The sequence below is a fragment of the Punica granatum genome, chromosome 1 (genome assembly GCF_007655135.1).
Source record: "Punica granatum isolate Tunisia-2019 chromosome 1, ASM765513v2, whole genome shotgun sequence".
In the NCBI taxonomy this organism is placed as follows: domain Eukaryota; kingdom Viridiplantae; phylum Streptophyta; class Magnoliopsida; order Myrtales; family Lythraceae; genus Punica; species Punica granatum.
In genome coordinates this window covers 24,054,218-24,198,396 of record NC_045127.1, presented here as the reverse complement: position 1 = coordinate 24,198,396, position 144,179 = coordinate 24,054,218, and the positions used below count along the sequence as shown (strand labels likewise).

Below are 144,179 nucleotides of genomic sequence, written 5' to 3'. Positions count from 1 at the left end.
ATACGACGGCAGAAATGAGAAGGATTTCAAAATCCATCCTCGGTATCAGGAAACTAAAAGACAACGTCAAATACCTGGGAAACCCTCTCTTCATCAAACGCAAAAGAAAAGAATCCTTCTAGTTTCTCATTGACAAGATCAAAAGCAAATTGGGTTCATGGAAGGCAAAAGCACTATCTTGGGTGGGTAGAGCTACCCTGATAAATTCAGTGGTCAATAGCACCTCAATTTACATAATGTCACTTTTCCGACTTCCAAAATCCACTCTGAACACAATAGACAAAGTGACAAGAAGATTCTGGTGGGGTGTAAGCAAGGAGGATGGCAACTACTTCGCTCCGAAAAGCTGGGATAGCATCTACTAACCGAGATTAAAAGGAGGCCTAGGCTTCCGAAGAGCTGAAGACTCAAATAAAGCAACGCTCTCCAAAATAGCTTGGGCGCTAACCAGAGCAAACAACAGCCTTGCTGGAAGGGCGGTAAAAGTAAAATATGGCAACTTCCTCAATTCAACCAACCGCTCATCTTCCTATCCAGTCTGGAAAGGTCTACAGTGGTACAAATACACCATCCAGGTAAGTACATACTTCTCTGTAGGTAATAGCTCATCTATTTCGGCATGGCTTGACCCATGGATCTCAGATACGTAAAACCACAGACCTTCTCTTAGAACTAATGTAGAACCAAGCCTTGAGCTGAAGGTACGTGATCTAATACTCTTTCATCCCAAGAGATGGAACATTCCATTTCTCACAAATCTCTTTGAGCAAAACTTAGTCCAGAACATTCTCAAAATCCATCTGGCCCAAGAAGAACTTGAAGACTCAGCGGAATGGACTAAAAGCACTTCAAGGAAGAACTCAGTCAAATCCTTTTATCTTATGGTGCGTTTGATTTTAGAGTTAAAGTAAGTTTGATTTTGATCGTGGAAAAGGACAAATGAGATGAGATTATAAATTTGACTTGGGAAACGTGTATTTTTGTTGTGTAGTGTGTTGAGTTAAAATCAAAATCATGATTCTAAAATCAAACTTACAAATCAAACGGGGCCTTATATAGATCAACAACAGAGGTTCCAAGATCAAAATGGAATTATATGGAAGGCCATCTGGAAGTTGAAAATGCATGAACGGTTCAAACTCCACCTCTGGAGAATAGCCAGTGAATGTCTCCCCTGGTTTAGCGAAGAAGGCGCTCCGTACCTCCTTTGCCAAACTAGCTTCGATAAACTAGACCACATCTACGGAGATTGTCTCTTTTATTGTGTTGCTTGGAGGGAATCACCTTGGAATTTCCATTCTAATATCTTCCCATCCGCTTCTGCGAAAGACTTAATAAACTTTGATGCTTGCTCCCCGCACTCTTTGATTACTAACACCACTAATAGGGTTAACTTCTCCTTATATGCATCAATCATCTTTTATCAGCTATGGAACTCACAAAATAATGTCTTACGTGCAGGTATACAAGCAGATCTCCACGAAGTCATCATCAACATCAAGAACTGCTACATGGAGCATAGCAAGAAAGGCCGAGACATACAACAACGAGATGGAAGCCAATCTGAAGCATCCCTACAACTTGAAGCATCAAAAACGCCCACAAGACGAGATTGGTACATTATTAGCTCAGATGCGACTTGAAACAGTAGCAGATCATGCATCTCTGGAGTTCTATATCAGCTAAACAGCTCGTTATGATTATCTTGGTTTCAAATCTCAAACGAAGACACACCATTCCAAGCGGAAGCCAGAGCAGTGCTTCTCGCCTTGACCATAGCTGTCGGCAGAGATTTCACGAAGATATGGATACGTCGCGATGCCTTGCTTCTTGTCGAAGCCATTTTGCATCCCCATTTCTCTCCCTGGGAGATTAGAAATATAGTGTCGGATATGAATTCGTCATTTAAGTTTTTCTCTGAATGGCTATGTTCTTGGATTCCCAGGTCAGATAATACTCTTGCTCATGGTCTGAGCCAATTCGGCACAAGGTCAAATTTTCAGTCGCTCCGTACTTTCGAAAGGTATTCGAACCTTGCTACTTCTGTAAACGCTTCTACGTTTTAATGATATATGCTTTATTCAGCGAAAAAAAGATAGGTGAGTTACAATTGCATGCCTTTTGTAGCTGTGCATGTCAATTCTTTTAATAATATATACTAGATTAGATGTGGACTTAGATGGGGATTACAAGAATCATTACTAGTTTTAATGGAGATCTGTATGGTATCAAAGCCAAGACTAGGTGGGGATAGGATGTATATTCCGTTTGAGTTACTTAGATCCATGCAGATCTCGTAGGTCATATCATCTAGGACCGCCTTCATGGCTGGTAGAAACTCATGTAATGTTCTCCCAATAGTGTATTCTTGCATATCCTATACAATGAACTGAAGCTGGTAAACATAATAAGAAGAAGGCATAGATCACGGTCTCTTTAGGTTTCTAGATCCATCCACAATGAACTGATGCTCACAAAAGAAGTAGTGCAATAGGCTCTAATGTCCATCCAGTCGCTCTAATGGACCCTACACATTCACCGTTTGTAGTAACCCGGGGGGAAGTCCTAAGGTGTCCTCGTTTTGTAAGTCCCGACGGTTAGGGCAGTCTTCAGAGGAAAAATTGGAAAGAATCCCGGTAGTGTTATGAACACCGTCTAAGTAGATGGAGGTTATCGACTGGAGTAGAGTTATCCTAGGGCATTACCGTTCGTAGAGGTACAGCAGTTGGGTATGGGTCTATATAGATCTCTCAAAGAGTGAGTGAGTTTTTTGAATTTGTTTTCCTACTATTATTGTTAAAACCAGGTACAGCAGTTGGTTAGGGATGTGTTAAGAGTCTGCAGGGAGAAACTGTGTGAGGAATCTGCCGTTCATCCAGGTAAGTCTTAGATCTTGATCTTGAGAGAAGCTGGGTAGGAGTATCTGATACGGTATAGCATCTTTGAACTACCTTCTAGGCTAATGGTTCTATTAGATCTGTAGAGCTTTCGTCTAGGATAGGTATGGAATACCTCAAGGATAGGGAACTGATATGCAAAAGTATAGAAAGTCTTGATAAATGTTTGATAGGCTGGAAGGTTTATTGTTTTCAAAATATGGGTCTCTTTAAAAATATTCCTCCACATGCATGCGTAGGTTCTCACCACATAATCGATAATCATTCTATCTACAGAAGAAATTCTTTTCAGGATAGAATAAACCAAAAATTAGCTGAATGTAGAGCTCAGATAGCACTGTCTGTGTCGAGTGTCCCTAGGGAAGACGCAGCAGTCGAGAAATTTGAGATAGATTACGATAAGCTTAGGAGTGATTTCCTAGCACCCCATAATGATCATAAAAGGAGATGGCTCCATGAGACATTCTCCGAAGAATATACCAAATCTCATATCAGGGTAGAATGGACAACATTCGTGCTAAAAAACTCCAACAATATCCTATTTTGGGATTGGTTTGAAAATCATTTCGCACCTAAAAGAATGGTATGTGTAACTCAGAAAACCATAATGTGGGATCTTGCGAATGCAGACCCGGTTGAGTCCACACACCTACCTTTAGGAACCATCCAAATAATTCATCAAAAAGCAGAGGTCAAGGCCTCTCCCTTCAAAGTAAAAGTGGACAATTCACTGGAACCCAAAGACATAAAAAACATCTTTGAACAAAATAATTTCACAAACCAGTGTCTCCACACCATAGGTTCCCAATTGGATAGGATAGAACAAGAAGTCACCAGACCTGTTGTCAACCAGGTAAAGACCTCTAGTCAGTCGAACCAATTGAAGCCTGTAGCCATAGAGTCTCTCAAAAAACCTCCCTTTAAACCACATGAAATTCCTATCTCTAGGAAACAAGAGTTTAGGCAGGAAATAGAGAGAAGACTAAAATCCATAAATCTCCAAGAAAATTCCCCATCCATAAGCTTGCAAAAAATGGTCATCCCGGAAACTCCTCTTTCCGAAAAAGAGCCAGGAACCCCATTAAGAGCAACAAAAATCAAGACACAAGAGTCTCAGGGCTCGAATGTCGTCAACGCCATCCATAATTCTGGAGATTTAGAAGCATTAGTGTGGAAGGAACCCCAAAAACCCTACTACACTACGATAAGTGCACCAGACCTAGTTTTGGAAGAAAAACCAAACATTGTCCAGAATAGGTATAGTGCCAATGCCATCTATGAGTGGAACATAGACGGGCAGTCTGAATATAACATTCTGAGCGTCTTACAGCAAATGACGATGGTGTCAAATGCTTACAAGACCCAGACCCGATTGTCGGACCCAGCCATAGCACACATGCTCATAGCAGGGTTCACAGGCCAATTGAAGGGATGGTGGGACAACTACCTTTCTCCCTTCCAACAAAATGAAATCCTGACCAGCGTCAAGACAGATGAATCTGGTGAGATCATCTGGGATGCTAACAACGAAGACATCCCTGACGCCGTAGCAACTCTAGTCTTTGCCATCTCCCAACACTTCGTAGGAGACCCCTCTCACCTCAAAGACAAAAACCTAGAGCTGCTGTCAAACCTAAAATGCAAAAGGCTGTCTGACTTCAGACAGTACAAAGATACCTTTCTCACTAGGGTCATGTCTAGGGAGGATTGCAACCAGCCGTTTTGGAAAGAAAAATTCTTAGCAGGTCTGCCAACCTTGTTAGGAGAACAAGTCCGAAACGAAATCAAAACCATAAATCATGGCCAGATACCTTACAGAGAACTGAGTTATGGAGAGCTCATCAGCTTCATCCATAAGGAAGGTATCCGAATGTGTACTCAGCACAGACTCCAAAAACAATTGAAAAAAGAAAAGGCCCAGACCAAGAAAGAGCTTGGCAGCTTCTGCCAACAATTCGATCCCTCTTTCCAGGTTGACAAAAAGGTCGACAAACCCATAACCTGCAGTGGGGACTGCAGCAGAAAACATAAGCCCAAACATTTCCATAAAAAATCTAGGATTCTCTCAAAACCACATGTCACTGATAAGGAAAAGGGAAAGTCCATCTCCCCCTTTAAGTGTTTCAGGTGCGGGAAAACTGGCCATACCCAAAGGTATTGTTACCTCAACAAAAAGATTCATCAACTGGCGATTGATGATGACATAAAAGACCAAATCTGCAATCTGTTGACAGAGTTATCCGACTCTGAAACGGACTTCTCGACTGCCAGCGAGGAGAGTCTGCAAATGGATGAACTTGACTGGTCGTCTGATGAACAGTCGTCAGAGTCAAAATCGATAAACGTCTTAACTAAGGACCAAGAATTCCTGCTTGAAATAGCAGGAGAAATCCAAAACCCTTTGTTAAGAACACAATATCTTGAAAAGTTAAATCAGGGCACTCTCGAAGCCGAGATCAAAACCCCTAATTATAACTTATCAGAAATCCTGAAGAGACATGGCAAAAAACGAGCTCACATAACCTCGTTTGATGCCCAAAAAGAAATCGATAATCTCAGGAGTGAGCTTGCTTGCCTCAGATTTGAACAGCAGCAGCACTCCACCATAATTGGATGTCTCGAAGAGTTCGTTGCAGAGGCAGGGAGCTCTAGACAAGTCCTCATGACCCAGGATAAAAACCCAGAGGACACTCTGGCCCTGGACCAACCAAAAAATGACCAGCAGAAAGCCTTAACCATGATAGGGGAACCCTCTCCTAACAGGTGGTTGATCAAAATCAAGCTAGTCATAAACCATAATTTGTTTATTGATGCAACTGCTCTGTTTGACACAGGTGCAGACGAAAACTGCATTCGTGAACAACTCATCCCTGTCAGATTCTATGAAAAAACAACTGAATCACTTTTTTCGGTCAGTGGTACTAAGCTCGACATCCAGCATAAGTTGAGCGAAGTAGAAGTTGAACAAAATAGAGTCCGGTACAAAACGTCATTCCTCCTAGTCAGAAACCTTAATCATGAGGTCATCCTAGGAACCCCATTCATCCAGCTTTTAAAACCGTTTCTTGTCACAGCATCTAGCATCGAAACGCACAGGCTTGGAAACAAAATAAAATTCTTTTTTGTCTCTGACAAATGCATTTACAAGATAGACTGATGTATTTTGCGCAGGAAATGGCCGTGGAATCTGCTCAAGAGTGGTTACACCATTGGCTGTTAGAACTGTGGCAAGACGAAAGTCTTGAGAAAATCCAAAAGGACATACAGGACGGGGAAACAGACTCTATGGATCGTATATTCACTTCGTACATCCACAAAATCTGTGCCCTCATCGATCATCCTGTATCCCATGTGTTGTGTGCTTATTTTAACAAGCATTGCAAAGAAATCCCTCGTTGCAATACAAAACCTTGTTTTCAGCACATCAACTCCACTTTAAAAACCCGGGAGGACTATGAGCTATTCATAGGCCACCTGGCCTTACAGGCTCCTGTAAGAGTCCATTTAAACATTAATCTGCCATAACCATTGTTTCATGTCTGTATACAGGAACATGGATCTCCCCTGGTTTGACCAGGTCGATAAAGGTTCCTCCTCCAGGAACAAAACCCATAAACATCAGGATCTGCCTCCAAAAAAGCGATTCTGCATAAAGTCCGGCCTCACGGCTTGGCGGCCTGATCACAGGCAACAACTCATCTTGGATGATTTATGGTCTTCCGTAAAGAATCCTCAAAAGGGTGAGGAATCCATAAATGCATTGGTTCTCCACATGGAGGAACAAAGCAACAGCAAAGCGTCCTTGCAGCAGGAACTTTGCCTGAAAATCGATTCGCTGCAACAAGAGCTATCCCTCCAAAAAGCTCAGACTCAAGCTTTCCTCCAAGACAGGTTAGTAGAGTCCGATAATTTCACAGAGCACTTTGCAGAAATGCAAAGAGAAAATCATGCTCTAATGAAAAAATTGAAAAAGAGCGAAAAAAGGAGAGGTATTCTCGAAAAAGAAAATGAAGGCTTCAAAAAAGAAATAGAAAGCCTATGTGCGGAAAGAATAAAAGTCTTAGATTTTTCTGAGTCCTGCCTCAGAGAAAAAGACGCTCTTGATGATGAAAATAAAAAATTAAAGCAGGATTTGGAGTCCTTATCAACTCCATCGATAAATCAGTCTGTGGTTCCCCCCATCGGAAACCAGACTGAAAAACTGTTTTGGGAAAAACCCATTGAAGTAACTCTCAGTGGCGTCTTCCCGCGAGCAGGAGAAATCCTGTTCCTTTCAAAACTTCCTGAAGATATCGTCTTAAAAATTTCTGAGACAAGTCTCCAGGATTTTACTACAACCACCATTTCCTTTTTCAAAAAACTCCTTCATTTCTGTGCATGTTCACAAAAAGGAATTGACGGATGGTTTTGGAATTGGGAAAGAAAAAACCATTTTCAAAATGATTTTCCAAAACCCTGTGACCAACACGAGGAAGATGATGATTTTGAAAGAACTGACATCCTACTCATGAATGGTTGCAGGCATATCCTGGAATTCTCGATCCCCAGGATAAGTTTTTATGTTTTTCCATTAAAAGATAAATTTTATAATCACCATTTTGATTTTTGTGATCTCCTGAAATATGGAGTTCTCAAATCCATAATTCTGAGACCAGAGGATGAGCATCGACCGGAGTACCAGTCTCTTTTCGGAGATAATGCTTGGGGATTAATCAAAAGGTCCCTACGTCGATCGTCCAGCCTCTTCATCAGCATAGAATCCACTCCACCGGAATGGATCTCCCCCATAAAAGTTCAACCTGCTATCCATTACATTTTTATCTCTCCGGTAAGTTCGAGGAGCATTCTCACCCCGGAGGTAAAGTTCTGGCCAGCAGATGGACTGATAACAAACTAGATCAGCGACTGGCGAGCCTGGGTTCAGGTAAACGAATGGCACTGGCGTAAATACCCAGAGCATGTTCTCCAGTTCTCAGGTAACTGCCAAAGAGTTTTCCTGCATATCTCTCTCGTCGACTTACCAGCTCAACCAGGATTCAGCACAAGGCATGCCTTCCTGATTGATAAGTTCGAAGAGGAGTTCTTGCTAGAAGCTCAGCGCGATCACCGCCAATACGGCATCTAGCCCCCAGCAACCGAGAGCGTCCGCCCACTGTTTCAGACACGTGGATCATTACTGGACAAAAAACCTTTCGGCTCAAAAGGCTATGCCCCGACATAATCAGCGCAATCTCCGGAAGCGTCCCACCACTACTCACAGTGGTCTCATAACGGACAAAAAACCTTTCGGCGAGCGTGCCCGACATAAAGCAGCCTCCTGTCACCTTTTGCTACAAAAAAGGCACTGTAGCTACAGTTCTTCCACTGAGCTCGACAGTACCCCGCATGTGAGTGCACAGTGTAAAGCTGCACAGCGACAAGGCATCCACCACTGCCTATAAGAGTGCTCTTCCTCCAGCATCGGAGAGGACACACCCGCAACACATAATTCACTCTTCTTCTCTTCCTCTCTTATCTCTTCCCATATGTAAACATCCGGCTCCCATAACCCGGATCCTCCAACCCCCTTTCTGTGTGTAAGTGCCAGTGTAAGCATGGATTGAGTCCTTACAGACTCTTTCCTTTTATTTTAATGTCTTCTTCTTTTGTTTGTTTCAAACTCATGTACTCCCTTCAGCCCATCATGGGCTAAGTGTTTGAATAAATCTTCCATGTCGATCTCATATTTATCTTGACAGTCTATGCATATCAGATCCATGTTCTTCTTGTATTCCATGATTATCCCCTACGTATAGATCTCTGGTTGGAAATGGTATCAAAGAATCATTACTAGTTTTAATATATACTAGTAATGATTCTTTCAATCGACAGGCATTGTAACCAGCCGTTTTGGAAAGAAAAATTCTTAGCGGGTCTGCCAACCTTGTTAGGAGAACAAGTTCGGAACGAAATCAAATCCATAAATCATGGCCAGATACCTTACAAAGAACTGAGTTATGGAGAGCTCATCAGCTTCATCCATAAGGAAGGTATCCGAATGTGTACTCAGCACAAACTCCAAAAACAATTGAAAATGGAAAAGGCCCAGACCAGGAAAGAGCTTGGCAGTTTTTGTCAGCAATTCGATCCCTCTTTTCAGGTCGACAAAAAGGTCGAAAAAACCAAAACCTGCAGTGGGGACTGCAGCAGAAAACATAAGCCCAAACATTTCCATAAAAAGTCTAGAATTCCCTCAAAACCACAGACCACTGATAAGGGTGAGAAAAAATCCTTTAAGTGTTTCAAGTGCGGGAAAACTGGCCATACCCAGAGGTATTGCTACCTCAACAAAAAGATTCATCAACTTGAAATTGATGATGACATAAAAGACCAAATCTGCAATCTATTGATAGAGTCTTCTGACTCTGAGACGGAATTCTCGACTGCCAGCGAAGAGAGCTTGCAGTTTGATGAACTGGATTGGTCGTCCGATGAAAAGTCCATAAATGTCTTAACTAGGGATCAAGAATTCTTGCTCGGAATAGCAGATGAAATCCAGAACCCTCTGTTGAGAAAACAATATCTTGAGAAGTTGCAACAGGGCAATCTCGACAGCGAGACCAAAACCCCTAATTACAACCTCTCTGAAATCCTTAAAAGGCATGACCAGAAGCGAGCCCATAAAACCTCGTTTGATGCCCAAAAGGAAATCGATAATCTCAGGAGTGAGATTGTTTGTCTCAAGATTGAACAACAACATCACTCCACGATAATTAGGCGTTTGGAAGAGCTCTTCACTGAGGCAGCAAAACCCTCAGCAAGCTCTGAACAAGCCCTCATGAAACAGGATAAAAACCCAGAGGAGACTCTGGCCCTGGACCAGACAAAAGATGACCAGCATAAAAACCTAACCATGATGGGAGACCTTTCTCCTAACAGATGGTTAATCAAAATAACGCTTGTCATAAGCCATAATCTGTTTATTGATGCAACTGCTCTATTTGACACAGGTGCAGATGAAAACTGCATTAATGAATAACTCATTCCTGCCAGATTCTATGAAAGAACAACTGAATCACTTTCTTCGGTTAGTGGTACTAAGCTTGACATTCAGCATAAGTTGAGCAAAGTAGAAGTTGAACAGAATAGAGTCCAGTACAAAACATCATTCCTCCTGGTAAAAAACCTTAGTCATAAGGTCATACTAGGAACCCCATTCATCCAGCTTTTAAAACCGTTTCTTGTCACTGCATCTGGCATTGAAACGCACAGGCTTGGAAACAAAATAAAATTCCATTTTGTCTCTGATAAATGTGTTTACAAAATAGACTGATACATCTCATGCAGGAAATGGCTGTGGAATCTGCTCAAGAGTGGTTACACAATTGGCTATTTGAACTGCTGCAAGACGATAGTCTGGTATAAAAGCTGTAGCTACGATAGGTGGAAGGAGAGTCCTCTACGTACAGGAAGAACAAGGATCTGATATGCATAGACTGTCAAGATAAATATAAGATCAACATGGAAGATTTATTCAAACACTTAGCCCATGATGGGCCGAAGGGAGTACATGATGTTTAAGAAAACAAAAGAAAACATGAAAAGAAAGAAGAATGAGCCTGAAAGAACTCAATCCATGCTTACACTGGAACTTACACTCAGAAAGGGGGTGGGAGGATCCGGGTTATGGGAGCCGGATGATTACATATCAGAAGAAAGAAAAGAGAAGAAGAGAGAATTATGTGTTGTGGAAGTGAGTCCCCCCTCGATGCTGGAAGGAGAGTCCTCTTATAGGCAGTGGTGGATGCCTTGTAGCTGTGCAGCCTTGAACTGTGCACTCACATGCGGGGTACTGTCGAGCTCAGCTGAAGAACTGTAGCTACAGTGACCTTTTTGTCGCAAATAGTGACAGGAGGCTGCTTTATGTCGGGCACGCTCGCCGAAAGGTTTTTTGTCCGTTATGGTACCACTGTGAGTAGTGGTGGGACGCTTCCAGAGATTGCGCTGATTATGTCGGGGCTTAGCCTTTTGAGCCGAAAGGTTTTTTGTCCGGTAATGATTCACGTGTCTGAGACAGTGGGCGGACGCTCTCGGTTGCTGGGGCTTTGCATTCAGTATTGGCGATGAGAATTTTGGGCATCCAGTAAGAACTCCTCCTCGTACTTGTCAATCAGGAAATCATGCCTTGTGCTGAACCCTGGTTGAGCTGGTAAGTCGATGAGAGAGATATGCAGGAAAACCCTTTGGTAGTTACCTGAGAACTGGAGAATATGCTCTGGGTATTTACGCCAGTGCCATTCGTTTACCTGAACCCAGGCTCGCCAATCGCTGATCTGGTTGGTTATCGGTCCGTCTGCTGGCCAAAACTTTGCCTCCGGAGTGAGAATGCTTCTTGAACTTACCGGAGAGATGAAAATGTAATGGATAGCAGGCTGGACTTTTATGGGGGAAATCCACTCTGGGGGAGAGGATTCAATGCAGATGAAGAGGCTGGCAGATCGACGTAGGAACTTTTTGATCAATCCCCAAGCATTATCTCCAAAGAGAGATTGGTACTCTGGTCGATGTTCATCCTCTGGTTTTAAGATTATGGATTTAAGGACTCCGTATTTCAGAAGATCACAAAAATCGAAATGGTGTTTATAAAATTTATCTTTAAAAGGGAAAACATAAAAACTTATCCTGGGGATCGAGAATTCCAGGACATGTCTGCAACCGTTCATGAGTAAGATATCAGCCCTTTCAAAAGCATCGTCTTCCTCGTGTTGATCACAGGGTTGTGGAAAATCATTTTGAAAATGGTTTTTTCTTTCCCAATTCCAAAACCATCCGTCAATTCCTTTTTGTGAGCAAGCACAGAACTGAAGGAGTCTTTTGAAAAAGGAAATCATGGTTGTAGTAAAATCCTGAAGACTCGTCTCAGATATTTTTAAGACAATATCGTCAGGAAGTTTTGAAAGGAACAGGATCTCTCCTGCTCTGGGGAAAATGCCACTGAGAGTTACCTCAATGGGTTTTTTCGAAAACATTTCTTCAGTCCTACTTCCGATGATGGGAACTATAGACTGATTTATCGATGGAGTTGATAGGGACTCCAAATCCTGCTTTAATTTTTTATTTTCATTATCAAGAGCGTCTTTTTCTCTGAGGCAGGACTCAGAAAACTCTAAGACTTCTATTCTTTCCGCACAGAGGCTTTCAATTTCTTTTTTGAAGCCTTCATTTTCTTTTTCAAGAATACCTCTCCTTTTTTCACTCTTTTTCAATTTTTTCAATAGAGCATGATTTTCTCTCTGCATTTCTGCAAAGTGCTTTGTGAAATTATCGAACTCAACTAACCTGTTCTGGAGGAAAGCTTGAGTCTGAGCTTTTTGGAGGGATAGCTCTTGTTGCAGCGAATCGATTTTCAGGCAAAGCTCCTGCTGCAAGGATGCTTTGCTGTTGCCTTGTTCCTCCATATGAAGGACCAATGCGTTTATGGATTCCTCACCCTTTTGAGGATTCTTTATGGAAGCCCATAAATCATCCAAGATGAGTTGTTGCCTGTGATCAGGCCGCCAAGCCGTGAGGCTGGACTTTATGCAGAATCGCTTTTTTGGAGGCAGATCCTGATGATTATGTTTTTTACTCCTGGAAGAGGAGCCATTGTCCCCTTGGTCAAACCAGGGGAATTCCATGTTCCTGTATGTAGACATGAAGCAATGGTTATGGCAAATTTATGTTTAAATCAACCACCACTGGTTCTTGGTAGAGATAATGGCCAATGACTAGCCCATAATCTCCCCGGGTTTTTAAAGTGGAATTGATATGCATAAAAAAGGGTTTTTTATCGCAAGGAGGAACTCTCTTGCAATGCCTGTCGAAATATGCACACAACACAGAGGATACAGGATGATCGATGAGGGCACAGATATTATGGATATATGACGTATAAATACGATCCATAGAGTCTGTTTCCCCGTCCTGTATATCATTTTGTATTTTCTCAAGACTGTCGTCTTGCAGCAGTTCAAATAGCCAATTGTGTAACCACTCTTGAGCAGATTCCACAGCCATTTCCTGCATGAGATGTATCAGTCTATTTTGTAAGCACATTTATCAGAGACAAAATGGAATTTTATTTTGTTTCCAAGCCTGTGCGTTTCAATGCCAGATGCAGTGACAAGAAACGGTTTTAAAAGCTGGATGAATGGGGTTCCTAGTATGACCTTATGACTAAGGTTTTTTACCAGGAGGAATGATGTTTTGTACCGGACTCTATTCTGTTCAACTTCTACTTCGCTCAACTTATACTGAATGTCAAGCTTAGTACCACTAACCGAAGAAAGTGATTCAGTTGTTCTTTCATAGAATCTGGCAGGAATGAGTTGTTCATTAATGCAGTTTTCATCTGCACCTGTGTCAAACAGAGCAGTTGCATCAATAAACAGATTATGGCTTATGACAAGCGTTATTTTGATTAACCATCTATTAGGAGAAAGGTCTCCCATCATGGTTAGGTTTTTATGCTGGTCATCTTTTGTCTGGTCCAGGGCCAGAGTCTCCTCTGGGTTTTTATCCTGTTTCATGAGGGCTTGTTCAGAGCTTGCTGAGGGTTTTGCTGCCTCAGTGAAGAGCTCTTCCAAACGCCTAATTATCGTGGAGTGATGTTGTTGTTCAATCTTGAGACAAACAATCTCACTCCTGAGATTATCGATTTCCTTTTGGGCATCAAACGAGGTTTTATGGGCTCGCTTCTGGTCATGCTTTTTAAGGATTTCAGAGAGGTTGTAATTAGGGGTTTTGGTCTCGCTGTCGAGATTGCCCTGTTGCAACTTCTCAAGATATTGTTTTCTCAACAGAGGGTTCTGGATTTCATCTGCTATTCCGAGCAAGAATTCTTGATCCCTAGTTAAGACATTTATGGACATTTCATCGGACGACCAATCCAGTTCATCAAACTGCAAGCTCTCTTCGCTGGCAGTCGAGAATTCCGTCTCAGAGTCAGAAGACTCTATCAACAGATTGCAGATTTGGTCTTTTATGTCATCATCAATTTCAAGTTGATGAATCTTTTTGTTGAGGTAGCAATACCTCTGGGTATGGCCAGTTTTCCCGCACTTGAAACACTTAAAGGATTTTTTCTCACCCTTATCAGTGGTCTGTGGTTTTGAGGGAATTCTAGACTTTTTATGGAAATGTTTGGGCTTATGTTTTCTGCTGCAGTCCCCACTGCAGGTTTTGGTTTTTTCGACCTTTTTGTCGACCTGAAAAGAGGGATCGAATTGCTGACAAAAACTGCCAAGCTCTTTCCTGGTCTGGGCCTTTTCCATTTTCAATTGTTTTTGGAATTTGTGCTGAGTACACATTCGGATACCTTCCTTATGGATGAAGCTGATGAGCTCTCCATAACTCAGTTCTTTGTAAGGTATCTGGCCATGATTTATGGATTTGATTTCGTTCCGGACTTGTTCTCCTAACAAGGTTGGCAGACCCGCTAAGAATTTTTCTTTCCAAAACGGCTGGTTACAATCCTCCATAGACATGACCCTAGTGAGGAAGGTATCTTTGTACTGTCTGAAGTCAGACAGTCTTTTGCATTTTAGGTTTGACAGTAACTCTAGGTTTTTGTCTTTAAGGTGAGAGGGGTCTCCTACGAAATGTTGGGAGATGGCAAAGACTAGAGTTGCTACGGCGTCAGGGATGTCTTCGTTGTTAGCATCCCAGATGATCTCACCAGATTCATCTGTCTTGACGCTGGTCAGGATTTCATTTTGTTGAAAGGGCGATAGATAATTATCCCACCATCCTTTCAATTGGCCTGTGAACCCTGCTATTAGCATGTGTGCTATGGCTGGGTCCAACAATCGGGTCTGGGTCTTGTAGGCATTTGACACCATTGTCATTTGCTGCAAGACGCTCAGTATGTTGTATTCAGACTGCCCGTCTATGTTCCACTCATAGATGGCATTAGCACTATACCTATTCTGGACAATATTGGGTTTTTCTTCCAAAACTAGGTCTGGTGCACTTATGGTAGTGTAGTAGGGTTTTTGGGGTTCCTTCCACACTAATGCGTTTAAATCTCCATTTTTATCGATGGCGTTGACATTCGAGCCCTGAGACTCTTGTGCCTTAATTTTTGTTGCTCTTAATGGGGTTCCTGGCTCTATTCCTGAAAGGGGAGTGTCCTGGATAACCATTCTGGGCAAACTTGTGAATGTGGAATTTTCTTGGAGATTTATGGCTTTTATTTTTCTCTCGAGCTCCTGATTAAACTCTTGTCTCCTAGAGATAGGGATCTCATGGGGTTTAAAAGGAGGTTTTCTAAGAGGCTCTATGGTTGAGGGCCTTGATTGGCTTGGACGACTAGAGGTCCCTACCTGGTTGACTACAGGCTTGGTGACTTTCTTGTTCTATCCTATCCAACTGGGAACCTATGGTGTGGAGACACTGGTTTGTGAAATTATTTTGTTCAAAGATGTTTTTAATATCTTTGGGGGCCAGTGAATCGTCAACTTTTACTTTGAAGGGAGAGGCCTTGACCTCTGCCTTTTGATGGATTATTTGGATGGTACCTAAAGGTGGATGTGTCGACTCAACCGGGTCAGCGTTCGCAAGATCCCACTTTATGGTTTTCTGAGTTACACATACCTTCTTTTTGGTGCGAAATGATTTTCAAACCAATCCCAAAATAGGATATTGTTGGAGTTTTTTAGAACGAATTCTGTCCAACTAGCCCTAATATGAGACTTGGTATATTTTTCAGAGAAAGACTCATTGAGCCATCTCCTCTTATCGTCATTATGGGGTGCTAGGAAGTCACTCCTAAGCTTATCGTAATCTATCTTAAATTCCTTGACCACTGTGTCTACCCTAGGGACAACCGACACAGATGATGCTAGCTGGGAATTTAATTCAGCAATTTTTTGGTGAATTCTATCATGAAAAGAACCTCTTTTATAGACAGAATTATTATCGATTTTATGGTTGGAACCTACACATGCATATGGAGGAATCATTTTGAACAAACCCATATTTCAAAAACAATAAACCTTCCAGTCTCTCAAACATTTATCAAGACTTTCTATACTTTTGCATATCAGTTCCCTATCCTTAGGGTATTCCATACCTATCCTAGACGAAAGCTCTACAGATCTATAGAACCAATAGCCTAGAAGTTTGAAGACGAGATGCTAAACCGTATCAGATACTCCTACCCAGCTTTTCTCAAGATCAAGATCGGACTAAGACATACCTTATTGGCATAAATCCCACCTCACACAGTGTTTCCCTGCAGCATATCTTAAACATACCTTGCCCAACTGTTGTACCTGGATTTAACAATAATAGTAGGAAGACAAATTCAAAAAAAAACTCACCTCTCTATAGAGATCCAAACCCTATCCCAACTGCTGTCCCTAGACGAACGATAATGCACTAGGATAACTCTACTCCAGTCGATAACCTCCATCTACTTAGACGGTGTTCATAACACTACCGGCCCATCGCATCCAATTTTTCCCCTGAACACTGCCCTACCCGTCGGGACTTACAAAACGGGGACACCTTAGGACTTCCCCCCGGGTTCCCATGAACGGTGAATGTGTAGGGTCCATTAGAGCGACTGGATGGACATTAGAGCCTATTGCATTACTTCTTATGCTAGCATCAGTTCATTTTGATATTGGATCTAGACGCCTAAAGAGATAATGATCTATGTCCTCTTCCTATCGTGTTTACCAGCTTCAGTTCATTGTATAGGATATGCAAGAATACACTATTGGAAGAACACTACATGAGTTTCTACCAGCCATGAAGGCGGTCCTAGATGATATGACCTACGAGTTCTACTGGATCTGAGAATCTTAACGGAATATGCATCCTATCCCCATCCGTTCTTGGCTCTGATACCATTTCTACCCAAGACCTGTCGTAGGGGATAAACCATGGAATACAGGAAGAACAAGGATCTGATATGCATAGACTGTCAAGATAAATATAAGATCAACATGGAAGATTTATTCAAACACTTAGCCCATGATGGGCCGAAGGGAGTACATGGTTTTTAAGAAAACAAAAGAAAACATGCAAATAAAAAGGAATGAGTCTGAAAGAACTCAATCCATGCTTACACTGGAACTTACACTCAGAAAGGGGGTTGGAGGATCCGGGTTATGGGAGCCGGATGATTACATATCAGAAGAAAGAAAAGAGAAGAAGAGAGAATTATGTGTTGTGGAAGTGAGTCCCCCCTCGATGCTGGAAGGAGAGTCCTCTTATAGGCAGTGGTGGATGCCTTGTAGCTGTGCAGCCTTGAACTGTGCACTCACATGCGGGGTACTGTCGAGCTCAGCTGAAGAACTGTAGTTACAGTGACCTTTTTTGTCGCAAATAGTGACAGGAGGCTGCTTTATGTCGGGCACACTCGCCGAAAGGTTTTTTGTCCGTTATGGTACCACTGTGAGTAGTGGTGGGACGCTTCCGGAGATTACGCTGATTATGTCGGGGCTTAGCCTTTTGAGCCGAAAGGTTTTTTGTCCGGTAATGATCCACGTGTCTGAGACAGTGGGCGGACGCTCTCGGTTGCTGGGGCTAGCAATTATTCTGATGAGAAATCACTGTCGTCTTGTTCCCTGTGGGACTCTGAAGCAGACGAAGCAGTGTTCAAATCTTTGAGCTCCAGTAGAACCTGACTGAGTCGCCCTATGTAATCCTCATCAGTTTTTGCTGCTGAAAGGAAGGACGAAGCGCGGGCTTTGACCTGGAGAAAGCTTTGGTGGTCCACTTGTGCCTTGTCTGAGACAAGAGCATTTTTACGGAACCAATTGAGAACAAATTGTGAGTCAAGATGATCTACCTTCAACTTAACCCACCATTTGCATTTGAAGATTCTGGCCAGTGTCTGCAGGCCTGTCTGTTGATCAGGCTTGTATCCGAAAGACCAATTATGGACCCATGATAATCCAAAAATCTGGTAGAACTGGAGAAGCACGGGGAAAATGGTTTGATTCCCTTGAGGTTTGAATCGGGAAGCGAACATAGTGTAGGCTTCATGAATTACGGGAGGCAATATGTCTGGAATGGGACCCCAGATAGACCACCAGTGGGCAAACCAAAAGGGAAATACGACCACGTTTTTGGAATAGAAAAAGATCAGCCAAGTGTGTCTGAACTCATGGTTTTGGTACAAAAATGCATTGTACCAGGCTTGCTGGTAATCCCAGTAGGAATACATAGCATTATGGGGGAGATCTGACGAGAACCGGGCTTGGAATTTATGGATTTGGTATGGTTTTCCCTCATTCCATTCTCTCGGGTGGATCACTCTCAGGATTTTGGCTGTAGAGTGGAATATGGTGTTTGAGGAGCCAGGGACAAGGTGGTGTTTGAACTCAACTGAACCTGTATCACTCAAAATTTTCTCATAGTATTCCCAGGTTTTTGAAATGTCAAATGGCCGGAAATACCAATTTTCGGGAAACAATTTTGATGCAGCGAAGAAGGGGTTTTCATGGTAAAAACCTTCTTCCATAATCAAAACAGTTTGGAATAATGATTTTGGAAACCATGGTGCTGTTTTTGAAGAGCTGGTTTCCTTATCGGAAAATGTTGTGAGACTTTTTTCTGCTCCTTTGGCAATTTGCCTAGAGCTCTCTCCTTTGCTAGTCTCCAGCAGAGGAGGAGATATTCCAGAAAGCACTTGTGCTAATTCTGGTTTATCTTTTAACACTGTAATCCATTGCTGGACTACGGTATCATTATCAAGATTATGAGGAGATGAACTCTGTTTTGCAAGAGTTTGTTTCTCCTTTTTAGGTTTAGGAATTTTACCTGGCAGAGTTTGCATGCAGCTCTGCTTATCGATCTCCTGTTGGAGAGTCTGTCGATAGGTTTTTATCTGGCTATCAACAGTGATCTGTCCGATGGAAGGTTGGCCAGAGGCCTTATGGTGTGAGGATTGCTCCTCATTTTTTATCGACTGGCTGGGAGCCAGCTGTTTTGAGGCCGCAGCCTCTTTTTTCGAGGAACGAGTCCTCATGCTCATGGTGGTACCTGCAGGAATTCTCTTGTCAGGAAATCAGGGAGACTGTTTGTCTCACCTCTTATGAATTCGATGTCAAAATCAAATACACTCAAGATAGCTTGCCATCGGGCAAAAATCTGTTTTGATGCAATGTTTTGAACATCTTTTTGAAGAACCTCTTTTGCAGATTTGCAATCAATCCGAAGTAAAAACCTTTGGTTTAAAAGATCAGATTGAAATTTAGAAATGCAAAGAACCACAGCAAGAATTTCCTTTTTTATGGTTGAGTAATTCTTCTGGGTCGGGTTCCAATGTTTTGATGTGAACTGAACAACCTGTTCATGTCCATTTTTGGATTGTTTCAAGATTCCTCCGTATCCTTCATCAGAGGCGTCTGTTTCAACAATCTTTTTTGCAGATGGGTCTGCCAAGTGTAAACAAGGCAGAGTTTTGATTTGAAGCTTGATTTGCTTCACAATGTTGGTTTGTTCATCCCTCCATGGTGGAGGAGAATTCTTTAACCTGTTATGGAGGGGTTTGCAGAGCTTACTTAGGCCAGGGAAGAAATCTACAACGTAGTTCAAACTTCCTAAGAACCTTTGCAGCTGTTTTTTTATCATGGATTTGATCAGGGAACCTATCAGCAAACTGGATGGACCTGTTAATGGGGATTATGGTGCCCCTGCTGATGTTGTGCCCTAGAAATCGAATTTTGGTTTGGAAAAGGCAGACTTTAGTCGGAGACACAGTCAAGCCATTTTTTGAAGTGATTCTCATAAAGTGCTTCACATGTCTAAGATGAGAATCAAGATTTTTTGAGAATATGAGGACATCATCGATGTATATTCCGTTAAGATTCTCAGATCCAGTAGAACTCGTAGGTCATATCATCTAGGACCGCCTTCATGGCTGGTAGAAACTCATGTAGTGTTCTTCCAATAGTGTATTCTTGCATATCCTATACAATGAACTGAAGCTGGTAAACACGATAGGAAGAGGACATAGATCATTATCTCTTTAGGCGTCTAGATCCAATATCACAATGAACTGATGCTAGCATAAGAAGTAATGCAATAGGCTCTAATGTCCATCCAGTCGCTCTAATGGACCCTACACATTCACCATTCATAGGAACCCGGGGGGAAGTCCTAAGGTGTCCCCGTTTTGTAAGTCCCGACGGGTAGGGCAGTGTTCAGGGGAAAAATTGGATGCGATGGCCCGGTAGTGTTATGAACACCGTCTAAGTAGATGGAGGTTACCGACTGGAGTAGAGTTATCCTAGTGCATTATCGTTCGTCTAGGGACAGCAGTTGGGATAGGGTTTGGATATCTATAGAGAGGTGAGTTTTTTTTGAATTTGTCTTCCTACTATTATTGTTAAATCCAGGTACAGCAGTTGGGCAAGGTATGTTTAAGATATGCTGCAGGGAAACACTGTGTGAGGTGGGATTTCTGCCAATAAGGTATGTCTTAGTCCGATCTTGATCTTGAGATAAGCTGGGTAGGAGTATCTGATACGGTTTAGCATCTCGTCTTCAAACTTCTAGGCTATTGGTTCTATAGATCTGTAGAGCTTTCGTCTAGGATAGGTATGGAATACCCTAAGGATAGGGAACTGATATGCAAAAGTATAGAAAGTCTTGATAAATGTTTGAGAGACTGGAAGGTTTATTGTTTTTGAAATATGGATTGGTTTAAAGCAAGCTCTTCGAGTACATGTTCTTTTGAAAATAATTTCGATAATGATTCTGTTCTCAATAGAGAAGAGGTCATTTTGGAATGTTTTGATAAATCTATCGATGATTGGGAGATCCTAAGAATCGCTTCAAAACAGATTTATAAAAACTCAAAATTCCAACAAATTTTCTCAAAAACAGATTATACCATAACAACTGAAGAGCGGGACATTCCCCTAAAAAACTCTTCACAAACCATAAAACTCTTGAACCAAGAGTCCCTGAAAAAACATAACGATAAATACAACTTCATTCATATAGGGCTTGTCCAAGTAGGCATAAAATCCCTGACCAGAGAAGGCTTAGATACCTCAGTACTCCTAGTGCTTAGGGATGCTAGGCTTTTGAACTACCATGAATCCATCCTTGGGACAGTCGAGACTAGTCTGTGCGACGGACCAGTCCATTTCAACTGTTTCCCAAATTTCACCATGTCCCTCAAAGACCAAAACATAACCCATGGCTTGACCCTGCAAATTAAAACGCACAACTACAAGATTGCTTTAGGCTCCATCCCTTTAGCCCTTGTGTACAGAGTCCATTACAAAACGATGGTCTCAGCGTTTGCAACCAAAGCCTTCAATCATAGCCCCAAAGGAGAAACCCTCCTTTTCCAAACTGATATTGCCAGGTCAAACACTGTAGTCCCCAGACCAATTAGGTGGAATGAGGTAACTCTTCCTGAAGAATGGGTCCTAGAAGATGCAGTTGCCCCTGAAAAAATTCAAAATGAGGAACTTAGTCGAGTGAGCCAGTTCCAAGATGGGAGAGTTTCCATAAGCTTTCGCCATAGGAGATCAGTCGACATACAGTCAACCTCGACCCCTTCGATAAATTCCTCCTTTAGAAGCCCTGAGCTTAGAAGGAGAACATTCAGTGTTGCCCCATCGGGAAACACTTTCTAAACAGCTACTGAAAACCCTCCTAGGACTGCCAACCTTAGAGAAATAAGTAGTGTCGTCACCGATATTCCTAGACCAGTGTACTCTGCCCCCATCACAGATGAAACTAAGTCTTCGCCTCCTTCACCCACATTCTCATCCATAACTGATACGACCAGAATCAATCCTAACCCTGAGATCTATGTGATTGAGAAATCATTCTCAATAGCCTCAGCCATCCTTAGGAATGACTTCTGCTCCAAAGAAAATGAAAAAAAGGAGAAATTGGTTACATGAGGTTTTTACTCAAAAATACGTAGAGACCATAATGCAAACCCAATGGATCCACTGGATGAATGAAAATGAGAAAAACATCCTTTTCTGGGATTGGTTCTACCAATTCTTCATGGAAGAAAAGGCTCTCAAATTCACCGAAAATACCATAACATGGAAACTACCTTTCAACAAAACCGTAGTCTCCTCAAAACCACCTCCAAAATATGTTGAGCCAAAAGAACCTGAGCAAACCAAAAACCTTAGGTTACTCAACATGATGATCAAAAACACCCGAGCCATAGAGCATGAAAACCGGGAGAAAGAAAGGATGCAAACAGAGTTAAAACTTCGCCAAAAACTCAATGAGCTCCATAAAGAAGTGATAACTCTAAAAAACGATGAAAAGCTGGTTCAGACCTTGGACAATGCTGAACCCAAACCTGAGTGTAAAACCCAGGAATTCACCCATCAGAAATACCTCCTAAAACCTACAATCAAGGTGAACGACTTCCAAATGGAAGTAACTGCCCTGTTGGACACAGGTGACGCCAATTGTGTGAGGGAGGGATTAATCCCTAAAAAATATTGTGAATTGACCCATGAATCTTTAAGCTCTGCTAGCAATAATAAATTGAAAGTCACACATAAAATTGCAGAAGCAGAAGTCAAAAATGAAGATTCAACATACAAAACCGGTTTCCTAGTTGTCCAAGACTTAAAAAGAGAAGTCATACTAGGAACCCCATTCATACAGCTCATCAAACCCTTCCTTCTCACCAACTCTGGCATAAAAACGGTGTATTTAGGAAGCAAAACCATTTTCCCTTTCATCACAAAACCTGTAACCAGGAATCTGGACATGATACAGGCAACCGAGAGGCAAATAGGTTTGGTAAAAGATGAGATCATTCACCATAATGTTGAAAATTTGCTCCAAAAACCAGATTGGAAACAAAAAATCGATAATCTCAACAGACTGATTCAGGAGTCAGTTTGCGGAGAAACCCCAAATGCTTTCTGGGATAGGAAGCAACATGTCATCGACCTACCTTATGAAAAGGATTTCGATGAGAAAAATATCCCAACAAAAGCCAAACCCATTCAGATGAATCAAGAGTTGGAAAGACACTGTAAAGTAGAAATCCAAGACCTCTTGAACAAAAAATTGATTAGGCCTAGTAAGTCTCCCTGGAGTTGTTCAGCCTTCTACGTGAACAAAAACGCTGAGCAGGAAAGAGGAGTCCCCAGGTTAGTAATCAATTACAAGCCTTTGAATCAAGCCTTACGGTGGATTAGGTACCCAATACCTAACAAAAAAGATTTGCTCCAAAGACTTCATGATTCAAAAATATTTTAAAAATTCGACATGAGGTCAGGTTTTTGGCAAATTCAAATCGCCGAAAAGGACAAATACAAAACTGCATTCACAGTTCCGTTTGGCCAGTACGAATGGAATGTGATGCCCTTTGAGCTCAAAAATGCTCCATCTGAATTTCAGAAAATCATGAATGACATCTTTGGTGAATACTCCGATTTCATAATTGTATACATCGATGATGTCCTCATATTCTCAAAAAATCCTGATTCTCATCTTAGACATGGGAAGCACTTTATGAGAATCACTTCAAAAAATGGCTTGACTGTGTCTCCGACTAAAGTCTGCCTTTTCCAAACCAAAATTTGATTTCTAGGGCACAACATCAGCAGGGGCACCATAATCCCCATTAACAGGTCCATCCAGTTTGCTGATAGGTTCCCTGATCAAATCCATGATAAGAAACAGCTGCAAAGGTTCTTAGGAAGTTTGAACTACGTTGTAGATTTCTTCCCTAGCCTAAGTAAGCTCTGCAAACCCCTCCATAACAGGTTAAAGAATTCTCCTCCACCATGGACGGATGAACAAACCAACATTGTGAAGCAAATCGAGCTTCAAATCAAAACTCTGCCTTGTTTACACTTGGCAGACCCATCTGCAAAAAAGATTGTTGAAACAGACGCCTCTGATGAAAGATACGGAGGAATCTTGAAACAATCCAAAAATGGACATGAACAGGTTGTTCAGTTCACATCAAAACATTGGAACCCGACCCAGAAGAATTACTCAACCATAAAAAAGGAAATTCTTGCTGTGGTTCTTTGCATTTCTAAATTTCAATCTGATCTTTTAAACCAAAGGTTTTTACTTCGGATTGATTGCAAATCTGCAAAAGAGGTTCTTCAAAAAGATGTTCAAAACATTGCATCAAAACAGATTTTTGCCCGATGGCAAGCTATCTTGAGTGTATTTGATTTTGACATCGAATTCATAAGAGGTGAGACAAACAGTCTCCCTGATTTCCTGACAAGAGAATTCCTGCAGGTACCACCATGAGCATGAGGACTCGTTCTTCGAAAAAAGAGGCTGCGGCCTCAAAACAGCTGGCTCCCAGCTAGTCGATAAAAAATGAGGAGCAATCCTCACACCATAAGGCCTCTGGCCAACCTTCCATCGGACAGATCACTGTTGATAGCCAGATAAAAACCTATCGACAGACTCTCCAACATGAGATCGATAAGCAGAGCTGCATGCAAACTCTGCCAGGTAAAATTCCTAAACCCAAAAAGGAGAAACAAACTCTTGCAAAACAGAGTTCATCTCCTCATAATCTTGATAATGATACCGTAGTCCAGCAATGGATTACAGTGTTAAAAGATAAACCAGAATTAGCACAAGTGCTTTCTGGAATATCTCCTCCTCTGCTGGAGACTAGCAAGGGAGAGAGCTCTAGGCAAATTGCCAAAGGAGCAGAAAAAAGTCTCACAACATTTTCCGATAAGGAAACCAGCTCTTCAAAAACAGCACCATGGTTTCCAAAATCATTATTCCAAACTGTTTTGATTATGGAAGAAGGTTCTTACCATGAAAATCCCTTCTTCGCTGTATCAAAATTGTTTCCCGAAAATTGGTATTTCCGGCCATTTGACATTTCAAAAACCCGGGAATACTATGAGAAAATTTTGAGTGATACAGGTTCAGTTGAGTTCAAACACCACCTTGTCCCTGGCTCCTCAAACACCATATCCCACTCTACAGCCAAAATCCTGAGAGTGATCCACCCGAGAGAATGGAATGAGGGAAAACCATACCAAATCCACAAATTCCAAGCCCGGTTCTCGTCAGACCTCCCCCATAATGCTATGTATTCCTACTGGGATTACCAGCAAGCCTGGTACAATGCATTTTTGTACCAAAACCATGAGTTCAGACACACTTGGCTGATCTTTTTCCATTCCAAAAAGGTGGCCGTATTTCCCTTTTGGTTTGCCCACTGGTGGTCTATCTGGGGTCCCATTCCAGACATATTGCCTCCCGTAATTCATGAAGCCTACACTATGTTCGCTTCCCGATTCAAACCTCAAGGGAATCAAACCATTTTCCCCGTGCTTCTCCAGTTCTACCAGATTTTTGGATTATCATGGGTCCATAATTGGTCTTTCGGATACAAGCCTGATCAACAGACAGGCCTGCAGACACTGGCTAGAATCTTCAAATGCAAATTGTGGGTTACGTTGAAGGTAGATCATCTTGACTCACAATTTGTTCTCAATTGGTTCCGTAAAAATGCTCTTGTCTCAGACAAGGCACAAGTGGACCCCCAAAGCTTTCTCTAGGTCAAAGCCCGCGCTTCGTCCTTCCTTTCAGCAGCAAAAACTGATGAGGATTACATAGGGCGACTCAGTCAGGTTCTACTAGAGCTCAAAGATTTGAACACTGCTTCGTCTGCTTCAGAGTCCCACAGGGAACAAGACGACAGTGATTTCTCATCAGAATAATTGCTAGCCCCAGCAACCGAGAGCGTCCGCCCACCGTCTCAGACACGTGGATCATTACCGGACAAAAAACCTTTCGGCTCAAAAGGCTAAGCCCCGACATAATCAGCGCAATCTCCGGAAGCGTCCCACCACTACTCACAGTGGTACCATAACGGACAAAAAACCTTTCGGCGAGCGTGCCCGACATAAAGCAGCCTCCTGTCACTATTTGCGACAAAAAAGGTCACTGTAGCTACAGTTCTTCAGCTGAGCTCGACAGTACCCCGCATGTGAGTGCACAGTTCAAGGCTGCACAGCTACAAGGCATCCACCACTGCCTATAAGAGGACTCTCCTTCCAGCATCGAGGGGGGACTCACTTCCACAACACATAATTCTCTCTTCTTCTCTTTTCTTTCTTCTGATATGTAATCATCCGACTCCCATAACCCGGATCCTCCAACCCCCTTTCTGAGTGTAAGTTCCAGTGTAAGCATGGATTGAGTTCTTTCAGACTCATTCCTTTTTATTTTCATGTTTTCTTTTGTTTTCTTAAAAACCATGTACTCCCTTCGGCCCATCATGGGCTAAGTGTTTGAATAAATCTTCCATGTTGATCTTATATTTATCTTGACAGTCTATGCATATCAGATCCTTGTTCTTCCTGTATTCCATGGTTTATCCCCTACGACATTAGAGTGGGGAAACTTGTGAATGATTCTTTTAATCCCCATTTAGCGGCTGCAAATGAAGTTGTAGCTAGAGTGAAGTTATTGAAGCCCCCCCATGAAGCCTGCCACTTCTTTTCCCCAAGATCCTTCTTCTTTTGTTTCCTTTCCTTCTTCTTCCTCTGTCTTTTCCTTATTTTTATTTCTTCCTTCCTGCAAAAGATTGATCAGGCAACTTGTCTGAGCCCACGAGAAGATTTCGGCGCCTACCCTAATAACCAATTTCCGGCCATTTTTCCATCTCATCCAGCCGCACCTTTCCTCCTGCAACTCCCTGCTCTTTCTGATCACATGCAAGCTCTAGGACCCTTCTGGTTCTTCTTCTTCCTCACGGCAAGAAAAGACAAACATATAGACTTCACTGAGACTTCTCTTCCTTCTACTATATCCTTTCCAACATGATTGGATCCGGGCCTCATCACTTCTGCAATCCATCACTTCTTCTATGAGCTCTCTCTCTCCCTAGCTTCGGCTCTTGCAGTCAGTAACAACATTACTCTCCTTTTTCTTGTGATCCCCAACAACAAAATTGATATCCATCACACTCCATCTTCTCCAGGTCTCGGTTCCAGCTTTCTCCCATCTCCCTCTTCCATTCTAGATTTTTTTTTCTTTCTTTTCATGATTCCATCGCCCTCCTAGCTCCCTGGCTCGGTTCGTCATCTCCTCACCATTACCATTAAATTCTAGCTCATTCTCCCTGGCCATGACACAGCTCAACCAGCTCATTCCCTCTCTTCTTCCCTCTCGGTGGTTTACCCCTACCACAACAGAACATCACCTTCTTTTCTCTCCATCTTACATGCTCCCAACTGAGTTCACCTCACCGTTCTTCACCTCTATTCCCTCACATCATCACGACTGACATTCTCCCTCGGATCACCTCACTTAGTCCCTCAACTCACGCTCTACAAAGACATCACAAGCTCTCCATCACCACCACTGCCCCGAGCCTCCCACCTTGTCTTTCTCTCAGCCTCTCTTAGCAACACATGCAAACCTCCCTTTCTCTTCTTGATCATTCACCTCTGCCTCTCACTTCTCTTCACCATTTATTCATCTCCAACCCACGGCCTCTTCCTGCTCTTGGCCTCCACAAATACAACCCTTTTTTATTTGTCACCTTGATACCATCACTTTCTTTCTTCTACTTAGCTGCCAAATCCACCATTCTTTTCATTCCCTCCCTCAGCTCACGCACACTCACCATCGATTCCTTCACAGCTCACCTGCCTCCATCACCCTCAATCTCCTTCACGGTTCAACAGACCAGAACAACCACCCTCGAGCTTCCAAGCTGCTGTTCAACCCACTTTGAGCTTCCTCGAGTTGCTATCCAGGTTCCATCGAGCTCCCCGAGCTTCCCAAGTTGTTCTTCAGCCCGCTTTGAGCTTTCCTGAGCTGCCTGCCTCGTGTCTCAGGTCTCCTCGAGCTGTTGCTGAGCTTTCCAGCCTCGGTGGTGAGCCAAGACAGCCCATTTCAACTTGGGTCCAAAAGAGTTTCGTAGTCCCACAAGTTTCTCTCGACACCAGTTCGAGAGAGGTACAAATTCTCGATCTTAGTGGCACGTGTAGGCCTCCCTTATTGGATTGCTTCGATGTTTGCATGGTTGATGATGTCTCGAAGTACGAGTCTTTAGGTGAGAACGGCATGAACCGGTTTGATAATATGAACTCGACTTCTTAAAACCGAGATATGCAATAATAAGAACTGACATAAGCACGAATTTGAATATTTTAAAGTATCGGCCCTAAAACCGGTTGTATGAAATGAAATGAATCCGTACGAATTAATTTCTTGCTCACTTGGCTTTGAGGGGTAAATTCGACCAGTTGATCACTTGGACGTAAAACCGACAAAATAAATTTAGTCGTTATCATTGTGACCATGTTTTGTGTGTTTTTGGATGTTTGAATGCATTTTAACAAAGACCTCACACGAACCAGATTAATCATGTAGGGTTAGTTTAAAATCGGAATTTAATTTCAAGTCGGTCGGGAATTAAAGCTCTCATCAAATAGTCCACCCATGGCCGGCTCTACAGCTCGAAACTCGCAAATCAAAGCATTAGGAAAATTCATTTAATTTAATCAATCTCACAAGCGTAGTGAATTGGGACAACTAACTCGGATAATTAATTCACTTGGCTCCTAAATAAATTGTATGAACCGGTTAATAATTTGTAATCGAGTCGATAAATCGTGACTGATAATCATGCCCTTTTCTAAATCCACAATTTTTACAAATATCGAGACGTGTGGTCCGTGTAGCATGGATATCTTGGAAGGACTTACGGGTCCTAAATCGAGTTTGGGCCCAATTTGAGGCGGCTCAGGTCGGAATACGAGAGTTCTTCTTAGACTACTTCTGGGCAGACTAACCAATCTTCCGGCTCTTGTGGGGTGAATCCAGTGGATTGATCGACACCAGCTATTGGCCGAAGTGGCCCGCATCACTCAGTCTCATTTTAGCAAAACAATTTTTCTGTCTTAAGGGCAAGATTATCAGTTTATGATTTACCGACAAACCTAGGGTTAGAGTGATCAAAACACTCTGAGCCACCGGTAAAGATGGGCAACCCATGTGGGTGCAAGTGTCATTTGCATTGCCCCTCTTTATCCGATTGAAGTGTTTTTGTCATTCTGATATAGATTCGGGCGCTTAAGAATGTGGACTAGAGATGCAAATGGGGACGACCTGTGAAAGATTGTCCGGTTCTTTATAGGGCAAGAGCAGAGACTTTGGCACTTCCGTGGTGTTTCGCGTTCTCACTTCCTTAAGTTTGTGTTTAGATTGGGTTTATCTATCATAAAACACGAAACTGGACTAATCACACACTCGACATAATCAAACACATAGAAATGGGAGGGTCAAAACCCTAGGTTTTAGGTTTTTGGCAAAATACACTTCTGTCATAATTTGTTAATCTGTCAGTGTCACAAAACAACAAAATTTAAAAGAAATCCACGCACTCATGGCTTGACAACAGACATCATGTTTGTCAAGTCCTTTTAAGTAAAGTCGAATGCTACATGCCCTTTTAGGGCGATCTATGGTCAATTATCACCACACATAATTTCTTTGTTTTTGTCTGTTTAGGGTAGAAACACAATTGTTAAGCAACCCTAGTTCATAATTTGATAATCACGTAAATACGACAATCAACGCACAACTTGTCTGTGTTCATATGTTTTTATTTGTTTTCGTCTATTTTTATTTGTTTTTATTTGTTTTTATTTGTTTTTGTCCGTTTTATGACGGTTCAAGTCCGAACCCATAAGATACGGTTCACACGAGGTCTAACGCCCCAACTATCGATCACGAGGTCCAATGCCCCCCACACTGAGTTCACACGACTCGAGCACAGTATGGGGTCTAGTCCCGATTCATCATTTCGACACAAGTAGTGTCCAATCGAAGGATGACTCGAGTCGAGATGTGTGAAATGAGGTTAGACAATCACCCAAGAACTCGATTGGTCCCAAGGCTATCTTGAGGACTATTTGGCCCTCCTAGGATCCGTTGGTTCAATCAGACCCAACCTCCAGCTCTCATGAGCCCGTGCCGCATTAATTTTTGTTTCGGTCTTTCCAAAACTCATGGTGAGTGCGAACGAAATATTGGCCGAACGTGAGTCAGTGGGGATCAATTTGTTATAATTTATATTTATTATTTGAGAGTAAATTGCGAGGTATTTGTTTGTGCACTTATTTATGTAACAATCTCGGTCGGTAAGCGTGGAGACTGAGAGTCGGAACCAATCGAGTCGGTTTATGGGTCCTCGAGACGAGCAAGACCATACGAGTCACGGGTTCGGTCCACATGAATCGGCGTCATGGTCTGGTTAGCCGAGATACGAGGATGGTGGACCGATCTCTTGACCCAAAGATCCGCCCCTTTTTCAGTCTCTTAGACCGAATCGATTGTTTCCACGAATTTACAGTGTCAAACCGGGGGAGTCGAGCGAAACCTAATAAACTCGGTAAATAAATTAAAAACGAAAAATCTTAGACAAATTAGAGTACCAATAGTGCGTGTAGGATATATGCCTGCACGTAACAGAACCCCCGAATTTGGAACTTCTGGTTCCACAAGACCATATGCCATGACTAACTAAGTGTATTACTCACCCCTAAACCCGGGCAACTCACTGGCCCTCGACTTTCGGGTCGTAAACAAGTAGTGGCGACTCATTCTCACGCGTGTCTATCACGCGTCCCCCGGGAAGGTGGATACTCCCAAGCCGTGCGATCAGCGTGCTCGCATGCGGCCCCAACGAGATGAAATTCGGGTCTGCACAGCTTGGTGACTCCATTGGGGGCACTTCAGAGGGTTTGGGCATGATTCCATTTGTCTGTTTGCTGTGTTTATTTATTTACCGCTTTCATATATTTTCTGTCCATTTATTTTATGCTCATCTATTTTATGCACATGTATTGCATATCATTCTAATTCTAGGTACCTATGGATCACGTCCCACAACCGATATTAGGAAGCACAGGTTAGATAGAGGTTTCGAGTACGGGCACGCCGCGTAGTTGGGTTGCCGATACAGCCTCAAAAGACCCCGCTTGATTTTAAGGAATTCACACCCTTGAATAGGGAGCCCCCATCCTTGGAAAGCACGGTCCCAATAGAACAAAGCCCCACATCGTGCTTTGCGTCTATGCCAGCCTTTTGTCGACTTCATCAACGGGTCATTGAGTGGGCTTACAAGCTCTTGAGTCTTTTTCTATTTTGAGAAAGATGTACATGTAGCTTGTAATTTGTATATTAAGCCATGGGCATTTATTTTCTTGCAAGCATGCATCACACGGTTCTTTAAAAAATGCTAGGGGTCATTCACATCGAGGAGTCTAAGTTGGTTTCTTGTCTTCTTGGTAAGGGATGTCACGCTCAGCCTCTTTTTCGCTCCTCCACCTCGTCTTGCTGCCCCTGAATGACATCACCCGCATTTGGACTAGTCTGCACACGACTACGTCACCGCCTTCAGCAGAGACATCCCTCTACTGGCCACTCGCTAGACAGACTGGAGCTTCCTTGAAGTCGTTGCATTCAGGGGTCCAGTCCATGCTCTCTACAGCATTCAGGGCATCGAACCCACATTGACCATCGAGGAATATCGGACCCACAACTGCTGGCGCATAAGGATCTCATCGAACCTTCACAGATCAAGACTGGCACCCCTGTTGGGATATCTTCCTCTTCGAGCTCGCCAATACTAGAATTAAGAGGGATCGTCTTCGTAGGGAGATAGCTGAGAAGGACAAGGAACTCACCGACCGGTGTCAACTCTAATGGAACTTGCTCATGTCCACACCGAGCTGCAGAGATGTGATCAAGAACTGTCTCGGGCGAACGTTGTTTTGGAGAGGTCCATGAAGAAGAACCGCAGAGGTCCGTATACATCCATGGGGTCTCGGTCTAGAGCAGGTACTTTCCAAAGCGACGTTTGCTCGCGCGATGTAAAACCGACTTAGGATTTTACTTTCAAACTTGCATTGTACTTTGAATCTTTCTAGTCAATGTGAATGAGCGCATTAGTATTTTTCAAAACTCACACATCACATGCATTCTATATTTATTGTTTTGCACGGTGGCCACCACGCACAGCCGCAAGACAGGCAAGTCGTGTCAACCTTCACAGGTAGACCACTTGTGGTCTTGACCCTTCTTCCACGGTAAGGCGCGCTATGGCCGAAGGGCCGACCTATCTTCCAGGGGGAAGCTAACCCTCACTGACTCAACATAACAGGGCGTAGCCACTTACGCAACCGAGCGCGTCCCTCTGCGCTGTACCTACTCACAACGCATGTCCCTTGGCGTGCTCGCACGACGTCTACTAGGCCAGTTCGCTTCCCTACGCCATTGCATTAAAATTGAAGACAATTCTTGTTCTTTATTTATTTTTCCTTTTGCCATTGCAGGAAATACCCAACAAGAAGGCAGTCTGAATCCCGAACGACCATAACCGGGACAACAAACAACTCTCATCCAGCTCTTGGAAACTTCAACACTGAGGTCTAACCCTCCCTCAGTTAAAGATCGCAAGCGACAGTTCCAACATACAGAGTGTATGGACCCGAATGTGCTCTCGTCGGGGCTCGCATGCGCGCGACCGAATCGCACGGCTTGGAAGTGTCCACCTTCTCGGGGATGCGTTACGGACACGCATGAGAAGGAGTCGCCACGTATCATTTTAAGACTCGAAGGTCGAGGGGTATGAAACACTTAGTTTTGCTAAGGCATTGGTCTATGCGGAACCGGAAAGTCCAAGTTCAGGGGTTCACGTTACGTGCTGGCCTATATCCCGCACGCCCTTTTAGTACTCTTGTTTGCTAGGCTTGCATGTTTTAATTATTTATCACTTGAATTAAGATGCGCTCAGCGTACACGTTTTGACACCAGAAATTCGATGAATTAAACGATGTCGGTTGAGGAGCCGAGAGAGAAGTAAACTCGCATGTCGGGGAATCAGTTCACAATCTTGCTTTACGGTTCATCAAACTATGATGTTTGAATTCTTGCGTGAACCGAAACCACGAGATCTTGGGATTACTTTTGTCTAGGCAAGCAGTGGACCGATTCGATTAATTCGACTCTCGGACCGTTCTCTCACTGACTAGAATTCTTACGAAATAAATGTACAAAATAAAATCCTTACAATACTCTCAAAATACAGCAAATTACAAATAGCAAATGGTCAAATCCCAGTGAGTTTGCTTTCGGTTATTATTCCGCTCAGACTCGCCGTGAGTTCAGGGAAATACCGAAAAACTAAAATTCAACTGAGCTCTCAGTGAATAGGGCGTTGGACCCTGTGATCGATGATTAGGGCGTTGAACCTTAAGTGTGATGTGTCCTATGGGTCGGGCTAAACTCGCATGGGCAAACAAGAGCATAAAAGTAACAAACAACAATGTGACTTGCCGACAATGTGTTTGTTATTGTCGAGTGTACGTGGATTAACAGATTATTAACCCAAGTGTATTTTTTGCAAGCAAATGCCATATCTTAAACAAGCAAACCAGTGTAAAACATTTTGCATTCGGCTTTGTTTCAAGGACCTGACAAACATGGTGTCTGTAGTCAAGTCCTTTGTGTGTGGATTGCTTTTAGATTTGTTCTGTATTGTGACACTGAAATTCCATTGAATTCACCAAACTCGTGTTTTGACTCTAGATTTGGAACCTAGAGTTCCACTTAACCATTATCTAGTGTTTGGTTAGTTCGAGTGAAATGTTAATCAGCATTTTGCATGTTTTGTGACAGAGATAACTGTTCTAATTACCCGAGTCTACAATAGGATGACAAAAATTCATCAATGGATAAGAAAAGGCTTTGCAGATGAATCTGCACCTAAACAGATAGCCTATTCTTATCCTGATACTCTAGTGTTTCTGTCAAGCTAACCCTAGGGGTGTCGCTGAATTGTGAAAAGACAATTTTTACCCTTTATTTGAAAATTGTTTTCAGAAAAAGGAAACATCGCATTGCGGGCCACCTCGGCCTGTAATCGGTGTCGACCAATTCCCTGGATCGTCCAGGGTTATGTAAGAACCCCGAAAAAACAAAGAATCGGTTAATCTTTCCGGAAGTGATCTAAAAAGATCTTTTGTATCATAACCTTAGTTACTTGAAATCAGGTAAAAACTCAAGTTGAGACACACAAGTCCTTTCTAGACGTCCATACTATATCGGCCCGCGTTTTTCGGGATTTTGGAAATGCGAGTTTTGAAAAGGGCATTAACATCATTTGACAACTCATCAACGTGAGTTATCAGTTAATTGTCAATTAATGTAAAACTTATTAGTGCCAAGTGGGTTTAATCATGTGAGCGTCCCGATTAACCCGATCGCGGAATTAATGCTTAGGGATTATTACCGAATGCATTAATTATGAAAACGATTCGTGACTCGGTGACCAAGATGTGTCTATAATACCCTCGGAACCAAATAGGCCCGAAAAGGTCACCGTTACACAAATCCATGGATGTTATTTGAAAAATAACAATTTTAAATGTGTTTTAACTCTTGATTTGCGAAGATTTTAAAATTACAATGGCACACAATGGTATCGTCATGATTTGGATAGCACATGTTGAACATGCAAACATGCACAAACATGTTATTTATGGAATCGATAAAACAATACCAACTTCATGGGATGCTAAAAACGTAACAAAGCTTGGGAATCGAACTTGAATCGGGATAAGAAGACCATTCTTTGTCCAAAAAGAGTAAGAGAGCATTCAGTCACCTCTCTTGGAGGTAAACCCGAGAGCTCATTTGCTCTTTTAGGGTCGGAATGGTCTTCTTGACAATGATTCAAATGTTTCCCGACATGCTAGCACGTAAATCGAGAATAAACATGCATAATATAATATGAAAATACATAAAAATACAAACTTGCTAGTGTAACATGCTTAATATACCATATTACTCCATAAACATGCAAGAAACGTAAAAAAACTTAACTCCTCTAAGTCGAGAATGTTATACCTAACCTTGGAATACGAGGAAAGAGTCGAGGAAGGGTTTGAGAGTCGGGTGACTCGGTTGTGCACAAAAGAGAGTGCTTAGGTGCACTTGCAAGGATGATCGGGCGGCAGGAGCAAGCAGTTGGGGCGCTAGAAGGCGTCAGGCACGCGGAAGTGCAGGCGAGCCCGCGGGGCGCGAGCAGATGCACAAGCTGATGGGCGTGAGCGGCGCGCTCGGCGTGCGCGGGCTTTAAGGAGCGTGTTGCATGCGTCTAGGCGTTGTTATGGGACGTCGAGCTTGCATGGATGCATGCTTGGGACGTCGAGCGTGCCTGGGAAAGTACGGGAACGTGTGAGCGCGTACGGGAGCAGCGAGCGAGCGGAAGCAGCGAGCGCCTGTGGGCGTGCATGTGCGAGTGAACGAGCGGACGAGCGGGCATGCGGGAACGTTAGCGGGCGCCCGACTGAGCGCCTGGGCATACATACGTGCGACTGGGACGTGCGGCTGAGCGTCCTAGCGAGCGACTGAGCACAAAAATCACCTGAAATGATAACTTAAAGGGTTCAAATAAAAAAATTGAGTTCATAAATGAATTCCAAGGATCCAAAATATGTGGGATATGAAGTTTGAAAATTTTTGGACTTAAGTCGGAATGTCGAACATTGGTTTACGGCTTAAGAACTAAGGATTTTGTTTTGGTTTTCTTTTGGTTTCTAGGAGCTGAAGCTTGTTGCTGGTTGCTAGAGAGTTGAGAGCATTTTCCTAGAGGGAGAAAACTAGAGAGTGTGCAAGAGCAAAAAGTGATTAGCTTAATCACTCTTGAGCAATATATAGACAAAGCTAATGAGCAATTAAAGAAAACAAAGTGTAATTAGGGCAAGGATTAGAAAAATTCGATTGCCCTAATGAGGATGAGGATGAATGTGAGCCAAGTATTCTTCAAGAGGAAGAGCCAAAAACATTAAATTGAAGGATTTGAAGTTGGAGTATTGTCTTCAACTTCCCTTGGATTTTTTTGGCTAAGTGAGCAAGAAAGCAAGACAAGAAGATTGGGGTAAAGGGGTGGCTACCCTTAGGCAGCCCATGGGTCCCACGGTCCAAGAGGAAAAATCAAGAGAAAGCTCGGGTCTCGATTGGTCGCACATTCGAAACTCGTGGTTCAAATTGAACGTCGAATTGTCGATAAACGCGAGAAAACATATTTAATGAGTCCAAGAGTGCCATTTTTGTGAGCAAATGCCTCCGGTTAGTACGAGGCTCGGAAGCCGGTTTTGCTCATTTTAGGTGACCAGAGCAAAGTTAACCGCTTCTGACAGCATATCTTGCAGCTGCATCCCACATTAGTTATTTTGACATAAATTGTCAGACAACGTGAATAGTTGACCCTTAAGCCGGTATTGCAAATGTGGAGCTAGAGACGTCGTAGGAGGCCGAACTTAGATTTCTCGGATTGTTTTCTGAGTTGCTCGAGCGATTCGGAGATTACTGTGATCTCCGTTTGTCGAAAACGGACTTCTAAGGACTAGAAAAGTGTATCTGAGACCTTTAAACTATTGCTCGGGAGGCCTAGATGGGTTGTGCAATTCAATCTGACGATTTCACATTGAGCCTTGGGATGTTTAGTACTGTGTAAGCTAATTGTTCCGCGCCAAGTTTCTGCAAAAAGGACCTCCGGGCATAGATTTCCACTAAAAATGGCATTTTCTGCTCATCAGAGGTCACTCGGGAAACTAAAAGGGGTTATGCAATCTGTTTTGCCCAATTGCGTCTGTCTGCTGGAGTTTTCAAGGTAATGCAGGGTCAACTTCGTTTCCCGTTATTCCATCAGACCAGTCTTCGGTTATACATTTTCGAAGGAATGTATGCTTGTTTGCCGCTTGGAAGTCATTCGAGGTGTCTGCATGGCTTCCGGGAACAGATTTGTTGTGATGCTCATGCTCTGTATGTTTATGGGACATGGCTGTATCTGACATTTGGAATTAAATTTTCTTTAATAAACCGACATTTTTGGACTTCCACTGAAAAGTTGTCTGTATACATAAAGCTGTTCTGTATAGAGCAGATGATCTATAAAATGTGTTTGAAGACACTTTTCATATGTTTGGCACTGATTTGGATTTTTGGAGTCCAATATTATCTATCTTTCGATGGTCGAGCGAACTATCGGAAAATATGATTGTCCGTAATGTACTTTGAAAATGCTGGTTTTGGATGTTGTTGAACTCTCTAGTCACTCTGTTGGCTTTTGATGACCAATGAAGTTCTTCTGTTGTTTACCTGTGTCATCCGCATAACTCTGCTGACTTGAGGGTGAACAGTGATTTATTGCTTTGTTGAGCCTTCTTCTGTATCAATACTCAAGTCGTGGGTTGAATCATTACTGATATGCATTGCTTGAATTGGTGATCCAAAATGGGATGCTGACACAGAGTATGGCCTAGCCCACCCGCCACATGAACTACTAGCACAGTTGCACCTCCAACCAAAGAATAGACCCAACACACCCTTCAGTGTGGACACCAATCAACCGCTGGAGCAACAATTAGCTTGTGAACACAGTTTTTCCTAATTCCCTTTTTATTTAACTTTATGACAATACATTCCCAAATGGGTTCCCGGCCAGAACAAATCCCTCAAAAGGGCATTAAGACAGTCACAATGATGCCCTATTAGTTTTGCCGGACCTGTTCGACGAGCTTGTTCCCGTCAGACTTGGCTCCTCGAGCCTTCTCTAGCTACTCGCACCCAAGGAAAGTACACTTATATGTCCCCTAATCACGGTCTAACCACTCCAGTGTGGTGGTGACCAAACTCCCGAAAACGAATGTCCCCCACGTGCGGCACCCCATGGGTCGCGCACTGGACGAGAGAATTTCCTATGGGTCCACCCATATTTCTTACCACACTGTCCACCGTATAATCGCCTAGTACATCATCTCCTTTATCGTCTTTCATAGGGAATCGTCGGTCACAGGCGAGGAACAATGCACGGGTTCACAAATCCCCAAGGACTCTTCTCGAGCCCTTCCCCTATACTTTGACGAGGGAAGTGTCCAACGATGAGATACCTCCCTACGAAGTCGAAGACAAAGGTGATCGAGCGAACCATTCAGCATCGGCGAAACTGACTTCCTCGGAATTGAGCAACGCCCCAAGGCAAGTTAGGCCTTCACTACGGCAAAGGCCCGCCAACAGCTATCAACTAACAACGAGCCGCTGGGATCACACACGTCCATCGACTTCAAGAGTACGCATCTCTAGAAGACGCCTACTACTAGAGCCACAGGAGACGGTTGGGGATGACGATTGCACAAGGCGCCCGCCATGGGCCACATCAACAATGAAGACCGGGGCATTCCCGTTCAACGTTCGCATTGAGACCACCTCGGACATCATTCACCGAGACTCCCTAGTTGAAGTTCGCACCGAGGTCACCATAGCTTTCTACACCTAGAGTGGGTCACTCCAGCGAGCGGCGTAAGAGCACTCCCGGTCATTCAGGTCTAGAGAGGGCGTCCTCCATAACAAGCACTAAGACAATCCCGGTCACTCTCTTTGGGGCAAAACTTTGTATTTTCTTTTTTAGACTTTAGAGGAAATAATTTAAAGCTTGTAAAGGAGAAGATACACTTGATCCAACTTCCGAATGTGCAAGATAAGTTCCAAGACTCGGATCTCACAAAAGAGGCCAGGGCAAGAACTCATCGAGTTTCCACGAGGCAAGGCACAACAAAGCGACCTCAACAACAAAAAAGTTTAGGAAAGTCAAGCAAATTGAAGGGGCACAAACAACCCCAGCGTCAAAAAAGAAAAGCGGGAAAAGCCTGCCAATCCAAAAAAAAAAGGCGCAGCATTGAGAGCCACCAAACGCCCTGACAGTGCCAACTCAAAATCCAAGAAAAACCCCAATAAAAAAGGGGAAGAACAAATTTGACTACTCGATGAAGATAGAGTGCAAGACAACGCAACACGGAAGTCGAATTCTCCAAACCCTTCGCCCTTGCAAACTTGAGAGACAAAAGAGTCAAGCCCGCTAGGTCGAAAATCCCTATGGGGCGACTTAGGCAAAAGTTAGGGCAAAAGAGAGGCGCGACCGAAAATCTCCAAGTGGGTGGTCGTGACAGAAGGAGGGCTCATCCCCTTTACGTTGAAAGGTACGGCTGAATCCCGATGTGGGTGACCGTAAGCTTCCCCGAGCTGCCTGCCATGTGTCTCAGGTCTCCTCGAGCTGTTGCTGAGCTTTTCAGTCTCGGTGGGGAGCTAAGACAGCCCATTTCAACTTGGGTTTGAAGGAGTTTCAAAGTCCCACGAGTTTCTCTCGACACTAGTTCAAGAGAGATACAAATTCTCGATCTTAGTGGCACGTATAGGGCTCCCTTATTAGATTGCATCAATGTTTGCATGGTTGATGATGTCTTGAAGTGCGTGTCTTTGGGTGAAAACGGCATGAACCGGTTTGATAATATGAACTCGACTCCTTAAAATCGAGATGTGCGCTAATAAGAACCGACATAAGCACAAATTTGAATATTTTAAAGTATTGGCCCTAAAACCAGTTGTATGAAATGAAAATGAATCCATAAGAATCAATTTCTTGCTCACTCGGCTTTGAGGGATGGCTTTGAGGGGTAAATCCGACCAAATATACCAAAACCGGTTTAGTTTATCATTTGGACATAAAACCGAAAAATTAAATTTAGTTGTGATCATTGTTACCATGATTTGTGTGTTTTTGGATGTGTGAATGCATTTTAACAAAGACCTCACACAAACCGAATTAATTCGGTTTAAAATCGGAATTTAATTTCGAGTCAGTCGGGAATTAGAGCTCTTATTGAACAGTCCACCCGTGGCCGGCTCGACGACTCGAAACTCGCAAATCAAAGCATACGGCAAATTCATTTAATTTAATCAATCCAACAAACGTAGTGAATTGAGACGACTCACTCGGTTAATTAATTCACTTGGCTCCTAAACAAATTGTACGAATCAGTTAATAATTTGTAATCGATTCGATAAATCATGCACTGATAATCGTGCCCTTTTCTAAATCCACAACTTTTATAAATATTGAGACATGTGGTCCAGGTAGCATGGATATCTTGGAAGGACTCACGAGTCCTGACTTGAGTATGGGCCCAATTTGAGGCGGCTCAGGTCGGAACACGAGAGTTCTTCTTAGACCACTTCTAGGTAGACCGACCAGTCTTCCGACTCTCGTGGGGTGGATTGAGGAATTGGTCGACATCGGCTACTGGCCGAGGTGGCCCACATCACTCAGTCTTATTTTAGCAAAACAATTTTTCTATTTCAAGGGCAATATTATCGGTTTATGATTTACCGATAATCCTATGGTTAGAGTGATCAAAACAATCCAAGCCACGGATAAAGACGGGCAACCCGTGTAGACGCAGTTGTCATATGCATTGCCCTCTTTACCCGAATGAAATGTTTCTGTCATTCTGATATAGATTCGGACACTTAGGAATGTGGACCAGAGATGCGAGCAGAGATGGCCCGTGAAAGGTTGTTCGGTCCTTCTTAGGGCAAGAGTAGAGACCTTAGCACCTCCGTAGTGTTTCGCGTTCCCACTTCTCTAAGTCTGTGTTTAGATTGGGTTCACCTGTCACAAAACACGAAACTGGACTAATCACACACTAGACATAATCAAACACATAGGAATGGGACCCTAGGGGCATGTTTGGTTCGCAGGATTAAGCAAGGAATGAAATACTTATTATGTACGGAATACTCATTCCGACGTTTGGTTCATGGGAATGCCGAATAGCTATTCTGGATTGGAATAGTTATCCGGCTTACATCAGGAATACGAGTGCCTCCCTCGAACGTTCGGAACGGCTAATCTCCATCCGGAAAATGACTTGAAAGTCCGAAAACGCCCTCAACTTTCTTAACAAATTACAATCTCATGCCATCCAGCTTTATCTCCTTCCTGCAGACGAAGATCCAAGATAGAGATAGAGATATGACGAACCCGCAACCCCGAGCCCTCGACCGCGTCCCTCGAGCCTGCGACCCCCGAGCCTTGGACCGCGTCCCTCGAGCCGCGACCCTCGAGCCCTCGACCGTGACCTCGAGTCCTTGACCCTCGGAAGAGACAGAGACTAAGACGAACCCGCGACCCTCGAGCTCTCGACCACGTCCCTCGAGCCGCGACCCTCGCGCCTTCGACCGCTACCTCGAGCCCTCGACCTCGAGCCCGCGACTCCACGACATTTCGGGCTTTCCCTGTCGTCTTCTTCATCAATAATCCATGAAGATGAAGAGGGTCGTCCAGCCCATCATCCTTCCTTATCCCCTCTGCACATACCCAGTAGATTAGATTCTTTTGACCCAACAATTTCTTCATGTTCAATCTTCAAGACCCGACAGCACACCCTCCTCGGATCGGTAAGCTCTCTACCTCCGTTGTTTAGTCCCCCAGATTTTTAACCAATCATCGTACCGGGACTCTGTCAAAGTATTGGAGGCTGACATACAGCATGCTAATTCTCTGTAAGCAGTGTTCTTGTTTTGAACTTTTATGCTGTTTCTCTCACTTTACTATTTCCTGTCAATTTGTTTAATGATTATGTTCTCCATCTGTGAGTTGATTTTCACTTTACTCTGTCACCGTTGCGTTAATTCCTCTTTTAGTCAGGTGGGTTTGTGTTAATTTTTTGAACTGTGCTAGGAACATCACTATGATCACCAGTTTGACTGTCTCTGCTTGGTATGTTACTACTTAATTGAGGTCTATGTTGGGCTCTAAGTGATACCTGTTGATTCTAAGATTGTTCGGCTTAATTTGGGGAATCTGACATGTAGCTGCTGCAAAATAAAGGATGAGAGTGTGCAATTTTGTTTTGGGGCATTTTTGGTTCTGGAATTGGATGGATTTACTTGATGATTTTGGGCATTTCCGGTTCTGTTTCTGGGATATGTTTTCTGGTTTTGGTTTCGACGGAGATTGAATACAGGGAGCTTTACTTTTTTCTGGTTTTGGTGTTTTATTCAAGCTGCTCCCTCTCTCTCCCTCTCTCTCCCCCTCCCTCCCTCTCTCTCTCTCTCTCTCTCTCTCTCTCTCTCTCTCTCTCTAATAAGTCAGATTCTTTGCTCTGCAGGGCTGCTGCCATTCCAATCAAAGGGCGGAGTTCGGCTTCATATGAAACTGGTCTGCAGTAACTGGGCACCTCTTTTCTTCTTTTTGCTTCGATGGGTTGATTGTTCTTGTGCTTGTTTCTTGCCGGGGTACTTGAACCTCTTCCGCATCCTCATATACAAGGTCCGCGTTTGATCGAGTATTTAGGTAATACTTGGGCTGCATAGTCGTCTGTAAGTGTAACTGCATATTTATGTGAACTTTCCAATTTCGGTTACAGGTTTACCCAGATGGGAGATTGAGCCTTCGCGCTAACGCAAGGAAAGCAACAATACGGGACTTCTATGGTATCTGCTCGCCTTTCATTTTCTCTAACAAGTATCTTGCCATTTCTATTGTCAGTGAACCTGCAACTTCGGCTTTTATTTTCCAGAATCAGTCAGTTGGAAGAGTGCATCGGTGAAAAGTAGCTTCTCATGAGCTCTTCCTTTGCTTAGTCCCCCAGATTTTTAATGTTGTCAATTCTCGAGAAGTTTTATTATGATCTGATGTTTGCTTAGCAGAACCATAATGTTGGATCTGACTTGAGATATTTACCTCTGAACCTTGAAATGCAGGCATCTAGTTGATCCTCTGAAGCTTCCGCAAATCGAATTTTTTACGGTTGAAGTGGATAGAGGAAATTGAAACTCCATTAGTGGATCAAGAGAGCCGAACAAGATAGCTGCTGTGCGGAAAGCCCCTTGAGAGCCAGAATCCTGCAAGTTCTTTTCCCTTGGTGCTCGGATGAGTTCCTCTGTAAATTAGTATGGAGCCTGAAATGTATAGCACTGTAATTCATTACATTACCCTGCCAACTGTGCTGTTTCATTTGGTATGAATAATAACTGTTACGTAGTATACTCCGCATTTCTCCTTCCTATCAAAGTCACCCGTGTGCAACTATTATTCATTTCATTGGATTTTCGTAATGTTCAAGACGAATAGTAGGGGTGACGCAGTACGGACTACGAGAATTTCTTGTGTAATTTGAAAAGGAGTCTTCACAAAATAGTTATGGGCCCACATTGCTAAATAGTTATTTCTAATAATTACAATTAAAAAATAATTTTATTAATTCATTATTAATAAATATTTAAATATTAATAAATATACTATTTCTAATTAAAATAATTAATTTTTGAAAATTATTTACTTTTAAATTATTTAAAATGTTAATTTTTTATTAATTATAAAAATTGCTACAAAAGTTATTTATTTATCTCATAAAATCTTTTAGATTTAGCATGAAGGGCATTTTTTGTCTTTTCATCCTATTTTTGTTATTTCCATTCCTTATTCAAGCCAACCATACATTAGAATTATAATTCTCAGTTTTGCTATTCTCTTCAACCAAACAAAAAAATTTCATCAGAATTTATATTTTATTCCCTATCTATTATATACCCTTTCTATTCTAGTCCCTGTTTATTTTATTCTAGTGAACCAAACGTAGCCTAGGTTTTAGGTTTCTAGTAAAACACACTTCTGTCATAATTTGTTAATTTGTCAGTGTTACAAAACAGTTAAATTTTAAAAAAACCCACGCACCCGTGGCTTAACAACATACATCATGTTTGTCAAGTCCTTTTTATGTAAAGCCGAATGCTACATGCCCTTTGAGGGCGACCTATGGCTAATTATCACAACACATAATTGCTCTGTTTTTATCTGTTTAGGGTAAAAACACAATTGTTAAGCAACCCAAGTTCATAATTTGATAATCATGTAAACACGACAATCAACACACAACTTGTCTGTGTTCATATGCTTTTATCTGTTTTCATCTGTTTTTATCTATTTCTATATGTTTTTATCTATTTTTATTTGTTTTTGTCTGTTTCATGACAGTTCAAGCCCGAACCCATAGGATACGGTTCACACGGGGTCCAACGCCCTAACCATTGGTCACGGGGTCCAACACCCCCACATATTGAGTGCGCGCGACCCGAGCATGGTATTGAGTCTAGTCTCGATTCACCGTTTCGACCCTAGTAGAGTACAAGCGGAGGATGACTCAGGTCGAGATGCATGAAATAATGTTAGACAATCACCCGGGAGTTCGATTGGTCCCACAGCTATCTTGAGGACCATTTGTCCCTCTTGGGATCCGTTGGTTTGGTTGGACCAAACCCCCAGCTCTCATGAGCCTGCGTCACATTAATTTTGATTTCGGTCTTTTCAAAACTCACGGTGAGTGCGAACGAAATATTGGCCGAACGTGAGTCAGTCGGGCGTGCGGGCTATAGGCCTAAACGTAATAGAACCCCCAAATCTGGAATTTCCGGTTCCACAAGACCATATTCCTTAGCTAACTAGGTGCGTCATTTACCCTTAGACCCGGGCAATTCACCGGCCATCGACTTCCGGATCGTAAACAAGTAATGTCAACTCCTTCTCACGCATGTCCATCACGTGCCCCTCGGATAGGTGGATACTTCCAAGCCGTGTGATCAGAGCACACGCATGCAGGCCCTAACGAGATGAAATTTGAGGTCTGCACAATGGAAATTGGGACTGTTCGAATTTCTTTTTTTCTTTGGGAAAGTACTTACTTTGAGAGGTGTATCATATTCCGGGGCTTGGAAAAAGTCTTGCTTTAGTTAAGAACTTGATGATCATGGGCTTAAGGTTGTATTTGATTCCCAAAAGGTGATTATTTCCAAAAAAGGGTCATTCATTGGGAAAAGATATGCGAAGGATAACATGGACGCCCTTAGCATGAATAATTAAAAAAATGTATGCTCTTAGTATGAATAATTAAATGCGCATATATATATATATTATTTTTTTTTATTGTTGATGACATGAATCTATTTAGCATTACAGAGTGTTTAATTTCTCAATGTACTTGATTGTGTGATTTGGTCAAGCTGATCATTTGACTCTTTTAATTTGCGAATATTTTCTTAATTATATTGGATAATAATTTGGTTATTAATTAATTGTAATCATTTAAAAAAACTTATAATTTTGGAATCTTATAGGTAATTTTGAGATATGGTAACTGTGAGATATAGTGTATTAAATTCATGAATTGATTATGAATGAATATATAGAAATCGATGAATAGGAAAATATATTAATGCCATTGACCATATTGATTAGTCCTGAAATGGAAGTAGATCCATAATTTACTTGGTGGATCTACTGCGTAAATTGATAGAACGAGTTTTAGTATGTTTTAACAAATTACAATTGATTAATTGACAATAAAGGATTATGTTCTCCCATGAATGTATTTATAAAAGGAAATATTTATCTCTTTTATAACCATTCAAGAATGCCGATGGAAGTTTCAAAATAAATTAGATTTGTGGATGTTAATTTTTTAACGTTCCCATGAGAAATATGTCTTTGACCTTTGCACGGTAAATGGTTATTAGTTTATAATTTCACTTATTTGGATTTTAGAGTTAGGCTTTGAGATGTGGAGGAGAAAGTATTTTTTGATTTTTATTTGTGTCTTGAAGCATGACACATGATTTTATATTTAATAAATAAATTCATTCACATAAAATTATATACTTGTCATGTGCGAGTTTATGAGGTGAGTTTCTATAACATGCAATTATAATATATAAATTTATGTGAATGAATTTATTCATAAAAAATGCGTGTATATATATGTATATGCGATTAATATCTTGACATAACTAATATCTCCTTATTTATGTGATGCATGTGACCGTACGAGTAATTATTCTGGAGGTCAAATATATTATAGTGACGAGGAGTCTCAACGAGATGCTAATAATATTTTCATGTCACGAGGTGCATACGGAGTAAATACACAATAAGGAGGTACGTAAAGAAACTATGTGTGATAATTGAGAATAATTGAAAACCACCAGAGATATGGGATTTTACCGGATTATAAAATTAATGTGAGTGAATCGTGCCTTCTTTACATCGATGTCACTATATGAGAGAATAGACTCCTTGAAATGTAATACGTTTTTACATTTCCGGTGCATTATGAATTATGAGAAATAGTGGGGGTAATTTTCAAAAATTCATATATGGTTTAATGCATCAAATTTTCACAACGAGAAAGGATGGACATTTATCCTTAACAGTTTCATAGCTTCTAAAGTGGAGTGATAAAACAATTGTAGACACTCCTAATGAGACTGCCTACGCAAGTATGGAAGTGAGAGGCCGCTTCCTATGGATTTTGCCAGTAAAATCCTAGAGTACTTGCTACACCGGAATAACACAAGGCCGTACTAAATTGGCGTTGCCTATAGTGATCTAGAACCTATGTATAGTGTCAACTAAATTCCTTAAATTTATGTTCTAATCCGCGGTTCAAGCCCTAGGCCACTATCAGTCTATGCACTGTACAATAACCGACTATTTTATTTTCTTTATATTATATTAGTTTATGTGATATTATTATTAGTAAATAAGTGGGAGATTGTTGTATAATAATCATATTTACTACTACTACTATTAATAATAATAATAATAATAATAATAATAATTGGTCAGATGTTTTTTAATTGTTTGATTTGATCAATTTAATTTGTTAACTATTTAATTGTTTGACCATTGATCATCCAAATAATTGCATGGTCAATTGACTTAGCGGTTTCAAATATTCTCGCCCCGTTCAAGGAAATTAAAAGGCAATTAGTTTTCTTTTACCGTTGAAGTCTATTAATTTGTCTTATTAGAATCTTGAAGTCTTGCAATGCTATGTATATATGCATACATAGTGTAGGGCTGATTGTGTGTATTTTTTGAGAGCAAGAATTCTATTTTAAGTTCATATATTATTTTATCTCGGGTTGGATTTTAGTGAAGGAGTGTCGTGTTTGTAGCCACGATTTCTCCTTGTGGGCATTGTATCCCGGGGTTGGGTAATTCCGTTGAAGCCGCACTATAGTTTTGCGGGGAATTAGTTTCCTGAAAATGCCATGTCCACACTTCATTCTTCAATCTCCTTTCTCAATTTTCACCCCTCAAATTTTCTTATTTTCTCCACATCTTGAATTATACCACAACAGATCCTTACCCGAACCGGCCTACATCGTGTTCATGCTTTCTGAAAGATTCAATTTCCAGATCCGTGAGAGCTTTAGCAAGGGGAGGTGCTCCGCGAAGAAACGGCAGGACCTGTAGAAATTCTTCAATGGAAACATCAGTATGATGTGTTCGACAAAGAAAGATAACTGCAGAACTTCTGTCAAGTCTTCAATAGCAACGGAAGGATCTCTGCGAGGCAATAGTAGGAGCTTGGAGGAATCGGAATAGCTCTGCGAAGCAGCAGCAGGGGCTGTAAAAATTCTTCACTAGCAACGTAGATTCCACACAAGACTTTCTGGAACTTCTGGAAAATTGAGCGACAGTCCTCTTACCACAAGCTGAAGGTCTCCGAATAGTTTAATCCGAGCAACCAACGATATTTCACCAGAGCATTCTTAGGTAGAGCTTCCATGATTCTCCTCTTCCGCGCTTATATATTGATATATTGACTAGAGGATTGCCTATACTATGCACGGGAATGATAAATAAATAATGAAAAAATAAAAAATTATTTTTAAATAATGATCAACATTGACTTAGCAAATTTGAAGGAGATCTAGATCGTGTTAATTTTTTTTAAAACTTTATTATATTACATTAAAATATAAAATTTTAAAAATGGGCAAAAAGAAATTGAAATGGATGAATGAATGTTAGGATACATGAGGAGAGGGAGAGGAGAGAAGTGGGGGAGAGTCGGAGAGAGGGAATGGGAGAGAGAATGGAGGAAAATGGGTTGTTTCTTAATTATGTGGTTATTATTAATTAGTTTTATATTTTTAAGTGGCTTTTCAGAAAGTGAAAGTCAGAGGAAAGTTTTGCTTTTGGGTTTGTAATAGTACGGATGATGCTATTATAATTTAGAGTGAAAATAACTATCACGATTATTTTTTTTATAATCATTAGATAATCATACGTAAGATTCTGATTGTACACGTTTTTTAGATCTTTTTATTTTAAAATTCATTCTTCATAATTTGACTATCGATATGTTTGATCGCGTATTTTCTCGTTGATGCTTAATCTCGCCCCTCAACAAACTGGATCTGCTTTGCTATTAAACCGATCGAAATGCATCAATCAAATAAAAATAATTTAATTACTTAAAAAATAATAAACAAATACTAAAAACCTTATTATATTTGTACGTACACTTTCAATAAAACAAGAACTAAACCCCCAAATTGAAAGAAAAAATTTAATCTTGTCAAATCCCTAAAATTGAAAGAAAAATTCAATCTCGTCATCTTGTCGACGCTTGGTGTCGCTCCTCAATTACCTGCTCACCCAGAGTTTGTGCCTGCGCGTTCCAAGCCGAACTCCTCCCCTTCCTCCCTCTTCCTTCCCGGCCTCACAGTTCGGTAAAGTCTACCGAGGAAAGCAGTCAAGTGACTCCATGAGAAAAGACCCTGTTCTTCATAAAGTCGAATCTGGAAAGTGGTTTTTTTTTTTTCGTTTTTTCTCAATGATGTTCACAGGCTTAATCCTTTCTCGATGTGTTCCTGTTCATTAATTTCAACTCTACCTTTGTTGCGGTTGCTCAGTTATCATCTTGTTTTGTCCTCACCGTCTCGATAATTTTCTTCAGTCTGAGCAGTCAATACATCGCTTCATCTGAATTTCAGATGAAACAATAGAGTCGGTAGACTTTACCGACCTATGAGGCCGGGAGGGAAGGGGAACGAAGGGGAGGAGTCGGGCTGGCGACAGCCAGGGTAGGCGGGCGATCAAGGGGCGGTGCAGAGCATGGATGGGATTAATTTTTTTTTTCAATTTTAGAAATTTGAGGAGATTGAATTTTTTTTTTAATTTGAGAGATTTGGTTCTTATTAACTTGATAGAGTATGAACATAAGATGGTTTTTAGTTCTTTTTTGTGTTTATTTATTATTTTTAAGTAATTAAATTATTGTTATTTAATTGAATTAGTGCATTTCGAATTGGTTTAGTATTGAAACGGATTGGCTCATTCACGGGTGACACCGAGCATTAACAAAAAAATATGTGGTCGAAAATATCAATAGTCAAACTATGAATGGTGAATCTAAAAGTAAAAAAATCTATGACACGTATACCAAAATCATATTACGTAAGGAGATCTAACGGTTAGGAAAAAAATAATACTGTGATGGTTATTTTTACTAGCCAATCGCTATAAAATCTCCAGTAATAATATAGATAAATAACAAGTGCGAATTTGTATTTTTCTCTTTATAGAAATTAACTGCTGAACTAACATTTTGTTTAAAAACAACTTTGGCCATCGTTGTTTTATCAGTGCCACCGACTCCACAGATTTCGTCAGAGCTTCTGACTTTACATTCATTCCAACAAATTGTTGGTCTGTCGCAATTTGTTTGTTTTGCCTTCAAGCTACCTAGGACCTCTTTAACGATGGACTTGCAAAATTCACAGTACAAAAAGGCAAGCTGTACATGAAGAACACAGAACGAGATATCGATGCAGTTCCTATTCTTCCCTTAAGAAGCGCAAGAAACTATGTAGAATAGAACCCAAATTCACTGCCTTTTCTTTCGGAAGCCAATCTAAATTAGCAAAACATAGTTGAACAACACTCTAGGATTGAAGAATTCACCTTTGCTTGCTGACTAATAAAACTTGTAGCAGAAGAAAAGCTACGCGAGCGGCATGCGGTCGCAGGGGCACTATCATATATATTATTTTATGGCATCTGCAGGTTTATCACCTGACAGAACTAAAGAATGAATATGACGGACTTATCAAAGTCATGGGGATTCTCGGTTTTTTAAGCCATTGCTTATCGTATGTTTTTATTCCATATATTCCATGATTTAATATTATTTTTCAAATCTATTCTATATTTTAAAAAATATCAAATATATTTTATGGTTTATATTTTTCTTCAAATTTATCCCACTGTTATATCTCCATCAACATTTAACGGTTTTGTCACTGTGATTCTTTTACCTGGGATAAATTTGAGAAAAAAATTAAAATCATGGGATAAATATGAAAAAAGAATTTAAACCTTATGATAAATTTGAGAAAAAATTTTAAATCATGGGATAGTTTTAGAACCTACTAAACCGATCAAGCTAGGGAAATGTCTGATCATATAACTAGCTAGCAAGCGAGCTATGTAAACAGAGTTGAAACTCACCAACAAACAGGGAAGCGGTGTCCATTGATGAGTGACAACGGCTTTTAATCTTCAATCCCATTACTGGTTCTTGGCATGATCCTCAACGAGTCACACGAGCTGATTGATACTTTTGGAGATGGTTCTAGCTCTGCAAGGTCGGGAATCTCCGTGAGCTCCTTGCAGTCTTTAATGCACAGCACTCTTAGTTTCTTCAAGTGTGAAAGATCCGGCAATTTCTTGACATTCTTGCAACCAGTCACATACAACACCTTCAAACTCATTGGCAGGCTAAGCCCGTGGAGCTTGGTCAAGTCATTGACTGCTTCGAGATGCTCCAGTTTCTCGATTTCTCCAACTCCAAGACTTTCAAATCCATCTTCTTGTAGTGAACACTGAGAGAACACAAACTCTCTCAATTGCTTCAAGGTTGAAATTCGTGGTAGCTTGATGATCCCATACAAGGAAACGAATTTCAGACGTAACAGACAGGAGGAAATTTGAGGGACACATCTCAAGTATAGCCCAAGCAATGCTAGGTCTTTCAGTTGAGATAGGGTGCTGAACTCTGCTGGTAGGCTGGTGACATTGTCAATACAAAGTGCCAGTATCTCCAATTTTCTCAGATCCATCATCCGGTCGATTCTTCTCTTCATTGCCCACTCTTGCCTCATCATTCTTCTAGGATCTAGAGATTCTGGTCGGCTCAGTTTGCTCTCAGTTGTTGTTCCTATTTGACTATATCTTCTCCGATTATCAACAATGCATAAGAGCAATATTTTCAGGTTATTAATCCAGAGAGGTCGGGGATATTCGTGCTTACTGATGATATACTTACTAAAAAATCAAACAAGATCTAACTCGTGGGAAGCCTTGGGAGCTCTCCAAGTGCATTACACTCTCGTAACTTGAGTGATTGGAGTGAAGGAAGCTGGCTTATTGTTGAGGGCAATAGGCATATTTTGGTATATGACAATTCCAAGATTCTCATGCAAGACAACATCCCGATTTCAGCTGGAGTTTCTCCTTCCAGTTCACTGCAATTAGCATTTGACTCTTTAAGCTTCTTCATCGTTCCAATGGATCTCGGTAACTTTTCAACCCGGCAACTGTCCATCTTCGTCACTTTCAACTCCTCCAGATTCCCGATGGAGTCTGGTAACTTGATGAGCTGCACACTTAACGACATGTCCAAGTTAATTAAAGATCTTAGGCAACCGAGTGATTCTGGAAGTTTCTTAATCTTACAAGCTACCAGAAAAAGTTTCTCAAGCTTCTTTAGGTCTCCGAGGGAATTCGGTAACTCGGTTATGCCTGTATGTGACAAATCCAGTTCAACTAATGACTTCGTGCCTCCAGGCATATCCGGAAGTAGGCTGATCCGGTGACACCATTTCAGTGATAGGCGTTTTACTTTTCTTGGTCGCCCGATGCTCTCTGGAGGTTGGCAAATATAAGCATTAACTACTTCAAAGATCAATAAAGATTTCAAATTACCAATCGATTCTGGCAACGAGGTGAAATTATGGTGCCCGCCGTTCAAGAAGATCTCATCTACAGCTTCTAGAGAGCCTACCTCTCCAGGCAAAACTTGAAGGCCAGTACACCCTTTAAGATTCAAGTGCTTCAACCTCGTGAGCTTCCCGATGGAACGGTTTACTTCACGTAACATGTGGCAATCTCGAAGACTCAATCTCTCGAGAGTCAATACTTGGATAAGTCAGGTGTTGCCAATAATCCTTCACATTTAGATAGATCTAAAACTGCAAAGTTATCTCCGACCTGCAAAAATGAAAAATAAAATAAAGATAAAAAATAAAATGTAAAAAAAAAAGGCACACTGATGAATTACAAGCAGGTGAAGTATTATGAGTACTATATATAAAAATTAATTTGCTTAATGAATTTATTTTTGTCCCAATTATAATGAGCCTAATTACGGCCTCTTGTTAGAGTATTTATTTAATATAGAATTATATTCAAAATAAAATTACCCACTTCAATAATGAGGCATCCCTTCAACTCTTTGTTATTTTTTGCTCTGTGAAGCTTAGGAATATAGCAAGACCCCAGCAGTCATGTTGAAGAATCAAGGTGACCTTGTCCGGGGTCGTGTTGGAAGCCATCGTGACAACATGGCTAGCCCAATATCTAATGGCTGCCTTGATGTATAATGTTTATGAATTGTATTATATTGTGAAATGCCCCCACAGTTCGTGGATTTGCATCGGCTAGGGTACTTACATATAAGTATATATTACATACATACCCAAATTTGGCTCCATCCTTCCCAATTTTCATTGATTGAGCTCTGCGAGAGTTCGAGGACTGCTAACTTCTCAAGATGTAGATTGGTCGCTTTGAAATCAGGAGGACAAGAATGCCAACATAGCCAACTTAACTTCGAAAATTGATCCTCAAAGTCTCCTTCAATATTCAACCCCCTTAACCTAAGGTACCTTAGGTTTCGTAGATTTTTAAAATTCTTCGGAGTAAGCGTGTAACTCTGTAGATGACTATCATCTGATAGATGCAGCATTTCAGTTTTTCTTGCTCACTATAATTCGGGAGGACAAATTAGAAGAATGGGAAAAAGAATTATAAGAAAATACTTTTATAAAACTTGCTTAAGGTTAGTCTTAGATAAGCTCCACATTGTATGTAAATTGATTCCGCAGAATGGCAACTACTAGATAAATTAAAAGTAATTTACATATTCACCAAAAAAAAAGAAGGTAATTGTACATATAATTATTTGTTTAATTACCTCTTTTCTCTTCATTACGTCTAGGGCTTCTTCGTGGATCCAAAGATGACTGCGCTTTCCAAGATCGTGAAATTTTCCATACAAAAAATTTCTTTTCCCATTCTCTAAGATGATCGTGCATCCATAATTGGTTCTCATTAACAATTTTTATAACAGACATGGAAATTACATCTTTAATCCCTACCTCCGGATGAAGACCACGAGATCTCCACATGTGAATCACGCTTTTTCCATGAGAACAGGCAAACAAGCAATATCAAGAAATATCTGCTTTGTACGATAGTCCAGAGCTTCATAGCTTATCATTTGCTTTTTTTGGATGTTCTCATGAGGTATTCTAGATATTGCGCTTAATTTATCTTCCCATTCTTCTTTGCGCTTACCACAGAGCTGGGAGCCAATGATTTCAAGAGCTAAAGGAAGTTGGCCCATAACGGAAAGATCAAGGTTGTCCACAGGAGGATAGTCCATCTTAAAAGCATAGATGCTAAAGAGTCGAAGAGCATCTTTGAGATCCATTTCTTTCATCTGCATAGTCAGAACTTTTGAGTGCTTAGGAGTATCTTCATCCATTAGTTCTTCGTGGTTCATTGCTAGCACGCGAATATCTCTTGTAGTGACAATAATCCTACTTCCTTAGGAAAACCAACTAGAACTCCCAGCTAGGCTCTTAATTTGCTCATTCTTATCCACATCATCAAGAACTATGAGAACGTTCTTATTTTTACATGTCTTTCAGAGTCTTAATCCCATCATCAATATCTAAAATGTCACTTGAATGTCTTGCTTGAAGGTTGCATATTAGCGTCTTCTGCAGATATTGGAGACCATGATTTGATGATGATTCCCGAACATCCGCAAGAAAACTACAAGCACCAAAGCGAGAAGAATGATGATTGAATATAACTTTGGCAAGAGTTGTCTTGCCACAACCACTCATTCCATGAATTTCCAAATACCGTATGTCATTTTCATCTCGAACATCCAAGTATTCCTATGCGGTTTCAACTCTCTTATCAATTCCAACTAAAGGATCCGGTACAATTTTGTCTTTCACGCTAAGGTTAACAAGGATCTGGTTGACAATAGACTTACACAGTGTAAGACAAAATTATAATTAGCCGTAATAAGTCACAAAAAATTGAACGATAATTCAAATAGCTATTCGGACAAATAGAATGCTATAAAATTAACCGAATTTCACTAGTGTAAGAACTTGAAAATTCAAACCGAAACAAAGGCGAAACCGAAAGATACGAGAGAGCCGAGTCCTGTATTAGACACAAACCCCTTGAAACAGAATTGTCCCCTCCTGGGTGCTTGAGGTCACGTGGATAATCGTTTCCCAGGGTAAAACGGCAACAAGCGAAGTAACAGCACAAACAGCAACGCTTCAGTGAACTCGAAGAGAAGCGTGAACACTTTTGAGGTTGAATCCTTCGTAGAAAATTGTAGGCGACCACTTGTGCAATTTCCTTTTGATCTCGGTAAAAGGAAGTTGTTCTTTTCTAGGGAATTGCAACCAAGGGAAGATTTTTCTTTTCCTTTTCCAATCGGCTACAGGAAGCAAATTAAAGCAGGAGGCTCTCTTGATTTAATTTGATGAATGTGCCTTTATAGACTACGGGTTTCATCCTTCCATGACTCTTCCTATTCTCCTTTTATGGGGAATAACTCACATATATTCAATATATGTGTTAATGGTATTTGATTATTCATGAATGCAATCCATTCATTTCTTGTAATTACTAAGAAAATCAAGAGTCATTAGTTTGTGAACAATTTTCTCATTCACCCATTAGTCATAATTTCCAACAATCCCCCACATGAATGGAAATTGTTTTGCTTTGACTCGTAGATAGTGTTCACCAGTTGAACCTGTATAGGATAGGTAGGTGTCACCACTCTTGAACCTTCCATTGTGAATGTACGGACCCGAATGTGGACTCTTGTCGGGGCCCGCATGCGCTCTTTTGGATCGCGCAGCTTGGGAGTGTCCACCTTCCCGTGGGGACGCGTGACGGACACGCGTGAGAGAAGGAGTCGCCACATATCATTTTACGACCCGTAAGTCGAGGGCGGATAAGTTACCCGAGTCTAGGGGTATGAAACACCTAGTTTGTCGTTAAGGCATTGATTTGTGCAGAACCGGAAAATCCGTGTTCGGGAGTTCATGTTACGTGCGGGCCTATATCCCGCACGCCCTTTCGGTACTCTGGTTTGCTAGGCTTGCATGTTTTATTATTTACCGCCTGAATTAAGTTGCACTCGGCTCGTACGTTTTGACACCGGAGATTTGGTGAACTAAACGATGTCGATTGAGAAGCCGAGAGAGAAGTAAACCCGTATGTCGGGGAGTTGGTTCACAATCTTGCGTTACAATTCATCGAACCATGGAGATTGAATCCCTGCGTGAACCAGAACCGCGAATTCTTGGATTTATTTTCCTTTGGGCAAGCATTAGACCGATTCGATTAATTTGACTCTCGGACCGTTCGCTTACCGACTGGAATTCTTACAGAATGAACGTACAGAATAAAATCCTTACAACGCTCTCGAAAACAATAAATACAAATTGCAAATGGCTGAATTCCAGTCGACTCGCATTCGGTTATTAGTCCGCTCTAACTCACCGTGAGTTCAGGGAAAAGACCGAAGAACTGAAATTCAATGCACTCTCTCACTGAATAGAGCGTTGGACCCTATGACTGTTGATTAGGGCGTTGGACCCTGTGATCGATGATTAGGGTGTTGAACCCTAATATTATTCGGCCTAGGGATCAGGCTCGACCTGCATGGTAAACAGGTGCGGAAAGATAACAAGCAGCAGGTAAATAACAGACAAGGTGTTTGTTATTATCGAGTGTACGTGTTTTAACAAATTGTTGATCTGGGGTATTTTGGCATGCAAATCCTACCCTAGACAAACAAGCACATGCCAATATTTTAGCATTCGGCTTTGTTTTGAGAACTTGAGAAAGAGAGTCAAATCTCGTGTGTGTGGATTGCTTTTACAGTTATTCTGTATTGTGACACTGAAATACCACTGAATTAACCAAACTCGTGTTTTGACTCTAGATTTGGAACCTAGAGTTCCCCTAACCATTGTCTAGCATTTGGTTAGATCGAGTGAATGATTAATCAGGATTTTGCATGTTTTGTGACAGAAGTAACCGTTCTAGTTACCCGAGTTTATATTAGGATGACAAAAACTCATCAGTTAGATAAGAAAAGGCTATGCAGATGAACCTGCACAAGAACAGGTAGCCCGTTTTTATCCCGTACTGTAGTGTTTCTATCATGCTAACCCTAGGAGTGTCGCTGAATTGTGAAAAGACGATTTTGCCCTTTATTTGAAAATTATTTTCAAAAAAGGGGAAACATCGTAGTGCGGGCCACCTCGGCCTGTAGCCGGTGTCGACCAATTCCCTAGATCATCCAGGGTTGTGCAAGAACCCTAAAAAAGCCAAAGAACCGGTCGATCTGCTCAGAAGTGATCTAGAAAGATCTTATGTATCTTGACCTGAGTTACTTGGAATCAGGTAAAAATTCAAGTTGAGACACAGAAGCCCTTTTCAGATGTCCATGCTACATCGGACTGCGCGTTTTGGGTTTTGAAATTGATAAGTTTGAAAAGGGCACCAACGTCATTTGACAACTCATCGACGCGAGTTATTAGTTAATGGCCAATTCGTGTAAACTTTATCAGTATGAAGTGGGTTTAATCATGTGAGCGTCCCCGATTAACCCGTTCGTGAAATTAATGCTTAAGGGTTGTGCCGAATGCATTAATTGTGAAAACGATTCGTGACTCGGCGACCAAGACGGGTCAAGAAAGACCGAGGATGATTCGGCCAACGATGGCCGAAACACCCTTTGGTCCTAATAGGCCCGAAAGGGTCTCCGAATTGCGAATCCATGCATATTTTGGTTTGGAAAGACATTTCATGTGAGATTCTCGATGTAATTGAACTTGCAAATTACACGAAATCCGAGAACGGATTTAAAACGGGAAGAGGAAGCCTCATGGAATCCAAATAACTCGATGAGACTCTCAGCCTATTCTCCTTGGAGAAAGCCGAGAGGTCTCATGGCTTGTATTTGGTTTCACGAGTTTTCCCTGTCTTGTTTTGAATCGTTTCTCGCATGCTCAAACATCAAACATGTTAAATAACACGATTAAACGAAAGTTGGTATTATCATGATTTAAATAACACATTGAAACATGCAAACATGCACAAACATATTATTTAAAGAATCGATAAAACAATACCGACTTCATGGATGTGAGAAAAACAATAAAACTCGGGAAACAATTTAAATCAGGGCAAAGGAATCCGGTCTTGACCCAAAAATGTCAAGAATGCTCTCGGTTACCTCATGGAGAGGTTAACCCGAACGATCTCGGCTTTTCCAGGTCGGGATGGTTTCCTCGACTTCGATTTAAATATTTTCCGACATACTAGCAAGTTAAACGATGATAAACATGCATGGTGCAATAAGGAAATTGCATAAAATTAAAATTCGGAATTAAAATCATGCTTAAAACCCCTTAAAACTCCATAAACATAACAATAATATAAAAGTCCTAACTCCTCTAAGTCGGGAATGGTCATACCTAGTCCTGAGAGGCGGGATGGGACCTTCAAGAGTCGGGTTAGACCGTTGGTGGGTCGGGTTTGGGCTGTTTTGGCTTGAACAGACCCGAATGGTAGCAACAGACCCGACTGAAAGGGTGGACAGACCCGACTGGCACAAGTCGGGTCGGACGTCGCCACGGAGGCTCCCGATGGAATTTTGAGGCAAGGTCGGCGGCCTTGGGTAGCCAAGGGACCCCTCTAGGTGACCGTAGCGGTCGTTTGTTCCCAGAGTTGTCGGGTCGACCTGTACAGTCCTGCAAAAATCACCGAAAACAGAGCACGTCTGGAAACTGGCCCGACTGGGCAGTTTTCGGGTCGGAATTCATAACGGTGGATTCCGATGGACTGTTTGAGCAAGTCCAACGGCTCCTGACTCCTAACTGACCCCTGGAGGTGATAGAAGTGGTCGTTCGTCGAAAAGGGTCACGGATCGACCCGATATACAAGAAAACCGAACAGATAGTCAGGAACGCCGGCCCAACTGAGCAGTTTTCGGGTCGGAATTCATAACGGTGGATTCCGATGGTATTTTTGAGTAAGGTCGGTGGCTCCCGACTCCTAACGAACCCCCAAAGGTGTTTTATGGGTTTTGAAAGTTCAGACCGACTCGAAAAGGTGAGAAAACAGGGAGGGTTTGAAGTTTTGACCTGGCTGGGCCAAAACTGTGCTTGATTCTCTACTGAGCTGATTCTCTAACTTAGAGGCTTCAAACTTGAAATCCAAGCTCGGAAATGGATAGAGGGGGTCGAGAACATGTAGGATATGAAGTTTGGTGAAGTTTGGATTTAAGTCGGGATGGATTCCGACTTAAGTCTTGAGTGTTTTGCTTGGTTTTTGGATGGTTCTTGCTTGCTGCGATTTTGTTGAAGTTCTTGGGAGGTTGAGAGCATTTGTTTGAGTGAGAAATGCTAGAGAGAGAGTGCTTGAAGGTGTCTGATTAAGTTAATGACATTTGGACAATATATAGGAAAGCTTAAATGCAAGATTAGTGAAGAAAAGTGCAATTAGGGCCATGGATTAGTGGAATCCGAATTTCTTAAGGAAATATCAAGCTCAATCCTCATCCATTGCATTAATGGAGAAGAGATAAGAGCATTGATGAGTTTGGAGTGTTGTCTTCAAACACTTAGATATTTTAAAGTGGAAGACAAATGCAAGTTGCCTTGAAGGAAGAAGCCAAGGGACATAGACGGCAATGGGCATGGGTGAGGCGGCAATGAGTTGGCCGTGGGTCCCACGGGTCGTGAGGTAAGTTCGGCCCAAAGTTCGGGTTTTCGATTGATCGCGCGTTCGAGGCTCGTTACTAAAACGAACGTCGAATTGTCATTGTGCGCGCGAGAACGGTTCAAACGAGCCCGAAATCATCTATTTTTCCCAAGGGAATGCCCGTGTGATTTTTGGGCTCGAAAGCCGGTTTTGCTCATTTTGGGCGATTGGAGCGAAGTTGTGGGGCCGGAGACGTCTCACATTGGTCATTTTGAGATAAATTGTCAGACAACGTGAACAATTGTCCCTTAAGCTGGTAATGCTAACGTGGGGCCGGAGACGTCCTAGGAGGCCGAAACTAGATTTCTCAGAATGATTTCTGAGTTGCTTGGGCACTCCGGAGATTACTGTAATCTCTGTTTGTCGAGATCAGACCTCCAAGGACTTGAAAAGTGTATTTGAGACCTCTAAAGCACTGCTCGGGAGGTCTAGATGAGTCGTGTGATTTATTCCGACAATTCCACGTTGAGCCTTGAGAAGGCTAGCATGGTGTAGGGTAGGCGTCCGGCGTCAAGTTTCCGTCAGAAGGACCTCCGGATATGCATTTCCATTGAAAATGGCCATTTATGTTCTTCGGAGGTTACTCGGGAAACTGAAAAGGGTTTTGCCGTCTGTTTTGCCCAATTGTGAATGTCCGCTAGAGTTTCCAGGGCAATGCAGTATGAACTTCATTTGCCGTAATTCTGTCATACCAGTCTCCGGCTATGCTCTTCCGAAGAAGGTTATCTCTGTTTTGTCGTTCGGAAGTCATTCTGAGTATATGTATGGCTTCCAAAAGACAATCTGAAGCACTGCTTGTGCTCTGTATGCTGGAGGGGCATGGCCGCGTCTGATGTTAGCAATTAACTTTTCTCTAAGAAACCGGCATTTTTGGACTTCCACTGAAAAGTTGTATGTATACAGAAAGTTGCTCTGTATAGAGCAGATGATTTGTGAAATGCGTTTGAATGCACTTTTCATCTGTTTGGGATCGATGTGGATTTTTGAAGTCCAATATTGGCTATCTTCCGATGGACGAGCGAACTATCAGAAAATAGGGATGTCCACGTGGTATGCTGGAAATGCCGGTTTTGGACGTTGTTGAGCTCTCTAGTCACTCTGTTGCCCTTTGGTGACCCCTGGAGTCCTTCTGTCGTGTGTACATGTCATCTGCTTGATTTTGCCGACTCGAAGATGAATAGTGATTTCCTGCTCTGTTGAGCCGTTTTTCTGTATTCTGCTCAAGTCATGGCTCGGATCATTGCTAATGATGTAATTTAAATCAGTGAGCCAAAATGGGGTGCTGACAGTGAAAATGCATGTACTTTACTAGCAGTCCAATAGACACGAAATCCTTGAATTGTTCCGCTGTTTTGTGTAAAGATATCACACACCTCACACAGGAGTCAACTAACTTCCTTCGGTTCTCATAGTTGTGTCCATTTTTGCCATGGAACACCATCCTGGTTCTGCGAGAGTTTCTGAAGAATTAAGTCCATAGAAATTTTCCTCTAAAGCGGCCCCACTTCTCTCTCACATAGGTGATTTCACATATCATTAAAGCAATTTTAGATTGCTAGCCTTATCCATTTATCACTGTTTCATCAAGGAATGGTCTAGGATTTTTTTTCCCCCACAGTGATTTAATTCAGTTCTATAACTTGGTTGTCCCATTGAACTTAGATCTTGGGATCTCCAATCAGCTAGGTTGGGTGTCCGCTATAAAACCTTTCCTCTAATGGAATTTAGACCAATTCCCTTTGACAACTTCTCAAACTGCTCTTTACTTAACCCTTTGGTTAGCGGATCCGCTATATTATCCTTTGACCGCACGTAGTCAATAGAGATAATTCCAGTTGAGATCAGTTGTCTAATGGTGTTGTGTCTACGACGTATATGTCTAGACTTACCATTATAGATATTACTCTGTGCCCTTCCAATTGCCGTTTGACTGTCACAGTGGATAGAAATTGGTGGCACAGGTTTTTCCCATTTAGAAATGTCCTCTAGAAAATGGCGCAGCCATTCAGCTTCTTCTCCACATTTATCCAAAGCAATAAACTCAGATTCCATTGTAGACCTAGCGATAACAGTTTGTTTCGAGGACTTCCATGAAACTGCTGCACTGGCTAGTGTGAACACATATCCACTAGTGGATTTCGAATCCGTTATATCAAATATCCAGTTTGCATCACTGTACCCCTCTAGGACAGCTGGATATCTAGTATAATGCAGCCCGTAATCTCAAGTGTATCTAAGGTATTTGAGTACCCTAACAATTGCCTTCCAATGGTCCCTACTCGGATTACTCGTATATCTACTGAGTCTACTAACCGAGTATGCAATATCAGGCCTAGTACAACTCATCAGATACATCAGACTTCCAATGACCCACGAGTATTCTTATTGAGAAATACTCTCTCCTCTATTCTTTGATAAATGAAGAATATTGTCTATTGGAGTCTTTGAAATTCCAGAATCATTTTTGGTAAATTTTTCCAGAATTTTATTTATGTAGTGTGATTGACTCAAAATTAGTCCATCTGATATTCTCATGATTTTAATTCCTAAAATCACATCAGCGAGTCCCATATCTTTCATGTCAAATCTCGAATTCAGTATATTCTTCGTAGATTTGATCATTCTGTCATCACTACCAACAATGAGTATGTCATCCACGTAGAGACATAAAATGACGTAACCATTTTCTGTTTTTTTAATGTATACACATTTATCACACTCATTGATCTTAAATCCTTTGGAAATCATTGCATTATCGAATTTTTCGTGCCACTGTTTTGGCGCTTGTTTCAACCCATACAATGATTTGACCAATTTACAGACTTTCTTTTCTTTTCCTAGAGCCACGAACCCCTCGGGTTGTTCCATAAATATTTCTTCATCTAAATCTCCATTTAGGAAAGCTGTTTTCACATCCATTTGATGAACTTCCAAATTAAGCAGTGCCGCAATTGCAAGTATCATCCTAATGGAATTTATTCTCGTCACAGGAGAATAAGTATCAAAATAGTCCAAGCCTTCCTTTTGCTTGTATCCCTTAATTACAAGCCTGGCCTTGTACTTATCAATGGATCCATCTGCTTTCATTTTCCTTTTAAAGATCCATTTGGATCCTAAGGGTTTATAACCAGTAGGGAGATCCACTAGTTCCCAAGTGTGATTTCGCAGAATCGAATCATTTTCACTTTTGATTGCCTCATTCCAGAGGGGTCCCTTAGAGGAATTCACTGCTTCAGCATAGTTTTGTGGTTCCTTTTTTCACAAATATGTCAAAAAATCATTCCCGAATGATTTTTCAATTCTAGCTCTTTTGCTGCGTCTAGGTTCAATCTCTTGATCTGAACCCTGCCTTTCATGATCTATGTCATGAAGTCCATCATTCATAGTATGTGAGGTTCGTTTCGATGAACTCAATGTCTCATTCAATTTACATGAAAATACATCTTCAAAGAACGATGCATTCCTTGATTCCATTATTGTGTTCTTGTGTATATCGAGAATCTTAGATTCATGCACAAGAAATCGATATGCACTACTGTTATGTGCATAGCCAATAAAGATGCAATCCACCGTCTTAGGACCGGTCTTTACTTTCTTTGGTGCCGGAACGACTACTTTTGCCAAGCACCCCCACACCCGCAAGTGATCGTAGGATGGTCTCCTACCTCTGAATAATTCATAAGGTGTCTTTTCCCCTTTCTTTCGAGGCACCTTATTTAATAGGTAATTGCTTGACAATATTGCTTCACCCTACATATTTTGAGGTAATCCTGAACTTAATATCATTGCATTCATCATGTCTTTCAACGTGCGATTTTTGCGTTCAGCAACACCATTCGATTGAGGTGAATAGGGTGCAGTCACTTCGTGTATAACTCCGTATTGTGCACAGAATTCCCCGAAAGGCGTTACGTATTTGCCTCCTCTGTCACTCCTCAATCTCTTGATTTTCTTGTTGAGTTGATTCTCAACTTCATTTTTATAGAGAACAAATTTCTCTATGGCCTCATCTTTGCTTTTCAACAAATATACATAACAGTATTTTGTACTATCATCGATAAAGGTAATAAAATAATTATTACCACCTCTTGTTGTTGCGAACTTTAAATCGCATACATCACTATGAATTAGATCAAGTGGCTTGGTGTTCCTTTCAATCATTTGAAAGGGCGATCTTGTCAATTTTGCCTCAACACAAATTTCACATTTGTGCCGTGAATCAATTTGGAATGTAGGTATGTGATTCAAATTAATTAATCTACGCAAAGTATTATAATTAACATGACCTAGTCTTCCATGCCACAAATCAAGAGACTCAATCAAATACGCAGAAGAACTAGAATTCTTATTGATTATGGTCATTACATTAAGCTTAAAAAGCCCATCACACGCATATCCCTTTCCTACGTACATTCCAGACTTGGATAAAATAACTTTGTCTAACTCAAAAACCATCATGAACCCATGTTTGTTCAGCAATGACCCGGAGACTAAATTCTTCCGAATCTCAGGTACGTACAATATGTTGTTCAGAGTCAACTCCTTTCCTAAAGTCATCTTTAAGACCACCTTGCCTTGACCTTCAACAGCAGAATGGGCAGAGTTTCCCATATAAATCCTCTCCCCAATGACCGGTTCAAGCATAGTGAACAGGTCTCTGTTTGAGCACACATGTCTGGTGGCACCGGTATCAAGCCACCATTCCTTTTGGTTGGACCCAATGAGGTTCACCTCTGAAACCACAGCAGATAGGTTGATGTCTGCCACATCTCGGGCCATTTCATTAACCACGTTTGCTTCATGGTTCTTTTTCCTCTTTGGGAGCTTGCAGTTAGCAGATCTGTGACCTTTCTTGTCACAATTGAAGCATTTCCCCTGAAACTTGGGCTTGAAGATTCCTCCATTCGTACCCAGTTTTTTCTTGCCTATTTTGTTCTTGGAGCTTTGCCCTTGCTCCATGACATTTACCTTAGCAGCAAGGAGGATGACATCCTTTCCAGAGTTTTTATTGTCTTCTTCAATTCGAAGCTTGACAACAAGATCTTCCATTGTCATCTCCTTTCGCTTATGCTTCAAATAATTCTTGAACTCCTTCCAACCAGAAGGCAGCTTTTCGATGACAACGGCCACTTGGAAGGATTCACTTAGAGCCATCCCCTCAGCCTGAATCTCATGCAAGAGCACTTGAAATTCCTGCACTTGACTCATTACGGTCCTTGAATCCACCATTTTAAAATCGAGGAACCGTCCGACGAGAAATTTCTTCGCTCTGGCATCCTCTGATTTATATTTACGGTCCAAGGATTCCCATAGCTCCTTTGTCGTCTTAAACCCTTGATAGACACTATACAGGGAATCATGAAGACTGTTCATGATATAATTCCGGCAAAAATAGTCGGAGTACTTCCAAGCGTCAACCGCACTAAGAGTCTGCACATCTAACTCCCCCACAGATAGGGTTGGAGCATTTTCAGTCAAGAATCTTGCAAGGTTTAGAGGTGTGAGGTAGAATAGTATCTTTTGCTGCCACCTCTTGAAGTTCAACCCATTGAACTTCTCGGGCTTCTCGACATGGTTCATAGGGACCATCGAAGGAACAGCCACGTTTTGGCTAACCAAATGGTTAGGCAAGATAGGAGCAGGGCCGGAGCCAGTAGTCTGGCTTCCATTGGTCGTATCTCCATCGTTCCCCGACGCCATTCAAATCGTTCAAATAACAAAGTCTGTTTCAAGATTGTAAAACAAAATTATAATTAGCCGTAATAAGTCACAAAAAATTGAACGATAATTCAAATAGCTATTCGGACAAATAGAATGCTATAAAATTAATTGAATTTCACCAGTGTAAGAACTTGGAAATTCAAACCGAAACAAAGGCGAAACAGAAAGATACAAGAGAGCCGAGTCCTGTGTTAGACACAAACCCCTTGAAAAAAAATTGTCCCCTCCTGGGTGCTTGAGGTCACGTGGACAATTGTTTCCCAGGGTAAAACGACAACAAGCGAAGCAGCAGCACAAACAGTAACGCTTCAGTGAACTCAAAGAAAAGCGTGAACACTTTTGAGGTTGAATCCTTCGTAGAAAATTGTAGGCGACCACTTGTGCAATTTCCTTTTGATCTCAATAAAAGGAAGTTGTTCTTTTCTAGGGAATTGCAACCAAGGGAAGACTTTTCTTTTCCTTTTCCAATCGGCTACAGGAAGCAAATTAAAGCAGGAGGCTCTCTTGATTTAATTTGATGCATGTGCTATAGACTACGGGTTCCATCCTTCCATGACTCTTCCGATTCTCCTTTTATGGGGAATAACTCACATATATTCAATATATGTGTTAATGGTATTTGATTATTCATGAATGCAATCCATTCATTTCTTGTAACCACTAAGAAAATCAAGAGTCATTAGTTTGTGAACAATTTCCTCATTCACCGATTAGTCATAATTTCCAACACACAGTTCACCATAATAGCCAAAGATATATATATATATATAAAAGAAATGTTATGAATAGAATAGGACATGTCATGGTGTATGTATGGACCCGAATGTGGACTCTCGTCGGGGCCCGCATGCGCGCGACCTGAAATCGCACGGCTTGGGATTGTCCACCTTCTCGTGGGGACGCGTGATGGACACGCGTGAGAAGGAGTCGCCACTTATCATTTTACGACTCGAAGGTCGAGGCCTGATAAGTTACCCGGGTCTAGGGGTATGGAACACCTAGTTTTGCTAAGGCAATGGTCTTTACGGAACCGGAAAGTCCGAGTTCGGGGGTTCATGTTACGTGCGGGCCTATATCCCGCACGCCCTTTCGGTACTCTGGTTTGCTAGGTTTGCATATTTTATTATTTACCGCATGGATTAAGTTGCGCTCGGTTTGCATGTTTTGACACCGAAAATTCGATGAATTAAACGATGTCGGTCGAGAAACCGAGAGAGAAGTAAACTCATGCATTGGGGAATTTGTTCACAATCTTACGTTACAGTTCATCAAACCGTGGAGGTTGAATTCCTGCGTGAACCAAAACCACAAGATCTTGAATTTACCTTCCTTTGGGCAAGCATTAGACCGATTCGATTAATTCGACTCTCAGACCGTTCACTCACCGATTGGAATTCTTACATAATGAATGTATAAAATAAAATCCTTACAATGCTCTCGAAAACAATAAATACAAATTACAAATTGTGTAATTCCAGTCAAATCGCGTTCGGTTATTATTCCGCTCCAACTCGCCGTGAGTTTAGGGAAAAATCGAAGAAATGGAACTCGATGCACGCTCTCACTGAATAGGGCGTTGGACCCTATGTTCGATGATTAGGGCATTGAACCCTAATATTATTCGGCCTAAGGATCAGGCTCGACCCGCATGACAAACAAGTGCTGAAAGATAACACGCAGCAGGTAAATAACATACAAGGTGTTTGTTATTATCGAGTGTACGTGTTTTAACAAGTTGTTAATCCGGAGTATTTTGACATGCAAATCCTACCCTAGACAAACAAGCACGTGCCAATGTTTTAGCATTCGGCTTTGTTTTGAGAACTTGACAAAGAGAGTCAAATCTCGTGTGTGTGGATTACTTTTACAGTTGTTCTGTATTGTGACACTGAAATACCACTGAATTAACCAAACTCGTGTTTTCACTTTAGAATTGGAACCTAGAGTTCCCCTAACCATTCTCTAGCATTTGGTTAGATCGAGTGAATGATTAATCAGGATTTTGCATGTTTTGTGATAGAGATAACCGTTCTAGTTACCCGAGTCTATGATAGGATGACGGAAGCTCATCAGTTAGATAGGAAGAGGCTATGCAGATGAACCTGCGCCTGAATAGGTAGCCCATTCCTATCCCGTACTGTAGTGTTTCTATCAAGCTAACCCTAGAGGTGTCGCTGAATTGTGAAAAGACGATTTTGCCCTTTATTTGAAAATTATTTTCAGAAAGGGGAAACATCACAGTACGGGCCACCTCGGCCTGTAGCCGATGTTGACCAATTCCCTGTATCGTCCAGGGTTGTGCAAGAACCCCGAAAAAACCAAAGGACCGGTCGATCTGCCTGGAAGTGACCTATAAAGATCTTCTGTATCCTGACTTGAGTTACCTGAAATCAGGTAAAACTCAAGTTAAGACACATAAGCCATTTCCAGACGTCCATGCTACATCGGACCGCGCGTTTCGGGTTTTGAAATAGACAAGTTTTAAAAAGGGCACTAACGTCATTTGACAACTCATCGACGCGAGTTATCAGTTAATGGCCAATTCATGCAAAATTTGTCAGTGTGAAGTAGGTTTAATCATAATCCCGATTAACCCGTTTTTGGAATTAATGCTTAAGGGTTATATCGAAAGCATTAATTATGAAAACGATTTGTGACTCGGCGACCAAGACGATTCCATAAGGATCGAGGATAATTTGGTCCAATGACCGAAAATAACCTCATAACTGAATGGACCCAAATAAGTCATCGATACCCAAATTCATGCATGTTTTGTTTGAAAAAGACATTTTCATGCTATATTGCGACAATAATGTAGATTGCAAATTACACCAAATCCGAGAACGGACTTAAAACGGGAAGAGGAAGTCTCGTGCAACCCGTACGAGTCTAAGAGACACTCGACCATTTCTCCTTGGAGAAAACCGAGAGGTCTCTTGGCCCACATCGGGTTCCACGAGTTTTCCCCGTCTCGTTTCGAATCATTTCTCGCATGCTCAAACAACAAACACGATAAATGACACGATTAACAAACATGCACAAACACGTTATTTACGAAATCGATAAAACAATATCGGTTCCATGGATGCGGGAAAACATAAAATTTGGGAAACAACTCAAATCGGGGCAAGGAAACCGGTCTTGACCCAAAAAGGTCAAGAATACCCTTGGTTACCCCTCCAAGAGGTTAATTTGAGAGGTATCTCGGCTTTTCCGGGTCAATATGGTTTCCTCGACTTCAATATAAACATTTCCCGACATGCTAGCACGTATTACGATAATAAACATGCATGACATAATATTGACATTGTATAAAAATTAAAACTTGGAGACAAAACATGCATAAAATCAATTTATAACTCCGTAAACACAACGAAAACATAAAAGTCCTTGCTCCTCTAAGTTGGTAATGGTCATACCTAGCCCTGGGATGCGGGATGAGACTGCAAAAGTCGGGTTGGACCTTTGTTGGGTCGAATTTGGGCTGTTTTTCGTTGACAGACCCGAAATGCACAAACAGACCCGGCTGGAACACTGAACAGACCCAACTGGCACAAGTCGGGTCGGACGTCACCACGGAAGCTCTCGATGGAATTTTGAGACAAGGTCAGCAGCTCCTGACTCCTAACTGACCCCCCGAGGTGACTGTGGTGGTCGTTTGGTCCCAGAGATATCGGGTCGACCCGCACAGCCCTGCAAAGATCACGAAAAACAGAGCACGTCCGGAATTTTAGACCCGTCTGGCACAATTCGGGTCGGACGTCGCCACGGAGTCTCCCGATGCAATTTTGAGGCAAGGTCAATGGCTCCCGACTCCTAACTGACCCTCGGAGTTGACTGTGGTTGTCGTTTTTCGAAAAGAGTCTCGGATCGACTTGATCTGCAAGAAAACCACACAAACAGTCAGAAATTTCGACCCGATTGGGCAGTCGGGCTGTTTCTTCTTCCTCTGGTTAAACCGACGAGTTTTTCTTGGATTTCTTGACTCCTTGACACCCTATGGTTGTGTGGGAGGTGTTTGATGGGTTTTGGTAGTTCAAACCGACTTGGAAGGGCTTGAAACGCGGGTTAAAAATTTTGACCTGAGAAGAACCTTTTCTGAGTTCGGTTCTGTGGTTGCTTGTTCCGATGGGTTGGAGGCTTCAAACTTAAAATCTAAGCCTGGAAATGGATAGAGGGGATTGAAAACATGTGGTATAAGAAGTTTGGTGAAGTTTGGATTTAAGCCGGGATGGTAAATACCATGATTCCGACTTAAGTCTTTGAGAGTTTTGCTTGGTTTTGCTTAGCCAAAGGGGGCTGCGATTTTGCTAAACTCTTTGGGAGCTTTTTCTTGATGAAAATAGCAAGTGTTGATGTAAGAGAAGGTGTCCTCAAGTTGAAGAAGGCTTAGGCTATATATATGCAAGCTAATGATGCAATTAGGCAAGCAAACTGCAATTAAGGGGCATGCTTAAAGGATCCGAATTTTTTAAGGGAATTAGGGTGGGTTTTGATTGAATGAAGCATTAATGGATGGATGGTGATGGTGGAGTGTCGAAGTGGAAGACTTAGATAGTTTGAAGAAGATAAAATTGCAAGTTGTCTTCTTATCCTCATGGAGATGAAGAAGACAAAGGAGAAAAGGCCAAGGAAAAGGGCGGCATTGGGCAAGGTTACGGTTGCCCTAGGGCAAGCCGTGGGTCCCACGGGCGTTGAGGGAAGTTCGGGACAAAGTTCGAGTCTCGATTGATCGCATGTTTGAGGTTCGTGGCTCAAACGAACGTCGAATTGTCAATGTGCACGCGAAAACAATTCAAACAAGCCCGAAATCATTCATTTTGCCCAAATGAATGTTCGTGTGGTTTTTTGGGCTTGGAAGCCGGTATTGCCCATTTCAGGCGATCAGAGCAAAGTTAGCCATTTTTTAATGCACATCTCGTGTCTGCATTCCGCGTTGGTCATTTTGACGTCCATTATCAATCAGACTAGATAAGTGACCCTTAAGCCGGTATTGTCAATGTGAAGCCGGAGACGTCCTAAGAATCGGAAGCCGGATTTCTCAGAATGCTTCTTGAGTTGCTTGGGCGCTCCGGAAATCACTGTGATCTCCGTTTGTTGAGATTGGATCTCTAAGGACTTGAAAAGTGTATCTGAGACCTTTAAAGCAATGTTCGGAAGGTCTAGATGAGTTGTGTGATTCATTCCGGCGATTCCACGTTGAGCCCTGGGAAGGCTAGCACCGTGTAGGGTAAGTACCCGGCATCAAGTTTCCGTAAAAAGAACCTCCGGATATGCATTTCCGTAAAAAACGGCCTTTTCTACTCTTCGGAGGTTACTCGAGAAACCGAAAAGGGTTTTTGCTGTCTGTTTTGCCCAATTGCGAATATCTGCGGGAGTTGCCAGGGTAATGCAATACGAACTTCATTTGCCGTAATTCCGTCAGACCAGTCTCCGGTTATGCATTTTCGAAGAGGGGTATGCCCGTTTTGTCACTCGGAAGTCATTTGAAGTGTCTGTGTGGCTTCCAAGAGACAATTTGAAGCATTGTTCATGCTCTGTATGCTTGTGGGACATGGCCGAATCTGACATTTGGAATTAACTTTTCTCTAGGAAATCGGCATTTTTGGACTTCCACTGAAAAGTTGTCTGTATACAGAAAGTTGTTCTGTATAGAGCAGATGATTTGTGAAATGCTTTTGAAGACACTTTTCATCTGTTTGGCACTGATGAGGATTTTTGAAGTCAAATATTGGCTATCTTCCGACGATCGAGCGAACTATCGAAAAATAGCACTGTTCGTGTGAACTCTGGAAATGCAAGTTTGGATGCTGTTAAGGCTCTTTGTTTGCTCTGTATGCCACTGGATGATTCTGTATGTTCTTCTGTCATGTGCTTGAATCATCTGTCTATCTCTGTTAACTTGAGAATGAATAGCAATTTGCTATTCTGTTAAGCCTTCTTATGTATCGATGCTCAAGTCATAGCTTGGATCGCTATTGAGTGGCATTGCCTGAACTGATAGACCAAAATGGGGTGCTGACAGTATACATATTTCGTCAATTACAAAAAAAAAATATTTTATAGTACTGATAATTTGTCAAATTGAAAGCTCGAATTCTTTCATTACTGATCATGTACATATAATGTTGGTGTACAAAGAAAAAGAGGAAAGATATATCTATTGCCTAATATACGTGTAACTAATAAGGCTAGTTATAAATATATGATACAACATATTCCGCTAATTTTGGCAATATATGATATATCCTGTAATACTCCCCCTCAAGTTGGAGCATGAGGATCTTGAATGCCCAACTTGCCCAAGAGAGAGCAGAATCGGTCTCGCCCTAAAGCATTCGTAAAGATATCCGCAAGCTGCAGCCTTGTCGGAACATGTGAAGTATGAATTATGCGAGACCGAATGTGTTCACGAACAAAATGGCAGTCTATCTCTATATGTTTCGTCCGCTCGTGAAACACCGGATTAGCTGCAATATGTAAAGCAGCTTGATTATAACAAAATAGCCGAGTGGGCTCACTATAATTGATCCCAAGAGAGTGGAGCAAACTTCGGAGCCATAGGACCTCACTGACTGCTCCTGCCATGGCTCGATATTCCACTTCAGCTGAAGAACGAGACACCATGGACTGCTTCTTTGTCTTCCAGGAAATGGGACACCCTCATAATGTAACAAAATATCCTGTGATCGAGCGTCGCGTCATGGGACAACTAGCCCAGTCCGAATCACAATATACTTCAAGTTCCAATGACCTTGGCCGTAGAAAAATCCCTTTTCCTGGAGACTGCTTTAAATAACGAAGTACTCGCATCACGGCATCCTAGTGTTCCTGACGTGGATCCTGCATAAACTGGGACAAGATATGCACAGAATAACTAAGCTCCGGTCGTGTTCATTAGATAAATCAGACGACCAACTAGTCGCCTATACTGGCTAGGATCACTGATAGGGGCCCTTGATCCTGCTGACAGCTGATGATGTTGGTCCATTGGGAAGGGAGATGGTCGTGCACCAAGCATCCCGCATTCCATGAGTATATCAAGCACATACTTCCTTTGATTAAGAAAGAGCCCAAATTCCATTTTGCTTACTTCAATCCCTAGAAAATACCGTATTGGTCCCAGATCTTTGATGCGAAAACATCTATCAAGATATTGTTTGAAGCATGTGCATTGTTCATGGTTGTTGCCCACTACGAGAATATCATCGACATATACCAAGGCCGCAAGAAAAATATTACCGCGATTAAATATGAAGAGCGAGTGGTTCGCTCCAGACGCGAAGCTTGCCTCAACCCATAGAGTGATTTCCGGAGTCGACAAACTGCTCCCTGCCCTCGAGAAGAATATCCAGGTGGCAAGCGCATATAAACTTTTTCGTCAAGATCTCCATGCAAAAATGCATTGTTGACATCCATCTGATGTATTTCCCATCCCTTTGCCACTGCCACTGTTAATAGGCATCTGACAGTGACCAACTTTGCCACGGGCGCGAAAGTCTCATTAAAATCTACTCCTTCAACCTGAGTGAATCCCTTTGCAACTAGTCGTGCCTTGTATCTCTCTATGCTTCCATTGGCTCGACGTTTAATCTTATACACCCGTTTGCAACCGATTGGTCGCTTCCCTGGAGGTAAACTCTCGATAGTCCATGTTCCATTGGACTCCAGTGCCTTGATTTCTTCCGCCATAGCTTGCCTCCATCGTGGATTAGTTGTTGCATCTCGATAAGACGAAAGTTCCCCCTCCGAATCCAAATCACTCACATATGCAAGATATCGATTAGATGCACCTGAATACGATAAATATTGCTGAATAGAATGAACCATACCTGAGGATTTCGATGGAGTAGGTGAACTAGGGGGGGGGGGGGTGTGTAAGGCAGTGTGAATGCGAACTTCAAAATCTTTCAAAAACTTGGGTGTAGACTTAACCCGATCAGAACGTCGTAACGTTTCCTCCACAATCTCCAGTTCAACGCGTGTTCTATCAAGAAAATATGAGCCTTCCACTTCTCCTGTCAATGGTTCATCGTCTCACGATCTAGTTCGTCACTCACTTCCCTTTGACTACCCATTGGGCCTAAAGGATTCGAAAGCCCATTTTCTTCTTCTCCTCCAGCCGAGTTTTCAAGTCTCGGCTCCCCCTGACTCCTTATCTGACAAACATGTCTCTCAGTGTCTGTAAAGAAACGAATATGATCTGTATCTTCCTTGCTTGTATTATTCATCTGCATAAAAGGAAATTCTCTCTCGCAAAATCGAATATCTCGATTCACAAAAATCTCATTTTTCTCAAGGTCATAAACTCTCCAACCCTTCTAACCGTATGGATAACCAACAAACATGCATCGACGGGAACGAGGTTTGAATTTATCCTTGTCCCTCGGTCTATCATGAGCATAACATAAGCATCCAAATACCCTCAAATTAGAATTACTCGGTGATCTTCCCTCCTATGGGCTCTTACCTCCCAAAATTGATGTAAGAGTTAGATTAATCAGATGCGCCGCCGTGGTGACACATTCTCCCTAGAACTCAGTGGGAAGTCCTGCCTGAAAAAGCATTGATCGTGCAACATTCAATATGTGCCTATGCTTCCTTTCCACACGTCCATTTTGTTGGGGCGTATCCATGCACGATGTTTGGTGAATACTTCTTTTGATGGAAAAATAATTCTGCAGATCCCGCGAAATAAATTCCTTCCCATTGTCACTTCGCACTATTTTCACAGTGCGATCAAACTGATTCTTCACCAATTTGCAGAAATTAAAAAGATGACGCTGTGTTTCTGACTTCTCCCTTAATAAATATAACCAAATTGCACGACTATAATCATCCACAATTGTCAAAAAATAACTAGCCCTAGAAATTGATGCTGTGTTATAAGGCCCCCACAAATCACAGTGGATTAATTGAAACGGAAAGACAGCTTTATTCATGCTTAAATGAAAACTTGACCGAGTTTGTTTCGTTCGGAGGCAAACGTCGCACTCCTTATTCATAGTTGTATTCGATTCTAAATTGATACCATTAATCTTGATTTGTCGTGATGGATGCCCAAGTCGCATGTGCGACAAATCATCCCTCTTATCACGGATGACCCGATTAGCCTGCTCCTGGATGCCCACAGGCCGAAGATAGTACACACCCCCTTGGAGCTCACTCACTCCAATCGTCCTCCTCGTGGTGCGGTCCTGTATTAGACAAAAAATCATTTTAAAATATCACACAACAATCCAAATCTCTAGATAGCTGGGATGCAAAGATAAGATTACAATTGAATTCTGGAACCAACAAAACGTCTGAGAGAATGAGAGGGCCTATATGTATTCTTCCAGTTCTGCAAGCATCAAAAATTCCTCCGATCGGTATATGAATCTTTGGTCTCTTGGCAAGTGGTCGTGACTCAGCAAATAAATCTGCACGCCCTATCATATGCTTGGAGGCTCCACTATCAACTATCCAATCATGCCCAAAATTTACTGGAATAAATTTTTTATCAATATTAGGATGCACATTATCATCTTGGGACCAAGAAAATCCAGTAACTTCTGGAACGCCGAATCTGAAAGACGAGAAAGTCTGTTCAGTCCGCTATTACTGGGTTGTCCCAATTGTGCCTGGTGGGCCTGTAGCCCACTAATCTGATTCGGGCTTAGGCTTGACCGCTCGAATCGGGCCTGATGGGCCTCCAGCCTGCAAAATTGGTTTGGGCCCAGTCCGTCTCCATGCTGCAGCCCATCGGGTTGAGTCTGTGCTTCCCTTATCATTTCTCCCATTCTTCTCCCCGAAAACCCTAATTTCCCTTTCTCTCTCATTGCCTTCGAATTCCAGTTTGCCGAGTAGCCGTGTAGCAGCCAACAAGCGCTCTTGAAGTGGCCGGGACGACCATAGTGGTAGCACGTCTTGGTCCCAGTCCCGTTCGCTCCTCCTCTGCTTCCTCCGTAAGTCTGATTATTTCCTCCTTGCAATTCTGGTTTTCTCCCTGCTACTCTGCCCATAAACACCGCTCCATTCTGGTCTTCTTCGTGCAGGATCATCGCAAGCACCTTGTTCAAGGAATGGGCAGGCTCGTGGCTTAATATATTCGACCTCACCGTGTTGAATTCGAACCCCAATCCCATCAAGAATTGATGGGTCATCTCTCGTTCGCTTTGTGCCGCACACATCCTAGACGATTCTTCGCCTTTCTCCATCTCTGCCAACACTCAGAGATAGCAACAACAACTCTAGACAAGGTATAGCTCGAACCCAAATCTACACCGCTTTGATACCATGATAATTTGTCAAACTAGAAGCTTGAATTCTTTCATTATTGATCATGTACATATAATGCTGGTGTACGAAGAAAAAGAGGAAAGATATATCTATTGCCTAATATACATGTAACTAATAAGGCTAGTTATAAATATATGATACAACATATTCCGCTAATTTTGGCAATATATGATATATCCTATAATAAGTACAAATAATATATTATTTGTTGAGTGCGTAGTAGCATCTTGCATTTAATGTTTGTTTTTGTTAAGTATGAAGCACGTACATTAATTTTTACCTCTTAGTATATGTATCTTGCCAGCAAATGTTCCAACTAAAAGATTCATTTGAGCTCTCGGTTTCATTTGTAGAAAAGCAATATTTTTCTTTATTAAACTTTAATATCAATTCCTGTACAAAATTTACTCATCGTCTTATCGATATTCTTGTATCTCCAATTTTTCGCTCATTTTAAGGTACTTTGTTTTTATTATGACGAATTTAAAAAGAAATTATTTATTTACTGTTCCCCATATTCATGAGACAACGCTTACAGCATTGAGCCCAAGCTGAAGTGTACATGTCCGAGACAACAAAGGCATATATCGAGGTAGGGCAGCCTCGATTTAGAGGTCATGCTCTGAATTGGGATTCATTTTTGTGGTGGACAAACCCAGAATCCTAAACATAATTTGTACAATTATCTTGGTAGTTCATATATACAAAAGTTTTATACAATTGTCAAGCCATGTGGAGTAACTAAAAAATTATGTATACGGGACAAAAACTAATATGATTTGAGCAATTTCCAGAAGGAATATATATGATTTGACCATTTTTCTATTTTGACCGAATTATCCAATTGTAATAATATATGAATTGAGAGTTATTAATTCAAGATAATCAATTATTAAGGAGTAAAATGGGATAAATCTTACATTGAAAAAGAAAAGAAAAATCCATAGGTTAATATATGGCTTGGGTATCACCACTTATCAGTTTGAGCTTTTAAGCGGATATGGGCGCAAGTCCGTATAAGCCCAATGAAAATTCAATATGGTATCAGAGCCTAGGTTACACGTATGTGTGCCTACGCGCGTGTGCGCACCCACACCATGCTAGGCCTAGTATGTCGAGTGCAGCCAAGAGTGTGTCTCGTATTAGTGTCCCCCCTCGCCCGAGCAAGGAAGATGAGTCCGGCTCGAGGGCAATTGTTGAGGGCGGTTATTTAAGGGCGTGACAACGTGTAGGCAGAAATAGACCACACGTTGCACGTGAGGGCTGGTGTTAAGGAGTAAAATGAGATAAATCTCACATCGGAAAATAAAAGGAAAATCCATGGGATAATATATGGCTTGGGTACCACCACTTATCAGCTTGAGCTTTTAAGTGGATATGGGCCCAAGTCCGTATAAGCCTAATGAAAATTCAATATCAATATTAAAGTAGGTGTACCCGGTATCTTTCAGTTCCCATCCCTTAAGAGTAAAATACCACTGTCACCTTTCACTTATTAAATTGTCACTACTTTTTGCCACTGACATATTTTATCACCAATTAGCCCTAAACGTTTCTATTTTGTCCACCATTTATACTCCTCTGTTAACCCCTGTGACAGAAATTATCATGGACGGCGTTATTTTTATTTTAGATGCTATGTCACTTTTCCATCACGAAGATTAACGGAGAGGTATAAATATTAGACGGAATGGAAACGGTTAGGGCTAATTAATGACAAAAATATATCAGTAGCAAAAATGATAGCAATTTAATAAGTGGAGGATGACAGTGATAGTTTACTCTATCCCTTAATTTTAACCACTTCCGTAGGATCTTTTGATGATTTCAGGTTGGTACTCTGAACTGCCTCCTTAAGTGCATTCTCCCATTGCTCTTTATCCTTTTCTTTCTCGTGTCTAGTTAGCGCATCATGATATAGACATGTTCTGACTTTTACATCATCGGGAGTAACACCGTAGAAAATGGGCATGATCTTTTTCTTCCGCTCCGCCATTTCTGCCAACTCACGGAGGCACCACTTGCTGGAAGCATAGTCTCTGGAGAAAATAGGTAAGCAGATTATCGAGTTGTTCATGGCTCTTAGGATCTCCTGGATCTTCTCACCAGGACGGATCTCTTCATTATCTCGGAAGACGCGAATTCCTGCATCCACCAAGAAATGATAGAGACAGTCGGTGAACCCTTGTCGAGTATCCGGTCCCCTAAAGCTGAGGAGCACCTGGTCGTCTGCCCCAACTGGTTTGCTCAAACTCATCTCTTTGTATTGCAGTAGTTTAAGGAGATTTTAATGTAATTGAATTTTTATGAAGCATATTGACAACAAGAGAGAAGTTCTAACTATTTATAAGAGAAGAGAATGCAAAGATAGGGTAGGTGGGAAACTAAGTACTTTTTTTTCTTCTCTTTTTCTTTGTTTCCATCTTTCTCTTTTACTCGTAAACTACGCAAAGAATTTATAGTTTGCTTGTTGAAAAGATAAGTAAAGGTAGTCAAAGTTCAAGGGAAAGAAGCCTATCCAAAGGAAAAATGTTAAAGGGAAAGCAAGGAGATATTATGATGCTAACTTGATAAATTTATCGTGGCATCTTTGTTTCTTATTGTATCAGAGGAAAGCAGACGAGTTGTATAAATGTGTAGGACTTGCAATATGGCAGACAACTTTAAATAATCATTCTCCCGTGATCACATGATAAATAAGATTTGATATACTAGATTTTCGTAATGAAATAAACATTAGGTCTGCAGCCTGGGTACTCAATTATTATTCCATTTACCCATATGTTGCAATCTTATTAAGTTGGGCTTGGTAGAAAGGACCAGAAAGGAAAGGAATGAACTTTTGACCTTTTACTCCAGATTTTTAGTTTGTTACACTCTTAATAATTTGATTTTCCATTCTTTATTATACTTTTTCTTTAAGTTGATGGAATGAACGTTCATCCAAGAAAGTTGAGGATTAATGCCATTCAACCATTTCAACAAAAAAGATTAAGAAGATCAATATTGATTTTTAAATGTCTAGGATAACATATTTGAAAATATAAGCATAACATAAAATATCGATTTTCAAATGTCTAGGATAACATATTTGAAAATATTATACACTATTGGGTCTTGGGTTTTCTCAAATTGTCTCATGCATGAACACTTTAGCCATAGACGTATAGGTTACGATCATCTTCAAAAATCACATTTTCTTTAAGTTGATGGAATGAGCATCCATTCCATTGCATTCCTTTGTTCCATAGGTGACCTTAGTGTTTTGGATCGCCAAAGCATACAGAAGGCTTATCCAATTCAAAGAGATAGCTCTTACTTCTCCATGAGTCATTATGTGCAGGGCTTAAATCAAACGAGACATGTCGATGTCTAAGTTCAGCCCAATAAGGAATTCATCCTAAAAGTTCTAAAATTGAATCTATAAAATATGTTCTAATTAATTATCCAATATAATTTAATAAGATGCATGCATTTACCTAATTTTTTATTTTAAAATATTATTTTAATTTTTTCAAATATTTTAAACGTGTGCAAACCTTCCGTGTAAAATTTTCTCAATTTTTTTTAGTTTTTTAAATAAATCCAGAACTTTTATATTTGAAATTTTTGATAGTATTATTTAATAAAAACGAATTTTAAAGTTTTTTGTAAAATATTTCCCGAGGAATTTGGTTAAATAGAAACCATTTATGATGAGGATCGTGGGCATGACAATGAGGCTGATGCACACGAGTTTAGAAGTCGGACTCGTGAAGAGGGAGCTGATGCACAAGATCTTGGAGGCTTGCATGGTCCGAGTGGGCCAATCACATGGGCGAAGGCCAGACAAATCCAACAAGCTATGGAGAGCTTCCTGCTGGGCTTTTTGGGCCAAGAGAAGTCTAATTCAATTGGGTCTCTAAAGGACTTTATTCAACTGACTTGCCATGAGATGCTGAAGATGGAATAAAAGACTGCCAACTATTCTAGATAGCCTTTATTTAGTTTCCATTGTTATTTCTGGTTTTAAGAAACTAAGGTTATTCCAGTTGCCAAGTTTATTAGTTTTCAGTTTCTCCTAGGCTTATATAAAGGAGGCTGAGTAGCTGATCATACGTAGACTATTCTAGTATTTTGGTGAGATTTTCTCCTTTGTTCTTCATTGAACTCCTTCGAACGAACAAGTGTGACAGCTTGTGATTGTTCGGTACAATTTGATATTATTGGTTCTTGTTTCTTCATAAATAACAGGTCAATAATCCTTGTCTTGATATTGTTGGTTCTTGTTTTTCTATACACAATGGGTCAATAATCCTCTTTATCTAAATCTGTGTTTGGCGATCTGGGAATCGATTCAAGTTGATCATCGGGTTTCACAATCCTTCGCGAGGTTCGCATCATTTTGGTATCAGAGCATCAAGCTTCAAATCAGGTTTGTCCTATCCTTTTCGTTTCAATTTGCTGAATTTAACTCCGTCTAGCTTGTTCATTCTGATAAGTAGTAGCAAAAAAAAAACAGAGAGAAAAAAAATTCGGCCAAAAAAAAAGAAAGCTGAAAAAAAAGATAGAAAAAAAAAGAAAGAAGCTGTCGGTGTCAATTTGATCTGAATTCTTTGCATCAGATCATTCTAAAGTTGTTATTTACCTTCGTTGTTGATCGTTGTTGATTTTGCTCCCATAATTACCTAATACCCGATCTTCCATATTCCCTTCCCTATATCATCCTCCATATCTTTCCATCCATATATTACTCTGATATATTCCTTTCTTCATTCCTAAAATCTTTCCTTTGTTAACTTTCCTTTGACAATTTATTTTCCTGTTAGTTTGTGTCCAGGTTAGGGCCAATATATTAATTGATGTTTTGAATTATTACGAGCTAGTTTCCTTTGATTTGTAAGTTGCTGAGTTCTTTAAAGAACTTTTAAGAGGAAATTAAAGTGGAAAGAGGCAAGAGTGGTGAGTATATCAGACGGTAAAAGCCTAAAAATTGAGTGAAACACGAGTGTTGAGTGACATTAATTTTAGTGCAAACACGTGAGCGAGTGGTTGTGAGGTCCATCTCTATTTTCTAAAGTTTCGCTTGTAGAATTCACCATGCCACAAGAAAGCAGTGGAAATGATCAGAATAACGGAGGAACTGATTACAACATGATGATTCGAGATATGCAACAACAATTTGAGTGCATGAATGTGATGGTTGATTTGATTTACGATCGGTTGGAAAGACGAGACAAGTGGATTGAACAGTTGCTAGATGGCTATGACAAAGCTTCTCGTTTATCTTCTTGTAAATTGAAGTAGGGTTCTTCGACGAAGAAGGAAGAGAAAATAGCATTGAAGCCAATAAAAGAGAAACCCACAAACAAGTTTCAACCCAACGGCAAAAAAAATGGTCATATTGCTTCTCAATTCCTGGACAGCGATAGTCGGAACGCAACACTATTGCCACTTCCACCTAACCAAATGGATGAAGAGCAACTTCAAATCAAGCATTCCATTGGCGAGAAAAGTGAGAAATTCAAGAATGTCTTTCTCGAGCAAATGCCCCTAGAACAGTCACTAATCAAGTCGGTTGTCATAGATTGGAGGACGAATCCTTTTGAAGAGAGGGGGAATGATATGATCCAGCTAGAGGACCCATTGTACGGGCATGAGGAAGAATCCCAGGATGATAGGGTCGGGCATGAAGGCGAGCTTTGGGATAAGCATGTGCCAGCTAGAGCAAGTACAAGAGCACGAGCCAAGCAAATCCAACAAGCCATGCAAAGGCTGTTATTGCATGTCCATGGAGGTGTAGTCGAGCTCTTGGGCGGGCTGCATGTGGAACAAGAAGCCACGACCGTTCATATCCTAGAAATCTATTTAGAAGATGATCACAATTCAAAGGGCTGAATTCAGTTGCTTTTCAATAACTTAGGCCTATTTCATTTTGGGCTCATTACACTTAGGATTTATTTTAGTCAAGCCCATTAGTCCATTTAGGTTATCAGCTAGTATCTCTCTATAAATAGGCATGTAGCCTCCCTAGAAAGAACAAATCAGTTTTCATTAAACTTTGTGAGAGAGGTTTTCTCTAAACTGTTCTTCAACAACTTCGCCGATATTGCAAGTGTGATGACTTGTGATTCCCGACATTTATAATATTAGTTTCTAGCTCTTTATAGCTAGCGGGTCAATATTCCGTATTATAGTATTGGTTTATGACTCTTTATAGTCAGCGGGTCAATATTCTCTATTTTTGAAACCTTCATTAGATGACAAAATGATGCGGACCTCACGAAGGATTGTGAAACCTGACGACCAACTTGAATCGATTCTCAGATCGCCAAACACAGATTTAGATAAAGAGGATTATTGACCCATTGTTTATAAAGAAACAAGAACCAACAATATCAAGACAATGATTATTGACCCGTTATTTATGAAAAAACAAGAACCAATAATATTAAATTGTGCCGAATTATCACAAGATGTCAAACTTATTCGTTCGATGGAGTTAAATGAAGAACAAATGAGAAAATCTCACAAAAATTCCAGAATAGTCTACCTATGATCAGCTACTCAGCCTCCTTTATATAAGCCTGGGAGAAACTGGAAACTAATAAACTTGGCAACTGGAATAACCTTAGTTTCCTAAAACTAGAAATAACAAAGGAAACTAAATAAAGGCTATTTAGAATAGTTGGCAGTTTTTATTCCATCTTCAGTATCTCATGGAAAGTCAGCTGAATAAAGCCCTTTGGAGACCCAATTGAATTAGACTTCTCTTGGCCCAAAAAGCCCATCAGCAAGCTCTCCATAGCTTGTTGGATTTGTCTGGCCTTCGCCTGTGTGATTGGCCCACTCGGAACATGCAAGCCTCCAAGATCTTGTGCATCAGCTCCCCTTTCACAAGTCCGGCTTCCAAGCTCGTGTGCATCAGCCTCATTGTCATGCCCACAATCCTCATCATTCCCCCGCTCTTCAAAAGGATTCGTCCTCGAATCGAAACCTACATTAATCAGAGAAAGATCAGAAACATTAAAAGTTGGGCTAACATTATACTCACATGGTAAATCTATTTTGTAAGCATTATCATTTATCTTGGCTATGACTTGGAATGGTCCAATTCCTCGTGGACTCAATTTGAATTTCCGTTGGTTTGGAAATCTTTCATTCCTCATATGAACCCACACCTAATCTCCTAGCTCAAAAGTCACTTTCTTCCGTCCCTTGTTGGCACGTTCAGCATATTGTTTATTCTTCTTCAAGATATGTTGCATCGCTTCTTCATGAATCTTTTTCACCATATCTGCCTTTTTCTTACCGTCAAGACTAGAAATCTCACTCATAGGCAAATGGATTAGATTCAAAGGTGTTAATGGATTAAAACCATACACAATCTGAAATGGTGAGAAGTCAGTAGAAGAATGCATTGTACGATTATAGGCAAACTCAATAAACAATATGCAATCTTTCCAAGACTTCAAATTTCTTTTTATGACAGTGCGAAGAAGAATGGACAATGTCCTATTAACTACTTCGGTTTGCCAATCCGTTTGGTGATGACAAGTAGTTGAAAACAACAATTTAGTTCCTAACTTTTCCTACAAGACACGCCAAAAATGACTTAAGAACTTAGCATCCCGATCACTAACTATGGTATTAGGTATCCCATGCAATCGCACTACCTCCCTAAAGAACAAATCAACAATATGTGTGGCATCATCAGTTTTGTGATATGGAATAAAATGAGCCATCTTAGCAATCGATCCACAACTACGAAAATAGAATCTTGTCCTTTATTAAACCTAGGAAATCCTAGGATGAAATCCATGGATATATCAGTCCAATGCTAATTAGAAATAAGTAAAGGCATATACATTCCATGGGGTTTGACTGTTGATTTCGCCTTCTTACAAGTAACACATTTAGAGCAAATTCTCTCCACATCTCTCTTCATATGCAACCAAAAGAAATGTTCTCTCAAAATATCCAAAGTCTTAACTACCCCGAAATGACCCATAAGACCTCCCCTATGCGACTCAAGCACAAGTAATTCACGCATAGAAGAATTATGAATGCATAGCTTATTCTCCCTAAATAAGAATTCGTCATGCTTATAGAACTTACCAAATGCACCCTTTTCACATGTACAACTCCTTAAGATGTTCAAAACCAAGAAATTTAGCATTTAGAGTAGAGATAAGTACATACCTCCGTGATAATGCATCAGTTACCACGTTTTCCTTTCCTTGCTTGTACTGAATCACGTATGGAAACATCTCTATGAATTTGACCCACTTGGCATGTCTCCTATTCAGCTTGTTTTGCCTTTTCAAATGCTTCAATGATTCGTGGTCCATGTGTATGACAAATTCCTTCAACCACAAGTAGTACTGCCATGTCTCCAAAGCGCGGAACAAAGCATAGAGTTCCTTGTCATATGTAGAATAATTCAAAGCGGCTCCACTTAGGTTCTCACTAAAGTAGGCAATCGGTCGTTTTTCCTACATCAAAACAACACCTATACCAATCCCGGAAGCATCACATTCAATCTCGAAAGTTTTCGAAAAATCAGGTAAAACCAATAAAGGTGCAGAACAAAGCCTTTCCTTAACCAAATTAAATGCTTGCTCTTGCTCTACTCCCCATTTGAAACCTATATCTTTCTTAACCACTTCCGTCAATGGAGCAACCAAAATACTAAAATTCCGCACAAATCGCCTATAAAAACTGGCTAGAGCCAATCCTTACCTTGGTTACGAATTTCGACGTCGGCCAATCCTTAATTGGTTTCACATTTTCCTCATCAACCTGAATACCCTTAGAACTAACAACAAATCCCAAAAACACAACTCGATCCATGCAAAATATACATTTCTTCAAGTTAGCATATAATTTTTAATATCTCAATGCCTGAAGCACGTGTCGCAAATGATAGATATGATCCTTCAAGCTCTTACTATACACCAAGATATCATCAAAATATACAACCATGAATTTTCCAATGAAAGCACGCAAAACATGATTCATGAGCCTCATGAAAGTACTAGGCGCATTAGTTAATTCGAATGGCATAACTAACCACTCATACAAGCCATGTTTTGTTTTGAAAGCTGTTTTCCACTCATCACCCTCTTGCATCCTAATCTGATGGTATCCACTTTTCAAGTCTATTTTTGTAAATAAAGTGGAACCATGCAATTCATCCAACATATCATCTAATCGAGGAATGGGATGTCGATACTTTACCGTGATTTTGTTTACAGCGCGGCAATCAACACACATTCGCTAAGTACCATCTTTCTTTGGCACTAGTAACACAGGGACCGCACAAGGACTCATTCTCTCACGCACATGCCCTTTAGCTAAAAGCTCATCCACTTGCCTTTGAAGTTCCTTTGTCTCATCCGGATTACTTTTATAAGCTGGCCGGTTCGGAATCGCGGCTCCTGACACAAAGTCGATTTGATGCTCTATTCCCTTTATTGGCGGCAAACCATTGGGTAACTTCTTGGGAAAGACATCTTAAAACTCCTGCAAAAGAGAAGTAACACAACTTGGCAAAGAAGAGTTAAGGTCAGAGAAATACCTCCTTGTAAACGAACAAGATCATTAGGCGATTAGTTTTGAATGCACTCTTGATCTCTCTTTCTTTTGCATAGAAACTCATTTTTTTCTCTTTTCTCTCAACTAACTCTTTCCTCTCATCTATAATTGAACTCTCTTTCTCTCTATTCTTTCCATTTTCTTCTCTCACTTGCTCACTCTCTTTTTTTCTTTGAATCTCAGCTTCTACCTCACTTTTCTCACAAATTGATCTCTTGATTCGGAGCTGATCCTCATACACCTGATAAGGTGTCAATGGAACAAGTGTCACCTTTCTACCATCCTTGACAAAAGAGTATCGATTCTTATACCCATCATGTATTGCTTGTCTATCAAACTGTCATGGCCTCCCAAGCAACATATGACTAGCATGCATGGGCACTACATCACAAAGAACTTCATCTTTATATCTCCAAATTATAAAAGAAACTAGAACTTGCTTGTTCACCTTCACTTCTCCACTTTCATTCAATCATTGCAGCTTATATGGCCTAGGATGCTTCAATGTACGCAATCCCAACTTGACAACAAGTAACTTACCAACCACATTCACACAGCTACCCTCGCCAATGATCAAACTACATACTCGATCCTTTACTTGGCATCTAGTGTGGAATATATTTTCCCTTTGTACATCATCTCTCTCTTCTTCCTTAAATTGTGCATTAAGTGCTCGCATGATTACTAAGGCATTCCCCTCAGCAGCATATTTTCGTAGTGCAAACATGAGCTTCGCAAGAAAAGGCAATGAATCTACAACCGGGGATGGAAGTAATGCCGGCCAGCAAGATGTTGCTTTTACTTTGAAAGCCATGTAGCAACAATTCGAGAGATTAGAAGTTGTTTTTGGAGATATCCGTGATAGAATGGGCTGGCAAGATCAACGAATTGATCAAATGCACAGGGAGCAACCCAGGCAGCATGTGGAAGTTCCCAATGAAAGGAGACTAATCCGCCAGCCGCCAAATCCTCACGATGAAGAAGATGAAGATTATGAGGAAGATGATGAAATTGTATCCGTGGGAAGTGTGAGGAGCGCCAGAGGAGTTAGGAATGAGGGGCGAAGACATGGTAGGCGAGATCAAGCAATTAGAGATGGAGTAGATAGGAATATTGGGAGTATTAAAATGACGATACCACCTTTTCAAGGGAAGAATGACCCTGACGCTTTTATCGAATGGGAGAGGAAGGTGGACCTTGTATTTGATTGCCATAATTACTCGGAAAAGAAGAAAGTGAAGCTTGCAGCGGTGGAATTCACTGATTATGCCATCTGTCAGCACCCAATTTCGGTCCACCGGATCCAGAGGAGCAAAATCGTCATTTTCACCATCCATTGGAGGGAAGTATTTCTGGTTAATTGCTTGAGCACTCGCGACTTTTGGAGATATAACATTTCCTCAATTTAGCGCCAATTCAGTATTTTTTCGAAAAAATACTCCATGGGTAGTCTTTGAATTTCACGTGCGTCAATGTCAATTTTTTAAAATTCGAGACTAAAATGAGGGCCGAAAATATTTTATTGCATAACATTGATCTATAAATTTTTCTGAACACAATACCTATCTCGGATCATTTTTTTCAATATCCAATTGCAAAAACGAGAATTGCAATCTTTACGCGCGTTAAATTTGAATTTTTGAATTAAAAAAAAAAAGAAAAGAAAAGGACGAAGGGGCAGGGCCGGTCAGAGCCGCTTAGACGGCTCTGACCGACCGTTTTGAAAAAAAAAAGAGTCAAAATCCGAGGCAACGGTCAACTCCTGACCATTGCCCCCCCTCCCCCCGATTTTTCGTCCTTTTCCTCCCTTTTTCCTCTCTTCCCTCATTCTCTTTCCCGAGCTCTTCTTGCTAAACCTCAAAAGAAACTGGAAAAAAAACCAAAACCCTAGCTCTTCCTCTCTCTCTTTCTCTCTCTTGGTTTTTGCTCCTCCACGACCCTCTCCAGCTCACGCAAAAAAAACACCTTCGAAACCCTAGCCGCCACACTCTCCTCCTCTCTTCTTTTCTTCTTCTTTAGGGGAGAACAAAAGAGAAAGAAATCGTAAAAAACCCTAGAGGCTCTCTCTCGCTCTCTCCCGGATTCTCCCGAAAAATCCAAAAAAGACCACAGCTCGACTACGACGAATTCTCGAAGCTCACTCGGATCCCCGCCCGGAGCTCGCCCGAAAATCCAAAGAAAACCCTAAGCTCCTCTACCCACTCTCTCCTGGGAAACTCACGGCCGGGGCTCGATTTTTTTCGGACAACACACACTCTCCCTCAGCTCACCGATTCTCCCAAAAAAAAAAACTCTCAGCTCACACACTCTCGTAAAAACCCGGAGCTCTAACTCGAACCGGGACCCCACAGCTCGCCCACTTTCTTCGGACGGGAGACCCTCGGCTCGTGACCTCCGAGCTTGTCCCGCAGCTCGCCACCCCACAGCTCACTCTCCCGGTTTTCCCTCACCTCGGCTCCCTCAGCTCACCAAACCCTTAGCTTGACCGACTCCCCCTCTGGACGGTCCTCACGCACGGCCCGCAACTACCCAAACCGCATTTGCTTCTCTTCAGTTCCCCCACTTGACATTAACCGGATCGATTCATTTTTTTCCGGGTCGCAGGGGCAAAGTTCGTGTTGGTCCGCGTCCAGCAGTGCAACCCGTGTCCAGCGGCAGCCCAGCCCGGTCCAGCGGTAGCTTAGTCAACCCAGCTAGCGTCGGCCCAGCCCAGCCCAGTCCGGCCGAGTTCGCAGTCCATTCGCTAGGCCTAGCAGCATCCCGTTCGGCCCACTCGGCCCAGTCCACCCCCACTGAAGCTCGGCCCAGTCCGTGTGGCCCAACTTGTCCAACATTTTAATTTTTTTTTAATTTTTTCATATTTACGGAATCACCCCTCAACTTCCCGAACTAGATAAATCCTTGACTTAGTGGCAAGTTTAGGGCTCCATTTATGAATGTTTATGTTTGCTTGGATGAATATGATGTGAAATGAGCGTTATTGGGTTGCGTGGGTGATCGGATTTGTCTTGAACTCGATTTTATGAACTTTTCATTTTGTCTCATTTCAGTGCAGAGGATGCATTTTTATTTTTTCAGATCTGCCCCAAATTTTAAAATTCTTTTCAGCCAAGTCCAAGCCATTTTAAATATTTACCAATCAGTCCTTGAATTTTCCAGAATTTTCTAACCACTCCTAGGAACTTTCCAAATCGTTTTAGTTGAGTCCCGAGGCTATTTTCCACCCTTTTCAGATCTGCCCCGAATTTTAAATTCGTTTCAGTCGAGTCCCGGCCATTTTCAGCAAGTTCCAATCGGCCCCTGAATTTTTCAGGATCTTTAAATCAGTTTAGGAAACTTTTAAAATTGTTTCAGTTTGGTCCTTGGAGCATTTTTCACTTTTTAGATCAGTCCAAAAGTCCTGGGATATTTTCAGTAATTCATACACAGTCCCCATTTTTTCCAGAATTTTCAAATTAGTCCCCTGAAACTTTATCCGAATTTTCAAATCAGTCCATGTTCTTTTATGATTGTTCAAATCAGTCCTTGAACATTTTATAAAGATACCCAACCCTTTCTTACTTGGATCCCCTACTGACAACCTACGTGCCCCTGTTTAAATATTTTGTTTCTGTAATTAGATGTATACAACATGACAATGTGTATTCTTGCATGATTTTCCACTCCATGAGTCAGTGTCGTTTTATTGATTCCATTAATATTATGTTTGTGTATGTTTATATGTGTTTATGATGACCATGGCGGCACCGATTGTGTAAAATACGTATGTTTATCGTGCTTGACGTGATGATGTGCTCTTAATCCGTGTTTAAATGCTTTATTTCATTATTTAATTCGAAACCTCACACGAATCAGTTTAATCATGTAAACTCGGCTTAAAAATCATATTTTTTAATTTCAAGACCGTTGAAAATTAGAGTTTGTCGGGCAGCCCACTAATGGCCATTCCAACGGCTCGAAATCCATAAATTAAAGTATTCGGTAAATTTTAATCAACTTAAAATTCCACACACAAGACGATCGGGATGCTAAACTTGGTTAAATAAACCACTTGACTCTTTTAAATGAATTACACGAATTAATTAATAATTTGTAATCGCGTCAACAGTTCAAGAACTGTTAGTCATGCCCTTTTAAAATTCACAATTTCAAGAGCACCGAGATGCGTACCACGTAATCTTGATTTTCCATGCACACACATATTTCCCGATTCAAGGGCATGACTACCGGTTCTTGTCCTGCCGTCATCCTAGCGTAGGTTTGTGTTTAGAATGGGTCAAAACACGGGAAAACAGATTAATCACAAACTCAGCTTAATTAAACACGGGTAAATAGTTGAGTAAAAGGGTTAGGTTTTGGGTTTCAGGCAAAAACACTCTTATCACAATATGTAAAAGCCACATTGTCACAATACAAGAAATTCTAAAAACAACACACACATCAGAGACACGATTACAAATGTTGTGTTTGTCGGGTCCACAAAAAAATAATGTTGAATGCCACATCCCCTCTCCATCACCCGTTTGTTTGCTTTAGGGTAGGATTTGTGTGCCAAGATACCCCGGTTAATAATTGGTTAACTCATGTAAATTCGGCAATAACAAAACCCCATTGTTTGATTGTTTGTGCTTACTTGTTACATTTTTGCACTTGTTTGTTTTGCGGGTCGAGCCCGATCCTTTAGGATATGATTCACATGGGGTCCAATGCCCCAATCGTAGATTACGGGATCCAATCCCCTAACACTGAGCGAGCATCTTAATTTCAATTCCAGTCTTTTCAAACCACACGGTGAGCACGAGTGGAATAATGACCGAATGCGAACCGATCGGGATTCAGTTGTAATTTTTATTTATTTGAGAAGACAACGTAAGGATTTATGTTGTACATTTATTCATGTAAGAATCCCGGTCGGAGAGTGGATGGTCGGAGTGTTTCTTCGAATTTACGGTGTCAAAACGCGTAAGATGAGCGGAACTTAATTAAGCGATAATTAAATTGAAATGTCAAGCCTAAACAAGCTAGAGTACCGATAGGGCATGCGAGATATAGACTCGCATGTAACAGAACCCCCGAATTCGGAACCTCGGGTTTCGCAGACCATATGCCTTAGCAATTAGGTGTACCCCGTACCCCTAGACCCGGGTAACTTGCCGGCCCTCGACCTTCGGGTGGTAAAATGGCAAGTGGCGACTCTTTCTCACGTGCGTCCGTCGCGCGTCCCCGGGAAGGTGGACACCCCCAAGCCCCGTTACATTGACGCGCACACGCGTACCCCGACGAGATGAAATTCAGGTGCGCACAGCTTGGCGACTCCACTGGGGACACTTAGAGGGTTCGGGCTCGTTCTCGCTTGCTTTGTTTGCTTGTTTATTTACCGCTTTCTGCAATTTTCCGCTTATCTACTTTGCGCATTTTTATTTCCCGCACACGCATTGCATATCATACTAGCTTCTAGGTATCTATGGGTCGCGTCTCACGACCGGTATTAGGAGCATAGGTTAGATAGGGGTTTGAAATAGGGGTACGGCACGCAGTTCGACTACCGCTTAGGCCTTGAAAAGAATCCTGCTCGATTTTAAGGAATTGACACCCTTGAATCGGGGACCCCCATCCCTAGATAACATGGTCCTTGTATTATCGAAACCATGCATCGTGCTGAACCTCCATGCTAGCCTTCAACTCGGCTTCAACGACAGTCCATTGAGTCGGCCTGCGCGCCATTTGAGTCTTTTCCAATTTCGAAAGACATGTACATACACTTTGTAATTCAATTAAGCCGTGGGCATTTACATTTCCGCATGCATACATCATATAACTTTCAAAATTAGGGTGTCACTCGCATTGATAAGTCCTAAGTCGATTTTCCTTTCATCTTGGTAAGGGATGTCGCGCCTGGCCTCCTTCCCGCGCCTCGACAGGGTCACACCACCACTGGATGAAATCAACCGCATATGGATAAGTTTGCGCCGAATTGATCAGGACTACATCACTACCTTCGTCGGAGATGTGCCTCTATTGTCCGCTCGTCGGGTAGACTGGAATTTTCTCGGAGCAGCCGTGACTTTTTGGGATCCAACCCGCGCCGTCTTCAACATCCATGGCACCGAGCTCGCGCCCACTATTGAGGAATATAGGACCCTCATCGGCCGGACCACAGTCACTCACGGTATTATAGAGCCTAATTTCCAAACTACTCGACCAGTATTAGTTTCGCGCCTACTCGGGGTGCAAAGGTCTTCGCTGCAAGCCGAACTCGCATATTCCGGCGGTACCGAGATAATAACTGCGAAACTACTCCGTTTTATCGATTCACAAGCACGCGTTGTCCAAGGGGATCTTTTTCAAAAGAATTTGTGTCATGCAGTTTTACTTTTGATTTTTGGGACTCTTTTATTCCCTTGCACAGCTGATCGTATAGACGCAGCTTTAGCTAGCGTTGTCCTCCAAGTGGTCGGAGGCCGCGAGTATGAGGTGGGCCTAGTGGCTGAGACTATTCGGTCCCTCGACCGCGTCACACAAACAGCTGATCGTAGGTTGAGAGGGTCCCCAATCCTCTTACAAATTTGGCTTCAAAGTCATGCAAACCCTTTTGGCCTCGTGAGGCCAGTCCTGTTTTTCAGTCGCTCGGGGTCAATCATTTCGCAGTTATTATCTTTGATACGTGTGGAAGAACGCAAGGTTTCCGAGTGGATTAAAATTTTTCGCGAAATACCACCTAGGGGCTTTAAGTGGCGAGCCGCGTGGATGCCACCCGGACCCGCGGCCCTTAGGTGCCATGATTTTAACGGAGTACCACTCGTAAGTCATGCGGGGTCCACTACATATTTCCCGACGCGAGTGATGAGGCAGTTTGGCAACTTGCAGACAGTCCCCAATGACACGGCACGGGCAAGATTCGAACACAGTTGGCGGGAGGATCAGACATCCGTGGAACACCAAAGAGACATCGAATAGGTCTTGGACGCGTGGAGAACCGTGGTCATCGAGCGTCCATATTTCCCCGAGCATCCAACCCTCGAGGAACAGGATTTCCAGGCTACCGAGGAATATGTCCTCCGCTTCTATTGGTGGGGTTCGACAACACATGAGGATTCCGCCGGCTCTCCACGAGCCGAAGATAGCGGACCAACGGGAGCGTCTCTCACCCCGAACGTGGCCATCCAAGCGGAGCTTGCTAACCTCAAGGCCGAGAGAGATTGTCTTCGTCGAGAAGTCGCAGAGAAAGACGAGCAGCTTGTGGATCAGCGGCAATTATAGAGAGAGCTCGCCCAAGCTCGCGCCGAGCTACAGAAGCGCGAGCAAGAGTTGGCACGAGCGAATGTCGCCTTGGAGAGGTTCAGGAAGAGAGCCCGTGGAGGTCCACGCACCCCTTAGGTTAGATGCCTCCACCAGGTCCTCACCTGGATCGGTGCTCTCCACGGTCACAGTCACTCGCACCCTGAGCGCGGTGGAAGAACGACTTAGGGCTTGTTTTTAAAAATTGCATTGTATCTTGGAACCCTTTTGAATCAATGCGCAACATTAGTTTTCAAAATCCATGCATCCCATGCACGTCATCCCCTTATTTATTATTCCACACGTTTTTATTTTAAACGTGACTCATTTGCGCCGCAATTTACATGCTTATTAATACATGTAACCATAACTGGCGTTGCACCGTTATCTCACTCGTTTGCAACTGAGAATGGCGTAAAACAACCAGCCCACTAGTTCCGAGGAAAACACTCCACCGACGTCGGTTTATTATCAACCGTCCATGACTCATGCACTGCCACCACCAACCCCTGCAGGCCAACTCCCGGCACATTCAGGAGAAATTCCGCCACTAGTCCCAACGCTGGAGGCCCAAGCGTCATCCCCCTCTACTGAGGGTGCGGCCCGCATCGTCGCACTGGAAGGCGACATTAACGCACTGAAGGGCACGGTCAATCAGATAGCCGCCGACATGGCCGAGCTCATGGCCCTGCTCAGAGCTTCAAACCGCACCTCCTCGAACTCTACTCCGCCTCCGGGGTACGGGCCAACAGTCGACCCGAACCCCTGGGTCCCGCCGACCCATGCTCCGGAAGGTATTGAAGCTTCCTCAATGCACGAGCTGACGAGCCAACCGGCCAATGTCCCTCCGCCATTAATTACTCTCTCGGCAGCCATTCCTCTCCCACCGTCGGACTCGACCACGCTTGTACCACCGCCGATGTCCATACCAGTTTCGGCTCCTATTTACGCAGCTCCTCCGCCGATGGTCTTCCCAGCACCGAGTCCCCACGCTCTTGCTCACACATCCGAGCCTCTCCCATTCCAAGCTCCACAACCCCACATCAGCTTTTCTTACCCAGCTCTACCTCTCCTAAATATTCCCATCCCTGAACCGGGCACGCCAACCCAGGTTGTCCCCATAGCTCCACCAACAAACTTTCTCCCGGAAACGGGGACTGAACAGGAACAGAGATTGAAGAAGTTGGAAGAGAATATCGAGCCCTACAATCAGGCGGTTCCCGCCTCGATGCCGGCGACGGCGATTGGAGTCTTTTCCCAGGTATGCAGCTACCCCCAAAGATTAAGGTGCCTGAATTCCAGAGGTACTACGACACGATCGACCCTCGTCACTATCTCCGTCACTACCGGGGAAAGATGCTGCAGTACTGGGACTATGAAGAGTTTGTCATCCATACGTACTAGGATAGTTTGGCAGGAGCGGCTCTTGATTGGTACATGTCACTGAAAGCCGCGGATATCCCCTCGTGGGTGGACCTCTCAAGCAAATTCATCGACTAGTACAGGTACTGTGCGGAGACGCTCTAGACTCTGCTGGAGCTCAGCACGATGGAGATGACCGAGAACCAGGGCTTCGAGGCCTATGCAGTGAAGTGGCGGGCTAGAGCGGCAAAGCATGTCCCTCCGATCAATGAGGCACAACAGATCCAATTATTCTACTCTACTCTTAAAGGGGCCTACTACTTGCACTTGTTGGCCCACACGTCTTCATTCTCCAACCTTATCGACGCCGGAAAGAAGCTCGACATCGGCGTTAAGCTCGGCAAGATAGAAGGTCCGGCCGAGAAAAAGGAAGGAGAGTCCTCGAATAGGGCTGCCACTGGGACAGCGGGAAGCAGGAGAGGGAAAGACACGTCCGTCAATGCTGTCAATTCAGGGCGCCAGGCCCCCCAATAATATTCCATAAGCTACACGCCCGCACCACCGGCCACTCAAGCGTATGCCTCACCTTCGATGCATTATCAACAACAACTCCCAGCGCAGCAAGTTTACTATTCTGCCCCGCCGACTTCCTTTCCGTCACCGGTCCCGCAGCAATACACCCATAATTATGCCCTTGCTCCTCCTCCGATTCAACAAAGTAGGCCCTCGGCTTCGAGAACTTCTCAGCCGGTGCAACGGGCTCTGGCCCCGCAGGACCAACAGGGCATCGCGACACAAATGCGGCGTAAATAGTTCACACCCCTACCGGCTCCGCTCTCCCACATATACCGGCAACTCCTCGCATGTAACAAGATCCGATCGATAGCACCTAACCCTGCTTTCGACCCAACCATCCAGGATCAGAGTCGGCGCTGCGAGTACCATTATGGCGCACCCGGTCACACCACCGACAATTGTTGGAAGCTACGGGAGAAGATCCAACAGATGATTGATGACAAGCAACTCACGTTCAACGCCATCAAACCCCCGAACGTGCAATCAAATCCTCTTCCCGATCACGGGTCAAGCTCAGGACCCAGCATTAACATGATCGGTGTTTGCGCTATAGGGGAGTACGAAACCGGATAGGAGGCACAGGCCCCGTTCGTAATCGAATATGTTCATGCGGAAACCGGTGTAGGGTATGCAGGGTTTGATGCCACGCCCGCCCCATTCGTGATAGAAGTCCCCGCACGAGAGCCATATCAAGATAGCAAGGTCCCGTGGACCTACGAAGGGAGTGTCGGGAACCTCGAGCGTCAATTTAGCGTCATGGGCGTGAAGCGCTCAGGTCGAGTCTACGAAAATCCGGAGGCCGCAAACAAAGGGAAGGCCCCTACTGCGGCGTTGGGAATCGCCCTGGAAGCTACGCCGATTCCCCAAAACAAGGTGACCGAAGAGGAAGCCGAGGCTTTCATGAAGATTATCAAGGCAAGCGAGTACAAGGTCATTTAATAAATGGGCAAATCTCCAGCCCACATTTCACTACTCGCCCTCCTCTTGGGTTCAGAGCCACATCGTGAAGCGCTCCTGAAGGTCTTGACAACGGCACAGGTCCCTAAAGAGACGGCTTTAGATCTCATTGTAGAGACCGTTGGCTCAATCTTCTCCAACAACATTTCATTCTCTGATGACGAACTTCCCTCCGAAGGGTACGCTCATTCGCGGGCGTTGCACATCGTCTGTAAGTGCAATAACTTCGTGGTAGGCCAGGTCATGATCGACAACGGTTTGGCTCTCAATGTATACCATGTTTCCACCCTGAAACAGATGAACGTGGATTTGAATCGTATTCGTCCGAGCAAGATGGCGATTCGAGCCTTCGATGGCTCACGGAGGGAAGTGAACGAAGAGATCGACCTTTTGATCGAGGTAGGCCCATGTTCATTCAGCGTCACTTTCCAGGTCCTCGACATCCCGAATGCCTTCAGCTTGCTACTCGGGAGGCCGTGGATCCATTCAGCGGGCGCAGTTCCCTCCACCTTGCATCAGAAGCTTAAGTTCATCGTTGAAGAGCGACTCATCACGGTCAAAGGTGAGGATGACTATGCGATTTATAAGGAGACGGTTGTCCCCTACATCAGTATTGGGGACGATCAGAACCTCCCCTTCCACTCGTTCGACACCATCTCCATCATCCGAGACTACGGAAAGGTCGGTCCGTCCTGTGCCGACCGCATGGTGGGGAAGATCTTGCTACGCCATAACTACATTCCGGGTTCCGGGCTTGGAGCACATGGGCAAGGGATCAACCACCCCATCGAGATCGAAGAGTACAAGAATAGGAAGGGACTCAGTTTTCGCCCTTCATACCACGAGATTATTGAAGCCCGTAGAGGCAAACACCTCCACCGTCTCGCCGCGCATTACGGGAAGATCAACAGGGGCATCCCGATTCCCCCACTCTCTCACTTTTTTCCCGCACCGCTGCACATCGTTGGAGGCACCCTTGACGACCCCTTCTCGGGTTCAGACGCCGAGCCTGTCGATCTGTCAGGCATATGCACCGTCACCGAGGAGATTCCTTTTTGGGGTCTATGTCCCCTACATCAGTATTGGGGACGATCAGAACCTCCCCTTCCACTCGTTCGACACCATCTCCATCATCCGAGACTACGGAAAGGTCGGTCCGTCCTGTGCCGACCGCATGGTGGGGAAGATCTTGCTACGCCATAACTACATTCCGGGTTCCGGGCTTGGAGCACATGGGCAAGGGATCAACCACCCCATCGAGATCGAAGAGTACAAGAATAGGAAGGGACTCAGTTTTCGCCCTTCATACCACGAGATTATTGAAGCCCATAGAGGCAAACACCTCCACCGTCTCGCCGCGCATTACGGGAAGATCAACATGGGCATCCCGATTCCCCCACTCTCTCACTTTTTTCCCGCACCGCTACACATCGTTGGAGGCACCCTTGACGACCCCTTCTCGGGTTCAGACGCCGAGCCTGTCGATCTGTCAGGCATATGCACCGTCACCGAGGAGATTCCTTTTGGGGTCTATGTCCGCCTCGCGCAGGAGAATGAGGAGCTCAACAATTGGACCTCAGTCCCGCGCTACTCGGCTGTAATTGCCGATGTGTAAGGCTATCTATGTGTTTGATGTTTCCCGCATGTCGGCACAGCCATAAGCCGCACGACGAAAGAGGGATTTTGTTATGGCTTCACTCTTACATCGCTAATGAAATCTCTGCATGCATTTTGAATTTCCGCGTCTACCTTCTCCTTCCTCTCACTTATTTCGCAACGTTCTAAATTTCTAAGACAATTCATTTAAATTGCCAGGCTCTACTCGAATCCAAATCTTCGACACGGCGATTCGAACCCATCCGAAGAACGTCTCGAAGAGCTCGATCCATATACTTCGGGGAAGGGCTCGACGAGGACGGTCTAGTGTCCGAGATAGAGGAGAGTTTGCGCCGCCTAGAGGACCGCCAACTCACCTCAGTCGAATCGACAGAAGAAATCAACGTGGGCTCCGAAGAAGAACCGCCTACCTCGAAGATCGGAACGGGCCTCGACCCCGAACAGCGGGCCCGGATGATCGATTTCCTCAAGGAGTACCAAGAAGTTTTTGCTTGGTCTTCCGCCAACATGCTAGGTTTGGATCCCTCAATAGTCAAGCACTTCCTCCTACTCGATACAGAGAGATTCCCGCCCAAACGGCAACACCTAGATGGAAGATCGTGTCCGTAGAGAAGAAAGATGAAAGAGTTAGAGTATGCGTCGACTATCGGGACCTTAACAAGGCCAGCCCTAAAGACAACTTCCCTTTACCCCACATCGACGTCTTAGTTGACAACACCGCGCGCCACACGCTGTTCTCTTTCATGGATGGCTTTTCGGGGTATAACCAAATCCGGATGGCCAAAGAGGACAAGATCAAAATGAATTTCATCACGATGTGGGGCACATTCTGCTACAAAGTCATGCGCTTCGGTCTAAAAAATGTAGGGGCAACCTACTAGAGGGCAATGGTCATGCTCTTCCACGACATGATGCATAAGGAGATCGAGGTCTACGTCGACGACATGATCGCTAAGTCCAAGGAGGGAGAGGATCACCTCGTCAATCTGAGGCGTCTCTTCGAACGTCTCAAGAAGTACAAGCTTAGGCTCAACCCGGCCAAGTGCACATTCGGCGCAAAATCCGAAAAACTGCTAGGATTTGTGGTCAGCGAACAAGGCATCGAGGTCGATCTCGACAAAGTGAAAACGATCAGGGAGCTACCTCTGCCATCGACAGTGCGCGAGGTACAGAGCTTCTTAGGACGACTGAACTATATCGCGCGCTTCATCGTGAACCTATCAGACAAGTGTCAACCCCTCTTCCGCCTGCTTCGTAAAAATGCAGCAATTGAATGGGACGATGAATGTTAGAAGGCCTTTAACGACATCAAGACATACTTAGCTCAGCCACCGGTGTTGGTCCCGCCTACACCGGGTCGACCTCTCATTCTTTACCGGACAGTGCTCCGACAATCCTTGGGATGCATGTTGGGGCAAGAGTATAAGTCCACATGCGCAGAACATGCCATTTACTACCTAAGCAAGAAGTTTACTGAAGGGGAATCCAATTACCCGAAGATCGAGAAGATGTGCTGCGTGCTGGTGTGGGTCATGCAGAGACTACGGTAGTACACTCTCTACCACACTATCCGTTTGCTGTCAAAAGTGGATCCCCTAAAATATCTACTTGGTAGCCCTTCCTCCATGAGGAACATCGCAAAGTGGTGCTGTCAGCTGATGGAGTACGACATCGAGTACGTGCCCCGCACATCAGTAAAGGGGCAAGCAATTGCAGACCATTTGGCGGAATTTTCAATCGAGGATGACACACCGATCAACTCCGACTTTCCGGACGAAGGAATCCTCCGAGTGGACGAGGAGGAAGATAAACCCGCATGGAAGATGTATTTTGACGGCACAGTGAATTCCACCGGTTCTGGTATCGGCGCAGTGCTGATATCCTAGAAGTGTTCGGGGATTCAATGCTCACAATCTTCCAGACATTGGGACAATGGAAGACGAAAGACGCAAAGCTAGTACCATACCACGAGTATCTCGAGGAGTTAGCGGAGAACTTCGAGAAAATCTCATTCACATACACACCGCGCATCAAAAACCAGTTTGCAGACGCGCTTGCGACACTGGCATCAATGGTGAGCATCACAAAAGAAAATCTCATCGAGCCACTCGAGATCGAGATTGCCAAAGGCCCGGCTCATTGCGGCGCAATCGAAGCGACCGATGAACAGCCATGGTACGAAGACATCAAACACTTTCTGCAAGCCGGCCAATACCCAACGTTCGCCTACCGTCGAGACCGTAAAACACTTAGGCGACTCGCAGCGCATTACTTCCTAAGCGGAGAGACTCTCTATCGTCGTTCCTTCGACGCCACACTACTCCTGTGTGTCGACAAAAACGAGGCACAACGCCTCATGGGAGAGATACACAAAGGGAGTTGCGGGCCCCACATGAGCGGTCTCATGCTCATCAAGAAACTCATGCGCCTGGGTTACTTCTGGTCCACTATGGAGGCTGATTGCGCCAAACACGTCAGACACTGCCACTTGTACCAGGTCTACGCCGACCAAATCAAAGCACCCCCCAATGAGCTACGCCCGATGGCGGCCCCGTGGCCCTTTTCAATGTGGGGCATCGATGTGATCGATCCTATCAATCCCAAAGCATCCAACGGACATCTGTTCATTTTGGTGGCAATCGACTACTTCACCAAGTGGATCGAGGCCATAACACTCGCTTCGGTCACCACAAATGCCGTGGCACTTTTCCTTAAGCGCGATATCATCGCCCGATATGGAGTCCCCGAGACGATCATCACCGACATGCCAAGAACCTGAACAACAGGATCATCGACGAGTTTTGTGAGCGATTCAAAATACACCATCGCAACTCTCGGTTCCTCTAACTTTTGAGAAACCAACAGGTGAGCACTCATGTGAGAAGAGTCAAATAAAAAAAAAGAAAAAAACCCCGCTAGGTCGTCTCTCATCTTGTGGCCTAGGCAAAAATTAGGGGCAATTGTCGGCTTAACCACAAAAGAACAGTGGCACTTCGCGTGAAGCTATGGCTAGTAGTGGTTCAGCAGTCCTCAACGCAAGCAAACTCTCTTCGACTCTCCAGGCTCGAGACATGCCTCGAAATGGGGTCGAATCGTCGTGTCCTTGATTTGGAGGATCCTAAAGATCCCTCCCTTTACCTTTACTCAAAACTTTGCGGGCCATGCCCTATTCTGCGAAAAGCCTTTCTTTTAGTCAAACATGAGTTCGAGAACACGGCCACCCCTCAAATGGCCACCAAGTTCAAATACCCGAAGCATCGCTACATAGATTCCTTTTGCACATCGTAATTTCAGCGGTATCGCGTAACTGACAACGACCGTTAGCCACCGTTCCTTGCGCGCAGGTACAGGCATGTGGATCCTAAAAGGTGTCTCCTCCTGACGGACTTATGTCTGCTGCATGCGACAGGGACGCAATCCCAACCCGAGTGGATGGCCCTCAAGGAGGCACACGACACTCAATCACGCGACGGGCGGCGAACAGCGCTTACCATTGCGCCGTCATAAGCATAATATGGACTAAAATCCAACAAATCAGAATCTTCCCTTTCCGGCGCCCCGCGCCATTCCCTAACACCATCTGTTACTTCTGCATTCCCTGCACTTTCGCACCATGTCCACATTTACTGCTTTTCGGATTTCGCGTCCACGGACCTCGCGTCCACCTCTACTGCTTTCTGGACTCCGCGTCCACATTTACTGCTTTCCGGACTTCGCGTCCACATTTACTACTTTCCGGACTTCACGTCCACGGACTTCGTGTCATCCTTTACTGCTTTCCAGGACTTCGTGTCCGCCTTTACTGCTTTGCGTCCACGGACTTCGTGTCCACCTTTACTGTTTTCTAGACTCCGCGTCCACGGACTTCGTGTCCACTTTTACTGTTTTCCGGACTTCGCGTCCATATTTACTGCTTCTCGAACTTCGCATCCACGGACTTCGTGTCCACCTTTACTGCTTTCGGACTTCGTGTCCATCTTTATTACTTTCCGAACTTCGTGTTCCCATTTACTGCTTTCCGAACTTCATGTCCTCGGACTTCGCGTCCATATTTACTGCTTTCAGGACCTCGCGTCCACATTTACTGCTTTCAGGACTTCGCGTCACATTGTATTATTTCCTTGCTATGACTCATTTGTCTTTTTCTTCCCACAAACAGGCCCGTTGCACTTACATAGCTTACTCCTATATACCCAAAACAAGAGGGCAAACGGCTATTGGGAGAATGACCGGACGGTCGCCGGGACCAAACGAGGTGCCTCTCATAATCTTTGGATGCATCCTCTATTCGAGCACGCAAATAAAGAGGGGCAAGCTGTCAACACCCAATTTCGGTCCACCGGCTCCAGAGGGGCAAAATCGTCATTTTCGCCATCCATCGGAGGGAAGTATTTCTGGTTAATTGCTTGAGCACTCGCGACTTTTGGAGATATAACATTTCCTCAATTTAGCGCCAATTCACCATTTTTTCGAAAAAATACTCCATGGGTAGTCTTTGAATTTCACGTGCGTCAATGTCAATTTTTTAAAATTCGAGACTAAAATGAGGGCCGAAAATATTTTATTGCATAACATTGATCCATAAATTTTTCTGAACACAATGCCTATCTCAGATCATATTTTTCAATATCCAATTGTAAAAATGAGAATTGCAATCTTTACGCGCGTTAAATTTGAATTTTCGAATTAGAAAAAAAAAGAAGAGAAAAGGACGAAGCGGCAGGGCCGGTCAGAGTTAGTCAGACGGCTCTGACCGACCATTTTGAAAAAAAAAAAGTCAAAATCCGGGGCAACGGTCAACTCCTGACCATTGCCCCCCATCCCCTCGATTTTTCGTCCTTTTCCTCCCTTCTTCCTCTCTTCCCTCACTCTCTTTCCCGGGCTCTTCTTGCTAAACCTCAAAAGAAACCGGAAAAAAACCAAAACCCTAGCTCTTCCTCTCTCTCTTTCTCTCTCTCGGTTTTTGCTCTTCCACGATGTACGGACCCGAATGTGGACTCTCGTCGGGGCCCGCATGCGCGCTTTTGGATCGCGCGGCTTGGGAGTGTCCACCTTCCCGTGGGGACGCGTGACAGACACGCGTGAGAGAAGGAGTCGCCACTTATCATTTTACGACCCGAAGGTCAAGGGCGGATAAGTTACCCGGGGTCTAGGGGTATGGAACACCTAATTTGTCGTTAAGGCATTGGTCTGTACGGAACCGGAAAATCCGTGTTCGAGGTTCATGTTACGTGCGGGCCTATATCCCGCACGCCCTTTCGGCACTCTGGTTTGCTAGGCTTGCATTTTTGTTTTATTTACCGCATGAATTAGGGTGCACTCGACTCACACGTTTTGACACCGTAACTTCAATGAATTAAACGATGTCGGTGGAGAAGCCGAGAGAGAAGTAAACCCGTGTGTCGGGGAATTGGTTCACAATCTTACGTTACAGATCATCGAACCATGGAGGTTGAATCCCTACGTGAACCAGAACCGCGAGTTCTTGGATTTACTTGTATCTGGGCAAGCATTAGACCGATTCGATTAATTCGACTCGCGGACCGTTCGCTCACCGACTGGAATTCTTACAGAATAAATGTACAAAATAAAAGTCCTTACAATGCTCTCAAAAACAATAAATACAAATTACAAAGGGGTCGAATTCCAGTCGTTTCGCGTTCGGTTATTATTCCACTCTAACTCACCGTGAGTTTAGGGAAAAGACCAAAGAACTGAAATTCAATGGACGCTCTCACTGAATAGAGCGTTGGACCCTGTGAGTGTTAATTAGGGCGTTGAACCCTGTGCTCGATGATTAGGGCGTTGAACCCTAATATTATTCGGCCTAGGGATCAGGCTCGACCCGCATGGCAAACAGGTGCAGAAAGATAACACGCAGCAGGTAAATAACAGACAAGGTGTTTGTTATTATCGAGTGTACGTGTTTTAACAAGTTGTTAATCCAGGGTATTTTGGCATGCAAATCCTACCCTAGACAAACAAGCACGTGCCAATGTTTTAGCATTCGGCGTTTGTTTTGAGAACTTGACAAAGAGAGTCAAATCTCATGTGTGTGGATTGCTTTTACAGTTGTTCTGTATTGTGACACTGAATTTCCACTGAATTAACCAAACTCGTGTTTTGACTCTAGATTTGGAATCTAGAATTCCTCCTAACCATTATTTAGTGTTTGGTTAGGTCGAGTGAAAGGTTAATCAGCATTTTGCATGGTTTTTGACGGAGATAACCGTTCTAGTTACCCGAGTCTATGTTAGGATGACAGAAACTCATCAGTTAGATAAGAAAAGGCTATGCAGATAAACCTGCACCTGAACAGGTAGCCCGTTCTTATCCCGTACTGTAGTGTTTCTGTCATGCTAACCCTAAGGGTGTCGCTGAATTGTGAAAAGACGATTTTGCCCTTTATTTGAAAATTGTTTTCAGAAAAGGGGAAACATCGCAGTGCGAGCCACCTCGGCCTGTAGCCGGTGTTGACCAATTCCCTGGATCTTCCAGGGTTGCGCAAGAACCCCGAAAAAGCCAAAGAACCAGTCGATCTGCCCGGAAGTGATCTAGAAAGATCTTCTGTATCCTAACCTGAGTTACCTGGAATCAGGTAAAAACTCAAGTTGAGATACAAAAGCCCTTTTCAGACGTCCATGCTACATCGGACCGCGCGTTTCGGGTTTTGAAATTGATAAGTTTGAAAAGGGCACCAACGTCATTTGACAACTTATCGACGCGAGTTATCATTTAATGGCCAATTCGTGTAAACTTGTTTAAATTGAATGAATTAACCGTGTGAACGTCCCGATTAACCCGTTCGTGGAATTAATGCTTAAGGTTATTGCCGAATACTTTAATTGTGAAAACGATTCATGATTCGACGACCAACACGAATCCGTAAGGATCGAGGATATTTGGTCCAATGAATCGAAACTACCCTCGTAACCGAATGGACCCGAATGAGTCAACGATACCCGAATCCATGCATGCTTTGTTTTGAAAAGACATGTAAACGATGTTTTAACATGGGAATCGTGGAAATATCGAAATTACAATTTCGTAAAATCCAAGAAATGAATTAAACTCGAAATAAGGAAATCATTCTTGATCCAAAAAGGCCAAGAAGCCCTCGGCTTCGCCTTGTCAAAGATGGCCGAATACTCTCATGGCTCGATTCAAATCACAAATAATTTCCTTGTCTTGGTTTAATCATTTTTCGCATGCTCAAACATCAAACATGATGAAAAACACGTTTTTGACAAGAGCCGGTATTACCATGATTTGATTAACTCATTTAAACATGCAAACATTCACAAACATGTTATTTAAGGAATCGATAAAATAATACCAGCTTCATGCATGCAAGAATAACAAAATAAACTTGGAAAATAACTTGGATCGGGCTAAGGAGACCAATCTTAACTCAAAAAGAGCAACTCAAGTCTCGGCCATCCCATTTAGAGACTTGGCCGTGAGCTCACTTGCCATTTCCGAGTCGGGATGGTCTTCCAAACAACAATCCAAACCTTTTTCCGACATGCTAGCAAGTTATAAGGTAATACACAGGCATAATATAACATAAAATTGCATAAAAATTAAGTCTTGCAAGTTAAGTATGCATAAAATACCATAATACTCCATAGCCATGCAAAAATATAAAAAGCCCTAACTCCTCTAAGTCGAGAGTGATTTATCTAGCCTCGGGATATGAGGAAAGAGTCGGGGAAGTGTTCGAGAGTCGAGTGACTCGGTTGAACGCTTGGAAGGATGCTCGGGTGCAAAGGATGCACGTTCGGGGAGCTAGGTGCACGAGGAGTGCGGCTGGAATTCACGGGAGGCGCGCGACGTGCGCGGGGCGCGGGCAGGCGCGCGGACCTGCAGGCGTGCGCGCGGGGCGCGCTGGCGTGCGCGCGGCTGGCGCTGGCGAGTCACTATTCACCCGAGAGTGACGATTCTTCACTCGAAATGCTCTAAATGACCTGAAACAATAATTTAAAGACTTCAAATGGAAAAACCAACTTCACCAATGAACTCCATGGGTCCAAAATGAGTGGGATATGAAGTTTGAGAAATTTTGAGCTTAAGTCGGGATCATGAACATCGACTTCCGACTTAAGAACTCAAGGCTCTCTTTGGATCTTTTCGGTTCTCTTTTCTCTTCCTTCTAAGTGCTGAAGTTTTCTGGCTCTTGAGTGTTCTTGGCTATAGAGTTTGAGAGGATTTCTTGAAGGAGAAAGGTTGGAGAGAGTGTGTAAGAGGAGAAGCCATTATCTTAATCACTTTTGGGCCATTTATAGGCAAAGCTAATGACACAATTAGCAAAAGCAAGTGCTCTTAACCCCCATGCTTAGAAAATATCAAGCCTCATCCTCTTCCATTGCATTAATGAAGAAGAGATAAGACATTGATGAGCATTGATGAGCATTGATGGAGGCTTGAGTGTTGTCTTCAAACTCTTGGATATTTTCAAGCAAGAGTGCAAGTTGGCTTCTTGCATTGAAGAGGAAGAAGAAGCTTCTAGAGCATAGGGTGACTCATCTTGGGTAGCCCGTGGGTCCCACGACCGAAGAGGAGAAACCGGGAAAAAGCTCGGGTCTCGATTGATCGCGCATTCGAGGCTCGTGGTTCGAACCGAATGTTGAATTATCAATATACGCGAGGAAACGGGTTTAAAGAGTCCGAGATTGGCATTTTCCGTGAGAAATTGCCAAATGTCTGTATGAGGCTCGGAAGTCGGTTTTGCTCCTTTTATGCATTCAGAGCGAGGTTGCCCACTTCTGACAGCATATCTTGTATCTGCATCCCACGTCGGTCATTTTGACATAAATTGTCAAATTACGTGGGCACTTGACCCTTAAGCCGGTAATGCAAAATATGGAGCCGGAGATGTCCTAGGAGGCCGAAACTGGATTTCTCAGATTGCTTTCTGAGTTTCTTGGGCGATCCGGAGATCACTGTGATTTCTGTTTGCCGAGATTGGGCCTCTAAGGATATGAAAAGTGCATCTGAGACCCTTAAAGCACTACACGAGGGGTCTAGATGAGTTGTGTGATTCATTCCGACGATTCCACATTGAGGGTTGAGATAAGCGGCACTGGAATTGCCAACCATCCGGCGTCAAGTTTCCCCAAAGAGGACCTCCGGATATGGATCTTCATTGAAAATGGCCTTTTGTGCTCCTCGGAGGTTACTCGGGAAACCGTGAAGGGTTTTGCTATCTGTTTTGCCCAATTGCGAATGTCCGCTGGACTTTTCAGGGCAATGTAGTGTGAACTTCGTTTGCCGTAATTCCATCAGACCAATCTCCGGTTATGCTCTTCTGAAGAGGGGTATGCCTGTTTTGTCGTTCGGAAGTCATTCAGGGTGTCTGTATGGCTTCCAAAAGACAATCTGAAGCACTGCTCGTGCTCTGCATGATTGTGGGGCATGGCCGCATTTGATATTTGGAATTAATTTTTCTCCGAGAAACCGGCATTTTTGGACTTCCACTGAAAAGTTGTCTGTATACAGAAAGTTGTTCTGTATAGAGCAGATGATTTGTAAAATGCCTTTGGGGACACTTTTCATCTGTTTGGCATTGGAGTGGATTTTTGGAGTCCAATATTGGCTATCTTCCGATGATCGAGCGAACTATCGGAAAATAGAACCGTCCGCGTGATATACTGAAAATGCCGGTTTTGGACATTACTGAGCTCTCTAGTCACTCTGTTGCTCCTTGATGATTCCTGGAGTCCTTCTGTCATATGCATGTGTCATTTGCCCAATTTCGCTGACTTGAGGATGAATAGTGATTTTCTGCTCTGTTAAGTCGTTTTTCTGTATTCTGCTTAAGTTGTGGCTTGGATCATTGCTGATAATATAATTTGAATTGATGAGCCAAAATGGGGTGCTGACACACGACCCTCTCCAGCTTATGCAAAAAAAACACCTTCGAAACCCTAGCCGCCACACTCTCCTCCTCTCTTCTTTTCTTCTTCTTTGGGGGAGAACAAAAGAGAAAGAAATCGAAAAAAAACCCTAGAGGCTCTCTCTCGTTCTCTCTCGGATTCTCTTGGAAAATCCAAAAAAGACCACTACTCGACTACGGCGAATTCTCGAAGCTCACTCAGATACCTGCCCGGAGCTCGCCCGAAAATCCAAAGAAAACCCTAAGCTCCTCTACCCACTCTCTCCCGGGAAACTCACGGCCGAGGTTCGATTTTTTTTTCAGACAACACACACTCCCCTTCAACTCACCGATTCTCCCGAAAAAAAAACTCTCAGCTCACACACTCTCGTAAAAACCCGGAGCTCGAACTCGAACCGGGACCCCACAGCTCGCCCACTTTCTTCGGACGGGAGACCCTCGGCTCGTGACCTCCGAGCTCGTCCCGCAGCTTGCCACCCCACAGCTCACTCTCTCGGTTTTCCCTCACCTCGGCTCCCTCAGCTCACCGAACCCTTAGCTTGACCGACTCCCCCTCTGGACGGTCCTCACGCACGGCCCGCAACCACCCGAACCGCATTTGCTTCTCTTCGGTTTTCCCGCTTGACATTAACCGGATCGGTTCATTTTTTTCGGGTCGCAGGGCAAAGTTCGTGTCGGTCCGCGTCCAGCAATGCAACCCGTGTCCAGCGGCAACCCAGCCCGGTCCAGCGGTAGCTCAGTCGGCCCAGATCGCGTCGGCCCAGCCCAGCCCAGTCCGGCCCAGGTCGCAGTCCATTAGCTAGGCCTAGCAGCAGCCCGTTCGGCCTAGTCCACCCCCACTGAAGCTCGGCCCAGTCAGTCCGGCCCAACTCGTCCAACATTTTAAATTTTTTTTAACTTTTTCTTATTTACAGAATCACCCCTCAACTTCCTGAACTAGGTAAATCCTTGACTTAGTGGCATGTTTAGGGCTCCATTTCTGAATGTTTTTGTTTGCTTGGATGAATATGATGTGAAATGAGCGTTATTGGGTTGCGTGGGTGATCGGATTTGTCTCGAACACGATTTTACGAAATTTTCATTTTGCCTCATTTCAGTCCAGAGGACGCATTTTTATTTTTTCAGATCTGCCCCAAATTTTAAAATTCTTTTCAGCCAAGTCTCGGCCATTTTTAATATTTACCAATCAGTCCTTGAATTTTCCAGAATTTTCTAACCACTCTTAGGAACTTTCCAAATCGTTTTAGTTGAGTCCCGGGGCTTTTTTCCACCCTTTTCAGATTTACCCCGAATTTTAAATTCGTTTCAGTCTAGTCCAAGCCATTTTCAGCACATTCCAATCGGTCCCTGAATTTTTCAGGATCTTTAAATCAGTTTAGGAAACTTTGAAAGTTGTTTCAGTTTGGTCCTTGGAGCATTTTTCACTTTTCAAACTATTCCTGGGATATTTTCAGGAATTCTAACACAGTCCCCATTTTTTCCAGATTTTTCAAATCAGTCCCCTGAAACTTTATCTGAATTTTCAAATCAGTCCATGTTTTTTTAAAATTGTTCAAATCAGTCCCTGAACATTTTCTAAAGATACCCAACCCTTTCTTACTTGGATCCCCTACTGAAAACCTACGTCCTCGTGTTTAAATATTTTGTTTCTGTAATTAGATGTATACAACCTAACAATGTGTGTTCTTGCATGATTTTTCACTTCCATGAGTCGGTACCGTTTTATTGATTCCATTAATATTATGTTTGTATGTATTTATCATGACCATGGCGGCACCAATTGTGTAAAATACGTATGTTTATCGTGCTTGACGTGATGATGTGCTCTTGATCCGTGTTAAAATGTTTTATTTCATTGTTTAATTCGAAATCTCACACGAATCAGTTTAATCATGTAAACTCGGCTTAAAAATCAAATTTTTTAATTTCAAGACGGTTAAAAATTAGAGTTTATCGGGCGGCCCACTAATGGCCATTCCAACGGCTCGAAATCCATAAATTAAAGTATTCGGTAAATTTTAATCAACTTAAAATTCCACACACAAGACGATCGGGATGCTAAAGTTGGCTAAATAAACCACTTGACTCTTTTAAATGAATTACACGAATTGATTAATAATTTGTAATCGCATCGACAGTTCAAGAACTGTTAGTCATGCCCTTTTAAAATTCATAATTTCAATAGCACCGAGATGCGTACCACGTAATCTTGATTTTCCATGCACACACATATTTCCCGATTCAAGGGCATGACTACCGGTTCTTGTCCTGCCGTCATCATAGCGTAGGTTTGTGTTTAGAATGGGTCAAAACACGGGAAAACAGATTAATCACAAACTCGGCTTAATTAAACACGGGCAAATAGTTGAGTTAAAGGGTTAGGTTTTGGGTTTCAGGCGAAAACACTATTGTCACAATCTGTAAAAGCCACATTGTCACAATACAGGAAATTCTAAAAACAACACACACATCCGAGACTCGATTACAAACGTTGTGTTTGTCGGGTCCACAAAAAAAAATGCAGAATGCCACGTCCCCTCTCCATCACTCGTTTGTTTGCTTTAGGGTAGGATTTGTGTGCCAAGATACCCCGGTTAATAATTGGTTAACTCACGTAAATTCGGCAATAACAAAACCCCATTGTTTGATTATTTGTGCTTAATTGTTACATTTTTTCACTTGTTTGTTATGCGGGTCGAGCTCGATTCTTTAGAATACGATTCACATGGGGTCCAATGCCCCAATCGTAGATTATGGGATCCAATCCCCTAACACTGAGCGTGCATCTTAATAATGACCGAATGCGAACCGATCGGGATTCAGTTGTAATTTTTATTTATTTGAGAGAACAATGTAAGGATTTATGTTGTATATTTATTCCTGTAAGAATCCCGGTCGGAGAGTGGCGGTCGGAGTGTTTATTCGCATTTACGGCGTCAAAACGCGTAAGATGAGTGGAACTTAATTCAGCGGTAATTAAATTGAAATGGTAAGCCTGACAAGCTAGAGTACCAATAGGGTATGCAAGATATAGGCTCGCATGTAACAGAACCTCCGAATTCGGAACCTCGGGTTTCGCGGGCCATATGCCTTAGCAATTAAGTGTACCCCGTAACCCTAGACCCAGGTAACTTGACGGCCCTCGACTTTCGGGTCGTAAAATAGCAAGTGGCGACTCCTTCTCACGTGTGTCCGTCGCGCGTCCCCGGTAAGGTGGACACCCTCAAGCCGCGTTGCTTTGATGCACGCGCGCGTACCCCGACGAGATGAAATTCGGGTGCGCACACCATCGTTTGGTGGGACAAATTGGTTAAGGAAAGAAGAAGGAACCATGAAAAGCCTATTGAGATTTGGGAGGAGATGAAGACTGTCATGCGGAGGCGATTTGTTCCCTCGTATTACTATCGGGACTTGCATTTAAAATTGCAAAGTCTAAGGTAGGGGATGAGGATTGTAGAAGACTACCACAAGGAGATAGAAAAAGCATTTGAAAGGGCAAAACAAGCTGAATCGGAGACATGCCAAGTGGGTCGGATTCATAGAGATGTTTCCATACGTGATTCAGTACAAGCAAGGAAAGGAAAACGTGGTAGCTGATGCATTATCACGGTGGTATGTACTTATCTCTAATCTAAATGCTAAATTTCTTGGGTTTGAACATCTTAAGGAGTTGTACATACAAGATTCTGACTTTGGTGCTATATATAGTGCATGTGAAAAGGGTGCATTTGGTAAGTTCTATAAGCATGACGAATTCTTATTTAGGGAGAATAAGTTATGCATTCCTAATTCTTCTATGCGTGAATTACTTGTGCTTGAGTAGCATGAGGGAGGTCTTATGGGTCATTTCGGGGTAGTTAAGACTTTGGATATTGTGAGAGAACATTTCTTTTGGCCGCATATGAAGAGAGATGTGGAGAGAATTTGCTCTAAATGTGTTACTTGTAAGAAGGCGAAATCAACAATCAAACCCCATGGAATGTATATGCCTTTACTTGTTCCTAATGAGCCTTAGACTGATATATCTATGGATTTCATCCTAGGATTGCCTAGGTCTAATAAAAGACGAGATTCCATTTTCGTAATTGTGGATCGATTTTCTAAGATGGCTCATTTTATTCCATGTCGCAAAACTGATGATGCCACACATATTGTTGATTTGTTCTTTAGGGAGGTAATACGATTGCATAGGATACCTAAGACCATAGTTAGTAATCGGGATGCTAAGTTCTTGAGTCATTTTTGGCACGTCTTGTGGGGAAAGTTAGGAACTAAATTGTTGTTTTCAACTACTTGTCATCCCCAAACTAGTTAATAAGAAGTTGTCCACTCTTCTTCGTACTGTCATAAAAAGGAATTTGAAGTCTTGGGAAGATTGCATACAGTTTATTGAGTTTGCCTATAATCGTACAGTACATTCTTCTACTAACTTCTCGCCATTTCAGATTGTGTATGAGTTTAATCCGTTAACACCTTTGAATCTAATTCCTTTGCCTATGAGTGAGATTTCTAGTCTTGACGGAAAGAAAAAGGCAGATATGGTGAAAAAGATTGATGAAGAAGCGAGGCAACATATCTTGAAGAAGAATAAACAATATGTCGAATGTGCCAACAAGGGATGGAAGAAAGTGACTTTTTAACCAGGAGATTGGGTGTGGGTTCATATGAGGAAGGAAAGATTTCCAAACCAACGGAAATCCAAATTGAGTCCACGAGGAATTGGACCATTCCAAGTCATAGCCAAGATAAATGATAATGCTTACAAAATAGATTTACAGGTGAGTATAATGTTAGCCCAACTTTTAATGTTTCTAATCTTTCTCCGATTGATGTAGGTCTCGATTCGAGGACGAATCCTTTTGAAGAGCGGGGGAATGATGAGGATCGTGGGCATGACAATGAGGTTGATGCACACGAGTTTGGAAGTCGAACCCGTGAAGAGGGAGCTGATGCACAAGATCTTGGAGGCTTGCATGTTCCGAGTGGGCCAATCACACGGGCGAAAGTCAGATAAATCCAACAAGCTATGGAGAGCTTGCTGATGGGCTCTTTGGGCCAAGAGGAGTCTAATTCAATTGGGTCTTCAAAGGGCATTATTCAACTGACTTGCCATGAGATGCTGAAGATGGAATAAAAGATTGCCAACTATTCTAAATAGCCTTTATTTAGTTTTCATTGTTATTTCTAGTTTTAGGAAACTAAGATTATTCCAATTGCCAAGTTTATTAGTTTCAAGTTTCTTCTAGGCTTACATAAAGAAAGCTGAATAGCTGATCATAGGTAGACTATTATGGTATTTTGGTGAGATTTTCGACTCTGTTCTTCATTGAACTCCTTCGAACGAATAAGTGTGACAGCTTGTGATTGTTCGGTACAATTTGATATTATTGATTCTTGTTTCTTCATAAACAACGGGTCAATAATTCTTGTCTTGATATTGTTGGTTCTTGTTTCTCTATAAACAACGGGTCAATAATCCTATTTATCTAAATCTGTGTTTGGCGATCTGGGAATCGATTCAAATTGGTCGTTGAGTTTCACAATCCTTCGTGAGGTCCGCATCAATTTATATAATACTTTTTTATTATGAAATTTGAAAGATTTTTTTAAAGTTCAATTTTTAAATTTCCAATTTGAAATTTGAATAATATTATGGTAGATAAAATATGTACGTAATACTAGTCGTAGAGCCCGTACCTTGCACGGAATAGAACATAAATTATAATAGTGTAAAAAAATATTATCTAAATCTTATAAAAAGATATTCATTCAATTTTAAAATTCAAAATTTCATAATTTACTAAATATTATGTAACTAAGTATCTCCTCAGAAAATTATAAAAGTATCATGTTTTATTCAGATCATTAAATATCTTTTAAAAAATAAAAATCATTTTCATTTAAAATTATTTTTGGCCACTATTTACACATAGTATAAAATTAAAAAAAAAAACTCAAAAAGTCAATTCTATTAAGCAATCCGAGCATTCTGAGACTATTTGTCTATGTGCCAATGTTGGATCCGCACATGGTATGGAACTTGGGTCATTCTCTAGCTGGATTAATCTAAGTGAAGGAGTAGCTACTATCTATTTGGGGCCGTTGAAACCCTGGGTCGATTAGTCGCCCAAAGACAAATGATTCGTACCTAACTATACCACCTGTGTCTTTTATTTATCGGTCTTGAACCAAAGAATAGGTTCGCAGGTTCTATTACACGTGATCTCCAAGTCACGTACTCTTTCGGTACCCTACTTGTCTCAGTTGACCGATTTTATTTAGGGCAAATTACACCATATATCCCATTATTTCATTTTTTCTTCAAATCTATCATATGCTTTTAAAATTATCAAAAATATCTCATGGTTTACATTTTTTTCCAAATATATCCCGTTGTTATATCTTCCATCAACATTTAATGATCTTGCCACTGTGGCCCTTTACCCGTGATAGATTTGAGAAAAAAATTAAGACCACGGGATATATTTGAGAAAAAAATTAAAACTGTTTGATAGATTTGAAACCTAATTACGCTTTAACGAAAAATATAATGTTGGGATAGATTTGGAAAAAATGTAAACAATGTAATATTTTTGATAATTTTAAAAGCAGAGAATAGATACGAAAATAATGTGAAACCATGTGATATATGGAGTAAAAATTCCTTATATTTATCAAGTCAAGTTATATTAAGTTTCCAGCTTCTCACACGATCCTAAGTGAAATAGAATGATTTGGGCTTACTTTGGACATGTAACTATATTTAATGATCATCTGCCCTAGTTGGGCTTGAACGGATGTGTATGCATTGATCATGAACATAATATTCTATGGACCCTTCCCAATGCTCAAACCTATATGTATGCATGTCATCATGAACAATGATTTAATTTGGTTTTGGGATGGGCCTTACATGAGCCCAAACCCGCCTAATCATATTAGCCTTTTTGATCCATTATTGATTAATCTATATGCATCTTTTGGCTTGATTTTCCATGCATGATCCAATTTCAGGATTTATATAGAATGAACTCTATATGAGCCCACGTCCATTTATTAGACTAAAGTCCAACTATTTTTTATAATTTTGTCAACTTTAATCCTAACATTTCCTAGCAAATCCTTCTTATTCAATTTTTTGAATTCTCTCGGTCCGACTTAATTTTTCCTCTCGTGCTCACTGAGACTATGTGACGTATATGAAAAACATCGGCTTGGATCCCTCAAGGGTCGGAGACCGGTACGAATCGATCTATGTAATTCAAATGGGCCTTGGGCCCAGTATAAACTCAATGTTTGTGACCGGAAACCGTCGTATTAGGATAGAAATTAACCGACTCTAATTGATCCAATGAGGGTCTCAAAGGGTCGATTCGAGTCTATCGTGACACGATGTCCACATCTCACTCAAGTCGGCTTAAATGTTTCGAAAATAGGCTGGGCATTGGACCCTTTTTCAAGTTTAATCTCTCTCATTTGAAATCTATGGGTTCGGGCCCACGTCACACAACATCATTGGACCGGTTCATTTAATTAATGTCTTCTTAAACATTAAACCGGTTCCATTTCTTTTTAAGTCCATTAAGCCGGATTTTAAGTGATTTAACCAGTTCGTGTGAGTCCGGTTTAACAAACAATTAAATACATCCTAACACATGCTTTTCAAGATCAAAAGGTTATAAACTCTTGATTTCAACTTAACATCACTCCAACATATCGAAACTCATACATCTTAAGAGTGAACTTATGAACACGAAGGACACATCGATTCTCAGACCAACCGTATGAAAACAGGAAGAGGAAGCAAAGTCTCGGCCCCTCCTGAAGTGGTATGGCCGCAGCTCACCAAGGTAGATAGGCTCCTCCAAGCTTGATCTACCACGAACAAATGAAAAGAGCTGAAGGTGATCTAAGGGCTGTTTGTGATTCTCATTAGGGCAGAGGGGTTTTAGCAAATTTAAGGAAAAAACTATGTTTTCCCCGCCAAAGAAGGCATTTTTATCTTAGGCATGTGCCATTAAAATTTCAACTCATTTTGACTTCGGGAAGCAGGTCGAAAATTCGTTTCTCGATATGGATCATTTCTGGACAAGTTCAGATTAATTGATAATTCTGGGCAAATTCCCTTCATACCACCCAAATATTTTTTATAGGCATATAGTTCGAGTAGTCAAGAGTCCACGAAAAAAGTTGGCCTTGCACGTAAATACGACTCGAGCGATTTTAGGGGAATTATTTCCTCCTGCATCCTGAGTCTATCTACTGTTCATCATTGTGCACATAATTCACTTTAAATTCTCATTCTCCTAACTCAAATAGAATCTCGAGGCGGGATACCCACCAAATCGATCCTAACTCGATTACGTACATTGTGGCCTCAAGAATTACTCCATTTGGATCCAGATCATACCCGAGATGTACGCTTATATCCTCAATTGATTTGTCTCGGATCCACTGTTTAAACATTCAAACTTCCGAGAATTTTATCTCCTGGCTCCGATAAGCGTTTGGAGTGATTTTTGTGCCCATATGTCACTGACTCGTTGAATTTCGAGGGAAAAATAGAGTTGGCCCGAATTGATTCGGTTAAAGCTGATTTCACTGATTCCCGAAGTATAGAGAAACAGTATTTTTGGTCATACCTTCCTTAATTGGGAACTTCAAAACGTCATGTCGTCAAGACTCGGAATGAGTTACAAGCGCTGTGAAATTACTGAGCAAATCTCTTGACATGCCCTATGATGCAAATTGTAACATGACTTCAAGGGATCCAGTTCAAGTTCCAATTGGATCGATTACGTGAGCACGAGCAAAGAAGTTTAAAGATGAACTCAATGGCCTGATTCAAGAGGTTTGGGCTCAAGCAAATTCGTGGAGGCCCATTGGACATGAACCACGTGATCAACAAAAATCCATTAACATGATTCAAGTTATAGAAGATTCTGGACAAGGCTAAATTCAGCAAGTGTTTGAGGAAACTTCTAGAATATTTGATGATCAAGAGAATATATCATCAGATTTGTTTAAAGTTTAAATCTCATAGAGGTATTCAGGGGTATTTAGATTTCATATCTTTATAGATTATGTCATATCTCTATCGATATTCTAGGTTTTAATTTCCTTATCTTTAGGAGGAGATATGGCCAAATTATGATTACTTTATGTCTATATATATTCATCTTAGTCAATTTTTAATAAAAGGAACATTCAGAAAATTGTGAGAGTATTCTCTTTGGTTCTTGAAGAACTAATCAAACTTATCGGAAGTTTCCGTGGCGTTCATCATCAACTTATCAAACGGCTTTCCACCACCGTTTGTGGCGTCTTCATCGACTTATCAAACGGCTTTCCATCACCGTTTGTGGCGTCTTCCTATATACTGAGGTTCTTGTTTCGCATTAAACAACGGGTTGAGGTCAATTATACCAAGGTTCTTATTTTTGTCGTAAACAACGGGTCGAGGGTTCGTCAATCAAATCTGATCGTAGAACGATCTTGGGTTCTTTTAGTTGTCGGGTCTCGTCATTCTTGGCGGGAATCGCATCATTTGGTATCAAAGCATCAGGCTCCAAATCGGGTTTATCCTATCCTTTTTTGTTTCAATTTGCTAAGTTCCGCTTCGTCGAGTTTGTTCTTTGTGGATTGTTAGCAGAAAAAAAAAGAGCTGAAAAAAAAAATTTTGGGCAAAAAAAAATCACAGCTGAAATAAAAATAGAGCTGAAAAAAAAAAGAAAAAAATCTGCCAAAAAAATACAGAGCTGAAAAAAAAAAGGATCGAAAGAAAAGAAATAAGACACCATTGTCAATTTGATCCAAATTCTTTACATTAGACCATTCTAAAGTTGTTATTTCTCGTTCTTTGTAATCTGCATTGATTCTGATCCCATAATTTCATATAACATTCTGGTTTATTTAATCCTTCATAGTAGTTGCCTTTTCTCTTGTTTCCTTTCTTCCTTAAATTTCCTTCGACCGTTAATTTTCCTTGGTAAGTTCTCGGTGAATTGCTGCTGGAAATTTTGGAGAATTGTTCATTTAGTTTGAAGAGATCTGAAAGAGAATTATTGAGTGGAAAAAGGCAAGAGTGGTGAGAACATTAGAGGGTTAAAAGCCACGTTTGTTTGAGTAAAAACACGAGTGTAGAGTGATTCACATTCTTGAGTGTAAACACGTAAGGGAGAGAATTGTGAGGTCCTTTCTTTCTAACTTTACTTTGCAGCAATCATGTCTTACAACAATTCTAAGAGTATTCCCGAAGGTGCTACGGAATTGACTGATTCGAAAACACTTATAGAGGCCATGATGAGTGAGATGAGGCGTGTGATGAGGTTGGAGTTTGAGCAAGTTCATGAACGGATAGATCTGATGGAGAATAAATGTGTGGAGCAGCCACGAAACGCTCCTAATGCACGTAGAAGGGAAAGAGTTCAACCGAGGGAAGTGAGGGTTGAAGATGAAGAGATTTATGGGGCTGGTTTTGATGAAGATGATCGAGATTCGGTTGTTAGTAATAGGAGACATGGAGGGTGGTTTAGAGAAGATAGGAATCGGGAAGATAATAACTTGGGTAGTATTAAGATGAAAATCCCATCGTTCCAAGGAAAGAGTGATCCCGAAGCATACCTTGAGTGGGAGAAAAAGGTGGAGTTTGTATTTGATTGTTATAGTTATTCCGAGCTGAAGAAAGTCAAATTGGCAGCAATTGAATTCTCGGATTATGCAATTGTCTGGTGGGATCAATTGATGATAAATAGGCGAAGAAATAGAGAGCCACTTTATAGATACGTGGGAGGAAATGAAAAGGGTGATGAGGAAGCTATTTGTTCCTAGTTATTACTACCGGGAGCTGTATAATATGTTACAAAGTCTTAGGCAAGGTAACCGGAGTGTAGAGGAATATTTTAAGGAGATGGAAGTGGCCATGATTAGAGCTAACGTAGAGGAGGATCGGGAGGCTACTATGGCAAGATTTTTGGCTGGATTGAACCGAGAAATTCAAAATGCCGTGGAATTACAACATTATGTGGAGTTGGAGGATATGGTGCACATGGCCATCAAGATTGAGAACCAGTTCAAGAGGAGAGGCAATACACGTGCAAGCCAAAGTCCAAGCACATCCACTTGGAAACCGAATCAGTAGAAGAAAGATGAGAAGCAATCCACGTCGAAGTTGAAAACCGAGCAAAAGCAAGAAGCAACCAGCCATGTTCCTCAAGGTAAAATCGACATTTCTACCTCCAAGAATCGTGACATTAAGTGTTTTAAATGCCAAGGCAGGGGACACATAGCAAGTCAATGCCCGAACAGGCAGGTCATGGTGATGCGACACAATGATGACATTGTGACCGACACTGAAGATTCCGACACCGATGACATGCCCCCATTGGAGGATGTTCCCGAGGAGGAATATTTAGCTCTAGATGCATTGACATTGGTGGCAAGGAGAGCATTGAGCTTGCAAACAAAAGGAGTTGAAGAAGTGCAGCGGGAGAACATCTTTCACACTAGGTGCTACATTAAAGACAAGGTATGTAGTGTGATTATTGATGGTAGTAGTTGTACTAATGTCGCAAGCGCAACAATGGTGGAAAAATTGAGACTGCCCATGGTGAAGCACCCTAAGCTGTACAAGCTGCAATGGTTGAATGATAGTGGTGAGATAAGGGTGAACAAGCAGGTGTTAGTTGTATTTCGAATCGGTAAATACAAAGATGAAGTGTTGTGTGATGTAGTACCGATGCAAGCAGGACACTTGTTGCTAGGGCGTCCATGGCAATTTGATAGACGAGTGAAGCATGATGGCTTTACAAACAAATACTTATTTGTACTTAATCAACGATCAATCACTCTTGTACCATTGACTCCACAGCAAGTATATGAGGATCAAGTGAGATTGCAAAAAGAGAGTGATAAAAAGAAAGAGAGTGAACAGAAGAAAACGAGTGAAAATCAGAGAGAGGCCGAGAAAAATGAGAGAGAAAAAGAAAATCAAAATTCGGCCATTGAGAAAAAATCAGAGAGAAAACAAAAGAATTTTTATGCAAAAAGGGAGAAATTAGGCAAGCAATATTTTTAAATCAGCCGATGATTATACTTTTTGTACAAAGAGGCATTTGTCAATACTAACGAACTTGATATGGCTCTGCCTAGTTCTGTTGTTTCTCTTTTGCAGGAGTATGAGGATGTCTTTCCCGAGGAAGCACCACATGGGTTACCTCCAATCCGAGGGATTGAACATCAAATTGATTTTGTTCCCGGTGCGACAATTCCAAACCGACCAGCTTATAGGAGCAATCCTGAGGAGACAAAGGAGTTTCAACGGCAGGTAAGTGAGTTGTTGGAGAAAGGGTACGTGAGGGAAAGCATGAGTCCATGCGCCGTTCCGATTATACTTGTACCTAAGAAGGATGGGACGTGGAGAATGTTCGTTGATTGCCGAGCAATCAACAACATAACGATAAAGTATCGTCATCCTATTCCTCGCTTAGATGATATGTTAGATGAGCTACATGGTTCTTGTGTATTTTCTAAAATTGATTTAAAGAGTGGTTATCATCAGATTAGAATGAAAGAATGAGATGAATGGAAAACGGCCTTTAAAACAAAATACGGTTTGTATGAATGGTTAGTTATGCCTTTTGGTTTGACTAATGCTCCAAGCACTTTTATGAGACTTATGAATCATGTTTTGCGTGCATTTATAGGTGGATTTGTGGTTGTCTACTTTGATGATATACTCGTTTACCGCAAAAACTTAGATGATCATAAGGTACATTTGAAATCTGTTTTAGATGTGCTTAGGAAGGAAAAGTTATTTGCTAATATGAAGAAGTGTACTTTTTGCATCGATAAGCTTGTATTTTTGGGATTTGTTGTTAGTGCAAAGGTATACAGGTTGATGAGGAGAAGGTACGTGCAATCCAAGAGTGGCTTAGTCCCACAAGTGTAAGTAATGTTCGTAGTTTTCATGGACTTGCTAGTTTCTACCGGCGGTTCGTGAAGGACTTTAGTAGCATAGCAGCACCACTTACTGAAGTGATGAAGAAAAACGTTGGATTTAGATGGGGAGAAGAACAAGAGAAGGCGTTTCAGCTAATCAAAGAGAAGCTGACCAACGCTCATTTATTATCTTTACTTAACTTTTCTAAAACTTTTGAGATTGAATGTGATGCTTCAGGTGTTGGTATAGGTGCAGTTCTCATGCAGAAAGGACGACCAATTGCTTACTTTAGCGAAAAATTAAGCGGGGCAGCCTTAAACTATCCAACTTATGATAAAGAGTTGTATGCATTGGTTCGAGCTTTAGAGGCGTGGCAGCACTACCTATGGCCTAAGGAGTTTGTGATACACACCGATCATGAGTCCTTGAAACACTTGAAGGGTCAACACAAACTAAACAAAAGACATGCCCGATGGGTGGAGTTCATTGAGACGTTTCCATACGTCATTCGGTATAAGCAAGGTAAGGAGAATGTGGTCGCCGATGCACTTTCTCGCAGGTATGCATTACTCTCTACACTTGATGCAAAATTGCTTGGTTTTGAGCACATTAAAAATTTATATGCTGATGACCATGAATTTTGTGAGGAATATCGGGCTTGTGAGAAAATCCCTTGTGGCAAGTTCTTTAGGCATGATGGGTTTCTGTTTCGAGAGAATAAGTTATGCGTGCCTAATTGTTCCCTGAGAGAGTTATTAGTGCAGGAATCACATGGTGGGGGATTAATGGGACATTTTGGAGTTGCAAAGACTTTAGCTATTTTGCAAGAACACTTCTATTGGCCTCATATCAAAAGAGATGTTGAAAGAATTTGTAGTAGATGCATTACGTGTAGGCAAGCTAAATCCAGAGTGCAGCCTAACAGTTTGTATACTCCTTTACCAATTCCTAATGAGCCTTGGATTGATATTTCAATGGACTTTGTGTTAGGATTACCTAGGACTAAACGTGGGAGATATTCAATTTTTGTGGTTGTGGATAGATTTCTAAGATAGCACACTTTATTCCATGTCACAAAACGGATGATGCTTCGCATGTTGCTGATTTATTCTTTAGGGAGATTGTGAGGTTACATGACATGACTAGAACAATTGTTTCGGATAGAGATGCTAAGTTCTTGAGCTATTTTTGGAAGATTTTGTGGTGTAAGTTAGGTACTAAGCTGTTGTTTTCTACTACTTGTCACCCACAAACTGATGGTCAAATGGAAGTAGTAAATAGAACTTTGTCTACTTTGTTGGGGGCAATCATAAAAAAGAACATTAAAACATGGGAAGAGTGTTTCCCACATGTTGAGTTTGCTTATAACAGATCTGTTCATTCTGCTACTAAATTTTCACCATTTGAAGTTGTTTATGAATTTAATCCTTTAACTCCATTGGATTTATCTCCTTTACCTTTGACTGAACATGTTAATTTAGATGGCATAAAGAAAGTTGAATTTGTCAAGCAGATTCATGAGAAAACAAGACTCAACATTGAGCGAAGAACAGAGCAGTATACAAAACACGCCAACAAGGGCCGTCATAAGCTGATTTTTGAACCCGGAGATTGGGTTTGGTTGCATATGAGGAAAGAGAGATTTCCAGCACAAAGACGTTCCAAACTGCTTCCAAGAGGAGATGGTCCTTTTCAAGTTCTGGAGCGCATCAATGACAATGCTTATAAATTAGACTTACCTGGTGAGTACAGTGTAAGTGCTACTTTTAATGTTGCTGATTTGCTTCCTTTTGATGTATGTGATGATTTGAGGACAAATCCTTTTCAAAAGGAGGGGAATGATGCAAATTGTAGCACGATTTCAAGGGATCCAGTTCAAGTTCCAATTGGACCGATTACGCGAGCACGAGCAAAGAAATTTAAAGATGAACTCAATGGCCTGATTCAAGAAGTTTGGGCTCAAGCAAATTCGTTTGGCTCATTGGACATGAACCACGTGATCAACAAAAATCCATTAACATGATTCAAGTTATAGAAGATTCCGAACAAGGCTAAATTCAACAAGTGTTTGAGGAAGCTTCTAGAATATTTGATTATCAAGAGAAGATATCATCAGATTTGTTTAAAGTTTAAATCTCATAGAGATATTCTAGGGGTATTTAGATTTCATATCTTTATAGATTATGTCATATCTCTATCGATATTCTAGGTTTTAATTTCCTTATCTTTAGGAGGAGATATGGCCAGATTAGGATTACTTTATGTCTATATATATTCATCTTAGTCAATTTTTAATAAAAGGAACATTCAGAAAATTGTGAGAGTATTCTCTTTGGTTCTTGAAGAACTAATCGAACTTATCGGAAGTTTCCGTGGCGTTCATCATCGATTTATCAAACGGCTTTCCACCACCGTTTGTGGCGTCTTTATCGACTTATCAAACGGCTTTCCATTACCGTTTGTGGCGTCTTCCAATATACCGAGGTTCTTATTTCGCATTAAACAACGGGTTGAGGTCAATTATACCAAGGTTCTTGTTTTTGTCGTAAACAACGGGTCGAGGGTTCGTCAGTCAAATCTGATCGTGGAACGATCTTGGGTTCCTTTAGTTGTCGGGTCTCGTCATTCTTGGCGGGAATCGCATCATTATTCATCATAAAAATTTCAAATCGATCCGAATCCCGATAAGTGAATTGCCCGATTGGCATTGATAAGGTTGACCTTTAGTCAACAGTTGACCAAATGTTAACTAATTTTGACTTGGCTTCTCTAATTGGCACTTTGACCGCCCTTCACCGGACTCAATCAGTTCCCAATTGTCGAAGCAGTGCATGTTGTGGGTCTTGTACTGGTCAACCATTGCTTATGGTCATGTCTTTCGATGACCAAGTTTGACTTTGATCAAGTTTGACCATTGACCATTCTTTGACTTTCATTGACCGAGTTTGATCGGGTTGATTTTTGTCTGCTTTTCTTCTGTTTCTTGCTCTGCTTTTGTCACTCTACTCTGTTTCTGTTCTTTTGATCTCTTTTCTGCTTTGGCTCCTGATCGGTTTGGGGTTGACACTACAGTCAACTTTGACCATTTCCCCTTGCCCTTTTCAGCTCGTATGACCTCTCTTCACACCCCGGGCTAAAATGGGGTGTATACAGTCCAGGCCCACTATAACTCTTTATTATTATCCAGTTATGAAGTCATGCATTGCACAAGATAGAACGTGATCTCTTTTTCCTTTTTCGTCAATTTTATTACTCATATTATACATGTTATAAACTATTATAAATTGTAATATATACAATAAAAGAAAATCTATTGAATTACATATATTTAATTGATATTTAATTTGGAAAAAATTCTATTTTATTCGGATGATATCATAAAATATCTTCTAAATCAAAAGAAATCATTTTTATTAAAAATTATTATTAAAATTAGAAAACTAGAAAAACTAAGAGAATTGCATTCAATCATCAATATTAGAGAAATCCATAAAATTCCAATGCGTTAACTTTTAATATTCATATTAAAAATTATAAAAACTCAAAATCATTTTAGAAATTTGAAAATTCAAAAATTTGTGATCTATTAATATTATGCAGCTAATAGCATCTCATTAGAAAGTTAAAAAATACCCTTTTATTAAAAAATATCTTAAAATTTTAAAACTCAAAAAATTGAGAAAACTTCATTCAACCATAGAGTGTTTTGGGGCCATCTAGCAGCACCCACCGTATTCTTGCTTTCCTATATATATATATATATATATATATATATATAGATGGATTTTCTAAAATTCATAAATTGGATTTGTACCTTCATCATAAATAGGAAGTAACACTGATGGATTGTGTGACTAAATCATTCCAAGAAAGTATTGTTACAACTTGGAAGTAAATTCTTTACTTTTATTTCTTTGGATAATGAATTTTCGATATATTGTCATATAAATGTATACCTTTTTATTTTCTAGCACGCATTATAATATGTTGAGAGACGAAATAAAAAATAACAATTCAATCATCATGGATGTGATTCTTCTTGATGAATAGGTTAAAAATTCTTGTCACTTATTTTTACTCTATTTAAGGAATCAGTAATAATAATAGCGTACCTTTACCTTGTATATTACGATTCTTTAACTCAATAAACCAAAAATATTTTAAAATTTTAATTTTAACTAGGTGAATACTCGCGCTACTATCGTTGTCCAAAAAGGCAATGGACCAACAATTAGGGATGCCAATTTCAAATCGTGCTACTACATGAATCAAGATAATATATTCTCTCATTTTCATTTATAAAATAATATTAAGCACCTTAAATGTTTGTTGTAAATTTGTCGAAGTTACAAAAATTTAGTTACTAAAATCAGGTTTTGAATTATTAAATTATAAAAGAATTAAAATTTACAACTTGAGGCACCGAGTTGATTGTTTTCATGTATAATTAATATAGAAATGTGGTTTTCATGCAATTTCCTCCGAGTTTTTCATCCCCCGAATTGCCGAACATCTCAGCAATTATAAATGCCCGAGCTTTAAGTTGATATTACAAGATTGCCACTCCTCAGGGTGTCGGCAGAAAATTTGCAGGAATTGGTCGGAGGAATTAGCGTCGCTCTTTAAATTATCAACTATGTGAATTAAGTACAAAATTTAATCCTCGAATTTGTGCAAAGATGCTAAAGTAATTCTGGTACGTGCGAAGTGTGTCGGGAGAGCTAGTATCCATCTTATATTTTATATCTTATGTTTTTCTTTATCTTACATTATTATTTAAGGGAATTTCTCAAGTTATAACCGCCACATGAATTTCCTATACTCAAGGTTAATGTAAAAAATAAAAAAAAAATTATTTTTTCCTTTAAAAATATGGCCAATTTTTTTGAGAATAAATTAAAAATAACCACCCAATTCCCTCAAAAGACACTCCTCGAAATTCTCCATCACAATAATTTTTTCTGTATGAACCATAGTATCCAAAAGTCGAATTTTGACCCAATTAATCCAGTCAAGCCGGGTTGACTCACTAAGGAGTAAAATTCTCCCGACATGAATTTTCTGCATTCACAAAGATTCGAATATGAAATCTTACTTAAGTGGAATAAGTGTCGAACCACTTAAACCAACCCATGTTGGTTTTCGTCACAATAATTTGGCTTGAAAAGAGTAAAATGTTGTTTGCCCCCAACATTTGGGTCTAATGGTAAAGTGTCCCCTCTAACCTTTAAAAAGTTACACTATACCAACCGACCTATTCATAAAGTAGTAAAGTGCACCCTCGGTAACTTTTCGATGAATTTTCTGGCCAATATTAATTTATTAATTTTATATTTCAGGAAATAAATTCAAAAACTAAAAGAATCGAAAATTGAAAAAAAAATCTAGAATGAACAAGCTCAAAGAGAGTGAGAGATCAGCAACCTCGATCGCCCGAGCCATGTCTGACATAGCTCTTCGGGCTGAGGGTGAAAGACCCCAAGTCCATATCTGACCCGAATGTTAGCGACTAGGCCTCTCAAGGAAGATAAAGAAGAGGAAGCAAAGCTGAGGCCACCCACACCTCATTCTTCCATCTCTTCCACGACCTTTAACACAGAGAGACTAGAGAAGAGCAGAAAGGAAACATCAAGAAGAACAATGAATTGTTTACTGGAAACCAGAAGATATACACACACAAACTATATAGCTTCCTTTTGTTTGTTTGTTTTATCGCTATCTCTCACTCGCGTCTCTCCTCGACAGAGATAGATTTGTTTTATCCCAGTCGCCATCACCCCTTATCCTCCTGTCTCTCTGTCCCTGTGAGCTTATTCTCGGCTTTTTTTTTCTAATTTTTAATTTTCTCTTATTTTTTAAATTATTTCCTAATATATGAAATTAATAAATTAATATTTGACCGAAAAAGTGGTTGGGCTGCATTTTTCTTCTTTTTGAATATGTTAAGTGGTATAATACAACTTTTTAAACGTTATAAGCACTTTACCACCAACCTTTATACCACTATCCTTAAAGATTGGAAAGCAAATTGCATTTTACTCTAACATAAAAGAGAAAATAACCTATTCTCTGCGGTAAATTCTATAATGGAACGTCAAATTATGTTCTATGGTGAAACGTAAGTTTTTTTTAATCATTTTAATATTAAAGACAACGTTTTGGCCCATAGATCTTTCAATATGATGTAAAATGGGAAATTTATGCAATAACTTTTTTTAATTGATTTAATTTGTGAGTTACAATATCTAATTGCACTCTTATAAATATAAAGAAAAATCCTCTGATTCTCTTCGCTTAACCTAAACGCCGTTAAGAGGGTGGACGTAATCGTAGGAAATACTTTTCATTTCATCAGGAAAGCCGGACCATGAAAGGAAAGGTAGGTTCATCACCAGTCAGCCAGCATGCATCCCCCAAGCATCGAATTCCTTTGCAATAGACCTTTTCAAACTAATATTTTATGCCCCTTCTCTTGAGAATGCACTGCTAGTAGGAAGAATGCTGAGTTCATTGACCCACTTCCCACTTTCTCCTTCCCGACCCATTTCTGGGGCGGGCGGCGGGCCCGGAACTTTGCGATTAGGCTTTGATTCGATGTCTTCGTGTAAATGAACTCCAGGCTTGTACTTGTTCGGAGACCTTCTTTTAAACACAATCGATTTAATGGCTTCGATTTAATGAGTCTCCGGGTTTGGCGCTAGTTCAAACACACAAACGCCTTTAAAAAAAATCGTCGAGGCGTGTGTGCTTGATCCAATCGATTATGATGCCCGCCGGAGTCTTCATGACTTTTTCGCTGTTCTTAGTGTTCTTCGCGTTCTTCCTTTGAATATGAAGCGTTATTGAGATCTTGAGGCCTTTTGATCTTCTCGTACTTCGTAAAATTTGCAGAGCACATGTTCTTCTCCTGAGAACTCTCTGAAGCTTTGGCTCTCCCAAAAGTCCCCCCCTATGAAGATTGAGGACTCCAATTTATTGGTGTGGAGGAGGGAACCATGAATCTTCGCACTTGCACTTGATTGGTTGGTTCAAGATAATAATATGATTTTCTCTTTTTCAAAATAGATTAGGGGAAATTACACCATATATCCTATAGTTTAACTTTTTTTTCAAATCTATCGTATACTTTAAAAAATGTCAAATATATCCTATAGTTTACATTTTTCTCCAAATCTATCACGCCGTTATATCTTATGTTAATGAAACGTTAGTAGGCTCCAAATCTATCCCATGGTTTTAATTTTTTCTCAAATCTATCATATTGTTTAAATTTTTTTCTCAAATATATCCCATGGTTTTAATTTATTTCTCAAATCTATCTCGGATAAAAGGGCCACAGTGGCAAAACCGTTAAACTTTGACGGAGATATAACATCGGGATAGATTTGGAGAAAAATGTAAATCATGGGATAGACTTGACACTTTTTAAAGCATTGGATGGATTTGAAAAAAAAGATTAAACCATGGGATATATTGGGTAAAAATCCCAACAGATTATTATGCATTTAAAAGATATTTTGTAACCTCTTGATCCTATCGATTACTAATTATCTAAAATTTAAATTTATTTAATTAATTCTAGACAATAATATTAACTGGATAACACCATATATCTTTTTATGGTGAAATACCGTATTTGCCCTTGAATGCGCACCTGATATAAGATTTCGAATATTAATACCACACTTGTGCGGACCCGAATTTCGTTTCGTCGGGGCCCTCATGTATGCGCACTGATTGCATGGCTTGGGAATATTCACCTTCCTAGGGAACGCGTGACGGACACTCGTGAGAAGGAGTCGCCACTACCTGTTTACGACCCGGAGGTCGAGGGCCGGTAAATTGCCTGAGTCTAGGGATAATGGTTACACCTAGCTTGCTAAGGCATATGGTCTTGCAAAATCAATAGTTTCGAGTTCGGGGGTTCAATTACGTGCGAGTTTATATCCTGCACGCCCATTTGGTACTCTGGTTTGTCAGGGGTTTGCCGTTTTTAATTTATTTACCGCTTGATTAGGTTTCACTCATCTTACTCAGTTTGACACCGTAAATTTGTATGAGACGACCGCTTCGACTTAAGAGCTAGGGAAGAAGAGCGGATCCTCGTGTCATGATGGTCGGTTCACCATGTAGACCCAGCCCATGACTCATGCGATCCCGCTCGTCTCAAGGACCCATAAGCCGACCAGACCAAATCCGACTCTCATACCTCGCGCTCGACGACCGGGATTGTTACATGAATGAATATACAAGTAAATGTCTCACAATGTACTCTCAAATAACAAATACAAATACAAAGATTTGATCTCGGTCGGTTTGCATTTATCCAATATTCCGCTCCTGCTTACATTGAGGTTTGAAAGATTGAAATTGAAATTAACACGACGCAAGCACATGAGAGTCGGAGATCTAGTCCGACTAAACCGGCAGATCCTAGGAGGACCAAATGGTTCTCGAGATAGTCGTGGGATCGGTCGGGCTCCCGGTTGATTGTCTAACCTTTTTTCACGCATCCAGACCCCAATCATCCTCCACTTGGATGCTACTCGGATCGAAATAGTGACTCGAGGCTAGACCCCATACCGCATTCGAGTCGCGAGCACTCTGTGTGTATGGGGACGTCGGACCCCGTGAGCGATGGTTGGGGTGTTGGGTCCCGTGTGAACCGTATCCTATGGAATCGAGCTCGATTCGCATGAAAGCAAATAAAAATAGATATAAGCAAATAAAACAGACAAGTTGTGTGTTATTTGTCGGATTTACGTGATTATCAGATTATGAACCGGGGTTGCTTGACAAACACTTTTCTATCCTAAACAGTTAAAAATCGAATGGTATACATGGTGACAATCGGCCATGGACCGCCTTGGGAAGGGCATGTAGCGTTCGGCTTTTGCTTAAGAAAAGACTTGACAAACATGATGTCTATTGTCAAGACTCGAGTGTGTGAGTTTGCTTTAAATTCTTCTGTTTTATGACACTGAATGATTCATCGCTTATCACAGAGATGTGTTTTGCTAGAAACCTAGAACCTAGGATTTTTTCCCGCCCATCTCCATGTGTTTGATTATGTTGAGTGTATGATTAGTCCGATTTTGTGTTTTATGATGGATAGACCCGATCTAAACACGAACATATGAAAGTGGGAACGCGAAACACCACGGGGGTGCTAAGATCTATGCTCATGTCCTATAAAGGACTGAACAACCTTTCACGGGCCTTCCCCGCTTGCGTCTCTGATCCACATTCATAACCACCAGAATTTACGTCAGAATGATAGAAACACTTCGATTGAGTAAAGAGAGCTATGCAGATAAGACATGCGCCTGTATGGGCTCGTCTTTACCCTAGCTCAGAGTGTTTCGATCACTCTAACCCTAAGGTTGTCGGTAAATCATAAACTGATAATCTTGCCCTTGAGACGGAAAAATTGTTTTGCAAAAATGAGACTACGTGATGCGGGCCACCTTAGCTGGTAGGCAGTGTCGATCGATCTTCTGGATCCACTAGGATAATGTGTAAACCTTGAGGGAGCCGCGGTCGGTCTTCTCGGAAGTGGTCTAAGAAGAACTCCCGTATTTCGACTTGAGCCAACTCTAATCGGGCCCAAACTCGAGTCAAGACACGCGAGTCCTTCCTAGATAACCATGCTACACGGACCACACGCCTCAGTATTTGTAAAGAAAAGTGGGTTTGAAAAAGGGCACGATTATGAGTTCGTGATTTATCGACTCGATTATAAATTATTAGCTGGTTCATGCAATTCATTTAGTGTCGAGTGGATTAATTACCCAAGTGGATCGTCCCAATTACTACGTGTGTGGAATCAATTAAATTAAGTGAATTAGCGAATGCTTTGGTTTGCACGTTTCTAGCCGTCGAGCCGTTCATTGATGGACCGCTCGATGAGAGCTCTAATTCCCTACCGTCATGAAATTAATTTCGATTTTAAATCGACTTTATGTGATTAATCTGGTTGGAGTGGATTTTTAATTAAAAATGACAATAAGCACACCAAAACATCAAGCATGAGCACATGACCACAACAATACTTAATATATCTATTCTAAGTCCAAGTGGTCGATTAAGCTGATTTAATGTGATTAGTTGACTTTATCTCATTAAGGCCGAGTGTACATGAAATTAATTCGTGCGGGTTTGTTTCCATTTCAAACAACCGATTTTAAGTCCGATCCTTTTCAAGGTTTGATTCATGGTAAAGTCAATTTGTATTGCATACCCCCTTTTCAAAAGTTGGGTTTAATTATTAAACTGATTCATGAAATTTTCATCCAAGATACACATTTCACGACATCATTGGCAAATTCATCGTCAATCGATAAGAGGAGCCTTAGACATGCCACTAGGTTTAGGATTTTGTACATCTCCTAAGCAAATGTTGGGAGGAGCTTGTGCAACTTCGAGAATGCCTCGAACCCAAGCTGGAGCAAAATGTTCTAGCTGACCACAGCCTTGAGGAGAGGGGCAAGGGGGCAGCACAATGAGCTAGGAGCAACACCGGGTATGAGCAAGGCACAAATCGAGATAGCAACTTAGCTAGAAGATGGAGCTAACAGCTCAGTAGCTCGGGGAGCCGACAAACCTACAAAAGAGGAGACAAGAGCAGCAAAACAAAGACACAACTAGCAAAAAGGGAAAACGAAAATAGTTAGAACGGGACAGAATGAAGGCGGGAGACTTATCTCGGGGACCTCGATGAAAGTGGTGTGCGGACCCAAATTTCGTCTCGTCGGGGCCCCCAACTCATCTTGGGGACCCGTAAACTGACTAGACCGATTCCGACTCTCAGACTCCACATTTACCGACCGAGATCGTTACATAAATAAAATGTACAAATAAATAATTCACAATGTACTCTCAAATAAATAAATAAAAATTACAATAAATGGATCCCGGTTGACTCACGTTCGGCCAATATTCCGCTCATACTCACCGTGTAGTTTGAATGACCGAAACCAAAATTAAAGTGATGCGGGCTCGTGAGAGCCGGAAATCGGGTCTGACTGAACCGACGGATTTCAAGAGGACAAAATGGTCCTCGAGATAGCCATGGGACCGGTCGAGCTCCCGGGTGATTGTCTAACCTTGTTTCACGTGTCCTGACCCGAGTCATCATCCGCATGGATACTAAACGGGTCAAGACATGACTCAGACCCCATATAGTGTTCGGGTCGCGCGCGCTCGGTGTGTGGGGGCGTTGGACCCCATGTGCATCGTATCCTATAGGCACGGGCTCGAACTGCAATTAAAATAGACAAAACATATAAAAAGCAGATCATGACAGAAGATAACAAACAAATTATGTGTTATCGCCGGATTTACGGGATTAACAAAATTATGAACCGGGGTTGCTTGGAAGAGAAAATCTTACCCTAAACAGACAAATGGGATGATGTATTCGATGTGAATCGGTCATGGACCACCCTGGGGGGTATGTAGCATTTGGTAGTGTTTTAAATGACCCCGACATACATGATGTCTATAGTCAAGTCTCGAATGTGTGAGTTGATTTTAAATTGTTTTGTTTGGTGATGGTGAGGGCTTAACATATTATGATAAGAGTGTGTTTTCGCTTGAAACCCAAAACCTGAGATTCTGCCTAATCGTTCCCTAATGTTTAGTTATGCCGGGTGCGTGATTAGTCCGGTTTCGTGTTTTACAACAGATAAACCCAATCTAAGCACAAACTTAGGTATGTGGAAACGAGAAACACAACAAAGGTGCCAAGGTCTCTGCTCGTGCCCTATGGACGGTCGAACAACCTTTCACGGGTTGTCCTCTCTCGCATCTCTAGCTCACATTCCTAAACGCCCGAATCTACTTCAGAATGACAGAGACACATCAATCGGATGAAGATGGCTATGCATATAAGACCCGCGCCTATAGGGGCTGCCCATCTTTACCTGTGATCTGGAGTGTTTCGATCACTCTAACCCTAGGGTTGTCGGTAAATCGTGAACTGACAGTCTTGCCCTTGAGAAAGAAAAATTGTTTGTAAAATTGAGATTACGTGATGCAAGCCACCTCGGTTGGTAGCCGATGTCGACCGATCTCCTGGATCCATCAGGGTCACATGTAAACCTTGAGGGAGCCGAAAAACAAGTCGGTCTACCCGAAATTGGTTTAAGAAGAATTCCCGTATGTTGACTTGAGCCACCTCAAATCAAGCTTACACTTGAGTCAGGACACGCGAGTCATTCCTAGATATCCATGCTACATGGATCATATGTCTCGGTATTTGTAAAAATTATTGGTTTGAATGGGCATGGCTATCAGTCCTTCCGAGAACCCGAGAACCTACGATCCCTAAAAATTATAAAAACGCTCAAATAACATAAAATTGCCTGTTTGAAGCCTTAAACGATGGAAGTCGGCCTAAATCTCGTCTTTTCATGGCTATAAGCCATGAGTTGTGCTCCGGAGGCCATTTCCCTTGAGACAGGGTCATCAAAACCTATTGTTCTTGAAGTACCGATTTGCCACTTCTTCTGCCGCATCAGTCTCCCAACACTAAGCTGAAGCAATAAGGGAAAGGAATATTGATTGGGAGAGGAAAAGTGCAGTGAGCAAAAATTTGAAATTGCGAGGGGCGCAAATGGAAAGGAGACGATCAGAATGATCCCAATTGTTCAAGGAACAAGTTGATCGAAGGATAATATCAAGATGATCTCGAGTGCGCAGGAAGCACGCCGTCGGAAAAGTTAAGATGGGATGATCCCAGTGTGTGTGCAGGAAGTATCGGCCGAAGAGTAGAGTGCCTGATTGAAAGGAAGCGTAAACAGGAAATTGAACCGGGATGATCCCGGGTGCCCAGGAAGTGCATGCAGAAAAGTAAACTGGGATGATCCTGGGAGCATAGGAAGTGCATGCAAAAAAGTAAACCGGGGTGATCACGAGAGCGCAGGAAGCACTTGCAGAAGAGGAAACCAAGATGATCCCAGGCGCACAGGTAGTGCTTGCGGAAAAGGAAATCAAGATGATCCCGAGGGCATAGGTAGTGCTTGCAGAAAAGGAAACTGGGATGCTCTCGGACACACAGAAAGTGCTTACAAAAAAGGAAACCGGGATGATCCCAAGCGCACAGGTAGTGCTTACAGAAATGTAAACCCGGATGATCCCGGGCTCACAAATAGTGCTTACAGAAAAGGAACCGAGATGATCCCAGGCGCATAGGAAGTTCGTGTGGAAAAGTAAGGTATTTGTTTGATAGGAATGCGTAAGAAGTGTAAGAGTATTGGGGGTTTGTGCTGAGCGTGGAGCAGGGACGAACTTGGCCGCTTGGTGTTAGTTTACTCGCAGTGGTGGGCACGACTCGCTATTATCCGTACAGGCGGCGGTGTGCGCTAGGTGTACGCGAGAGCTGTTGCCTAGGGGGTGTCGATTTTTCGAAGACCGGCTTCATCACTGGGGTGATGTTGTTTGGTCGGAGTCCGGCCTTGCTTCTGGGTGGTTGTGTGTTTGATCTGTCGGAAGTCGACTTCTCTGCTTGGGCGGTAGTGCGATCTGTCGGAAGCTGGCTTCACCGCTGGGGCAATTGTTTACTCTGCTGAAAACCGATCTTGTCGCTAGGGCGGTTGCAGTTCGTCAGGGATGCCCCGGTCTTGTGATGAGTGACCCGAGCTCTAGAGATGAGCGCTTACGTATTCCGCAAGATCAGGAATCAGTGTACGCCGTAGTTCTTGAGGCTTGGTACCTGTAATCCTTGCATCATTAGTAAGTCGAGGTTGAGTTACTAACAATGTGTAATAACAGGAAGGTCGTAAAATGGAGCATCATCAGGACGTAGGGTTTTTCATTCTCGGGTCGCTTGAGCGACCCGTGAAAAGTTTTGTTCGAAAGTGTAGGTGGGTTCCGTTTTGGAAAGTGTAGGTGGGTTCGAAAGTGAGGCCTCCTAAGGCTCTCGTTAGCCATGCATCGGCATATCGAGATGTCTTCAATGATGCCCTAGCAGTTGTATCAGTTGTTTGACAAGCCCGTCAACTTTGGACCCTTCCCAATAGAGTGTCATAAGGCGGATGCGTTTGTAACCTGTAGGGGGATTTCTATCCAGATTTGGTCAAACTTCGGTCTAGTTATTTCCATAGTGTTATGATTAGACTCTTGAAGTTATGATTAGTCATTTCTATCCAGATTTGGTCAGATTTGGTTAGACTTCTATGACCCATTTGGAGTTATGAACTCGACAAAGAGAAAAAAGGGAGCTTGGGGAGCACGTTACCCTAAGTTAAAAGGATACACGGGTTCACGCCTGCAGCAAAATGTATCCCCTTCTCTTCCACCTTTCTGTAGTGTAGGGTGTCCTGAACTGTGCGGATGGCGTGCCCGGTTGCGTACCAATGCGTGTTGTGTATGAGGAAGAACCTGCCTTGGATGGTTTAGCTTTATAGGAGAGCCGATCGGGGATCGTGTTGGAGTAGACAATCTGGCAACTTCTCATGGGGGTCCCTAGTCCGTACAATGTGTGACGGGCTAGGGGGTCAATTTGTTTGTTTCTCTATCATTTTGCTCTCATTTTGTTGCGGTTGTCCACCTCGGGATTCGGCTGTACCACTCAACCTAACGGGATGCGCTCTCTTTTTGCCACGACCGCCCACCTCGGGATTTTTGGTCAAGCCTCTCTTTTACCCTAACTTTTGACTAGGTCACCCCATGAGGATTTTCGACCTAGCATGCTCGATTCTTTTTTCTCTAAAGTTTGCAAGGGCGCAGGGTTTTGGAGAGTTCGACTTCCAAATCGGTGTTGTGCTCTGGCTCCATTGAGGAGCTATGTTTGTTGCCCCCTTTTTTGTTGGGGTTTCCTTTTTTAATTTTTGATTGATTTCTTCGAGTTAGCGTCACTAGTGTATTTCATGAACCTTGGCGCAGCCTTGTTCTTCTTCATTGGCGAGATCTCCCCACTTCATTTTCTAGAGGTTGGGGTCTGTCTGTGCCCCTTGAATTTGCTTGAATTTCCCCGACTTTTGTTGTCGAGGTTGCTTTGATGTACTCTACCTCGTGGAGACTTGCTGTGTTCTCTTTGTCCTAGCCTTATTTTGTGTGGGCTGAGATTTTGAAATTTTTGCTCTTGTGCATTCAGAAGTCGAACTACGTGCTTTTTTTTCTTTTTCTTTTTTTTTTGTCCTTACAAACTTTACATATGATTTCCCCTATTGCCTAGAATAAGGAAAAGTACAAAGTCTTGCCCTGGGGAGTGGGCGACCGAGGTTGCCCTAGCATGAGTATTGGATGGGGATGCCCCGGTGTATGCTGATGTTGCCATTAGCAAGTGTCATGATCGTCGTCCCTGACCGTGTCTTGTGACTCCAGTAGCATGTGTCTTTTGGAAAGGTGTGCTTTCGAAGTCGATGGATGTGTCTGGCACTAGGTGCATATTGTCACTTGATGGTCGTTGGCGGGCCTCTACTGTGGGGAAAGCCCGATTTGCCCCGGGGTGTTGTTCATTTGGAGGGAGGCAATTGCACCGGTGCGGAGTGATTCGCTCGATTGCTATTGTCTTCGGCCTTCATCTTTGGCTTCGTTGGGGGGTACTTCCAGATTAGGCCTTTCCCTTGTCGAAGTATAAAGACAAAAGCTTGGGATGAATTCTTAGGGAGGTGTGAACCCGCGCATCGTTCTTTACTGTGACCTACGTGTCCATGTGAAAGATGACAAAGAAGATGATGCATAAGGTGATGGGGATGCCCCGGTATATGCTGATGTTGCCGGTGGCAAGTGTCTTAATCGTCGTCCCCGACCGTGTCTTGTGGCTCTAGTAGCATGTGTCGTTTGGAAAGGTGTGCTTTCGAAGCCAATGGATGTGTCTGGCCCTGGGTGCATATTGTCACTTGATGGTCGTTGGCAGGCCTTTGCTGTGGGGAAAGCCTGAGTTGCCCCGGGGTGCTGTTCATTTGGAGGGAGGCAATTGTACTAGTGCTAAGTGATTCGCTCGATTGCCATTGTCTTCGGCCTCCATCTTTGGCTTCGTTGGAGGGTACTTCCTGATGAGGCCTTTCCCTTGTCGAAGTATAAGGAGAAAAGCCCGAGATGAGTTCTTAGGGAGGTGTGAGTATAATGAGCTCTTAATGTGATTTCTTGTGTTGAAATATTCCCGATTCATATCTTGATAAAAAAATATATGAAACTTTGCTCTGGGGTTCATGAAGGTAGTCGTACCCATCGAAGAAGACGATACAGAGATGTGGGTTCCTCTTCCCCCAATACTTTTGGTTCGAATATTGATAATTCGCGTCTTACTCTTCGAGATCAACTCCACGAGGAATTTTTAGAGTCCCATATTCGATGCTTTTCGATGGTCCGATGAGTCGGTGATGAATAGTGCTGTAAGAGCCGGTTTCTGCTAACTCGAGATTGGATGATTACCTGGTCTCTCTAGTTACCCTTTGGGTTCAAAGTGAAAACTCCGAGGTCTTCTCTATCGTCGTGCCTCGGAATCATTTGGTTGGCCTTGTTGACCCGACTGTGAATAGTAACTCGGGCTTTATCGGGCTATCTTCGGTCGGAGCTTGGGTTGTGGTTAGGATTATTGTTATTGTTCTCCTGGAACTGGTGGACCGAAATATAGTGCTGGCAGGTAGCTTAGGAACCGTGCAGCTTAGGGAAGGAGGAACAACACTAGGCAGCGGGAAGATGAGGAAGCAACAGCTCAGCTCAGCTCAACTCCATGGCAAGGGAGACAAGCATCATAGTCTCAGCAACCACAGTGAGCTTGGGGAGCTCGAGAAAGGACAACAATAGTCATAGAAGTGGGGCAATAATTTAGCAGCGGTAGGGATGCCTCAAGCAGCAGCTTGAGGGAGCTCGGGAGAGCCTGGACAGTAACAAAACAACATCGACAGCAGCTTAGGGAGCTGATGAGATGTGGCAGCTTGGTGACAAGGAGCTTGAGGAGTGTCAGCATAGTGATGAGTAACAAGAGAGGAGCTACAAAGAGTAGCAGCAACACTCGGAGGCTCGAGAACGTGCATCACAGTAGTGGGAAGCTCGAACAGCTCGACAATGCAAAGCTAGATGGACTTAACGAGGACAGCGGCTCAGTAAATTGAGCAACAATGGTCACAACAGAGGAAAGTTAGAGATGGTGGCCTATTCGTGTGCAGCCTTGACCCGTGAGTGAAGGAGAGGGGTGAGCGTCCATGAAGAAAGTAGAGGGAGTCGTAGATGTGGATGGTGAAGGAGAAGGAGAAGGTAGGAGCTGTGATGTCTGTATGTTGTTTAGGAGGCCGAGAATGGGAGAGGTCCAAGAGGCAGGAAGGTGCTGAGGTGTAGATGGTTGTGAGAGGTAATGATGAGGATGATGGTGCAAGAGTTACAGAGGAGGCGAGTGAGCGGGAGCAGAGAGATAGGGGAGGAGCTGGTGATGATGGAAGTAGCTGGAGGGTGGAGCTGAGAACGGGAAAAAAATATGGTGATGGAATGAAAGGGAAGAGTTGGTGAAAATGATGGAGGTGGCAGACGAAGGAGGAAGGTGAGAATGAAAATGGATGGTGAAGATGATGGAGCTGAGGGGAAGGGAGGATGGAGCTGAGGATCAAGTGAGGAAAAAGGCGAAGATATGTGTGTGTGTGCGCGCGTGCTTCTCTGCTGTTTCTGCAACCGAGAGTAAGGAGGAGATGGAGTAGATATGGTGATGGTCAGATTAGTGATCCTGAAGCTAAGTAGCAGCCGAGGAAGAAGAAGCAGTTCGAGCGAGTCAGGGAGAGAGAGGGACCAGAAGCCGAGGTTGGTGATCAGCCGAAAGCCTGCTGCTCTGCCGAAGGAGTTCAGAGGGTGATGGTGATAGTGGATGGGCTGCTGCTACTTGCCTTCTGCCCAATAAGAAAGAAAGAAAAGGGATGATGTGATAATCAATAGTAGAAGATGGTGCTGTTGATAGGGCTGCAGAAGAAGTTGAGAGCTAGCAAGAAGGGAAAAAGAGATGTAGTTGATGGTCATGGTGGCGTTGGTAGGTGAGGATGAGATGGGGATGACGGGGTCGGTTACTGCAGAAGAAGTCGTAGAGGATGGGCTTGGTGGGGGGGGGGGGGGGGGGGGGGGGGGGGGGGGGGGGGGGGGGGGGGGGGGGGCAAAAGAAGAAAAGAAAAGGGAAAGAAAAAGAGCAGAACTAGAACAAAGAAAGCCTCTGCTCACCTCAAGTGGCCTACTATCTCCTTTCTATTTTTTTCTTCACTTTTTTGTTTTTCATTTACTCGTATGGGCATCTTTCGAGCAAAATTCAATTTCTTGGGATCCATCGACAGTTTCAGAGCGAATACTTCGAAATTGAGATGTTCGAAAAATAATCGGCTCTATGAGAATTTCAATTTGCATTGACAGAGATCGAATCTCGATAAAAATCGACATTGAGCCTCCGACACGCATCAATTGTAATTGCTCAATTATTTTTGAATTTCTTGACTTTTCAATCGGATTTCCAAAAAATAATTCGGGACTACCACTATGTTCAGAGAAATTCGAGGGTCAATATTATGCATAAAAATATTTTTCATTCTCGAGTATCGTCTCCAATTTGAACATCAAAAGTAATGCACGTAAGACCTAAAATTCTCGTCTTCTCAATCGGATATCCTAATCCGGGATCACCATTGCGTCCATAAAAATTCAAGAATTAATATTATACAGAAAAATATTTTCAGCACTAAGTCTTGTTCCGAATTTTGAAAATGAAACTTGACACCCGTAAAGCCCCGAAAACGTCCCACATAATTTTTTTTTCTTATTTTATTCCCCCCAACTTTTTTTTTGTGAAAATCGAAATTGAAGTTAATTAAAGAAACGCCTCGAATTTCAAAAATCATTAATGCTGGAGTAATTAGTCAAAAATACTTCTCTCCGATGAATGACAGAAATGACGATTTTACCTCTCCTTCTCGTGATCACCCTAGGTTGTCGATTTCAAATTCTCATCGTGCTGCAATCCTCTACTCATCACTCCCGGTGCCGTTCGGTTGACATAGCTGATCCGACTATGAATATTGACCCGGGGTCCGTTGGGCGTTATCTGGCAAAGTAGTGAGGGACCGTGGCAGGGATCTCCTTCTTAGTTTTTTTAGTGTCGATGGATCAAAACGGGGTGCTGATAATACTTAATTAGGTACTAAAATATTTGAAGTAATAGAGGGTAATTTGTAAAAAATATTTCGCATTCTACAAATGCCACCTCGAGACTTGCACACCACTCGATTTAACCGAGTGTAAGTGGGCATGTCTCGACTCTGCTTTTTGACTTTTGAAATGGCTGATCCCATTTTTCTTTGCTTTCCATTTCTTATTTTTCTCCTGAAAATATTTTCCATCAGATCCAATTTCAGTGGATCCCTTGTGCGCACGTGATTTCGACCACCTTAATTTGTTGTATCACGAGATCACAATTTAAGAAGAGATTGCAAGGGTGAAATCTCATGCTCCTGGGGGAATTGGATTCTTGACCCATGAATTTAACTTCCAAATAATTCCCAAATCCAATATCAAAATTCTCCAAATCCGGTCCAGATATCAGATACTTTCTAATCCCTTTGACTTCCGATTTTTTTTTTTTCCTTTTAAACCAAATTCCGAAGTCCTTTCTTCTCGGACTTGGATTATAATGACCATATTCCAAGGCATTGCTGCACGTTTTTTTTTTTTGGCAAGTGATTCAACCTCAGCCATTTTAGCTAAAATTGCCTATGTACCTTATAAGGGATTGTAATTCAGGTGATAATTTTTTTCTTTTTTTGTGACTGCATCTTAGCCATTCTTGCTAAGATTGCCTATGTACCCTCGTAAGGGATTAAGTCATTAAGTAGTTCATTGGAAATTATTCTTTTTTTTTTTTGTCATTTCCTGGAGTGTAATTCTTCTTTACTTACAAGAATTTAACCGAGGGCTTTGTAGCTTATTCTTAGTCGAGGGATGTTTGTCGGTCACCGATGCTTTTAAGCTTGACTCGGTGCAGAGTCCGGAGCTTAGGGCTTGTGTAGCTTGTTCTCGATCGAGGGAGGTTCATGGATCATCAGGGCTTTTTAGGTTTGAATCCGATGTTAGGACTCAAACAAGGGCTTATGTAGTTTATTCTCATTGAGGATTGTTTGTTGATCATCACGGCCTTTGGGCTTGAATCCGATGCGTGTTTGAGCGAGGGCTAATGTAACTTGGTGTCATCGAGAAAGTTTCGTGGAATCACCAGGGCCTTTGAGCTTGATCCATTTCTTCATTCTTGAGTTCCTTTGAATCTTTGGTTCGACAAATTTTCAAGCAAAATCGAGAGTTTCGACTTTGTACAACTTCTCTAGGTCTTGTACCTTCTTTGATATGGATCGACATTTACTGCCAAGACTCACTCGCATTCAGTTTAGGTGGGAGGTTTGCCCTCTTCATTTGATTGTTGATGATCGTTCATTTCCCAATGTCCTTGAACAGGAAATCCTTGTGACCCGTTGGTTTTGAAACTCAGCTCCATGTCGTGTGCTCGTGTTGCCAATTCTTCAAAGGAGCAGGGTTTAAGTCCCTGCAGGATATAACATAAGCCCCATTGCATTCCTTAAATGCACATGTCGATTGTCGAGGCCTCTGACAAATGATCTTTACAATTGAGACTTAAGTTTCTCCATCGCTAGATATAATCCATAACAGGCTCATTCTTTAATTGGCGTGTGCTCGTGAGTTCAATTATACTCACTGTTCACCTTGTGCTATAAAACCTATTCATGAATTCACGCTCCAATTGTTCCCAACTGCCAATTGACCCATGTTGGAGATCTGAATACAAGTCAAAAGCATTTCCCTTTAATGAATGAATAAACTATTTTTCCCATAGATCCCCTTCAGTCCTAGCATTATTGCAAGTTTCGATAAAATGGGCAACATGTTATTGTTTTTCCATCGAACTGTTGAAACTTCGGTGGGATTTTCATATGTCACCAGAGACGAGCTGCTTGCCTCCACTTGATTTCTCAGGGTTTTCTTAATGATTTCCTGCAACTGGTCTACATGGATGGTCCCATTAGCAACAACTCAGATTGTCCTAGTTGGAGTCGTGACAACTATCTCAGATGCCTTTCCTTGGCTAGCAGGCACTTGTATTATTGGTACTCTTACAACAACATCTTCTGAAGTCTTCACTTGATCTGGAGTGTTATTGACTTGGCTCAATTTTCCCTCATTCTCGACTTTCTTCATCATGTAGGCTATTTTGGCATCCCAGCCTTCTACAAATTTTATGAGCCTCTAAGCACCTCGTTCTGGCTCGAGCTAGGATCATTGTTTAGGGAGCACGTCAAATTAGAGAACCGACCAAGCACCTGAGGATTGCCTGTAAGAAAACGAACTGTCGAGAATAAACTGATAAGTCCTCAAGTGCTAAGTATTGAATTTTAACTATCCGTGCCTATTTTCAGAATTTGTACAAGTTAATTGGCAATATTTCTTTCTCTGGGGAACATGCGTGTAAAGCGAATTTCGAAAATGTGATGCTTATTCTTTGAAGACCTTTATTTTAAAACCCAATTGCTCGTCTTTTTATAAAAAAAAAGCACGATAAATTTTCTCTAATTAAAACTCTTTGATTTATCTATTTTATCCAGCAAGACAAGGGTTCGAGACGGAGAAATCGATATCTTCACATAGCAAAAATATTCATGTCAGGGTGGTTTCTAGTTAAATAATTTTTTTTAACCCAAGTATATTTTGTGATATTTTTTCTCCGCTCAAGTGTGCTTTAAAATTTCAAAAAGGGTGAAAATGTAATATTTTTGAAAGTTTGAGGGCAAATGCATTATTGTTGCTCGACTAAACCAGTTTAGTTCAACTGGTTCAAGTGAGCTCCCATCGAGATAGAAATTTAGGATTGGGGCGCGGTTAGCTCCTGCGTCCCTGTACAGAGGTGCAATTACTAACTGTGTCGAGCAGTTAGTAACTTCGCGCGGCAGGCCAATTGTCCCAACGGATAGGTTCGAATAGCTGGACTCGTCCAAAGCTCTCCAAGTTTTAAATTAAAATTGCATTTTGGTCCCTGAACTGTCGAATTTGATAAAAAGACCCCCGACTCCCTTTTTCCTATAAATAGAAGGTCATTTGCAGGTTTAAAGACTTTTGGCAAACTTCATGTACTGAGGTTCTGCCAAATTACAGAAACAAAATCCCATAATTAAGCCTAGGTTCCCTTAATTAGTAGGATAATTAAGCGCTTGAACCTTGATTTCGCTGAATTCAAGCTCGAAGATTCGAAAATTTCTCGGAATCAAGGTAATGTGAGGGTCCCAGCCTCTGTTTAGAGCTGAAATCAAGCTACTTAGCTTGTATTTCGGTGGATGCTTACTTAATTAGAAGTAATTATGTGTAGATTAGATGTCTAGGTTGATAAATTGAGTGAATTAGAGCTTAATTATGATTACTTGAGTAGTATCTTGCTTAATTAGGATCAAACTTGCCTAATTAATCTAGATTATACTCGAAAAAGACTGATTGCATGTTAATTGGATTTGATTTGCAGATAATTGAGTTGATTTTTGTGTAATTAGGTGTAATTAGCCGAAATTAGCATGGGTAGGCGCTACTTAGCTCTTAATCGGCTCAAATCGTGCTTAATTGGGATAGTGTGCGAACCCGAATTTCGTCTCATCAGGGCCCGCATGCGTGCGTGTCGGTCGCACAACTTGGAAGTGTCCACCTTCCCAAGGGACGTGTGACGGACATGCGTGAGAAGGAGTCGCCACTACTTGTTTACGACCTGGAGGTCATGAGTCGGTGAGTTGCTCAGGTCTAAGGTAATGGATACACCTATTTTGTTAAGGCATATGTTATGCGGAACCGAGGGTTCCGAATTCGGGGATTCTGTTACATGCGAGCTTATATATGATAATCTGGTTCGTGTGAGGTCTTAATTAAAATGACAACACTTCAAAACAACGAATCATGGGCACACAATCACATCAAGCTCAATGAATTCACTCATCAAACATCGAAAGACCTTTCTCATGGTACTAAGGTGGAGATTCGTACCTAATCCCAAGAGATTCTCAGGATGAGCTAGCTTGGTAGATTCTTGACTACCGCGGACCAAGGCGGCCTTCAAGTCAGGCCTCAACCTAAGCCTAGGTAAGTCTCCACGTCGTCTTCGGGCTCCATCGGCATCGGCCTACTATCTTCTTGTCTCTACAACTTTCTTCTCTTCACTCCAAAACTCGAGGTGACATGGAAAACGAGAAACAAACATGAGAGAATTGGGGCAAAGGCAAGCATAAAGCTTTCCAGACACAATAAGAAAAGAAATTCAAAGAGTTGTAATGCATTATAAATTTAGGCTCATGCAAGTGATATCAAGATGGGCATGCATGGAAATCATGTTTGACATTGTACATTGGATCATGTGAGAGGAAGCTCGAAGGATCATGATGATTCTTAACATATTTCACCGAGATATGAACATCGTCAATATTACAACATGAATGTTACACTTGAAAATGCCATTAATAAAAATAATGAAATAAACTGGTTTGCTTTGCATTCAGACAACTAGAATTCAACCGTGCCTTTGGTTAACTCTCTTGTGAATAACATGCACGACACCAATGTTTGCCTGTAGCAGTGAGAAAATTGAAGTTGGATCTCAAATATAAGGTGCTCAATCACAATCCTTTCTAGGCAAAACCACGTAAAACATAGTCGGATCAATCAAGAAATCATTGTATAGCTTAGGCCACACATCAAACACAACTCCTATTCCTTAGAGCCATGCCGGGGATGCTCAAATCGATTGAAAAAAGTCATCACTGCAGCTTAGCTGCAAGTTCAAACACAACCACGAGTGACCAAGCACATGCCCAAACAATCTTGAATCGAACAAAGAACATGTCTTAATCCAACTGCTCACTTGAGCTCCACTTTTAATCATCAATATCGAGCCAAACCATTCCAAATCAGTCAAAAATATCCTTCACATTTTAATTTGTGTCTCAAACCCAGCTTCACATTTTATTCTTGAGTGGAATAAACACGAATCAATTAGGGGATCATTAACCACTTCAGCTCATAACCAAGAACGATTCCCAGCCGTAAAAGTATACTAAGCATGCTCAGGTTCATTGGATAATAACTATACAATTCAGCCCATATACCAAACATGGTCTTTAGCTATCAAGATCGAATGAAACAACTCCAATCCACTCGAGAATAACAACACAGTTCAGATTGTATCTAAAACGTATCCCTCAAACACCAAAATCGAATAGAACGACTCCGATTTTACCAAAAGATCATAAAAGTCAGTCTCCATCTCAAGCACAGAGTAAGTCATCAAAAATAAGTAAATGAACCACGAAAATGTTCAAACAAACATCCCGTGACTTAGGCACACATAAGCATCCGAATTTTGAGATCAAAGGAACTCACATAGCACGTTTTAATCATCGAGGCTAAGTAAAATAGGCGCTGAGCAAGGCTGCGAGGGATTGGACATGCAGAAGAGGGGGCAACCACTCAGCCACTGAGGTCGTCAGGGCTCGTAACAAACAAGCAATAGCAATTGGAGCTTGCGGGGTAGTACAGCAGTTGGGCAATGGACTGGGAGCCGAGGAGCTTGAGGAGAAGCTCACTAGGCTGGTTCCACTGGTGACAAGGAGGAAGTCGCGGTGGCTGTGAGGAGGTTGATGCAATCTCACGATATTGAACGCTCTTGTCGATCAAGAACAAGAAGGAAATACTAGTTTTTTTATTCCCCTTCCAACGATGTGCTAATCCCCAGTATATACTCGAAGGTTTAGCATGGTAACAGAAGATAACAAAGCACTCAAATCCTTGCGAGATCAAATCTTACCCGCAAGATCAACTGTCAATCCTAAATGATAGTAAATTATTACGAAAATAGAAAATAACTAAAAATATGAATAAAACAGATAAGTGCCTAGTTGGCGTATCGCGGGCTCGGACGGGCTCGGCGTTGACTCCTCCTGACCTCTGGTGCTGAGCTGGTCCCATCAACTCCTCCCCCTTCAGGTCAAACCTTGTCCTCAAGGTTCAAGGTTGGAAAGTGTTGCTTTAGGACCTCGATCGGCTCCCATGTAGCGACCTCGTCTGGAAAGGCATTCCATCGAACCAAAGCTTCCTGAGTGCGCCCCCCACTATGTGTGACCCATCAGTAGTCTCGAACATCAACAGGTGCAAAGTCGGGAAGGCCGTCATTCGCGTAAGGAGGGAGTGTGGGCTGTACGGCTTGCCCCTCGCCTACCCGTCTCCTCAACA

At 42.1% G+C, this 144,179-nt stretch overlaps 5 protein-coding genes across 6 annotated transcripts; 1 reads left to right on the top strand and 4 right to left on the bottom strand.

The window, feature by feature from the left end:
• Positions 1-40,727: 40,727 nt before the first annotated feature.
• On the top strand, positions 40,728-42,804 carry LOC116194223 (E3 ubiquitin-protein ligase AIRP2-like). Of its 2 annotated transcripts, none has more exons than XM_031522992.1 (4): positions 40,728-41,291; positions 41,900-42,060; positions 42,158-42,224; positions 42,495-42,804. In XM_031522992.1, the coding sequence occupies exons 1-4, from the start codon at positions 41,279-41,281 to the stop codon at positions 42,500-42,502; spliced, it is 249 nt and encodes an 82-aa protein (XP_031378852.1). In that variant the 5' UTR covers positions 40,728-41,278; the 3' UTR covers positions 42,503-42,804. The 2 variants fall into 2 exon arrangements, with proteins under 2 accessions (XP_031378852.1, XP_031378845.1); XM_031522985.1 differs by having other exon boundaries at positions 40,734-41,186.
• A 7,328-nt stretch (positions 42,805-50,132) lies between these two features.
• Positions 50,133-51,739, bottom strand: LOC116204627 (disease resistance protein TAO1-like). The gene is made up of 4 exons (XM_031536800.1): positions 51,565-51,739; positions 51,323-51,381; positions 51,042-51,238; positions 50,133-50,811 (listed from the first exon to the last, which is right to left on the bottom strand). Exons 1-4 carry the CDS (start codon positions 51,737-51,739, stop codon positions 50,133-50,135), a joined length of 1,110 nt encoding a protein of 369 aa, XP_031392660.1.
• Positions 51,740-53,053: 1,314 nt separating this feature from the next.
• LOC116204617 (disease resistance protein RML1B-like) lies at positions 53,054-53,425 on the bottom strand. Its single transcript, XM_031536795.1, has one exon. It carries the CDS (start codon positions 53,423-53,425, stop codon positions 53,054-53,056), a length of 372 nt encoding a protein of 123 aa, XP_031392655.1.
• A 23,100-nt stretch (positions 53,426-76,525) lies between these two features.
• On the bottom strand, positions 76,526-76,999 carry LOC116204609 (toll/interleukin-1 receptor-like protein). The gene has a single exon (XM_031536781.1). The coding sequence runs from the start codon at positions 76,997-76,999 to the stop codon at positions 76,526-76,528; it is 474 nt and encodes a 157-aa protein (XP_031392641.1).
• Positions 77,000-81,902: 4,903 nt separating this feature from the next.
• LOC116204601 lies at positions 81,903-84,325 on the bottom strand. Its single transcript, XM_031536771.1, has 6 exons — positions 84,302-84,325; positions 84,067-84,219; positions 83,464-83,523; positions 82,924-83,216; positions 82,718-82,805; positions 81,903-82,109 (listed from the first exon to the last, which is right to left on the bottom strand). The coding sequence occupies exons 1-6, from the start codon at positions 84,323-84,325 to the stop codon at positions 81,903-81,905; spliced, it is 825 nt and encodes a 274-aa protein (XP_031392631.1).
• Positions 84,326-144,179: the final 59,854 nt, after the last annotated feature.

Excerpts from the sequence above, each read along its gene's own strand:
- LOC116194223 (XM_031522985.1), top strand. The coding sequence starts at position 41,144 with ATGTTCAATCTTCAAGACCCGACAGCACACCCTCCTCGGATCG. Across the intron at positions 41,187-41,899 it reads AGCACACCCTCCTCGGATCG|GGCTGCTGCCATTCCAATCA; the intron begins GTAAGCTCTCTA and ends TTTGCTCTGCAG. Across the intron at positions 42,061-42,157 it reads TCCGCATCCTCATATACAAG|GTTTACCCAGATGGGAGATT; the intron begins GTCCGCGTTTGA and ends TTTCGGTTACAG.
- LOC116204627 (XM_031536800.1), bottom strand. The coding sequence starts at position 51,739 with ATGTTACGTGAAGTAAACCGTTCCATCGGGAAGCTCACGAGGTTGAAG. Across the intron at positions 51,382-51,564 it reads CTCGTTGCCAGAATCGATTG|GCATAACCGAGTTACCGAAT; the intron begins GTAATTTGAAAT and ends TGTCACATACAG. Across the intron at positions 50,812-51,041 it reads TGCATGAGAATCTTGGAATT|ATATAGTCAAATAGGAACAA; the intron begins GTCATATACCAA and ends TAATCGGAGAAG.
- LOC116204617 (XM_031536795.1), bottom strand. The coding sequence starts at position 53,425 with ATGAACCACGAAGAACTAATGGATGAAGATACTCCTAAGCACTCAAAA.
- LOC116204609 (XM_031536781.1), bottom strand. The coding sequence starts at position 76,999 with ATGAGTTTGAGCAAACCAGTTGGGGCAGACGACCAGGTGCTCCTCAGC.
- LOC116204601 (XM_031536771.1), bottom strand. The coding sequence starts at position 84,325 with ATGATCTTGTTCGTTTACAAGGAG. Across the intron at positions 84,220-84,301 it reads TCTTGTTCGTTTACAAGGAG|TTACCCAATGGTTTGCCGCC; the intron begins GTATTTCTCTGA and ends TTTCCCAAGAAG. Across the intron at positions 83,217-83,463 it reads CGTCGAAATTCGTAACCAAG|GAAAAACGACCGATTGCCTA; the intron begins GTAAGGATTGGC and ends GTTTTGATGTAG.